We start from the raw sequence: 119,245 nt of genomic DNA, 5'->3' as shown, positions 1-119,245 counted from the left end.
TTTATTTTTTATTTTTCATTTCATATCTAACCCTGCAATTAATTTAGATATTGAATAGGTTAATACATAAATATGTAGTTTAGGATAGTATTATTTTAGGCTTTTCAAATTTTGAATAAAGGGTAGGTTTGGAATTTCAAGCAATTAGCGATTTTGGCAAGTTGTGAGCTTTTCTAAAAATCGTGAAATCCAATTGAAGAAAGTCTTTGGTCTCAACCCCAATTCCAGCCAAGAGGATCTTTTCCTCTTTTCAATTTAGGCAATAGACTTTAATTTCAAAAGTCTTCCTAAAAGCCTTCTTGATTTATTTAGAAAGAATATCTTATATCTTATTCAAGTCAAAAATCGTGTGAGCCCAATAGGGCTGGCGATTTTTGACTTTGGAGAAGTCAAGTACTCCTTTAGGCAAGAGTGTGTGAGCCCCACCTTATTCCAATGTAGCCGTTTTGTATTAATACCTTCATTTGTTAAATAACTTAGCTTAGTATAGTGTTAATACATTTTCATTAACCATTTTAGGAAAAGTTTGACTTTTAAATATAGTTTTCAAAAATCGTGTATTGCATTTTAGGAAGGGTAATTAGAGTGAATTCAATAGCATTAGTTAATTGTATTTAGATATGTAGTTATTAGATTATGATTTTTTGTTTAGAAACTTTTTTAGTAATTTTTGACTTTGTGTTTGATTTTAAAAATCGTGTAGGGTGTTTAATCAGGTAAGTTCAATCTTTGTTAATTAGGTTTAACCCTAGTGAGGTCCACCAGGGTTTTTAAATTTCGGGACAGACATTTTTCAAAATTTTATCGGATTTGAAATGCTTATATCCGAAGCTTCCGAATGAATTTTTCAACTTTGTAAAATCTGATAGATTCTTGGATATGTCAGAAATAGAACAGAAGAAATTTCAGTAATTTTGGACTTTGTTTACCCCTCCAAACAGTATATTTTGAAAACCTATCAGAAATCAATTTTGCATTACATTGAGGGCAAAAGAGTCATTTTGTTAATTAGTTAGTTTTCAATAGTTTTTCTTATTTTTCTTCATAATAATTGGTGCATTTATAGTAGTTAGCTTAGTTAGATTTAATATAATTAGTTAGTTTAATTAGATATTGCATGTTATTCATTTTTATTTTAATTATAATTTAGTTCAATATTAATTTCAGAATTAGAATTAATTAGAATTTTGACATTATTTATAGTTATTGTCATTACTGACTTTTTATTTTCTGTTATTTTAGGTTGATAAGCTTACGACAGGTCAAAAGGTGTATTCATTCTGAAAGTGCAAATGCATATGTGTGAAAAGACGAAAATGCTCTTGCGATTTAGAGAAGGTTATAGCAACCTACTTTAGGATTTTTTTTTAGTTCATTTTTATTTTTAGTGTATAACTTAATTATAGTTGTAGTGTTTGATTAATTATAAACAATTGTTATATTAATAAAGTAATTTTTTTAGATTTAATCAGAATATTCTTCCATTCCCTGAGGATTCGACCCGTACTCGTCACGAAAGTAGAAAGTCAGTTTTTATATTTTTTGTTGGCAATTTTTCAAAATCTTTTATTGAAAAATATGTTTTAAAAATACCATTGCAAATAGATCAACCAGTAGGGCATTCTGGTTCCAGGTGATAAAACATCAGGGGAGAAGAATGAGGGTGATGCTGGTGGGCGTCTGCAGAATGAAAGAAGAGGTGGCGATTGATGCGTTAAAGAGCGAAGTAGGTTAAAGAGAGGGAGAGTGGGGTATTTGTACGAGAGAGAGGGTGTGCATGGCCCTGTGTACGGTTTGGGATTGGTAAGGGATATTTGGGAGAGAGAATTTTTGTAAGAGAAGTTGGGATGTGATGGGTAAGAGACTGGGAAGTGGGGTTGATGTGTGAGGGGAACTTTGGGATTTTAAGGTTGATTTTATGGGTGAGAGGCTTTGAAAATGGAGTTAACATGTTGGGTGATGGGATTCATTTGGATTGTGGATTCAAACCCATTTGCATGGTTCATATATTCACATGGATCCAAAACTACATTAGGATTTGGTTTAGGTTGGGTCCATCACAGCGGATCTAAAACCAAGATCCAAACCTGTACGGTGTCTTAATGCTCATAAAAGTTTAATTTTTATTGTAAATAATAATTAATTGTTATTTTTTTAATTAATTAGAATTTCTTCAAAATAATTAATTTAAATTTTCAATTAGCTCAATATTTGAAATTCTCAAAGTAGATCAATTCAGAACCGGTAGATTCCAACAATTCAGGATTTTGTGAGTGGGTCTTGATCGGATTCTCACCAAGATCTAGATTGAATTACTTCTTTCGGCCAAATCTCGTCGTCGAATAATTTAGATTTATGCTCTCTAAATATTTAGTTCGTAAATTAAATATAACTGACACATAATTATTAATTAATTATCCCATAAATGATTATTTAAAGTAAATTAAATTAAATGTAAGGATAATGGTGGACAATTCTTCCTTTTTATTTACTTAAAAACTTCAAAAAATTTGCAAATATTACAAGCGATCTTTGTTTAACCTCAAATTTGTCTCACAAGCACCCTCCGTGTTGTCTCCCCTTATATTATCTACATATTATTCTTATTAGAACATTATACGAAAATGGCATGTCCTGCGCCCTTTTATCATGTCCTCGCATCGTAGACTCCAGTCTAGTGAACGAGCACACTAAAACGTCCATTTTGTAGTGTTCGCATGCCATGTTCTTCATACTCCAGCTATTAAGCGTCACGAGCCCCCAAAGGGGTTTGGCATAGTTGGATGGGGCTTAGGCCACTATGCAGGCAGTTTAGCGTGTGTTTGATGGTGAGATTGGATGAAACAACAAAATATAACACACATAACACATGTTATGTAATAACTGTACTACGTCCAATGTTTGTCTTGACTTAACAGGAAGTTGTGTTCCTTTTGTATGGCGTTTGATTTTCAGAGACAACTTGAACACATACGCATATGGGTTGGATAACTTTGTTTTGGATCGTACGACTTGATCTGCCCAATCATGAGTGTTTTATCATCTTTATTATGGATTTTAGTCCTGAATATGGCAGATTGGATCTAAAAACTAAAAAATATTTAAATTTTGTAATTTAAGAAAATTTAAGACTTGATATTTTTTGACATATAAATGCTTTAATCGATGTCACATTGGTTCTAATTATGAAAGTTAATCAAAAAATTATGGATTTTAGCCTCAAATACGGATTTCAATATGATTCCAATTACAAAATAAAATAAAATTATATCTTGGGTAATTTAAGAAAAAAATAAGAATTCATATTTTTATATACAAATGCAAAAACTATAAATAAATCATAAATCCCTAAAAAGCAATAAAATAAATCATAAATAAATAAAAAAATTATAAACTATAAGAAAAATAAACAATAAAATCAAAGAAAACATAAATAAACTATAAAAGTAAATATAAAAAGTCCTAATTCAAACTCTAATGAAAGAAGATAAAAGAAAACCAACCCTAATCAAATATAAGAAAAGCCTTAATTAAATTAAGTATAAAAAATCCTAATTAAAAAAATTCAATTCAAAACCCTATTCAAAGAAAAAAAAAACTTGAATAAAATTAAATATCAAAAATTATAATTAAAGAAATTTAATTCAAAACTTTAATAAAAAATCAAAGAAAAAAGCTCTAATCAAATTAAATATCAAAAGCCCTAATTAAAGATATTTGATAAAAAAATAAAACAAAACTTTAATAAAATTAAATAACAAAAATAATTAAAGATATTTGATTAAAGGCCCTAATCAATGAAAATCAAAGAAAAACCTAATCAATGAAAATAAAAAAACCCTAATCAAACAAGAAGAAAATAAAGAGAGAGTAGAAAATACAAAAACCCTAATCAAACTGGAAGAAGAAAAATAAAGAGATGAACAAAAAAAGATGTATAGGAACACACCATCAAACACCCCCCTTAAGTTCAAATCCCACGGGCGTCACACTCAAGCATAAGCATAACCACTCTCTGAGGGCAAGGGGTAAGCCCACAAATTTTAGGCTGCGAGGACAACAACTGTAAGTGAGACATATCAAAAAAAGAAGAAGAAGGCGTCACGTGCACACCACTCACATGAACAAAGCTCCAAGGCGGAACCTATCACTATCAAGAACAGTACCGGCCACAACTAGCGGAAGCAAGGCCACCACCGCCTCAATCTTCACACTGTTTCTCAATAAAGCGCTGGATGTGAACAGGTACAGCCGCTACATATAAGGAAAAGAGCAAGCAAGGGGGAGCCGGCAGCCATGTGCTGCAGTCTCTCCCACTCACTCTCCCTCCTCTTCCCAGCCCGCCACACCCAGCCCTTCCTCAAGACCATCATGTCCACCATCCACACACACCCAACCCCAACCCCACCCTCCCCGGACCCAGACCCACTCGGCCCAGTCCTAAAGTACCACAACCAAACCAAGCACTCTCTCACCAGGTACGCCAAGGGTCCCCACGGCCTGGACTGGGCGAACCAACCCAACCCCTTCCGACGCTACCTCTCATCCCCGCTCCTCCCCCTGCTTCACCCGGACCCAACCGGAGACGACCCTCCCTACCCGGCCATCTTCCGCGGCCTCCCACCGGCGGTGCCCCTCTCCAAGCGCTCTCTCTCGCAGCTGCTCTACGATTCGCTCGCCCTCTCCGCCTGGAAGACAACGGGCTTCTCCACTTGGTCCCTCCGCGTCAACCCCAGCAGCGGCAACCTTCACCCAACCGAGTCCTACGTCATCGCCGGCCCCATCCCCGGCCTCGCAGACGGTCCCTTCGTCGCCCACTACGCGCCCAAGGAGCACGCCCTCGAGGTCCGGGCCCACCTCCCTGCCCGCCTCTGGGACCGGCTCCGGCAGGGCCTCCCCGACGGTTCCTTCCTCATCGGCCTCACCTCCATCTTCTGGCGCGAGGCCTGGAAGTACGGCGAGCGAGCCCTCCGCTACTGCAACCACGACGTCGGCCACGCCGCCGCGGCCGTCGCCGTAGCCGCCGCCTCGCTCGGTTGGGACGCTCGCCTCCTCGACGGCCTCGGCCGCTGCGAGCTCAACGCGCTGCTTGGAACCTCGACCGGCGGCGAGAAGCCGCCGCCGCCCCGGAGGGCAGATTTCTCCAGGGGGAAGTTCCCCGAGCTCGAGCTCGAGCATCCCGACTGCTTGATCCTCGTCCTCCCGAGCGGCTCCGGCGAGTTCGCGGTCGATTTCGGCGGATTGAGCGCTGCGGCGGCGGAATTCTCCGTCCTGAAGTGGAAGGGAACCCCTAATTCGCTCAGCAAGGAGCATGTTTACTGGGATATCATATACAGAACGGCAGGGATCGTCGAGAAACCGTCCGGGATCGACGGCGAACGCCTCCTCGTCGAGGAATTCTCCGGCGGCCCGGTGTTCTCGGAGGATGTTTATCTCAAGGGTGTCTCTGCTAGGGAGATCGTGAGGAAGAGAAGAAGCGCGGTTGATATGGATGGAGTTCATGTCATGAAACGAGACGCGTTCTATCAGGTTCTTCTTCACTGCCTTCCGTCCCTGCCGGGTTCTCGCGGGCGGCAAGAGACGCTGCCGTTTCGGGTTCTTCCGTGGGAATCAAAACTGCATATGGCTCTCTTTATTCATAGAGTCTCGGGGTTGCCTCAGGGCCTGTATTTTCTGGTGAGGAACGAGCATCATTTCGATCGACTGAAGCGGGGAATGAAAGCCGAGTTTGAGTGGGCGAAGCCGGAAGGTTGTCCCGGCGTCCTGCCACTTTACAGGCTTGCTAGAGGCAATTGCTGCGAGATCGCGAAGCGGGTATCGTGCCATCAGGTTGGTTTCTGAATTCGTTTTCCAGTATTCATTCAAAGATAACAGTTCGCTATTATTGGTTTCTGCATTATTGTCGTTTATCGTACGGAATCATATGCTAATGACTGGAAATTGTGTAATTGATGAAGTTCGACAGTTGGTTTGAGTGTGGTGGTTGTGGAGTTCTGATCTTTCTGCATACTTTCTGGTTCATGTGTGTACTTTCCCGTCAATCATATGTCAGGGAACGTTTTTCTTATACTCCGATAGCAGTTGTGCTGCTGCCGTTTGTTCTTTTGGTGTTCCAAATGAATTAACATTTCCAATAAAACTTTGATGTCATAGAAAAAGCATTACAATGTGGTGCACTTTGGTCGATAATACGATACTTGAAACTTCTCCAATTCCTTAGATGGTGGATAATAGTGATACCAATGTTGCATATTTTGAATGGAGTTGACAAATTTTATATCAGGATTATGTTAACAACAGGTGGAAGAATGACATGGATCAAACGATGTTTTGGGTTTAATGATGAGCATTAATTTTCTTGTAACTTATTAATTGGAATTTGTTGGCAGATGCTAATTGTACACTGTAGATTGTAAATCAGAAAATTCATTCAGATGCTTTCAACTGATATGTGAGTTTAGCTTTATTTTCTTTCTTTTCACCTTGTTGTGTTTATCCTTTATGTTAAATGGTTCATCTTCAGCTTGTTATTTCTATTATCACTAAAGATGTCACATCATTGATGAACTAATGCACAGCTTCTTAATTTCTATTCCGAGCATTTCTGGCATATTTAGCAGATCCTCTGTCTAATTAAACAAGCTTGATTTTCTAGCATATCAAGTGGATTCTCTGTTTACTGAAATATCATTTGGCTTAAAAAATGCAGGACATTGCAGGTGATGGTTGCTTTAGCCTAGGGATGGTAGCACACTTTGAACCAACATTGCGTGAAAAGCGTGCATGGATGTATCCTCGGTTATTTTGGGAGTCAGGGGTGCTTGGCCAAGTATTATACCTTGAAGCACACGCAGTTGGTATCTCTGCTACTGGAATTGGTTGCTATTTTGATGATGCTGGTAATGTTGAATTTGTCCTTTTCTTCGTTTCAAGGTTTCCATCTCATTGCTAATAATTGCTTACATGGTTTATTGGTTAATTGCAATATTGCGAAACTTAGGATCGACTGTGATAGCTTGTCCGGTGGGCATGGGGGTCAAATATCACAAGGGTCTATCCCAAAAGAAGGAAAAAAATAATGATGCTGCCGGAACAAATGCTTTAATTTATGCTGTTCTTGTGATTTTAAATCTCTATGAAAGCTCGTGTGTAATTATGTGAGTTGGAAAAAGCAGATTTATTCATATCATCATTATAGTCCGCAAATGGACATGGTCCGTACTGACAGTTTTCCCAAATTGAACAATTAACAAGCAAAGAACTTTAAAAATGATTGTGAATGAGTTTATTGAGATGTTCTTTTGTTTGGCAGATAGATGATTTTTGTGCCGGTTGGTCTTCTAATTAATCACAATCTGTGACAATCAAGATTTAAAATATTAAAGTTCCAATATGTCAGTGTTCTGATGAATGAGTTTTAGAATTGATTTCTTGACCATCAAGTTTGTAAGTTGTTCTTTGCCAAGGTCACCAGTAGGTTTTAGATTGTTAATCATTTGCATCATATTTCTTGCACAGAAGCTTTGTAGATGAACCTGTTTCAGTAATGAATTTAGGTGGTACAGAATTGTGTTTGTGCCACTCTCAAAGCATGATGATAAAGCAAATGATAAATAACTTAATTTTACTCATTAATATTTATTCTTTGAGGTGAATCAAACTAATTGGGTTCCATTGCAAACAAACTTTGTTGACTGAAATTAATAAAAAAATAAAATTTAAATTTTGAGAAAATCATGGTGCATAAAGTGGATATGTTATGATTCTCTTGCATGGCTTGGATGAAATAGGAAACTACCCTTTTCTTAATCAGTTATGAACTGCTTTTTTACTACTTAAATGACATATATTAGCCCTGTTGTGCCTTTGGTACTATTGACAATCCTCGGTCTCAATTTCTGGAAATATTATGCTTAAAATCATGCCCGAGTTCTGCTGGACACGTTTTAGTTAGTGATTTGAAGCTTTTCAGCTTGCAATTTCTGATAGTCTATGTCACATGGGTGTGGGTGCGGGTGCGACACGGGTGCGGCACAATTTAAAAAATTTTGGACACGGATATATATATATATATATATATATATATATATATATATATAAAGACTCGATCAAAGTTGTGCCCGTTAGGGGACAGGTGATGAGTTGTGAAGCCTGATTCAGGGTTTTTTTTCTTACAGGAGGAGGGGTTCCCCCCGGCACGGGTCCCGCTGCACGGGGGTCCGGGGGGGGCGCCCCCCCCCCCCCCCCCAAGATTTTTTTTTTAAATTCTGTAGCGCAGATTTTTTTTTTTTTTAAAAATATTCCAAAAAATGGACCAAAATGACCCTGGGTGCGTTGACCACACCCAGGGTCGGGTTGACTGAGTCCGAGCCGCACCCGTGTCCGTGCGTGTCAATGCGGGTGCGTCGACCTTGGAGCCGAGTCCGTGTGACATAGCTGATAGTGCATGATGGTTTTAATTTGAAGTAATATGATATATCTGAAGGCTTGCATAAAGGGCCATGCCCAATGCGGTCCAGTACTCTGGGTTGCTGGGGAGGGGTGGACTGGTGACAGTCCCAAACTTCTGCCTTTTGTAAGAAGTGGCTGTGCCAGGACTTGAACCCGTGATCCCAAGCACTTTACCATTGCACCAAGCAATGGCCCTAAATGATCTGAAGGCTTGCATTTGTTAGTTAGCATTATGAGGAAGCTTTTCAGTTTGCCATTTCTGTTTGTACTCGATGATTTAATTTGAAGCGGTCATAAAAATCATAAAATACATATGGTGGCATTTTCTTTACTTGTCATGGTCCTTGTAAAACTTGCATAATCAAGAAAATCTGAAAGAGATGCTGAGCCTTCTGCTTTTCTATTTATTGGAATCTGCAGTTCACGATATTCTTGGGCTGAGAGGGTCAGAGTTCCAGAGCCTCTATCATTTCACAGTGGGAGGCCCAGTTCTGGACAAGAGGATTATGAATCTACCTGCCTATCCTGGTCCTGCAATAGATGGATAATTTCAGGCTTGGTGGGTGCTTCTGCACACATTTTGCACAAATGTACACTGTGAATTAGGGAAAGAAAAGGGTAACAAATATTTGCTTGAGCAGGCCAGATTGCGCTTAATTCAGCATACAAAAACACCAAAATGGTTTGAACATGTTGCTTTTGTTGTTTGTGCAGGGGTCTGTATCTTAATTCGTCTATTTCTACTTTCTAGTTAGGTTCTATTGTAAGTCTTTTCGGAGTTGTATCTGATTTGTGTTGAGCGCACCTTTTGATATTCCAAAATGAATGTATAAGATGCGATCTCTTCGTGTCATGCATTATATTGTTTCTCTGTTCTTTCTTCATTGTTCTTGTCCTGATAGGCTCAAAACTGCTAGTGGTCTTAATTGACATCGCTGCTTTCCGGCTATGTCTGAGTTACATATCTTTGTTTAGCAGTCAGCTTGGTTGGAAGAGAACACAATATTGCATAGAAGAACACCCTTTCTGATTGCTACTGAATCAGGTTGCTTAAGCTTCTGGCTGCTTTGGATTGTTGGATTTGTTAAAAAGGGAAAAAATGGACTGCCACTAGGGATGGCAGTGGACCCGGGGGAAAGCGGGGCCCCGCCCCGCCTCGCCTAGTATGGACCGGGGATGAAGGGCATGAAACGGGGATGAAGGTCAAAATTCATCCCCGTGCGGGGATGGAGGGGGGGATGGACTTACACTTTCCCCCGCCCCGCTCCATCCCGCCCCATCCCTGTTAATAATATTACTAAAATACCTAAACCTAACTAATAAAAATTACAAAAAACCCACAATAATATATACAAACTTACTAACCCTAAATCGTGCAACATCATGTTTTTCGGCGTCAGATTTGTCCACCAACGGCGATGAAGGTTCTCCATCACCGTTGGTGGCCATCATCGCCGACCCTCTCACCATAGGTGCCAAACACCTCCATCATACTCGTCTCGGAGAATAGGTTGGGACCATCCCTCTCTCTTTCCACCATAGCCGTCAGTCGATCAGGATCATCCTTTTGCATAACGGTTCTAATACTTAGGGTTGTCGCAACCTCATTTTATTCTCTTTTATTCTTCGTTTTTTATGGTTACTTGGTCAGGTCTTATTTCATTTGTTGAATCCTCACTTTTGTCTTTTAGGAATGTGTCGTTCTTTTGAAATTCATAGTCATTTTTTATTTTATCTTTTAAAGACATGTAGTTTTTTTTTTAATCTATACCCCTCTTTTGAAAATTGCTTGAATCATGAATTTTGTCCTTTAGAGATGCATAGTTTGTTTGAAATTCATGTGCATCTCTTATCGATTATTGCCTAAAGCCTCTGATTTTGTCACTATGAATAGTTTGCTAGCCATCTGTTTTGGAAGATTGCATAATGTGCGTGTATTATGTTTTTCATGATAGCTACTAGTTTCAATTGAATTTTTGATCCATGGTTCATGAAAAATTATCCTATCTTTTTTGGCAAGCATTCCTCCAAACCAGCAGCAACTTATTTTTGTTGCGAAGCAGCTTGAAGATGGTCGCACCCTAGCTGACTATAATATTTAGAAAGCTAAGCACGGTTGGTTTTGTATCTAGAGTATTTGTTATTGTCTTTGTTTTCCTGGTTGCCTTTGTTGACTTGTGTACTTGCATAATCAACACTGCATCTTGTTCTGAGGCTTTGCGGTGGGATTATAGAGCCTTCTTTGATGGCTTTGGCTAGGAAATACAATAAGGAAAAGATGATATGCAGAAAGTAAGTTTTCCTTTTGTTATTGTATTATTCAAAAATGTAGACAATGTATTGGGTTACTGTATGAAGACTATGAACAACTGTGCAAGTTTACAAAATATGATACTATTGGATGGTAATGTCTATGTTGGAGTTCTACATGATTTGTTAAAGAAGCCTGACGATGAATTTACAATGGCTTTAATCTTGTCTTGGAGCCTGTTTATTAAAGAAACCTAAGAAACTGAGTTCCTATTCATTTTTTTTTGGTCCCATATTCAAAGTCTAGCAAATGCAGTCTTTGATTTTATTTTTCATTTAATTAAATTTCAGAATTTTCATGTTGTAAATAAATGTTTTTTTCTAAAGATGCACTAAAATTGTACAAAAACTTAATGGTCCAGGAAGCACTAAAATTGTCCAAAAAAAATCACTGGACAACGCCGGGGGCGGGGTCGGCGACAGGGCAGGGACGGGGATAATTAGTTTGAGATGGGGTGGGGGTGGAGGTCCAAAGTCCCCCCGCCACGGGGATGGACCGGGAATGGCGGTTAACTTTTTGAGACGGGGCGGGGGTGGAGACCTTGTCCACCGCCCCCGCCCCGTCCACTGCCATCCCTAACTGCAGCTAAATGAATTGGAACTTGATTTGGTCGATGGCCATGAGAGGATTCCAGTCCATGTACAAATGTCATGCTGTTTATGTGCCATATGAAGGGCATCACATACCTCTGCTAGTGGTCTTAATTGACCCACACCGAAGGTATGAACTGGTTATTACACGAAAATTCTGTTTTGTGCACATTTTGTTAAACAAGCTTCACTTGAACTTTTGAGAAGGTTAATAAGAACTAGTTAAGATCACACACACACACACATATATATATATATATATATATATATATATATATAGTCACTAGAATACGAGAACTGGAAATATGAGAACTAATGTGTGATTCGCGATTTTCATGGATTTTTTGTTCTTTTCTCTGTACCAATGTGATCTGCATGCTTGGTTTTATAAGAACCCGCTATTGAATCATCCAATTTTGACGTATAAAGGAGATTTTTTTAAGACTTTAAAATTAATGACTCATAATCTTCACAAATATTCAAGCATTCAAAAATCACATTTTTTCATAAAAAATACACTATCCAATGGTTGATTCTTAGCAAATTCACCATGCCAAGCACATCTACATGGTTGTATTTGCAAAAAAATATGTTGAAAATGCTCATATTTTTTTTTAGTTTTCATATTTCAGTTCTCATATTCTAGTAACTATATATATGCATTGACCGCATTGCATGAGTGATATATCAGCCTATGTCACATAGACACTCCAACAGTCCAACTTACCCCTGCTCATGCTTCCTTGCATATTATTTTTAGTAAAAATTTACACAAGAATGACTTGTCCTTTTCTCATGCCCATGTGACAGATTCTTGCCTTTCTTGGTACCAACCAGCATCTGATTGACCAAAAACTGGTAGGATGGTACTGGTCATCCGATGCCAACATAGTGCCTGTCAAAGCAATGGTTTTCAGTGAACAATTTGGGTCTCAAACTGATCTATTTATGTGAAGATTTTCTATGTAAAAAGAAGGAACTAATCTAGTCCTGGTTTTCGGTTGTGAGTTGTGACAAGTCTGGATAATTGGATATAGGGGTTATATCGCCTTCTTGAGACGATACCAACCTCGTTGGTTTCACCCTCACACTCGTCAGAAAATTCTCACTCATATGAAGCTTGTTCTTAAAGTGTAGCACCCCGATTTGCGACCTCTCGAGTCCGGGTATTACTTTCTAAAAGAAAGAATAGAAAGTGACCACAGTAGAAACATAACATTTTTTTTTTTTTAAATTCACATCATAGTATCATAACTTAAAACCTTCTCAGGCTACATCATTCATTCATATCATAAGCTCAATAAAATAAGAATATAAAATAAAATCTCATCTTCATCTAGCCGCTTAATGACACCTACTAGAATAGTAGCGATTCCTAACTGTCTTTTGTAAATCACTTGAAACCTACAATTGTAATTATAAAAGAGGAACGAGTCTACAACTCAATAAACAATATTTATAAATAACTGAAGACTTTAACTTATAATTGTAGTGAGCTCTAAGCTCTTAGTCTTAGTTTAATTTTTTTACACCACATAACACACATGTTTGTTTATTTTAAATCATCTCATTAATCCTCTCAACACTAATAAGTTAGCATCTCTCGATGCTAACTACTGTACTAAATTGACTATATCGATAATAACCTACTTTGCGCGTAGCAACCTGTGTAAAATACTTCAATTCTACGGTATTGGCCAAACTATGAACTATTCTTTGTGCTCCCACGAGAGTCACGAAGTACTGTAGTGAAAGAGGACATGCCGGTGTCTAACCAGAAAGTCAGACTAGAGAGCATACCTGCTTCTCAAGGTTCATGGTTCACGTTAGATCCTGGTTTGCTTAGAGTCTCAAATATTATGTGAAACATAATCCTTAAGATGTATTAATCAACTCATTGCTTTCTCACATAAACTACCTCGAGTTCACTATTTTCTTTGTAACTTAACTAAATTTCCCAAGCTCTTTTCTAGGGTTCTAATATCATAAAAATCTAAGCATACAGACAATGTAGTAACACTACATTAATAAATCTCCGACGGCCCACGCTTATAGCGGCTCTCACTCTAACGGCCATCCGATAACCATTTTCATCCGTGGCCTCTTTCAAGAATTTATGGGGAAGTCTGACATGCTAAATTGACTTAAGCTTACAGTAAACTAACTGAAAGCATTAACTCTGAAGACTTTTTCCAAGTACTCAATTATGTTCTCATGCATGTAATTTTACATTTTTTGTATATGTTTTTGTCTAAAATACCCTAACTCATTAACATGCAACTTTTTTTGAGAACTTATAAATAAATGAAATCATTCTTGACATTACAATAAACTCATATGAATTCATTTTCTCTTTCATGTGACATAAAACATATTACAGAATGCAACTATATCAAATATAACTATATTTTCAAACATATAAGATTTCATGTAAGCTAACTCGCACAAAAAACAAACAGTGTATTATTAACTAAACATGTTTATAATATCTCTTATCTCGATCAGCAAATATTGAACTTCTAACCTGTAGTTGAATCACTTGTTGAGGTATTAAGATATGTTCAACATATAAAAATTACTTAATTGTCAAACCGACATTTCTCATACTTTATAAAATTACCAAACTACCCTTCCTCAAAAAGGTCGAGTTGTGTGTTTGACTATGAAAACAAGACTTTCAGATTTTTCTGAAAGTGTCTCGAATCCAACATACAAAGATTTATATAAAATAAAACCTCGTTTTCTTTTCCTTAAAACGTGCAATGAGTGCAAAAACTCACCCAAACCGAGTTGGTTCGGGTGTGGATCTTACTTACCTGACTTGGGCTGCATCTAGGCCGATCTTCTACTGACTCAGTCCGGTCAAGCCCGGATTGAGTTATATATTATATATTGTACATATATTGTTTCAACTTCGAGACAGAGTGCTCTGTCTCGTTCAAATTTTCCGGCCAGACTCGGTCTGGGTACCTCAGACCGAATCGGTCTGCTAGACCTGACTGTCTCAATTTCCACAAGGAATGAGATAGACTTTCTCCATACGCGCCTACCAAAACCTAACTCCGTCTGGTCGAACCCAAACTGAGTTGATCGACATGCTTTTCTCCAACTGAGACAGAGAGGACAATCCTCTATGTTTTCATGTACCAGACCTTGCTCGGTCTACACGTAATACAGTAGCCTCCATTGTCTCCTCCCTCTCACTGAGGCTACTGACAACCATGGTGGTTGCCGGTAGCCGAACGTGGAGGTTAAGATAGAGGCGCCAACCTCGGTCTCACGCCCCCCGCCTTCTTCCCCTTAGCCCCATCCAAACAAAAAAAGGAAAAGGAAAAAGAGGCTTACCTCTTGCCGGACGGTGCTCGATCGAACGCCAGCTCCCTCTCTCTCGTTCTCTCCTCCTCCTACCTCTTTCTCCGCTTCCTCTCTCTTAATCTTTCTTTCTCTTAATATTCCTCTCAATCCACCTATGAAAATGAGGACGATGAGAGGAATTTGTGGGCCTAGGATGTGGGGGGTTACCCTCCTCCTACTATCCACAATCAATATGAGTAACCATTCCTCAAAGAGGAACGACTCTTGACCTTAACCTCCCACTATCCACAATCAATATGAGTAACCATTCCTCAAAGAGGAACGACTCTTGGCCATACTCATCAGAAAAGAAAATGACAGTACTACAACTAAAAATAATGGTATCTCTTAGTGTGACAACAAGATATCATAGATTCCTCTCAAAGCGTATCACTTACCGAGTACAAGAGATGACAATGTCTTAAAGGAGTGTTGTTGTCTTAAATAAAAGTGTGTTGCTACCAAGCATGGCCGCTTGCCAATATAAATGATGGTGAAAAACATTTAAAAGCAGTGCCAATGTCTTAAGGAGGAGTATTGCTACCAACGAATATTGCGATATCTTGTGAACACACTAAAGAATGCCATTATTTTTAGGAGTAGCACGATCATTTTTCATATTCCCGTTTCTTCATCAGTATCTCACTAAGACAAATCTCATTCTTGTGAAAATCTTAGGGAGAAAATCTTGTGATATTTTAAAGAACTTAGCTATTCTTGAAAAGTTTTTAGAAAAATATTGGTATAGATATAAATGCAAATAAATAAACAAATTAACACACACACACCTATATAACATAAAAATAGTGCAAGAAACCGTTTATATCACATTAGTAATGGGTTAAAGCACATGTATTTTTTAAACGGAAAATGATCATACTGGACGGGTAGTTTGACATGTTTTTCTAAAAACTCTATAATTTTCGATATTCTCTTCATGTCAAAAATCATAAATATCTATATTTAAAAAGACCTATTTACCCTTTACACATGCGAACTTCCTTCCAAATATATGACCATTTTTTGAAGGAAAAGCTGAAACAAGCCTATAACTTTAATTTTTTGAGTTAGAATTGAAACCCCCCTCTAGCGTTCCCATTTATGAGTTCCAAAATAGGAATGGAAAGATGCTCTATACCTTCTAGGATTGCGTATTTTTAGTATGTTCTATGCCATTTTCTCACCACCTACACCAAAAATCTAGATAAACATAAAAAAAAAGAGACATGATGTTAGCTTTCCACTGCTACCAATATCACCATGGTCTGATGAACGGTTAGAGAGAAATGTCATCTGAAAGATTGTTTCTACTAAATATGCAAACAACAAGCATAGGCGAGGATGATAAAATTCAAATAAAATATATAAGAACTTGAATAAGTTTGCATAAAATATATGTAGACGTTCTCATTTTGTTCAAGTTTAACAGAAAGTTCACATATAATTTTATGCAAACTTCATAAAGTCTAAAAACAAAAATCTATGGACCCCATTTTAAATGGGCATATGCGGTACCTGAGGAGCAGATCAATATATCACACAAACTTCATGAGTTTTGCATATGCGAGGGGTAAAATGAACATTCCAATACTGACTATTTGCGATTTTTGATAAGAGAGAATATCGCAAATTATAAGGGTTTTAGGAAAACACATTAAATTACCTGTACAATATAGTTTTTAAATATCATGCTATTTTTTTTTAGAATATTACCCATTGAAAACTAATCCTACTTCATTTCTTATAGCTGCATTTGTAGTGCGACATTGCTGCAGCAACCAACTAGATGGAGGCTGCTGCACCATCACCATGCTTGTTTGCATGGGGTTGTGGGTGCCGCTACCAATGTCATCGCCCAAGCAAGAGTAAGAACAACAATCGGTGGCAACCCTTCTCTCATCAAAGCAAGAACGGACGAGGAAACCTCATCACCATCAACACCAACTCCTCTTCTCCTCTACCGCCCCCACACCACCACCCCTTATAGAGATGTTGGTCATACATGACCAAGGTTGGCCATGTTTCATGCATGGGTTCATGCGTTGAGGAGAGAGGAGAGCCCACTCTCTCTCCAACGCATGAAACCGCCCAACACTGAGGTTTATCCAAATGAAGCACATTTGAACATGCTTCATTTGAATAAGCATTAGAGAGAAAATCGACAGTGCCCGTAATGCTGGGTAATGGCTACCCAGAGGGTGAAACCACCAACAAACTCTCCCTTTTAAGGAAGAGGATCTCACATATTGATAATCATCAAAATCTGAAGTGAGAACCCCCCGAAGAAGGCATGTTACAATACCTTATAGTTTTTCATCTGTGCACATCATGTATGCCCTATGTCACACGGACTCGGCTCCAAGGTCGCCGCACCCGCGTCGACACGCACCGACACGGGTGCGGCTCGGACTCGGTCAACCCGACCCTGGGTGTGGTCAATGCACCCAGGGTCATTTTGGTCCATTTTTTGGAAATTTTTTTTTTTGATTTTTTTTTTAATTTTTCTGGGCTACAGCTGTAAGGAAAAAAACCCATCACAACTAAAAAACCTGTACACTTTCAAGTTTTAAGTACAGAATGGGCACAACTCAAGTTTTTGTGGTTTTTTCCTGTATGAAGAAAGTGAATTATTACAGTGTATGAAGAAAGTGCCCAAAAGTGAATTATTCTTGTATGAAGAAAGTGTACAGAATGCCTTCACAACTCATCACCTGTCCCCTAATGGGTACAACTTTGACCGAGTCTTATATATATATATATATATATATATATATATATATATATATATATATATATAGCCGAGTCCCCGTGTCCAAAATTTTTGAAATTGCGCCGCACCCGTGTCGCACCCGCACCCGCACCCGCACCCATGTGACATAGTGTATGCCGCATCAGAGCACTGATTCGTGGTGCGCACACAATTCTGTCTTCAAATCATTGTTCGGAGTCAACGATTGTCGCTATGAGCCACAAAATACCAATCGCCGATTTTCGAAAAACAAATATAAGAAAGGTCAGTGCCCTTTTCCTTTTAGTGTAGGGGTTGTTGTATTTGGAGGGACTTAACCAAGTCCGAATCAGTGACCCTCATCCCCAATCACCGGATTTTCAACCTCAGTCGGTGGGAATTCGGCTACCAAAGGATATATATATATAAAGGGTGCTAGATTTTGATTAAACAATTTTTTTTTTACAAAGTAGTAATAGATAGGTGGTTGAATTCTGGCAATCTACCTCGCTGAAGCTAAACAAAAACAAAACAAAACAAAACAAACACATTAAAAAAAAAGGGAAAGGGGAAAACTGGAAAGGGAGGAGGCAAAACCCCCTCTGAAAAAAAAGGAAACCCTCTTTCGATTTTTTTGGGTTCCATTTCCTGAAGAAAAAAAGGACCCTGAATCGGGTCTGTTCGAAACAAAAAAAGGAAAAACTTGTCTTTTTTTTTGTGTGATTTTTTTTTATTTGGGAAAACCCCTACAAGGAAACCCTCTTTGTTTTTAGGGTTCCATTTTCTTTATAAATAAAAAAACACATACCTCGAATTGAGGTTTGCGTCTAGCCACTAGAAGGTCACCGATTTTTCTTTTTTTGGTGACCTCTAATCTTAAAAAAAAATCTTAGTTTTTGCCGTCGCCTGAAGGAAAAAAAAACTTTTCTGTTTTTGTTGTCGCCTAAAGAAAAAACAAACAAACAAACCATTCACTATTTTTTTAAGAAGCAGACCCAGATCAGGGTTTGTGTAATGCTCCCCCCGTCGTGGGGGGGGGTTACGGAAGGAGGGGGAAATGACACCCCTTCCTCTCCCACGAATCAGATTGTGGGAGAGAAAGAGCGGTGCACCCATTTATTTTGGGAGGAGGGGGAACCAACACCTCATGGCTATAAAAGCCATGGGGGGCCTCCTCCCCTTTCCCCATTCGAACACCAGAGGAGCAGAGAGGGAGCGTGAAGGGAGAAGAGGGAGAGGAGCACCACCGATCATCGACAGGTAAGTCTCCTCTGCCTCTCGTTGGTTTATTATAGAGGTCACCGGCAACCCCATGGTTGCTGGCGAGTTGCAATAGAACAAGGATAGGGAGAACCCTGTCCTTGCCTTGCAATGGAGGAAAGGGAGCAACAGAGGGGTTTTCCCCTCTGCTAATGTCACAGCCGGTGACGAAAAATGGAGAGGGACGAACCGCCTGTTGCGAGGAGGCAGGAGGTTCAACCAATGCGTTCGTCGGTTGCAGACAAAAAAAAATGGGGGGGGGGCAATGTGTGTGTGTGTGTGTGGGGGGGGGGGGGGAGGGGGGGGAGGGAGTTTCCTCTGCTATCATCGTTGGATCGGCAACCACTGGCGAGCGCCAACGGTGCCGGCCTGCTTATAGGAAGCTGTAACAATCCGGCAATGGTAGGAGTTGCCAGAACTATTGCATGTCGAGATGACAGGCTCAATCTGCATTTTCTGCAGGCCGAGTCGGTCATCAGACTGGACAAGACCCAAACTGAGCGTAGACTAGAGGGACTCAGTCTGGATGTGTCCAAACCAAGCCAAACGAAAAAAAATGAGTTATGCGTGTTGTGATAGACCGTCTCGGTCTATTTGGACTAAATCAGGTCTGAATTAGTTAGCAGACCGAGTCGGGTTTGTAATGGTGGACCAATTCAGCCCAAACCAAAGGCGGACCCAATATGGGTCAGACTGACTCAAACTAGACTGAGACAAATTGGACGCGTAGGGTATATAAACATATGAGTGCGATTGATTGATTGAGCGCGGTGAAAAAATTGAAGTAGCGAAGACTCGATTTTTCCATTACAAATTGGATTCAGGTTTGGATCCCAGTTTGGAACCAAAACTCAAGTCGGACCTAATAAGATGACCCGATTTAGATTTAGACAAACTATTTCAAGCGGGTTTGGATCAAGAATACCAAATCCAGGATCCAAATTAGAGTTGAGTTGATGACCTAAGTGGTTCAATTTTTATTATGGATGTGGATCTTAAAGTAACATGAGGTAAAGATGATGTAGAGGTCACTATTAGTGGTTGAAAGAGCAAAAAGACTATTTTACCCTTGATATGCCTACAAAATAAATAAGGCATAACTAAGTGCCTGAAGTCAGATTCATGTGATTCTTGAATCTGCAGATTCTACTGCTTGAGTAAAATCCATTAGTAGGAGATGTGAGGACAAAATCTGAATGAATGGAGTCAGAGTTTGACAGTTAAGTCTAAGGGTATTTTAGTAATTTTGATAATGATACAAGGTATTTATTGATTTCAGATCAATATTTGCGTAAAACTAAGAATTTGAAATTTAAGCACTTCAGGTAAGTAACCATTTGCAAATTCCTCCATAGTTAATTAAAACACATGCCAACTAGTTTAGGCATTCTTCAATATGATTTCAATGCTTCAAGTATGCTAGTTTTGTGAATAGACACTATTTTGCATGCTTAGAAATCTATAAAGTTCAAGTGTGATGCTTAAACCTGATCATGTATATTTTCTGAGTTGTGAAATAAATGTGGCATGACATGATTGCATGTATGAGATTAATATGTTATGTAAAAACTCCGGGTAGAGTTTCAGAGTCTCAGGGTAGGTATTACCCTAGGAATGCCACTCTTATGCCTTGGGAGGGGCATTGTAAGTGTCGTGAATTAATCTATGGTGGGTTGTCATCCTTAACAGTTCAGACATGTAAACATGTGTTAAAAAGTAGCTAGTGGATATACATTAAGGATTGTATAAAACACTGACTTCAAGATATGAATGTTGAGTAAAAGTTGTCTATAGGATGACCACGCAGTGTAGTATGATGTGAACTCGACTAGGAGGCATGGTCTGGGGCAATGTTGAGGTATGTAGCTCGTGAGTAACGTGAGAATATCTCAGACGTTTCTAGGTGACCCTTAGGGGTTAAAACATTGCCCACTTGACACATGTAGGATGTAGCATGAACCACAAAAACTTGGGGGCAGGTATAGCTTCTTGAGACACCTTGGGGACAGGTATAGCTCCTTGAGATACCTTGGGGGCAGGTATAGCCACCCTGACTCTTTAGCTAGCTACCGTTTGAGCTCCTTTGCTTTCGGCTTGCAACTGGCAAGTTGCTGCAGCACCTGTGTTCGTAGTCTGAGCCGGTTTGGACTACGTTGTTGTAAGTGGTTCATATGTTTGACCAACATTGTAGAATCTGAATTGTTTACATGGGTTGCTACGTCCGAGGAGGCTATTTCCGGAATAGCTAATTAGAGTAGAAGATATGTTTGAAAATGATAATAGAGATGCAAAAAAAAAGGGTAAAACTCATAAATAACATGTATTTAAAGTAGCAAACTAAACTAAGACTAGGAGCTCACTACAGTTGCAACAGTCGTGTTTTTTTGTAAATGAAATCTTACTGGTTATAGACCTACCCCTTCTTTTGGTTGCAATTGTAGGTTCAGGGTCTGCTGCCGTTACTCACAGGACTTAGTACGACTCTATCATATCAGCCACATCAAAGTATGGTTTGCTTCTACTCTTTTATTTTGTTCATGCATTTGGATGGTTATTGGAAAAAAATGGATGTATGGACCTTTAGTCATTAAATGAAAAAAAAATAATTTGGCATGCTTTGGAGTTGTTTTTTGAGATTATTGAGTAATTTTCTTCCGAAAACTAACGTCCACAAACTCGAGCTCGAGAAGCCCTAGATCCAGTCGTTATAAGTGGTATCAGAGCTAGGTTTGATAAGAAAAGTTGGATTTTGAAAAATGCATTTTATTTGGATCGAAATAATTTAAAGGTCCTAAAACAACAATTATCGCAACTATCCAAATGATTATGTAGAAAATGAGTCATAGGAAGGTTCATGTAGGTCCTGAACTTATGATTGCCTCTTGTTAGCAGGAATGAACGCTAACAACGATAGTGGCAATGAGAGCGACCGTAGAGGCAGTTGAAACTCTGGGAGGCACAGACATCCCGAAGTGATTCAGACGGATCAGATGGTTGTTGTCCTTTCACTCTTCATGACGGCCATGTCAGACGTCACTAGGGCAATGGGGAATATGATACCTCCCGTTCCTTCTCCAACCCTAGTTTTAGTCACAATAAATAACTGGGGGCATAATGAACGGAAGGAAGGGGTATCACCACCCCAACCACCCGTTGGAGAATCGCCAGGGCCACGAGGACGTCCTCCATACAGGTATGTCAGAAGAGGTTCACTGGCAAATCGAGATGGTAGAGGAGCTGCAACAGGTTGTTCAGGCTACAGTAGGCCTCGTTTAGGCCAAAATAGGGCAAAACCGAGCAATACTACACCTACCAATAGCGGAAGAAGTCAAGAGAAACCCAATACCTCCTGTCACGAGGGTGTTCAAAAGTCGATGGTACAATAAGGTAGGTGCACTAATGTCGTAGAAGAGGAACAAATAAGAGAATCTATACAACCTCTTCGAGGAATGTCCTTACTAAGGAGAGGCAGAGGGCATATGAATAGGCACACATACTTACGTGCTTTTAACAACATGACAGTGCCAACACCAGTTAGGGTTCTTTCAGACTCTAAGGAAGAAGAAAAACCATTTTACACCCCTCGTACCCCGACACCTTAGTGTTTATTTTGTTTAAGTCATGTAATAAAGGCCTATGGTTACCTAGCGTTCGTAGTAAGTAACGGGTTGTATTACAGAAGAACCCGTGAAAAGTTGTAAAAACGTTGTTTTTATTAATAAATAGTAAATTTCTTTCAACGAATGTGTAAAACCTGTGAGAATCTGAATGAGTAAGTAAATATAATCTATTAGTAATCACTCTACTCATGTTGCAGTATGAGGACTCATCAGGGAAGATCTTATCAGTCAAGAGGTTCCCAAGTAAGCAGGAGTCAAGTAAGCCCTTCTCAAGCGAGGCATGTGAATGAGGGTTCTACAAGGAGAAGTGCTGCCAGCCCCATTGGTCCCGTGTCTCCACAGGCATCAAACAACCTACCTCTAAGGAGCATGGGAGCAGAAGGTGGAGGTGCTTCACCAGTTTCACCTCGGCAAGAACGTGCTACAGTTGGTAGTGGTGTGCCTCCCAGCTATACCACAAAAAGAATTTTGTATGAGCTGTTACAAAATTCACTGCATCAAAGTCAAAACCAAGTAGCGTCAGGAAGCAGTTCTTAGGCTGAGAAGTTCAAAAATATGAGAGTGCCCATGTTCGATGAAACTCCTGGAGGAGTAGCAGTAGAGAAATGGATAATGCAAGTGGAGAAAGCACTGGATACGATATAGTGCCCAAAGGACCAGAAAGCATGGGTCATGACATCCAACTTAATTGGGGATGCTGAGTACTGGTGGCGATCCATCAGAGATGTCCTGAGTAGCAGAGAGTTTATTCCCTGGATCACCTTCAGGAACAAGTTCTACAAACAATTCTTTCTCAGGATTGAGAGGATGGAGAAAGAAGAGGAATTTAGAAAGCTCAAACAGGGAAGCATGAGCGTAGCAGCCTACACCGTCAAGTTCAATTCATTATCCAGATTTGTGAAGGCTTTATTATCTACTGAAAAGCAAAAATACAAACTATATGAGCATGGACTAAAGCCTGAAATTCTGAGGATGGTAGGACCTCTGCAAATTCAGAGGTTCGACAGATTGGTAGAGATGGCATCTCGGTACGAGTTTTGGGATGCTCAAACAACAAAACCGGCGGTACAGGAGAAATTCAAGCAAGTACAATAGGGACAAACTAGTTCATCATCCTAGAGGTTTTTCAAGAAGAGGCAAAGCAATGACAAATCTTCGAAGCCACAGGAGGGAAGCAGTACATAAAACAACAATAAGCAGCAGGGAAAGAAGCCTGAACAACCAAAAGCTAAGAAACCTCGATACCGAGGAACACCTTCCAAGGGCAACAATGGTTGTAGGACTTGCAGCTTTCGGCATGATGGTCGTTATGATGAAAAGAATATCAAATGTTACAATTGCGGACAAATGGGACACATTGCAAAGAAATGTCCCCAGCCAGTACAGGGAGAAGGAGCAAAACCCAGGGAGAAACCAGTTGCTCCAGGCCGAGTTTATGCAGCAACTCTGCAAGAAGCCTTAACTAGCCTGTGAACACCCCAAATTTTAAAAAAAAAATCCTTTTTCCCCTGGCCCCATCCTTTGAATAAATTGGGTCAATTTCTGATCAAAATTTCATTTATTTCTCAGATTCATGGGAATCCAAATTCAAATTCCATATCTGACCCAATCTCGGATCCGGATCTGATATCCAAATCCAATTCTGAACCCTATTATCTAATTTTTAATTCAAAATTCTAAAAATACAAAAATAATTTTCTGAATGGCTCAGACAGTTCATCCAGTATCCATTTGGATCCACTATTCTTTATTCCTCAATTCAAGATCCAAAACTCGAGTATTTTCTCAAAAACTCTGGATCCAGATCCATTTTTTGAAAATTTCTAAAATATTAACCCTATATTTTAAAAAAAACCTTCTTTTATAAAAACTTCAAGTTTTAAAACAAATATTTTACAAAAAAGTTTCAAAAACCCCGTTAAGACCCCATCCCTTGTATTTTCCTCATATTTTAGGTTTTTATCTAAAACACAAAGAAAAAAAAAGAGAAAATTAAAAAAAATGGCTTAACCCTCTTTTGAAAGCATTTTCGTAGTTAAAACCCCTTTTGAGAAAACTTTGTAAAGGACCATCATTTTGAAAAAAACCAAAACCCAATGGACCCAATTTGTAAAAACCCCAACAACCTTTTGTTATAAGAAGAGCCGTGGGGGGGGGGGGGGGGTCGAGGGGGATACACCTTTCACCTCTCCACTGCAAATCTATTCTCACCTCCCCATTGCCATTCGATCCATCGTCTTCACCCCACCATCGAGCCTTCTTCTCCTTCTTTCTTCTCCTTTTCCCCTTCCTCTGCTTTTCTTGTTTGAAGGAGTCGAATTCACTCGGCGTTCAGAAGAAAGACTCCTCTCCTTCACAACTCCATTAAGGTAAGAGTCACCTTCTTCCCCTCTGAGTTTATCCCTCTGGTTTTTGAAGATTTCCCGTGGTTAATTCCTTCTTCTCTTCCCCTTTTCCATTTCATGTTCTCTTAATTACACATTTTATTTTCTAGAATTCGCTTCTTTCGTTTTTGTATTGAGTTTTCATGGTGATTTCCATTGCTAAAGTATCATATTTTCTATCAAATAATTGGGCACCATAAATATCGGCCTCAATCAGTGTTGATTTGAGGTCGATACCCTATTTTGAAGTATCCAAGGGTTTCGATGCAATAGATATGCCTGATCGTTTTAAATAAATCGATCTACATTTATCCATGTTAAGTATCATGATATGTTCATTCCTTGTTCCTATTCAAGAGTACCAAATCTGCAAGCTCATTAGCTTCAGATTTGCGTCAAAGTCTTTTTCACTTTACCTCATTAGTGCATCCTGATGTTCGATAGGCTCTGTATGCCACATTTAGTCTTTAGTGCTGCAATTTCTCTTTGGATGCTATCGGTATTGTTCACATCTCATTCATCATTACCCATTCACCAATATCATCTGTGTACATCCCCTTCACGATACCCCTCTCATCTGCAAATTTTTTTACTTCCAACGTGATCATTCATTATTTAGGCATTTCATTCTGTGCATTGATCTGTTCCATCATCGTTTTATGTATGGCAATTCTGACCCGTATCTCATTTTCATTTTGGTTTTCGGTTTTGCATTTAACTTCTCGTTTCATTTTGAATAGTCTATTACATTGCATAAGTGGGTTTGCTCATCATACCTTCTGTTTGATTCATTCATGATACACTATCATCGTTCATGCATAGCACCATTTCATTGATCGACCCCTCTCATTTCCCATTCCCCTGAGTCACTGTTAGTGTTATATGCCATCTATTCTGCGTATGTCCTTATAATTTTCGGTTTGCATCCATCATGCAATCCCTGTTGCATTCACACTGTTCATGTTGTTACAATGTCTCTTTGTTCTGCATTATGTTCAGATTTCAACCTTAGTACTTCTCTCCCACGAATTTCATGCTCTTGCATCATCCCCTTACATAACTCATTTACTGTCATAACATTCTGTCAACCATCACATGTGTAAGAGCTTACAATCCATGTCTTCAAACAACATCATTCATGGCCATTTGTGGGTCTCTGTCGTTGAGTACTTCTGAATGGGCAATAATTGTGGATTCAGTAAGAAACCCATGCCCTTCGAAGTTTGCATGTCAATGGCTGGGACCTTAACATGCTAATTTCTGATGGTAGACAGGCGAAGGGGCTATGTAGCAACATTACCCTTTTCCTCCTTTCTTTTGTGGTGTATTTATATGTATGTGTTGACAACTAAATGGTTTTGTATTCATTTCCACAATCTTCAAAATAAAACCCTGATAGTTACTTGAATCAAGTTCTTGGCAAGTGTTCACATCCCCTTTTCTTAATTTCTCTCTATGTCCAACACGTTTTAAGGCTTTGATTGCGAGAAATTAAAAAATTCAATTATTTATTCTTCCATATTTTAGAATTTATCTTTGTATGTGGATTTATATCTGTAACTTCTTGATGTTTTCTTTAAAAAAGAAAAAGAAAAAAAGAGAAAAAGAAAACAGTACTCGCTGGATATTTATTTCAATCAATGTTATCCTGCATCTATATGAGTTGAATGGAGGAATTATAACTATTCTACATGCATTTTATGTGAATATCTGAGGAGGACTTTTTTTTTTCATTTAGCTTCATTCTACACACCACTTTCCTGTATGAGCCCTTTTCCTGTTGCATTCTTGATGTTTTGTTTATAACAAATAAAAAAAAAGGAGAATATATTGGGGATCTATGTGCACAAATGTGGAAGTCCAAACCCGATTTGGTAATCACAGAGAAAGGTCTAAGCGATTTAGCTTGCCATCATTTGAGTAGGACTGGAGTAAGTGCTGTTAGAAAGTTAAGGAGGATTGACAACAACAGAGTTGCAAAAGCCACTGGTGTTGTTATAGTTAATAAACTAGATGAGCTGCAAGAACCTGATGATGGAACAGGAGCAGGGCTTTTGAGATAAAGAAGATCGGGAATGAGTTCTTAGCCTTTATTGTGGACTGAAAAGATCCAGAGGCATGTACAGTTCTTCTAAGAGGTGCCAGTAATGACCTTCTGAATGTAGTCGAGAGGAATTTGCAAGATGCAATATCCGTAGCAAGGGGCATTATCAAGGACCCAAAGTTTGTCCCCAGTGGTGTTGCTTCTAATTTAACTATTTCTACAACCCTCAAGCAGAAAAGTTTGTCAATAGAAGGCATTGAAAAGTGACCCTATGAAGCTACTGCAGTAGCTTTTGAGGCCATTCCACATACTCTAACTCATAACCGTAGGGCAAAATCTGTAATTCAGGTCATCCTAAATGCATACATTAGTTTTACATCTCCTGCACCTCACATCTCCACTCAACTTCACCTATACCTTCACTTAGCCCCCGCAACAATGCTTACCTACAGCACACTGATCCACTTTCACTAACACCTGCTGCACTGTTACAACACTTGTGTCATGTACATATGTCACTACACTCCCTGCACTTGTTGTAGCCACTGCACATATTCCCCTGTTGCCCTAGCATTCACAGCTCCACTTATGCACCTTGCTAGCCGTCCCTTTCATTCCACTACTGCCACTTACAACACCACTTTCAGCCCTAGCATCTTCCTTTTCCTACCCAGTTACAACACCTACATAGGCACTTCACTACCCACTGTCTTTACATTGCATAACACTTGATATATTCACCTTCGTAGAACCCCTACTGTGGCTTCCTATGCCCAGCCACAACAACACTTTTGCTGCACACTCCCAGTTGCCTTCCATTTCAGCACCCCAGCACGTTGCCATCACTTCTCCATGACTTGCTGCAGCACCACCACCTCTGCTGCTCATCCCTTCAGCACTCCAGCACTGCTATCTACACCTACTATCTCCAACACATTGTTCAAATGCAACCCCTCACACTATAGCATCTCCTATCTCTCCCTCATCTTTCCCTGCATACCCTCACCACACGGCATCCGTATGTTCATTTACTTCACCTTCTCCATAGCACCGATTATACTTCCAGCCCCAACAATTTCATTCCCTCACTATTGCACTTCCTATCATCCCTACAATACCACCTTCCAGCACTTACCTTCCACCTTCCTATCTACATCACCATTCCAACAGCTGCAACTGCTACACTCACTCCACTGTGCACACACTATGTTGCACCTATCACTTCACTTATCCCATGCATTCACATGGAAACACCATCAGTACCACATATACTCCACCTCACTCACCTCCGAATCATTATCAACTCCACCCTCTTCATAACAATCCAAGTATGGTTGTAGATTCCATGTGCCTGCACCCCTTTCTCACTAGTTTCCTGACATGGTGGAAGGTACACTCCAAATTTCTGGTGTTAGTGCACATGTTCTCTTTGACTCAGGGGCTACACATAGTTTCATCACCCTTACTTTTGCTGCACTATTACCTATTTCACCTGTATCTCTAGAAATAAAATATCAAGTAGAGACACCAGTAGGAAAGTCAGTGTATATAGATAAAGTCATCCAAGGATGTACAGTACAAGTCGAAGAACGTCTATTGTCGGTAGACCTTCTAATATTGGACTTTAAGGGAGTGGACATTATCTTGGGTATGAATTGATTATCTAACCATCATGCAACGATTAATTGTCGAGGAAAAAGTGTCAGTTTTGAACAACCTGAAACCTCAATTATTACCTTTCAAGGCATTAGAAAACTTGTGAAACCGACTATTATTTCATATCTTTAAGCCAATCGGTATCTACAGAAGGGCTGTATTGGATACTTGGCTTATATGAAGACTGAAGTTGACGATAAACTCTCAGTCACAGAGGTAGAGATTATACGAGAATTCATGGATGTTTTTCTCGAAGAACTTTCAGGACTTCCACCGGATAGGGAAGTCGAATTCCAGATAGATCTAGCTCCAGGTACAACACCCACTTCTATTCCTCCATATAGGATGGGACCTGCGGAGCTCAAAGAACTCAAAGATCAGCTGCAGGAGTTGCTGAATATCGGATTTATCCGACCATCGGTATCACCTTGGGGCACACCGATCTTATTCGTGAAAAAGAAAGATGGGTCATTGCGTATGTATATCGACTATAGTAAATTAAATGCAGTGACAATAAAGAACAAGTATCCTCTGCCAAGGATAGATGATTTATTTGATCAACTTCAAGGTGCAACATGTTTTTCTAAGTTGGATCTACGTTCTGGGTATCATCAACTAAGGATTCGAGAAGAGGATGTTGCCAAGACAGTGTTTCGCTCAAGATATGGTCATTATGAGTTCCTAGTCATGCTCTTTGGGCTAATGAATGCCCCAATTGCATTCATGGAGTTAATGAATCGAGTGTTCAAACCATTCTTGAATAAGTTTGTGGTGGTGTTCGTAGATGACATCCTCATATATTCGGCTAGTAAGGAAGAACACACAGTACACTTAAGAATCATTTTACAAATGCTTAGAGATCACAAGTTATATGCTAAGTTCTCTAAGTGTGCATTCTGACTTGATCAAGTGTCATTTTTGGGACATATCATTAGTAAAGAAGGAGTGATGGTGGACCTAACAAAAGTTAAAACGGTAACCAACTAGCCTACACCCAAGAATGCCACTGAAATTTGAAGTTTCTTGGGGTTAGCTGGTTATTACAGACACTTTGTGAAAGGATTTTCACTATTGACAGCTCCCATGACTAAGTTGACAAAGAAAGATGTGAAGTTCGAATGAAATAAAAAGTGTGAGAAAAGCTTCCAAGAGATAAAGAAGCAATTAACCACTGCACCAGTGTTAGTTTTGCCTTCTGGCACTGGAGGTTTTACCATTTATAGCGATGTGTCACATAAAGGATTTGGTTGCGTCTTGATGCAACACAGTAGGGTTATCACATATGCCTCAAGACAACTAAAGGTGCATGAGATAAATTATCCAATTCATGACCTAGAATTGACTGCAATAGTGTTCACACTCAAAATATGACGACATTACTTATATGGAGAATAATTTGAGGTATTTACTGACCATCAAAGTTTAAAATATTTGTTCTCTCAAAAGGAATTAAATATGAGACAAAGACGATGGCTAAAACTAATCAAAGATTATGATTTTGAACTGAAGTATCACCCAGGGAAAACTAATGTAGTAGCTAACACGCTCAGTCAAAAAGCAAAATCAGTCACAAGACTATCCATGTCAAGTCTGCTGGTGAACATTGTAGAACAAAAACCAAAAGTGCAATGTCTTTCGGGTCAACTGATGTTTGTCTAGACGACTTTAGGGTCAGAAATTTGGGATGAAATCAAAGAGAAACAACTCTTAGATCAAGAGTTAGAAGGAATCAGGTCAATAATAAATAATGGTGAAGATCCAAATTTTAAAGTAGATGACCAAGGTATGCCGAGATTTCGGGATTGGGTATGTATTCCTAAGGATGGGGAACTTAGGAAACAATTGCTTGCCGAGGCACATCATTCCAAGTATTCCATTCACCTTGGAAGTACAAAGATGTATAGAGATTTGAAGAATAATTTCTGGTGGAATAGAATGAAGAGAGATGTTGCTGAGTTTGTCAGTAAGTGCCTAATATGTCAGTAAGTAAAGATTGAACATCAGAGGCCGGGTGGACTATTGCAACCACTACCTATTCCTGTATGAAAGTGGGCAAATATAACGATGAATTTTGTTACAAGATTTCCTAAGACAAGAGAGAGATTAAATGCAATTTGGGTAATTATTGATAGACTGACCAAGTCTGCGCATTTTCTCGCATGCAAGACAACGTGTTCCTTTGAACAATTGGCTCATCTTTTTATAAAAACGATAGTGAGATTACACTGAGTGCCAAACTCCATTGTTTCTGATAGAGATTTAAAATTTACCTCCAAGTTTTGGCAAAGCTTTTAAAAAGCAATGGAAACTCAGTTGAAAATGAGCACATCTTTCCACCCACCGACGGATACGCAGTCAAAAAGAACCATCCAGACATTGAAGGATATGTTGCGAGCTTATACACTGGAGTATCACAATTCATGGCACGAAATCCTGCCGCTAATTGAATTTGCCTATAACAACAGCTTCCAAGCCAGTACTGGGATGGCTCCTTATGAAGCCTTATATGGGAGACATTGTAGGATGCCTCTATGCTGGGACCAAGTTGGTGAAAGAAAAACTTTAGGACCTGAGTTGGTTCAACAAATGGAGAAGCAAATCAGATTCATCAGTGAAAGACTCCAAGCAACCCAAAGTCGTCAGAAAAGTTATGTAGATAAGAGGCGACAAGAGTTGGAGTTCGAGATAGGTGATCATGTCTTTTTTAGGATATCACCATTTAAAGGGGTAATGAGGTTTGGGAAGAAAAGAAAATTAAGTCCTAGATATATCGGGCCGTTTGAAATTTTGAAAAGGATAGGATATATAACCTATCAGTTGGCACTACCTCCATCACTCTCCAGAATACATAACGTATTTCATGTATCCATGTTAAGAAAGTACGTGTCAGACCCTTCACATATACTGGATACAGTAGAATCAATGTTAAACATCCAAGAAGATTTAAGTATTTGGGAAGAAGTAATTGAAGTAATTGAATTTAAGAAGCACAAGCTCAAAAACAAGGTTGTCCCAATGGTCCTAGTGAGATAGAAGCATTACAGTAAGAATGAGGCTACATGGGAGAATGAGGTAGATATGCGTGCATAATTTTCTCAATCATTTTCGAGAAAGATTCCAGACGAATCTTTTTGTAAGGAGGGTGGAATTGTAACGCTTCCCCCGTCGTGGGGGGGGGGGGGTACGGAAGGAGAGGGAAATGACACCCCTTCCTCTCCCACGAATCAGATCGTGGGCGAGAAAGAGCGGTGCCCCCATTTATTTCGAGAGGAGGGGGAACCAACACCCCATGGCTATAAAAGCCATGAGGGGCCTCCCCCCCTTTCTCGATTCGAACACAAGAGGAGCAGAGAGGGAGCGTAAAGGGCAAAGAGGGAGAGGAGCACCACCGGTCATCGACAGGTAAGTCCCCTCTGCCTCTCGTTGGTTTATTATAGAGGTCACCGGCAACCTCATGGTTGTCGGCGAGTTGCAACAGAACAAGGACAGGGAGAACCCTGTCCCTGCCCTGCAATGGAGGAAAGGGAGCAGCAGAGGGGTTTTCCTCTCTGCTAGTGTCATCGCCAGTGACGAAAAATGGAGAAGGATAGACCACCTGCTGTGAGGAGGCAGGAGGTCCGACCAATGCCCTCGTCAGTTGCAAGCACACAAAAAAAAGAGGGGGTTTTCCCCTTGCTACCACCATTGGATCGGCAGCCACCGGCGAGCGCCAACAGTGCCGCCCTGCTTGCAGGAAGCTGCAATAATCCAGCAACGGTAAGAGTTTCTAGAACTATTGCACACCGAGATGACAGGCTCGGTCTGCATTTTCTGCAGGTCGAGTTGGTCATCAGGCTGGACGTGACCCAAAATGAGCACAGACTGGAGGGACTCAGTCTGGGTGTATCTAGACCAAGCCAAACAAAAAAAAATGAGTTATGTGTGTTGTGACAGACCGTCTCGGTCTATTCGGACCGAGTCGGGTCTGAATTAGTTAGCTGACCGAGTCAGGTTTGTAATGGTGGACCAATTCGGCCCAAACCAAAGACGGACCCAATATGGGTCAGACCAACTCAGTCTAGACCGAGACAAATTGAACACGTAGGGTATATAAAGATATGTGTGCGGTTGATTGATCGACCATGGTGGAAACATTGAAGTAGCGAAGACTCGATTTTTCGATTACAAATTGGATTCAATTTTGGATCCCAGTTTGGACCCAAAACTCAAGTCGAACCTGATAAGACAACCCAATTTAGATCCAGACAAACTATTTCAAGCGGGTTTGGATCGAGAATACCGAATCCAGGATCCAAATCAGAGTTGAGTTGAGGACCTAAGTGTTCCAATTTTTATTATGGATATGGATCTTAAAGTAACATAAGGTAAAGATGATGTAGAGGTCACTGTTAATGGTTGAAAGAGCAAAAAGACTATTTTACCCTTGATATGCCTATAAAATAAACAAAGCATAACTAAGTGTCCGAAGTCAGATTCATGCCATTCTTGAATCCGTGGATTCTACTGCTTGAGTAAAATCCATTAGTAGGAGATGTGAGGACAAAATCTGAATGAATGGAGTCAAAATTTGGCAGTTAAGTCTAAGAGTATTTTAGTAATTTTGATAATGATATGAGGTATTTATTGATTTTAGATCAATGGTTGCGTAAAACTAAGAATTTGGAATTTAAGCACTTCAGGTAAGTGAACATTTGCAAATTCATCCTTAGTTAATTAAAACACATGCCAACTAGTTTAGGCATTCTTCAATATGATTCCAATGCTTCAAGTATACTAGTTTTGTGAATAGACACTATTTTGCAAGCTTAGAAATCTATAAAGTTCAAGTGTGATGCTTAAACCTGATTATGCATATTTTCTGAGTTATGAAATAAATGTGGCATGACATAATTGCATGTATGAGATTAATATGTTATGTAAAAACTCCGGGTAGAGTTTCAGAGTCTCAGGGTAGGTATTACCCTGGGAATGCCACTCTTATGCCTTGGGAGGGGCAGTGTAAGTGTCGTGAATTAATCTATGGTGGGTTGTCATCCTTAACAGTTCAGACATGTAAACATGTATTAAAAAGTAGCTAGTGGATATACAATAAGGATTGTATAAAACACTGACTTCAAGATGTGAATGTTGAGTAAAAGTTGTCTATAGGATGACCACCCAGTGTATGATGTGAACTCGACTAGGAGGTATGGTATGGGGCAATGTTGAGGTATGTACCTCATGAGTAACGTGAGAATATCTCATACGTTTCTAGGTGACCCTTAGGGGTTAAAACATTGCCCACTTGACACATGTAGGATATAGCATGAACCACAAAACCTTGGGGGCAGATATAGCTTCTTGAGACACCTTGGGGGCAGGTATAGTTCCTTGAGACAACTTGAGGGGCAGGTATAGCCACTCTAGCTCTTCGGCTAGCTACCGTTTGAGCTCTTTTGCTCCCGTCGAGTTGCTGCAACACCTGCGTCTGTAGTCTGGGCAGTTTTGGACTACGTTGTTGTGAGTGATTCATATGTCTGGCCAACATTGTAGACTCTGAGTTGTCTACATGGGTTACTACGCCCGAGGAGTCTATGTATCGAATAGCCAATTAGAGTAGAAGATATGTTTGAAAATGATAATAGAGATGCGGAAAAAGGGGGTAAAACTCATAAATAACATGTGTGTAAAATAGCAAACTAAACTAAGACTAGGAGCTTAGAGCTCACTACAGTTGTAATAGTTGTGTTTATTTGTAAATAAAATCTTACTGGGTTGTAGACTAACCATTTATTTTGGTTGCAACTGTAGGTTCAGGGTCTGCTGCCGTCACTCACAGGACTTGGTACGACTCTGCCACATCAAAGTATGGTTTGCCTCTACTCTTTTATTTTGTTTATGCATTTGGATGGTTATTGGAAAAAAATGGATGTATGGACCTTTAGTTATTAAATAAAAAAAAATCCTGGCATGGTTTGGAGTTGTTTTTTGAGATTATTGAGTAATTTCCCTCCAGGAACTAACGTCCACAAACCTAGGCTCGAGAGGCCTCAAATCAGGTCGTTACAGTCTGCATCGGTCTTCAGTTGCTAACATCGAAGATCAGACATTTTTCGTCGTTGCCCAAAGTCACAGGCAGTGAACGCTAGCCTTAAAAAAATAGAGGGAAAGTTTTACTTTTGGTCAAGAGGAAACAAAAAAACACAAAAAGGGGGTAATCACAGTGGGTCACCGGTATCCGGCAGCCACTGGTCTCTGAAAAACTAAAATGAAAAAAAAAACAAGGGGAAGAAGATACTAACCTATTTTTTTTCCTTTCTTCGTCGTTGCCTCATCGCCCTCCACCGAATTGTCCACCACCTCATCAGTGGTGCTAAATTTTTTTGGCAACCCAACCGAAGGGCCAATCGGCTTGCCTGTGGTGGAGGATTGAACACAAAAGAGATTTTCGCAGAAGGGGAATGAAAGTAAATATATATATATATATATATATATATATATATATATATATATATATATATATATATATATATATATTGCAGAAGAACAATGATCTGAGAATGATTTGTTTCTCGAGTTTTCTGGTTTCTCGAACGTTCAGTTCTTTTTGTTAAACATGCAAAAGTACAATGATACCCCTGGTCTTTTTTAATAATATCGGTCAAGTCCCTTTTCTGGTTCATTTACTTTTTTGCCCTTGTTCTTTTCTGTTAATGCTGCTTATATCCTGTTTTTTGGCCCTTGTTATTTTGAATTTGAAGCCGGTATCCTTTACTTTACAAAATAGCTCCTTATTTTTCTAGTAAATTCTAGAAATAGACCTATACTCTAGAAAATATCCAAAACAGACTCCTATCTTTCTCAAATTTTGCAGAAAACCTCTTGGATTTTTTTTTTGAAAGTTCTGTTTTGGGGGTTATATTTTTTTCGGTACATACCTTTGACTTTTCTAAAATTATAAAAAAGTGCTCAGAGTTTGCAGTTTGTGTCATTAAGGTATGTTTTAGTTAAAATAAGTTAGAAACTGATTGTCTTTCATTTTTTGATATTTGCATGACAAAGTATGTTTAATATCATAAATCTAATGAACATGATATTTTATGAGTTCATGACTAATATTGTGATATTTATGTTCTTGTTGAATGTCGGACATATCTTTATCATACATTGCCAACATAAAATACTTAAAACCAAAAAAAATGACTTATAGGGTTTGTGCTACTAAATTAACCAAAATTGATAAATTAAATATATTTAATTTCCATATTTGGAAGAGGAAGATTCTTCTTGTTTTGACCTTAGAGGGCATCGAGAATGCCCTGACTTTTGAAATAAGCGACTTTGATGACAAAACTACAAAAGCAGATAAAACTGTTTATCTTAAATATAAAAAGAATAACACGTTAGCCAGAACCATCATGCTCACATACATGGATGGCGATCTCATTAGGGTATTCGAAGATTACCCTACAACAAAGTCAATGCTTGATGCTATTTCGAAGAAATATGATACTACCTCTGAAACTCAATTGAGTAGCAACATATGCAGCAAGACAAGAAAAATGAATTACATTTTGCTAAAGATACTCCAAACAACAACCATATCCCTTTCAGGCGCCCACATTTTAAAAGAAAGTTTTTTAAGAGTAATGACAAATTTGATAAGAGAAAATGTCCAACATTCCGCAAGTAGCAACCTCCCAAGTGAAGTGCTTCAAGTGTGAAAAACCTGAACACTTCCTATAAGATTATTGAAGTCGGATAAACAACAAAAATAACAAGTAAAAGGAGAGACATGATATAATCTGTGTGATATCAGAATACTTATATGCGAACCAGGCACTTTCTGGATGGTGTGTGGACTCTAGGGCAACACGTCATATAGCCATGCGCAAGGAAGGAATGGTGGACACGATCAAGTATAAACTCCGAGAACATCGGGTGTACATGGGGAACAACACCTACTCTGATGTTATGGGTGTTGGGACTTATCGTGTTGAAACTTCTAGTAACAATGTTCTGTTATCAAATGTTTTGTTTGTACCATCCATGAGATGAAATCTAGTGTTTGTTTCGGTATTTGTTTCTAAGGGTTTTGACGTTCGGTTTTTACTGGAAAAGGTTACTATGGGAAACATGGTCGAGTTCTGTTTGATGGGTTTTTTGATAAATAACATGGTCGGTTCAAAAATTTTTATTCTGAGAAAAATAAAATTCTATCTATTTCTGCTTATATTGATAATATCTTTATATGGATGTGAATGTCTGGCACCAAAGACTTGGACATATTCATTTAAAGAAAATAAAGAAACTTGTTGAATTAAATCTAATACCAGACTTCGCTGAATATTTTTTTTATAAATGTGAACCTTGTATTTATGGTAAAATAACAAAAAACCCATTTCCACATAATGTAATTAGAGCATCTGAATTATTACAAATCATACACACTGGTGTGAGTTTTATGAAATAGATTTTTAAAGAAGTATTTTTGATAAAAACGTTTTATGAAAGCCAGACACCAAATAATAAAAACCGGCTCACACTAAGGTGAGATCCAGGTCAAACTCAGAGAACGGGAGAATAAACTTTGTATTCCACACAAATTGCAGGCTTTATTGCCTTAAAAATAAATAAATAAAAGTAACTAACTATTACAATGAGTTACCCTCTTGCAGAGGACTAAAAAATAATAAATGCTTGTATTAAAAATCCAAATTAAAATTAAATAACCTAAGGCTAAAAGAAAAGAAAAAGGGTCTTTAGTTGCTTCAGCTCTAGTCCCTTTGATCTTCACTGTTTTACTTGAACCCCAGAGCTACTTGCATTTGATCTGTAGGCTCTTGTACTTGTTGCTCACTTGATAAGGGCTCCCTTGAGGGGCCTTTTAAGGACCTTCAGGGGACCTCAGAGGGCTCTTCAGGGATACTTTTGAGGGCCTATTGTACGCACAACCACTTCCCTACAAAACAAAAAAATGATACAAAAACAAAGAAAACTATACCAAAATCTAAGGTTAGTTTTATGAAAAATCAAGAAAGCAAGATTCAAACAATCTAATCTAACAAACTTGAAACAAAGTTTGTAACAAATAACTAAGTAACAAATTAAATAACAACTTAATAACAAACTAACTACTTTGAAACAAGAAAGAAACTAACTAGTAACAATCAAATTAACCAACTAACTAATTCTAAAAACAATAAAAACGTGAATCTATACTAACTAAATTAATATTTAATGAAATAAATGAATCTAATTTACTTGATTACACTGAAAACACATGATTTTAAACAAGCCGATTAGCCTAATGCTAAATTCCTAAACAAACTAAATAAGGAGTAAGGAAAACACCAACTAAGATATAACCAATAGAAAAAACAACTTATGAAGTTCTAAAACAAAGTATGTAATCAACAACAATGATTCAAACGTCCTAACTAAAGTAAACTACACTAGCGAAAAATAAATACTATGAACAAGAGACATGAATTGGATTATGACTAATCAAGCATAAGACTGAAACAAGAATCTAAACACTAACTAGACAAGATCACTATGATACAAAATAACTAAACTAAGTTATTGAATGAACTAATAAACACACAACAAACGTGAATTCAGCTACAACTAATAAATCATGACATAAGACAAAAATCTAAACCAAACTAGTTAGATAAACAACTATATAATGAATCAACAACCTATTCTAAACTATAAAAAAAAGTATGATTGTGGCCAACTACAAAAATGCAGCAACTATTTTGTTTATTGTAGTTGTGATCATCCACATTAGTCACGTTGGAGTACGTGACTCATGTTAATGATATAATCTGCACGTGACTCGATCAGAAAAGTGAGGTATGATCAAGCATGAACACGATAGCCGATTGTGTGTGGGTTGCTAAAAGTCGCTTGACCAACGTGATCATGTCCAACAATGAGAATGCTCTTGCACACTTTATCGATATTTGTTTCACACGAGAACTCATGTTAAATGAAGATTTATTGAACGATATGCACCAAGCCTGATCACACTCTGTAGATAAATGTGTGTTTTGAGTGGCTGCTGAGTTCCAGCATACACAAAAAGAACTATATGGCAACCGAAACACGTTATACTCTGTTTGGGAAGAAAAAAATATCAAACGATCTGCGTGATTATATAAATCACTCAGGTTGATTGCGGGAAAAAAAAACTAAAATTATGAAGATGTTACGGTAAAATAAATGAAAGAATATTATATACATATTTTTCTTTTCATTGGATAAAAGCAAGCAATTTAAACTAGATGCAACAAATATACGAACATTAAACTATACTATATGTCATGATAAAATATTATGCATCTATTTTATGAGATAAATAATAATAAACTATAGAGAGACGGGGAAGAAGAAGCAAACCTCGCAGTTTACCTCCGATGGAGGGATTGAGAAGAAGAATGCGGCTGTCCTTCGAGCTGCATGTGCCTTCAACGATGGGGACAAGAAGAACCAACACCAGATAGGTTTAGAAGCAGAAAGAGAAAGGGGGTGAAAGAGGAAGAGAATAGGGAGAACCGGTTGGGATTGAAAAGGGGGAAGAAGAGAGGAGAGAGAGGGAGAAGGAGGCTACATTTTTCTCAAGAGGGAGACGCCCCTTCTGGCTGAAAATTTAGTTTTTATACTAAAAAAATTAGGTCACACAATTTTCTAGAAAAACTCTAATTAATTTTTAGAATTTCAAATGAGTACACTTAGAAAAACGTGTTTTTAGAAACGAACACTTCTAAACCAAAAAAAATATTAGTTGACAAATCCTAAACTAATTAAGCTCCAAATAAAAAAGTCCTAATTAATCAAAACATTGAAAAATGTAGGAAAGACTTGAAAATTAGCAATTTTACCTTTATTTTTATTTTAAAGCAGTTTCTCAAAAATATTGTCAAGAATGGGTTTTTAATACAGTTTTTCGATGGATCATCCATAGAAATATATGTGAAAAAAATGCAAAATTCATGCATGATCAAGTTCTCCAATGCTTATCGTTTACTAGTCCTTGAGTAAACTGACCTTGAATAACAAAAAGCAAAAGCAAACTAACAAAGCAAAAACCAAACTCACTTTCGTAGGAATCATAATTGCATTTAGCGTATACAACAAGCACTTTAAACCCCTGGGTTACCCAGTGGACGAGTAAGGTCCCATGCGGGTTTGTAGTGATGCTACCCACAAACTTCTCTATCATGTATACAAAAGATTCTAATTCAAGAAACATTACACAACTAAGGGGTTTGTTTTCACAAATATTTCATGTCATTATGTCTTCAAAACATATTTAGAGTCTTTTCTTGCCACCACAGGATAAAAGCTTTTTCCTTTACTTTTCTAAATATCGTAATCATTTGTGCTTTATTCTAAAAAAATCAAATATACACATGTCATTGTTTATTTCTCCTCACTTATATATTTTTTGCACAGGTTTCTCAAAAATTATTCCTAAGCAGTGAACTTTATATTTATGCTCTTGATTTTCTTTCTTTTTCCTTTTTCCAGATTTTTAATTTTTCCACACTTTTTTTTGTTGTTGAGCATTATATCAAATTTTTAGTTTTCGTTACCCGTGTAACAAACTTTAGGTCAGTGGATCCCAGGCGAGACAACCTTAGGGCATTAGATACAAAGTATCCCTCAGACTTAATTGCTCGAGTGACTAGACCTTCAATTTTCATAGTTTTACATATATCTCTCTTCTTTGTCATGTGCAATGTCAACATCTATTAGGCTTTCTATAAAGTCCATGTGATGGGATTTCAAGCCGGTAGTTTCTAAACCAGATGACTTTAGGGCAGCAGATATAAACACCCCTTAGGCTCTACTCGCTCAAACCAAATAGGCCACATATATCAACTTAGACAAAAAAGTGATTTTCTTTATTAGCATTTTCGACATGGGACTCAAATACTTTAACTTGTGTCTGAGCCCAGCTACTAGGAAATATGAAGAGATCAAATAACTAAGCGTATGCTCTTTTTCACTTTTGAGCTCTTATTTTCAATATTGTTCATTTGCTTAGTTTTCAAAAATAAACCGTACATATTCATACTTGTGCTTCAAAATAAACTCTAACATGCATCTATCATGTTTTCTTTGAAATCCACATAAATAACCATGTTTTTCTATATTAGTGTCAAAAAAAATTTGTGGGGCTTAAGAAAAAATATCTAAAATGTTAGATTGTGTAAAACATTAATATAGGTTAAAACTCATTCCTTAAAAGCCTATTTTTTATGAGTTTTCATCAGTGCAAATACATGGACAAAAAGAAAATTTTGGGTGTGCAAACTACACCATCCCCTACACTTGAATGACACTGTCTTCAGTGGCACTCACCCATGCTTACATGAAACTAGATGAATGCACACTATGAAACAAAAACATACAAAGGAAGGAGTAGAAGTCACCTGATGTACATTGGAAGTTGTCCTGTCACTTGTAACTCATAAGTCATATCTAAAAAATGAAATGTATACATGATTTATCATACATGCTCATGAAACAAAAAGAAGCAAAAACTATTGGATTACTAAAATTACAACAACAGTATGAGTTGCCTCCTATAAAGTGCTAAATTTTACATCTTCAACCATACAGATCTCTGAATACCCTTCATCATCCATGAGATAAATAGACTGAAGGTCATACTCAATCAAGAGGTCTGAGGTAGATGGTCTCATCTTTTGCCTTGTCCATTGTGTCCTAAAAGTTGACCCCTCTGGACCCTAAAATGACTCTTTTCTTTGCTATGATCGAGATTAGCCCCCACACATATTTGAAAATCTTTTGGACACTTGTGGGAACGCTTCTCAGATAATGATCCATGAACCAAAGTATCATCCACACATCTCTCCAACTGGGATGGATCAGATTGCTTCCATTGAGTATGAGTGTCCTCCACATGGAAACATTCGTCATTTTCTAATGCTCTTGTGACAATATCAAATATATTTATCCGCAATCGTTTGTTGCTAAAAAGAAACATCCATCTCTCCAGTACGACCGTTAATACACGCATTGGTAGTGGCGAAGAATGGTTTGCCGAGAATGATGGGGGTTCGGTGAGCGACATTAGTACCTTATATATCCAGAATGAGAAAATCAATAGGAAAATAAAAGTCCTCGACCTTAACTAATACATCTTCTAATATTCCCCGAAGAATCTTGGTAGACCTATCGGCCAACTGCAGGATGGTCAAGGTGGGTTTTATCCCCCCAATCCCAAAGATGTCATACAGGAAACCAGGCAATATGTTCACACTGGCCCTAAGATCGAGCAAAACACGCTCGATGGTCATGTTTTCAATGATACAATAGATGATCGATGTCCATGGATCCTTAAGTTTAGGTGGAACTTGGTGCCAAAACATCGAGCTCACCTGCTCAGTCAGGAAGATCTTCTTGGGCAACGATCTTGATTTTCTTTTCTGGGTGCAAAGTTCTTTAAGAAACTTTGCATAAGCGGGCACTTGTTGGATGACATCGAGCATGAGAAGGTTTATGTGAACATGCTTGAATATCTCAGGCATTTCTTGCATTCTTGCTCCCTGATTACCAAAAACCTTTGGTTGTTCAAGAGCTTCAGGAAAGGAGGTCTTGGGTATATATAATCTGGAAGGCTCAAATGGAGGATCCCTCCCACTTTCCTGGGATGTCTCAATAGGGACTGACTACTCAACAATCTGTCTCTCTCTTTATTCTGTAGTCACCCTGGTTCTATGGAATTCCTTTCTACTCCTGAGGGTAGTAATAGTCTGGATCTGCTCATGGTGTGAGTCAGTCATGTGTAGATTAGAATGCACGAGTTTCTTACCCCTCGGGTTGATGACAGGCCAACTAGGAAGGCTCCCTGCGTGCTGCCTGCTCAATGCCTTAGCCAACTATCCCTTCCGTGTCTCTAATTTTGCAATGGATTGAGTATGGGAGTTGAGGTTGACCTTTATGTCAGAAAAGGCCTCAAGGAGCTTCTCTTGAAATGATTGACTTGATGTGGGTTTTTGAAGAAGAGGCAAGCTAAGCTGAGAAGGGGCCTATGGGAATGTAGGTCTTGGGTAACTTTGTGAAAGTTACCCGGTCTGACCTATGACTGGGATGGCATATGGAGGGGTCTTGTGGATTTTTTCATGCAAAGTTTGGGTGGTTTTGTCATCCCGGGTTATAGGTAGGTGCATATTGATCATGCACTAGTCTAACAAAATTTTGGGCAGCATTCACCTGATCCTAAACGAATTTAGGATAGAGCGGTGCTGTCAGACAGTAAAAAGCATAGTGTGTAGGGCTAGCACATAGCTCGCACACTTTACTCACTTAATTTATTGAAGTTGGGTTGGCTAGAAGTTGATCAACTTTTCTAGTCGACTAGTACACTTTGATTTGTAATTCTTGGTTGGACTCAACTTCAAAAATTCCTCCTTTTTTAGGGATACTAGGAGCAGATGTGGTCCTATCAAATCTCGAAGATAAGGCATGGTGCATAGAGTTTTCACTCAATGTTTTGAATAGGGCCCATGCCTCATCCTCGCTCTTGAGCATGAACGTGACCCTACATGAAGAATCAACCATTTGTCTGTCTTTCTCAGTCAGGCCATCGTAAAAGTACTGCACCAGTTGCCAGGGCACTTGGTGGTGGGGGCACTTCCTGAGTAGGTCTTTCAACCTATCCCAGGTCTCGTGAAATTGTTCTCCCTCAATCTGAGAAAAACTGATGATGGCTTTTCGAAACTGGTTCGTCTTACCAATTAGAAAGTATTTCTTGAGAAACTCTTTCCGCATTCATTCTTAAGTAGTAATCTGAATTGTATCTAAAGCCTTCAGCCAATATTTGGCTTTGTCCTTAAGGGAGAACAGAAACAAGGTCAACCTTAATGCATCATCTTCAAAATTGTTGATCCGCACCGTAAAGCAGATCTAGAGGAACTCGTCGAGATGACGATAGGGGTTCTTGTTACTAAGGCCATAAAAAGAAGGTAACATCTGAATAATACTGACCTTAATTTCAAACTGGTTTGCTCCTACAAGAGATCTAGCGATGCATGTGGCGGGAGTGTATTCATTGGGAATGAAATACTCACGGATGAATACACTCTCGGAGAGGATGGGTCAACTGTTGATCCTCTGTCATGAGGCTGGATCGACAGGCTCTTCTAATGATAGACTCGGGGTCCTCTACTGACTCAACAAGCTCGAGGTCAAGCGAGCATCACCCTTGCATACACTTGAGGGTAGACTGGTATAGTAACCGTCCTAAATAAAGGTTTTCTACCTACCTGACATGCAAACGTGATCAAACCATAACAAACCACGACACAAGTAAAATAAAATAAAATAAATAAAGCAGGAAACAACAAACATGCACCACACACTTGCACCCAAACAAATATTTCGCAGAAAGCAAACTATATACATGGTACCAATCGTGCACATTCACCTACTAAGGGGGTAACCTACTAGGTGGTCCGTGCAGAAAAAGTAAACTAGTCTTTAGGGCTCACAAGCAATGTAGTTCTACAAGTCCTAATTACAAAAATGAACTAACAACCCTAATTAATGTGCAGGCAATTAAACTAGAAATCCTAAATAAAATGAGAACACACGAGAGACAATAAAGTGAATACTCATTTCTATCATTGTTCCCCGTTAACGACACCAAAAATTTGGTATGAGTTTTATGAAATAGATTTTTAAAGAAGTATTTTTGATAAAAATGTTTTATGAAAGCCAGACATCGAATAATAAAAACCAGCTTACAATAGGTTGAGATCTGGGTCAAACTCAGGGAAAGAGAGAATAAACTTTGTATTTCACACAAATTGCAAGCTTTATTGCCTTAAAAATAAATAAATAAAAGTAACTAACTATTACAATGAGTTACCCTCTTGCAGAGGGATGAAAAATAATAAATGGTCATATTACAAACCCAAATTAAAATTAAATAGCCTAAGGCTAAAAGAAAAGAAAAAGGGTCTTCAGTTGCTTGAGCTCTAGTCCCTTTGATCTTCACTATTTTACTTGAACCCCAGAACTACTTACATTTGATCTGTAGGCTTTTGTACTTGTTGCTCACTTGATAAGGACTCTCTTGAGGGGCCTTTTAAGGACCTTCAGAGGACCTTTGAGGGACTTCAGAGGGCTCTTCAGGGATACTTTTGAGGGTCTATCGTACGCACAACCGCTTCCCTACAAAACAAAAAAATGAAACAAAAACAAAGAAAACTATACCAAAATCTAAGGTTAGTTTTATGAAAAATCAAGAAAGCAAGATTCAAACAATCTAATCTAACAAACTTGAAACAAAGTTTGTAACAAATAACTAAGTAACAAATTAAATAACAACTTAATAACAAACTAACTACTTTGAAACAAGAAAGAAACTAACTAGTAACAATCAAATTAACCAACTAACTAATTCTAAAAACAATAAAAACGTGAATCTATACTAACTAAATTAATATTTAATGAAATAAATGAATCTAATTTACTTGATTACACTGAAAACACATGATTTTAAACAAGCCGATTAGCCTAATGCTAAATTCCTAAACAAACTAAATAAGGAGTAAGGAAAACACCAACTAAGATATAACCAATAGAAAAAACAACTTATGAAGTTCTAAAACAAAGTATGTAATCAACAACAATGATTCAAACGTCCTAACTAAAGTAAACTACACTAGCGAAAAATAAATACTATGAACAAGAGACATGAATTGGATTATGACTAATCAAGCATAAGACTGAAACAAGAATCTAAACACTAACTAGACAAGATCACTATGATACAAAATAACTAAACTAAGTTATTGAATGAACTAATAAACACACAACAAACGTGAATTCAGCTACGACTAATAAATCATGACATAAGACAAAAATCTAAACCAAACTAGCTCGATAAACAACTACACAATGAATCAACAACCTATTCTAAACTATAAAAAAATTATGATTGCGGCTAACTACAAAAATGCAACAACTATTTTGTTTATTGCAGCCGTGATCATCCACATTAGTCACATTGGAGTACGTGACTCATGTTAATGATACAATCTGCATGTGACCCGATCAAAAAAGTATAGTATGATCAAGCATGAACATGATAGATGATTGCGTGTGGGTTGCTGAAAGTCGCATGACCAGCGTGATCAGGTCCAACAATGAGAATGCTCTTGCACACTTTACCGATCTGCGTTCCACATGAAAACTCATGTTAAATGAAGATTTATTGAACGATGTACACAAAGCCTGATCATGCTCTGCAGATAAATGTGTGTTTTGACTGGTTGTTGAGTTCCAGCACACACAAAAAGAACTATATGGCAACTGAAACACGTTGTACTCTATTTGGGCAGAGAAAAATATCAAACGATCTGCGTGATTATATAAATCACGCAGGTCGATTGCAGACCAAAAAAAAAAAAACTAAAATTATGAAGATGCAGTAAAATAAATGAAAGAATATTATATATATTTTTTTCTTTTTCAATGGATAAAAGCAAACAATCTAAACTAGATGCAACAAATATACGAAGATTAAACTATACTATATGCCATGATGAAATATTATGCATATATTTTATGAGATAAATAATAATAAACTATAGAGAGACGGGGAAGAAGAAGCAAACTTCACAGTTTACCTCCGATGGAGGGATTGAAAAGAAGAATGTGGCCTTCCTTCGAGCTGCACGTGCCTTCGACGATGGGGACAAGAAGAATCAGTGCCAGATAGGATTAGAAGCAAAAAGAGAAAGGGGGTGAAAGAGGAAGATAATAGGGAGAACCGGTTGGGATTGAAAAGGGGGAAGAAGAGAGGAGAGAGAGGGAGAAGGAGGCTACGTTTTTCTCAAGAGGGAGACGGGCTCTGCCTGAAAATTTAGTTATACTAAAAAAATTAGGTCACATGATTTTTTAGAAATACTCTTATTAATTTTTAGAATTTCAAATGAGTACACTTAGAAAAACATGTTTTCAGAAAACAACACTTCTAAACCAAATAAAATATTAGTTGACAAATCCTAAACTAATTAAGCTATAAATTAAAAAGTCTTAAATTAATCAAAACACTGAAAAATGCAAGGAAGACTTGAAAATTAACAATTTTACCTTTATTTTGATTTTAAAGCAGTTTCTCAAAAACATTGGCAAGAATGGGTTTTTAATGTAGTTTTTCGACAGATCATGCACAAAAATATATGTGAAAAAATACAAAATTCATGCATGATCACACACTAACATTTGTAGTCCCTTTAGGACTCAAACTCATAAAAGAAATATTTTATATATTTTATTGATGACTTTTAACTATGTATATCTTATAGCATATAAGTATGAAGCATTAAAAAAATTTAAAAAATTTTGTCAAGAAGTAGAAAACATTTTTGGTAGAAAGATCGGGGAGGAGAATATACCTCAAATGAATTTTCTTGATATTGGCTAATGAGATCAAACCTCAAACTATGACTCCAGGCACTCCTTAACAAAATGGCGTGGGTGAAAGATTCGATAAAACCCTTCTTGGCATGGTTAGATGCACATTATCTAATGCTTTATTACCCAAAGTATTTTGAGAAAAAGTGATACATACAATAACATATGTTTTAAATAGGGTTTCTTGTAAAGCTATTGTTTCTGCACCTTATGAATTATGGACTGAAAGAAAATTGAACCTAAGTCACCTTCGTAGATGAGGTTCAGTAGCTCATATAAAGGTTATAGAGCGATCACAAGATAAATTTGATACAAGATCTATAAGGTGTATCTTTATTGGATATTTCAAATGTTATAGATTTTACCATCTAAATAAGAGTTTAATAAAAAATAGAGATGTTATATTCTTGGAAGATCAAAACATGAAAGAAATTATTCCTGAAATAAATGAAGATGATTCTCTTGATTTATATTATGACTCTGATGACTCACAAGAACGTTTATGTAATGATGAACCATCTGTTAGTTCTCCGTATTTTTTATATCAGACTTAGGTTTGTCATAAGAGGTCTAGAGCTCCTTTGTCATACTTGAATGACTATTATGTCTACCAGTCGAAGGAACTGTGTTATGCCTTAGACTTGGATGACATGGAAGATAACCTATCATGTAATGAGACAATAAAATCACGTGAGTCAACAGATTGGGTAAAAGCCATGGACGAGAAAATTGAGTCCATTGAGAAAAACCAAGTTTGAGAATTGACTGATTTACCTGAGAAAATGAAAGTCATTAGATGTAAATGGATTTTAAAGAAAAAATTCAAGTCCGATAGTAGTATTGATAAATTTAAAGCAAGGTTGGTAGCTAAATGATTTTCTTAGAAAAAAGGGTTAGACTATATTGATACATTATTACCTTTTGTAAAATTTGCCTCGATAAGGACAATTCTTGTTATTGTAGCTCATTACGACCTAAATCTACATCAAATGGATGTTAAAACCTCATTCCTTAATGATGAGCTTAAGGAAACCATTTTCATGAAACAACCGGAAGGCTATATAATTAAAAGACAAAGAAGATAAAGTATATAGGTTAAAAAAATTCCAATACAGACTCAAACAATCACCACATCAGTGGTACTTAAAGTTTCATAAGAGAATTACGTCATTAGGGTTTGTGGCACATAAATTTGACCACTGTGTTTATGTTTGAAAAAGTGAGACCAAAATTGCTATTCTCTCACTATATGTGGTTGACATTCTTTTGACTGAAAATGACAATGATATAATTGTCAAAACCAAGTCATGGTTAAATTCTTAATTCGAAATAAAAGACATGGGAGAGACATCATGTGTTTGTAGAATTAAAATCACTCGAGATAGGAATTCTAAACTTTTAAGCTTGAGTCAAGAAAAGTATATAAATCATATACTCAAGAAATTTAAAATGAGTGGTTGCAAGCCTGTAAGAACGCCTGTGGTAAAAAATGTCAAATTGAGTAAGAATGATATTCCTGATGAATGTCCCTTATGCACAAGTTGTTGGGAGCTTGATGTATGCTATGCTATGCACAAGGCTTGATATTAACTTTGTTGTTAGCCTCGTTAGTCGCTACCAAAGTAATCCTAGTTGGCCTCACTGGCAAGCAGTAGAAAGGATATTCCGATACTTAAAAGGGACTATAAACTTGAAATTATATTTTTAAGATGATACTCTAGAATTAACTGGATATTCTAATGCTGAATTTGTAGGAAGTAGAAATGATAGTAAATTCACTTCTGAATATGTTTTTCTCCTCAAAAGATGAGCAATTTCCTTGTCTTGTAAGAAACAAGGCTGTGTAACTCAGCATACTCAAGAAGCAGAATATATTGCATGCAATATTGCTATCACTTTTGTCGTTTGGATAAGCCGCTTCATTAATAATTTGAAACAGGATATAACCAACAGACCAATTCAAATTTATTGTTATAACCAAGCTGTCATCTCTCTTATGAAGAGTGGAGCAGACAATTCTAAAAGTAAATATATAATGGCAACGTATCATTATATTCATTATGATTAAAATAAATGAAATCAAAGTAAGTTACTTACCTATATCTGATATGATTGTTGATCCTTTAATAAAGGGCATATCAAAGAAAATGTTTTTGAAACATGTATCATGTATGGAATTAAGATATATTTGATAAGACATATGATTGGGTAACTAAAATATATAACTCATAACAGGAATATACATACAAGAAAAATACTCCAATAGTGGGAGGTAAAATCCTACGTCATGTTTGTTTTCACATGGCCAAGTGGGAGATGTTGGTGGGGCCACTCTCTCTCCAACACATGAAACCGCCCAATATTGAGGTTTATCTAAATGAAACACATTTGAACGTGCTTCATTTGGAAGCATGACGTGAAAGTGGTTACCGATTTTCTCTGGTTAGAGAGAAAATCGGTAGTTCCCCCAATACTGGATAACGACTACCCAGGGGGGTGAAATGACCAGCAAACTCTCCCTTTTAAGGGAGAGGATCTCACGTATCAATAATCATTAAAATCTAAAGTGAGAAATCCCCCCCCCCCCTCCGAAGAAGGCTTGTTATAATACCTCATAGTTTTTCATCAGTGTACATCGCATCCTATCAGGAGGCGTGCTCTCAGATGGGTGCCCTCCAACAGGGCGTTCAGATCCATAAACTCATCCCACCGTGCCTTCTTCGGAAGACTACGTCTCTCTTGGCCAAACTCTTGAGGTTTTACGTCATGTGTGGTTGTCTTGAGGATGCCCACAAAGTGTTCGACCAAATGCCGCAACCGACTTTTGGGGATGTCGAGCAAGGTCAGTATGAGGATGCGATGGATCTCTATAACCAAATGGATGAGATGGGTGTTGAGCCTAATAGTTTCACTTTCCCCCGCGTGCTCAAGGCGTGTGTCGGGATCGAGTCATTGCGGAGGGGTGAGGACGTCCATCGGCATATCATTCGGTGCAGTTATGGTGGCGATCAGTTTGTTACGAATGCCCTCGTCGACATGTATGCAAAGTGCGAAAAAATTGTAAAGGCTCAGCAGTTCGATAAAATGTCTGAAAGAGACATTGTTTCATAGAACACACTGTCGATGTTGGTCATACATGACCATGGGGGCCATGTTTCACGGAGAGTTCATGGGTTAAGGAGAGAGGTGATCCCACTCTCTCTCCAACTCGTGAAACTGCATGTTAAAGGGCGTTATCTACATGAAGCACGTTTGAACGTATTTCATTTGGATAAGCTCAAATCAGCGAAACAGTTACCGATTTTCTCTCTGAAGAGAGAACATCTGTAAGTCCCACTGAGAGTTGGGTAACGGCTACCCCGGAGGGTGGAACCGCCAGCCTTATCTCTCCCTTATACGAGGGAGAGGACTTACTCAGGAAAAATTGAGAAGTAACACCCCCTCCGGAAGAAGGCCGTTTACATCTTCACCTTCATTCTATCTTCACGGTCATCTGCACGCACACCAAACAGCGATCCTTCAGTTGAACATGGGTGCTTGGATTACGCTGTCAATATGCTCCGTTTCATGGTTGCCGAAGGTTTTGAACCAGACTCCATTGGAATCTCTGCAATGCTCTCCGGCTGTTCTTCTGTCTCAGACAGCCACGGTCTCAAAATTGGGAGTCAAATCCATGTGCGACTTCTCAGACAGGGAAATGAGTTTGAGTTAGACTTGTCGGTGGGCAACTCTTTGATTGATATGTACTCCAAGTTGGGCTGCATCGGTCGTGCTCAGACTGTGTTCGATCAGTTGAAACAGAAAGATGTATCATGGAATTCCATCATCCATGCCTATAGTAGAAAGGATTCCCAACAAGCATTTGCCATGTTCAACATCATGGTCGACTCTGGTATGGTATGGTATCACTCCTGATAGTATCACCTTTGTTGCATTCTTATCTGCATGTGTTGGCCAAGCAGCGTCATCTCCGTGCCTCGTTGACGAAGGTCGGTATCTTTTCAAATTGATGCAAGAAAAGTATGGTATTGAACCATGCATGTATGGTGAATCTTTTAGGAAGAGCAGGACTTATTGATGAAGCATACAACTTGAATATCGAGGAAATGCAGCCACCACTGTAGGCTGGAGCAAGCATTTGGAGAGCGTTGCTATTTGCTTGCAGTGCACATGGGAATGTGAATGTGGGTGAGATAGCAGCTGATAGACTGTTTGAGTTGGAGCCTGATAATGTAGAAAATTTCAACCTTCTTTTGCAGACATACGCGCATAAAGGTGGGATGATGCAGATAGGGTGAGAGAGACGATAAGAGAGAGGGGACTGTAGCAAGCTGCAGTGAAAATGTGTGTATCAGCAGCATTGCAGCAGCAGATCCTTGACTATTTAGATGGGTTGGCAAGTCCTATTTTTCTCCATTTATTCTTTAGTAAAAAAAAATCTTGTTTTCTTGATTCATTTTTTACCAAAAACAATGAAACATGCATCAAGAGGGCTTTGTTTGTTTGGTTCAAGCAATTGTAAAAAATAAAGCATTAAATTTAATGAAATTCTTTATATCTATTGCATTGGGAGAGATGAAGTTATTTGACCAAAAGACTCTTCCAAGCTGGCCCAGCTCTGATTGAATTGAGCTGTATGTTAAGCTATGGTAGGCTAATTAGGTAACATAGTGCATCCAACAAAAGCTTTGAAGTAGATGCACAGTTTTAATCAGTCATTCGAGCCAATTTATTGGAAGATGAAACTTGAATACAGAAAATGTTGATACAATGGGATATTGATTGCAATTTTCCAATAAAACGGTCTCAATCCTCTTCATCTCATACTATTTCAGTTATAACATTCACCCTTCCGCTGCTTAATCAGTGAGGACGGCTACAACAGCCTCAAAACAAATTCCCCAAAACTTTTTGTTGAAGAGACTTCTAACATCCCAAAAAACATTCAAGTTACACATACATTGGGTATACTAGTTTTGGACAGAAACACTAATGCCACGGTTGAGGATAGGTGCACATCAATTACTTGATTCATATATAAAAATGATAAAGAACTGAACCCTAATTAAATGGCCAATCTGTGACTTTGAGGTTGATGAAAATACATGGTAGCATCTTAAACTCTTCTGATTTGCTTCCTACACTGTCATGTATTTCAAAATCGCTGAACGGACTTTCTCCATATACTCTGCTGCTTGTTTCTGTAAAATAGACAGAAAAGACATGAGAAACAAAGAGAACACCTACCTAAAATAACAAGCCAGCTGGCAAAAGTCTCTACCTGCTCATTCTCATGTGCACTTGCTATGTTTTGATCAAGAAGTGTCAACAGTGATCGATTGATCTCATTTTTCTCAACCATATCCAACAACTGTCTCAAGGAGAGCATCGTGTTAGTTGGAAAACCAGACTATAGTTAACAAAGACTGGTTCATATAACTCCATGATAATACATACAGTTGCTTTCTTATCCTTCGACTGCAATATTCGGGCCAACCTTTCTTTTGCTAGTATTAGGTCCCCTTGCATCTTATCATATGCTTCTGTTGCAAGAAACAAAACAAACTGAATTATTTCATGGTTAGCCATAACTGTTAAATACCCTCAAGATCTATATATTCTAAGGATGATAGGAACCGACCAATTCCTTCCAGCAGAACCTTCTGCATGGCTTCTAGTTCAATCAGCCTATCCTCCATGTCCTGAAAATGGATCAACAGATCTGCAAAAGTTGTTCTATTGAACCATATTTTTAACTTATTATTTCAAGAGAAAACCTTTGTTTTTGTGACAGCAAATCGTAGTTGGCCGATTTCAAGTTCGACATGTGTAAAAAACTCCTTGTTTAACCTGCAAAATTTCATTATATTAACAGAATGAGTAAGCATGCCAGCAAATTTATTAAGCCAAGAAACACAGAATGAGGTGCCATCTTCCTGCATACATTACCTTCACCTCATAACACAATATTGCTGTTTCAGTTTATGAAGAAAAAAAATCTTTGAATGCTAGCAGACCAGCATGGTTTACATAGAGCATCAGTTCCACTCATCATAATCTGGTTCCTCGTACAATTTCTAAAACTAAGCCAGGAAATGTACAAAGGCACAGATCATCTGTTAATGGAGATGCTTACATAAAGGCACATGTCAACAAAATTCAGGCGAAGAGATTTGAGAACAATCCTCAATCCAATTCTTCATGTTTGTAGAATGTGATATCTAGATTGCTAGTCACATTATACATATTAACCAAATGGTACCTTAATGGGGACAGATCCCAACTTGTTTATGCCTCAGAAAAAAGATAAAAGGAAAAGATAAAGGTGTTGGGAAATAAAGTGTCCCTTCGTATGTGCCTCTTCCCGTGCATCATACCTTTTGGTATGATGCATGGTGACCCTTCGGAGGTATCCCTTGGATACCTATATATACCACATGATGGGCAGTGGTGTAGCAAGTGAAAATTTAAGGCTTACAGAGATTGGTCCATGCTCACCCACTGCTTGAAGGCCTGTACTCATCAACAGGAGCAATTCGGCTAAGGAGATCGGCCGTCTCTCATATCAGCGTAATGGCAGAGACAGGTATGAGACCCTATTTCTTTCATAAATCTGTTATACACAATGTGTATGCTCATACAATACTCTACATTGTGATATCAAACTGGTTCCCCCATACATTTTTTCCCCATTGATCATGTTTTTCCACTTTCTGTATTTCTGTTAAAACAGAAAGAGGGAAAACAGGAACCGTCGTGCTTTTTTGACCGGGGTCCATTTCAGGAACCGGTTCCGACTCAGATTCTTTTGGATCTGAATCAGATCCAGTTGGACCTGACCCGTACAGAGACCCGATTCTACAGAACCGGGTCGGATCGACCGTCTCAGGAATCGAACCGTTTCGGTTCGAGACTCGAATCGGCGATTCGACACTGGTCTTTTCCTTTTCCCCTGTCCCGGCCGACAACATATGCTGCCAGTCATCGCCGGGATATTGCATTTGTAAAAAAAAAAAATAAAGGGGAAAGACTTTATCGTCGGATCTAGGGTCGCCACAGGTTGACGTCGGGGGGGGGGGGGGGGGGGGAGAAGTGTTTTTTGCCGTTCGGCGACATGCAGCTTCCAAGGGTTCTCAAATCCCCTCTTCTCTTGGTTTGCCAACGCCAGGGTATGTCGGCGGATCGTCGGGACCATCGACTACCGATCGAAGGTCGTCTACCCTCTATGGGTCGATCGAACCCACCGGAGACACCGGCAGGTCAGGGTTGAGGAGCGATGCCAGGAAAACCTTTTTCCCGGCGTTGTTCTGCACCCCCTTGCTGGAGACGTCGGTGGTCCGCCCGACGCTTGCCGCTTTCGGTCTGCCCGTCGCCAGTCGTTTCCTCTTTTAGGGCCGAGGAGCAACGACGAGAAACAACGTTGTTTCTGCCCCCCCTACCAGAGACGTCGGTCGCCGGTGGTCCGCCCTCCTCTCGTTGCTTCCCCTTTTCTCTTTCTCGAAACTCTCAGAAGTTTCGAGAAGATGAAAAATAAAAACCCCATCGGGTTTTATTTAAAACTTTGGATCGGGTCTGGAGTTTGCAGACCCGATCCGGCGGGATCCTGACCCGGCCCGTTGTAGGGTTCGGGTCTTTAACCTGTAATCTGGATCCATTTTTGTTTTTGGATCTGGGTCTACTTCAGGTTTCGAGATCCGGACCCGCAACCCAAATCCATTAAGTTTTCTAGATCCGGGTCTGCCACTATCACCGACCTGACATAACGATCCAGATCCATTAAGTTTACGGATCCTGGGTCGGCGGAGCGCTTCGAGATCCAAATCCAAGATTTAGATCCATTTGTTTTTCGAATCCCGGTTCCTCGGATTTCCGGATTCAGACCAGGCATAACATCCTGGATCCATTAAGTTTACGGATCCCAGGTATTGTTTATAATTGAACCCGACCCGATCCAGTTCCCGTTCTGGACAACAGGAAACAAATCGGTTCCAGAACAAATCTATTCGAAACTGGAAAAATCGGTTCCAGAACAAATCTGTCCGAAACTGGACAAATCGGTTCCAGAACCGGTTCATCAGGTTCTGACTGGTTCTGGGACCAGTTCTATCTATTTCAGACCGGTTCTTTGCATTCTGGGACCGGTTCAGAACTGTACAGAACCGGTTCGAGGCATTTAAGGGCTGGTTTAGTGTTTTCTGAGATCGTTTTTGTCCATTCTGGTCCGATTCATTGTATTTGGACCGACTCAAAGCTTTTCCGGATTGATTCAGGGGTTTTCTGCACCGGTTCACTGCTTTTCTGACCGGTTCTGAGGCCATTTTTACTGGTTCATCATGTTTTTGAATACCTTTTATGAATAAAATGGCCGGTTTGAATGGTTTTGGTGTCGATTTAATGATTTTGGGGCTTTCTTGGACTATTTTGAAGTATCATTGTGATTGATTCATTCAGTTTTAGAATCAATTAAGGAGTTTTAAGCACATTCCCTGTATAACATTTAGTTTGTTTCATACACATTATGATGCATGATGTTTCATTTATGTTTTAGAAATATGTATTTTTTATACATCATATGAACAATATTGACATAAAGCATGGCATTTGAATTTTGATTAAGATGCATTTGTAATCACCAAAGTGGTCAAATGTATGCTTAATTAAGTTACTCTGTACCAATAATAGAATGAGTCAATATTGGAATTGTGCCAGACTTAAAGAAATGATGGACTACCCAAAGGCAGTGATGTCATGTTCAAAGTCTAGCAGGATGAAATGAAAAGAGTGTATCCCAGCACATGAAACATGTAGCACCCAAAAGTGCCATGTCGACTTGTCTCTGGCTACATGTCTTTTCAGTTTTATCAAATAGTGGGAGGCGAAGTGCATTTGCGTGTTATGGGTACTCACCAAAGTGGGGCCATAATGACCCCTAGCACTTGCCTAAAAAAGTGTAAATGATAAAGAAGTCTTATTATTGCATTTACCTTTTCAAATCTCGAATGTGCATGAATATTTATGAATGTCTTTTTGTCATTACAGTGTCTAATTCTGTGGTTCCTGATGGTTCAAGTCATATTTTTTTTCTAGATGGATCAAATTTTAGTGATTGAAAAGAAACTGTACAATTCACATTAGGTTATATGGATCTAGATTTAGCCCTGCGCAAGCCTGAGCCTGCACCGTTAACTGACAATAGCACAACTGAAAAAAAATTTGATTTTGATAAGTGGGAGCGCTCAAATAGACTTAGCCTACTGCTCCTGCAGTCTCGTGTGGCTAAGAATATTAGGAGTGACATACCCACATGTAGAACAAGAAAAGAATTTCTGGAAGCTATAGAGGCGCAGTTTGTCAGTTCATATAAAGTAAGGGCTAGCACATTGATGACAAGGTTAATATCTATGAAATATACTGGTGGGGGGAACATCCGACAACACATTCTATAAATGAGAAATATAACATCTCAATTGAATGACATGAAGATCAACATATCTGATTCCTTCCTAGTCCACTTAATAATATTTTTTCTGCCTAGTGAATATGGACCCTTCAAGATCTCTTACAACACTCATAATGACGAATGAACATTCAATGACTTGATGTCCAAGTGTGTTGAGGAGAGAAACTGAAAGAAGAGAAGATACATAGTGCTCACGTATCTTCTCATAAAGGTCACAAAAGGCATGGACCAAAGAAGAATGTCATTAAGAAAAAGGCAAAGAGAAACTCATATGCATTTGTATCCAATGGGTCAGGCGCCAAGTCCCATGAAGAATCTTCTATCAAGTGCTTCTTTTGCAAGAAGAAGGGACATTTAAAGGCAGACTGCATGAGGCATAAGAAATGGCTGGCAAAGAAAGATAATTTATCATTTGTTTCTCATGAATATAATTTGATCAACATTCCCACTAATAGCTGGTGGATTGATTTGGGTGCCACTGTCAATATTGCCAATACCTTGCAGGTCTTCCTGAACAAAAGGGATCCAACGGATCATAAAAGGAGCATCTTCTCAGGAAACAAGATGCGCTCACATGTTAAGGTCGTTGGAACCTACAGAGTGATTTTGAGAAATGAGTTCATTTTGGACTTATTTGATACATTTTATGTACCAACATACAACAGGAACCTCATTTCTATATCAAAACTAGATTTCATTGGATATTGTTTTAAATTTGAAAATTAAAAAATGACTATTTATAAGAATCCAGTTCTTGTTGGTTCTGTGAATGTATGTGATGGATTATATCGTCTAAAAACTAATGTCCAAATTTATGAAATCTTTTCCTCAGAAAATGTGTTTATTGGCAATGAATGTGGCTTATTAGATGAACAATCCTATATGCTCTCGCATCGTCGTCTGGGTCATATCTCTAAAGATAGGATCCAACGACTTGTGAAAGAAGGGATTCTTAAATCCATTAAATTCACAATTAAAGAACCGTGTTTGGATTGCATAAAGGTCAAGCAAACCAACACATACAAGAAAGGTGCCAAAAGGAGCAACCACAAGTTGAAAATTGTTCATACGGATGTCTGCAGACCCTTCTCTTCTTGCCATATAGGAGAAAGGTACTTCGCCACTTTCATTGATGATTACTCCTGATATATGTATCTCTACTTGTTATTTGAAAAATCTGAAGTCTATAATGTTTTCAAAGACTTTAAGAAAGAAATAGAGAAACAAACAAGGGACATAATAAAAATAGTCAGATCAGATTGAGGTGATGAGTACTATGGGCATTTCACCGAGATGAGATAACAGGAAGGACCATTAGCGTGATTTCTTAGGAAAGAAAGAATAATCCCTCAGTACACCATGTCAGAAAGTGCATACCAGAATGGTGTAGCTGAAAGAAGAAATCGTGCGCTTAAAGAAATGGTACGTGCAATGTTGAACTACTCAACCCTTCTCATCACCCTGTGGGGTGAAGCTCTGCGAACAACCATACATGTCTTAAACAAAGTTCCTACTAAGGTTGTCTCAACGACACTTTATGAGTTGTGGACAGGTAGGAAACTATGTCTAAGTTATTGTTAAGACGTCATTTTATGGCTTCGGATTTGGATCGGATATGGATCCAAAATCCAAACATACCATGTACTTAAGTTATATTATTGAGGGATGTTTAGTCATTGGATTGTAGCCCTAATCTGACTGTAACATAAAAGGACATTACACGTGAAGGGCCGCTAAAATAGATATCCTGGACCTCTCTCTCACTCGTTAAAAGATGAACCAACAAGACGCTGCTGAGAAGAAAAGCAACCTCTGCAAGGCTGATCAACGAGCGACTGCAGGTCTGATCTGGTAATACTTGAAACTCTAATATGGTATCAAAGCATGGATTGGATTATGATGAAACATTCAGTCAAGTGATAAAAATGGGTACCATTCAGATTATTATGTCTCTAGCTATTGATTATGGTTGGACACTCAACCAGATGGATATTAAAAATGTCTTTCTTCATGGTAGCCTAAAGGAAGAAGTGTATATGGAACAACCAGAAGGGTATGCCCAAGATGACCCGAATGCTTATGTGTGTAGACTACAAAAGTCCATTTATGGATTAAAGCAGGCATCACGTTCATGGATTGAAAGTTTTTTCTCAAGAAATTCAGAGGCATGGATTTGTTCATTCATATCTTGATTATTCCTTGTTTATCTACAAACGAAAAGGTTCCATAACACTTCTTCTCATATATGTAGATGACATGATAATTACAGGAAATTCAGAAGAACATATTCAAGAGATCAAAGAGCTGCTTAGCTATAGATTTCAAATGAAAGATCTTGGAAAGTTAAAGTACTTCCTTGGGATTGAAGTTGATAGGCAAAAAAGAGGTGTTAACAATGACTCAACATAAATATACCATCGATTTACTTGATAAGAGTGGAATGAGGGACTGCAAACCAGTGGCCACACCATCTCCCATTCACCAGAAGCTAAGTAATGGAGATGGAGATATATATGAGAATGCAACCAACTATCGGAGTATAGTTGGTATGCTTCAATACCTGACCTTTACTAGGCCAGATATAGTTTATACTATAAATCAAGTGTCACAATTCATGCATGAACCAAGGACTGTGCATATGGAGGCGATCAAGAGGATCTTGCGGTACTTGAAGGGCACTATAGGAGACGGTTTGGTGTATGAGAAAAGAAGACAAAATCAGATGCAGATTGGGCTGGAGATCCTGATGAAAGGAAATCAGTGACTGGCTATTGTGTGTTTCTTGAAAGAAACTTTGTTTGGTGGAGTAGTAAAAAGCAAAGGGTTGTTGCTAGGTCAAGCACAAAAGCGAAATATTGTGCAATGGCTTCCGTTACATCCGAATTGCCGTGGATTAGGCATCTTTTGGTTGAGCTAGGAGAATTTTTACCAAAATCGATTTTATTATGTGACAATCAAAGTGCGATAAAGATCTCAGTGAATCATATACATCATGGAAGAACAAAACATATTGAGATAGATTAACACTTCATCAGGCAAAAGATTGAAGATCAAGAACTAGAAGCGAGGTACATTGAAACAAAAAAATCAAATTGCAGATTTGCTCACCAAAGGTCTCACAATAAGAAGATTTTGGTTCCTTAAAGGCAAGATGAACATGATTCAAATACATGCTCATCTTGAGGGAGGTTGTTAAGACGTCATTTTATGGCTTCGGGTTTGGATCGGATATGGATCCAAAATCCAAACATACCATGTAATTAAGTTATATTATTGAGGGATGTTTAGTCATTGGATTGCAGCCCTAATCTGATTGTAACATAAAAGGACATTACACGTGAAGGGCATGTCTGCTAAAATAGATATTCTGGACCTCTCTCTCTCTCATTAAAAGAGGAACCAACAAGACGCTGCTGAGAAGAAAAGGAACCTCTGCAAGGCTGATCAACGAGCGACTGCAGGTCTGATCTGGTAATACTTAAAACTCTAATAGTTATATGCACATATGGGGCTGTCTTGCAGAAGCAAAATTATATAATCCCCACATTAAGGCTTTTGACCCCAAGACAATCAGTGGTTTCTGTAAAGAGTCTTACACACAATCAAGTCTACAAACAACTTGACAAAACATACATTCACCCAATATGGTAAACCAAAATAGCATACAAAATGCTCCACAGCACAAACATAAGAATAATGCATAAATGCACTTGAATCTGAATATATAAGAGGTAAAACCCTCTACCTTTATATTTAAATTACAATGGGCAGCATTACCTTATTTATAGAGAGATTACATGAGAGGAGCTATTGGAATAGCTGTTGGGCTACTCCCAACAACTCTAATTAGAGCCATTGGGAGTAGCCCAACAGCTCTATTCAAACAGTCAAAAGTTGACTGTTTGACAGAACCTGACAAAAAGGCTGTTGGCTGTTTTGACAACCCAACAGCTCTAATCAATTATGACTGTTTGACAAAAAGACAAAAAAAATAAGAAAGCAATAAAATTACAAAAATAAATAAATAAAAAAGTATTACAAGAATATAAGTATATACTTTAAATATATAGTTATATACATATATATATATATACATATACATACTCTTGTATTACGAAAAGTATATATATATATATATATATATTCAAGTATATACATATATATGTTATTTTCTAACAGTCTCCCTCAAACTTATGGTGAAATCACCGAAAGTTTGTCAAGTAAAAAGTTGAATCTTGGTGAGCACAGTGCCTTGGTGAAGAAGTCAGCAAGTTGATATTCTGATGTCACGTAAGGAAGATCAATAGTCTTCTTCAAATATTCTTCACGAACAAAATGACAATTTATCTTTATATGCTTAGTTCTTTCATGAAATGTATGATTTCGAGCAATGTATATCGAACTCTTATTGTCATAGCACAATCTTGTAGGATTCTGAAGGTGAATCCCCATATCTGAAATCAGTTGTTTGAGCCACACGACTTCCATAGTAGTAGTTGCCATTGCTCTATATTCAGCTTCTGTAGATGATAATGATACCTTTTGTTGTTTCTTGTACCTCCATGAAATCAAAGATTCACCTAGAATTATACAAAAACCAGTTTTTGAGCGCCTGTTATTTGGATCTCCTCCCCAATCAGCATCAGAATATGCAATAAGATCTAAGGAGGAAGAAGATGACAGAAAGACTCCCTTATTTATAGTGCCTCTGATGTATTTAATAATTCTCATGACTGCACTCATATGAGCTGATGTTGGAGCATGTTGAAATTGACTGGCTATATGTACAACATGGGCTATGTCTGGTCTTGTAATACTTAAATACATAAGAGATCCCACTAGCTGTCTGAAGGGAGTTGGATTGTCCAAAGGAACTCCATCATCGGCTCACATTTTCATTCCGACAATCTCTGGAGTATCAACAATTTTATCATCTGAAAGTCCTGACTTGTCAATAATATCTGAAGCAAACTTTGTTTGTGACAATATGTATCCTCGGTTAGAGTATGAAACTTCTATACCAAGAAACTATGTTAGAAACCCAAGATCTGTCATTTCAAAAGAATTTTTCAAAAACTATTTTACTTTCTTGATTCCCTCCTTGTCACTACTTGTAATTAACATATCATCAACATATAAAAGTAAAATTATAATACCAGCAGAAGAGTTCTTGATAAACAAAGCTATATCAGTATAGCATGGTTTAAAACCATACCTTGTAATAACATTGTTAAAAGTATCAAACCAAGCTTTAGGTGCTTGTTTGAGGCCATATAATGCCTTTTTTAATTTAAGCACTTTACCTGAAGGAATTATTAATCCAGGTTGAATATCCATATATATTTTCTCATTGAGATTTCCATTTAAAAATGCATTTTTAACATCCATTTGAAATATATTCCAATTTTTAATAGCTGAAATAGCTACAAGCATTCGAACAGTGGTCATCCTGGCAACATGAGCAAAAGTTTCTTCGTAATCTACTCCGTATTCTTGAGAATATACTTTGGCAACTAGCCTGGCTTTATGCCTTTCCAAGGATCCATCACTTTTGGTTTTTACTTTAAAAACCCATCTACAACCTATTGTCTTCTTTCCTATAGGTAAATCCAGAATTTCCCAAGTATTAGCATCTTTAAGAGCTTCTAATTCTATGTGCATAGCTTTTATCCATTCAGGTAAATTTTTTGCTTCATTGTAACATGAGGGTTCAAAATATGAGTGGATAGCTATAAGACATGCTCTATGTTTAGGAAAGAATGAATCATAAGACACAAATTTATTTGAGATTCTTGAGGTTCGTTCTGATCTACGAATAGTGGTTTGTTCTGAAGGAATTTCTGATGCTTCATGATTACTTTGATTTACACCTTCATTTGATGCATTTTGATTTCTTCTAGTGTATACTATTGGTTCAACCGTTCTTCTATTTTCAATAACTGGTTCTACATAAATATTTTCATCATTAGACAATAGTTTGAACAAGAAAGAATAATCAGAGTTTACGTCTTCCAACATGTTTTCTTCAAATCCACTTTCATTTTCAACAAAATTAACATTCCTTGAAATGAGAAGTTTATCATTTTTGGTATCATAACATTTAAATCCTTTTTGTGTTTCTGAATAACCAATGAACGCACAAGAAATAACTTTAGAAGATAGTTTATCTCCTTTATTATTCAAAACATAACATTTGCAACCAAAGATTCTTAGTCTTTGATAGTCAGGTTGATATTTGAATAATTTTTCAAAAGGAATTTCATTAGATAAAGTTTTGGAAGGCATCCTATTTATAAGATATACTGAGGTTAATGCAGCTTCAACCCAAAGATTTTTTGGAACATTTTTAGCAATAAGAAGAGTCCTTGTAGTTTCCATAATATGTCTGTGTTTCCTTTCTGAAATTTCATTTTGTTGCGGGGTTCTAGGACATGATCTTTGATGTAAAATTCCTTCGTTTTCTAAAAATTGTTTAAACTCATTTGACAAGTATTCTCCTCCAGAGTCAGTTCTGAGAATTTTGAGTTTACTTTCAAATTGATTTTTAATCATGTTATGAAATGTTTTGAAGGTTGCAAATACATCTGATTTATACTTAAGAAAGTAAATCCAACAATATCTAGTGAAGTCATCAATAAACACAACATAGTAGGAGAATCCTCCTTTAGAGGCTACATAAGCAGGACCCCATACATCCGAATGAACTAATTCAAAAGGCATTGAGGAGTAAAAAATTCTTTGACCATAAGGCAAGACTGTCATTTTACCAAGTAAACATTCTTTGCATTCAAAATTATCTTTACAAAGATTTTTGGTAATAGGTACAAAATTTAATTTCCTTATATTTGGATGCCCAAGTCTATGATGCCAAGTCCGTATGTCTTTTGTTTGGGCAATGTTGCAATATGATTCCTTTGTAATACAAAGGAAATCCATATAATAGAGATCTCCTTGCCTAGAACCTTCCTCAATCAATTTCTCGGACTGGCAATCCTGCACCCAACATTTACTTGATGAGAAAATGACATCACATTCATGATCCGAGATTTGAGAAACAGAAAGTAGATTAAGATGAAGTTTTGGTATAAGTCTTATTTTCATAATATAAAAGTTATGTTTTGACAAATCATTTTTAAAAATTCCAACACCCTCTATTTCCAAGGCAGTACTATCGGCAATGGAAACAAATGATGCATTTGAATTAGGTTGACATTCGGATAGTCTAGATCTATGTGGGGTCATATGAAAAGAAGCTCCTGAATCAAGAAGCCAAGAGCACATACCAGGAGTAGAAGAGGTTGCAATGGCCGCTCCTGAGGTAGATCCTTTAAGCAGTGGTTGCAATGCCTCCGTCAGTTGAGATAATGATTTGGTGAGGTCTTTGAGATTCAAAGTATCTTCATCTTGTTTTGATGGTGCAGCCGCAACACGCTTTTCTTGATGCCTATATTTGTATCTAGGACATTGAGGCCTAATATGACCGGGCTCATTACAATTATGGCAAATGATTTTTGATTCTCCTTGATTCTTATTAAAATGAGGAGGTTTATATGGCTTGATATAGTGTCCTGGTTTTGATGTGGCAAGTGCGCAATACTCTTCTTGACCATTGCTAGAAGTAGCAAGCACACTAACATTTTTACTCATGTTTAGCCTAGTCTCTTCTCCACTAAGTTTAGTGAGAATCTCATGAATAGGAGGAGGTGATGAAGATGATAGCAAGGAGGCCCTTGTTTGTTCAAACTCGGGTCTCAAACCATAGAGAAAAGCGAAAAGTCTCTATTCTTCAACTTGAACTCTCCGCATTTCTATACACTTTCCTTCCCATTTGGGTTCAAATTGGGCAAGTTGGGTCCAAATGGAAGATAACTCCATAAAATAATCTCTTACATTCTTATCTCCTTGTTTAATGTTTCTAACTTTTTCTTGGAGATAATACTTGTGAGCCATATCTTTTTCGGTAAACATACCTTTAAGATATTCTCATGCTTCATTTGCCTTTTTGTAACACAAAAGGTTTGAGGCAATTTTTGTCTCAACTCCACTAAGCATCCATGAAAGAATTTTGGCATTTTTCATTTCCCATTCATCTAATTTTTTGTAGTATTCTTCTATGGCTTTGTTTTTTTCTTCAAGACTAGTCTCAACGTCATTTTCACCTAATGTAATTTTAGGAGTGGGTTCAAGAATAGTACCTCTTACAAATCCACACAAACCTTGACCCTTGATGAATGTCTCCAAGTGTCGCGCCCAAACGTTATAGTTGCTTCCTTCAAGTTTGAATGGCGGAATGAAGTTGGAGTTGCTTGTATTGTGCGGAAAAAATTCACCCATGATGAATCCAAAGAAAAAAAACACCAATCACGAAAGAGAGAAGGCATGCTTTACGAGGTAGCTCGCCAATGCACGGTTGATCATACACCAAGCTCTGATACCATGTAAAGAATCTTACACACAATCAAGTCTACAAACAACTTGACAAAACATACATTCACCCAATATGGTAAACCAAAATAACATACAAAATGCTCCACAATACAAACATAAGAATAGTGCATAAATGCACTTGAATCTGAATATATAAGAGGTAAAACCCTCTACCTTTATATTTAAATTACAATGGGCAGCATGCCCTTATTTATAGAGAGATTACATGAGAGGAGCTATTGGAATAGCTGTTGGGCTACTCCCAACAGCTCTAATTAGAGCCGTTGGGAGTAGCCCAATAGCTCTATTCAAACAATCAACATTTTGACTGTTTGACAAAACCTGACAAAAAGGCTGTTGGCTGTTTTGACAGCCCAACAGCTCTAGTCAATTATGGCTGTTTGACAAAAAGACAAAAAAAATAAGAAAGAAATAAAATTACAAAAATAAATAAATAAAAAGGTATTACAAGAATATAAGTATATACTTTAAATATATAGTTATATACATATATATATATACATATACATACTCTTGTATTACGAAAAGTATGTATATATATATATTCAAGTATATACATATATATGTTATTTTCTAACAGTTTCTTCATTGGTTATCCAGAAAGGTCAAAAGGTTTCAGGTTTTATTTGAAAAAGGTGTTTTAGGTGTATGGGTCCAAACCCGACCCACAACCACCTCCTGTATGTACGTTTTGTTTTGCTAATTTTTTTATTCGGGTCTGGATATTACAATGGATCCAGACCCATACTGTACATTCAAGTATTAATATACGTTTTAGGTCACGATTTCTGTACAACCGCAACTCTCTTAGCTCTTCTCTCTCTCTCTCTCTCTCTCTCTCTTTCTCTCTTTTCTCAATACAAGTATTCTAACATGGTATTAGAGCAGAGATCCATCTGAGGGCTGAAGAAGGTTTCCGGCAAGTGCGACGATCGGAGATTTGAGGTTTTTCGTTCCTCCCCTTCTACTTTTCTTCCTTTCACCTTCTTTTCATTTTTATTTCTGTTCTCTCTCTGAAATTTTTTGTGCACCCGACCCACACCTCACGTGGACTTGAGATTCACGTGGCTCATTTCTTCCTTCTTCCTGAAATTTTTTGTACACCTGACCCACATCTCACGTGGGTTTGATCTCTTCGTGGTAATCTGAGATTCACGTAAACCCTGTTTACGTGAATTCAGACTGTGCAAAAAGGGCAGATTCTTTTTCACGTGAATCACTGAAATCGATTCACGTGAATCGCTGAAATCAATTCATGTGAAACACCAAATCGATACCTATTTCAGATCCGCCTTTGTTTGGTATCACTTGATTTGTTCTCTTTGTCTGATCTTCTCTTTTGTATCTGTTTTGCATATCCAAATATACCAGTTTTTGCTGTACATTCTTCTTCCCTAACTCTCATTTTCTACATTTACCTGAAAACGTATCTAACGTGTGAAATTTTCTTTTCATCGCGTCAATCTCAAAAAATTTCAAGAGTAAAGAAAAGTTCAATGTTCAGCCTCAATATTTTCTGAATCTGACAGCCTGCGGTCTCCTGTTTATTTAAAAAAAAGGGGGGGGGGGGGGGGGGGAGGAGACTGAGCACTTTGTGAACACTCTTGTTGAATTTTATTTCTCAATGGATCCTTATTCTTCTTAATCGAATCTTTCTTCAAGCTTTCTCAATCAGCTCGTTTCTGAAAAGTTGAATACCTCAAATTTCTTGATTGGGAAGAGACAAATTATTCCTTTTATAAGGAGCCAAGGTCTCTTAGGTCACCTAGATGGAACCACTCCAGTCCCACCAGAATTTGTCCCGAGAGAAGAAAAAGATGATAAAGGAGCGAGTTCGATCGTGTATGTCAAAAATGCATAATTTCTCAACTGGGAAAGGAAAGATCATTCAGTTGTTGCATATATCACATCTACCGTGTCTCAAGAGGTCCTTGTTGCCATCCTTGACAATTGTACAACATTGCAACTCTGGGAGCGACTGGTTCAAACGTATTCACAGGTTTCACAAGCGAGGATGGTTTTTCTCAAAAGAGAATTTCAGTTGCTAACAAAAGGTTCCATGACCATCATGGAATATTTGAACAAGATAAAGATTATCACAGACCAACTTGCAGTTATAGGATATGCGGTAAGTGATAGTGACATGGTGCAACAAACTCTGAGTGGATTGGGATCCGACTACAATATGATAGTTACTTCACTATTGTGTCTCCCTGTCCTTCCTACTTTTGATGAGCTACGAGCCAAACTGATTCAATATGAAATGACTCTGAAAAGTTTCTCTGAAAAAACTCACATTCACACAAATTCCCAAGAAGTTTTTGCCACTGGAGTGACTTATGGTAGAGGACGAGGATGAGGAGGACAAGGGCGAAGTGGACACGGAGGACGTGGTCTGCTTCCCACTCCCAATATGTTAACTCATGCGCAAGGACAAAGATCCATCCCCACTTGCTTCCTTTGTAACAAAAGGGGGCATATCAAGGCGAATTGTTGGCATAATCCAGAAAATAAAAGAAAGGGTCTACAGACAGAAACCAAAAAAAAGTTGACAAATATCAGAGATAGTGAAGAGATTAAAGATCTGCTGATATCCGCTTTATCAGAGTTAAAATTGAAGCAGAGTGATGAAGGCACTTGGTTTGTCGACTCAGGAGCAACAACTCATGTGACAGGCGATGCATGTAAACTTTTTGACCCTATTCCTTATTTTAAAAAAAGTAAGATTGTCACTGGAGATGGATCCCACCAGCCTGTTTCTCATGTTGGAAAAACTGTTATTCCCATGTCATATTCCACTCTTAAACTTTCTGATGTTCTTCACGCTCCTGACATCAAGAAAAATAGTCTCTGTTTCTAAACTTATTGATGATAATAATGCTTCAGTTGAATTCACTCCCTTCTCTGTGCAGGTCAAGGACCTACGCACGAGGAAAACATTCGCTGAAGGAAAGAGACAAGGCAATATGTATGTTTTTTAAGAAGCTCCATGTCATTCTGTCTGTCCTGTTCATCTGGATTCAAAGTCTTCATTAGAGTCGTGTTCATCCCCTTCTGCCAATGTTTTTAGTATTTCTGAATGTAATAAGCCTTTCTTATGGCATAGTCGATTAGGATATTGTGGGAGTCATTTTATTGAGAAACTTGTCTCTAATAATCTCATTCCAAAAGAAAGTCTCAGTGGGGATGAGAGAAGTCAGAAGTGTCCCTGTTGTCTTTCATGCAAAAGTCATGTATTGTTTTTTCATTCCATTAATAAGAGAGCTTCAAAACCTTTTGAGATAATTTGTTCCGATGTATGGGGACCTGCCCCAATTGTTTCTGGATCTAGGAGCAGATACTACTTAATCTTTGTTGATAGCTATTCTCGATACACTTGGATATATTTCATAAAAAAATAAGTCAGAGGTCTTCTCTTTGTTTCAAAATTTTCTTTCCTTGGTTAAAAATCAATTTTCTGAGTTCATTCAATTTTTTCAATGTGATGGAGGTGGGGAGTTCTCATCTTGTGACTTTATTTTCTTTCTTCAAAATAACGGAATAGGAAGAAGGGTGTCCTGTCCACACACCCCACAACAAAATGAGATTGCTGAGCGAAAACATAGGCATATCGTTGAAAGTGCCATGAGTATGCTTCATGACAATAACCTTCCCATCAACCTATGGACAAAAGCCTTTCATTCTGCCGTTCATGTGATAAATAGACTGCCTATGGTTGTTCTAGAAAATAAATCTCCTTATTATTGGCTTTTTGGAGCTCACCCTAGTTATCACAATCTGCGTGTCTTCGGATGTGTTTGTTATGTGCACATTGATCAGTCCCTGAGAAACAAGTTTCAGGACAAGGCTCAAAAGTGTAGGTTTGTGGGATACACAGATGACTACAAAGGATATAGGTGTTATGATCCAACCAACAAACGCATCAGAATCTCAAGGAATGTTGTCTTTGATGAAATTTTTTTTGATCATGGTACCGACACAACGGATATGTTCCCAACACAACTGAAGTCTACTATCATTGGCTGAGTTTAGAACTTTTTGCTAGTTCCAATGAAGCATGTTCTCCAGATTATGTACAACAAGAAGAGGAGATATTTGAGAACACTGGGTCATCGGGGTCACAGAATGAGGAGGAAGCACTACCATTTGTACAGGGCAGATACAAAGGCATTTCTTATTCTAGACAGAGATCGAAAGTATCAAATCATCTAGATCATGTTTCAATCACCGATCCTATTCCCTCTCATACTCTTGAAGTTAGAAAATCAAATCGCATACGACATCCCATTGACAGGTGGGTCAGCTATAACAACTTCTCCTTGGATTTTCAGTTCTTTTTAACTGCACTCAATAAGGAAGATGAGCCCATTATGTACTATCAGGCAACCACTTCTACCAAGTGGGTAGAAACCATGAATGATGAAATGCAGGCATTGCATGAATGTGGAACCTAGGAAGTTGTTCCCAGACCACCTGATAAAAATGTTGTCGAATGCAAATGGGTCTACAAAATAAAGTATAAGCCAGATGAAACCATTGAACGATACAAGGCAAGACTTGTGGCAAAAGGATTCACCCAAGAAGCAGGGCAAGACTATGATGAGACCTTTAGTCCCGTGGTGAGAATGGGAACAATTCGAATTATTCTTTCCATGGCTGTTGAACATGGATGGAAGCTGAGTCAGTTTGATGTGAAAAATGCATTCTTACATGGGGATTTGAAGGAGGAAGTCTATATGGAACAACCCCTTGGATATCAAGAACAAAATTGCAAAACACATGTGTGTAGGCTAAAGAGAGCTATTTATGGTCTAAAGCAAGCATCTCGCTCTTGGTTTGATAGCTTCTCACTTGAGATTCAAAAACATGGATTTGCTTGTTCCGTATTGGACCACTTACTATTTATTTTTAGAAGTCAGAATGTGACCACTCTACTATTAATTTATGTTGATGATATTGTCATCACAGGGAACTCTGAAGCTCACATCCAAGAAGTAAAAGATTTACTAGGTCAGAGGTTCAAGATGAAAGACCTTGGTGTCCTACGTTATTTTCTTGGTGTAGAAGTTGATAACCAGGCTCATGACTTGACGCTCACTCAACACAAGTATACCGTGGATGTTCTCAGCAAGGCAGGCATGAAAGACTGCAAACCTCTAGGAACTCCAAGTGTGCTTCACCAAAAACTCAGTGCTCATGATGGAGATCTGTGTGACGACCCCACCAAGTATCACAGCCTAATAGGAATGTTGTAGTATCTCACATTCACTCGACCTGATATTGTTTATTCAGTCAATCAAGTGTCTCAGTTTATGCATGCACCACGTACTGGACATATGGAAGCGGTTAAGAGGTTACTTTGATATCTGAAAGAAACCGTTGGGGACAGATTGATATATTCACCACAGTCGTTAGGCAAGAATGAGCGCGAACTCACTGTATAGTGTGATGCAGACTGGGCAGGGGATCCCGATGAACGAAGATCTATATCAGGATATTGTGTCTTTATTGAAAGAAATTTAGTCTCTTGGAGCAGTAGAAAACAAAAGGTTGTTGCTAGATCAAGCACTGAAGCTGAGTATAGATCCATGGCTGCAGCTATTGCTGAAGTCACATGGGTCAGGCATCTCCTAACTGAAGTAGGAGAAACGATTGCTCGCTCTACCTTGCTGTGTGACAATCAAAGTGCTCTCAACATGTCATTCAATCCAGTTCACCACAGTCGTGCTAAGCATATTGAGATTGACCAACATTTTATAAGACAAAAAGTTGAAGAAAAAGAGCTTGAGCTTGAGTTTGTCAACACTGAAAGACAAGTTGCAGACATATTTACAAAGGGCTTGACAAAAGATCATTTTTGGATGCTTAAAGACAAGTTGTTCATGGTTCAAAACCATGATCAACTTGAGGGGGGCTGAAAAAGGTGTTTTAGGTGTATGGGTCCAAACCCGACCCACAGTCACCTACTGTATGTACGTTTTGTTTTGCTATTTTTTGATTCGGGTCTGGATATTACAATGGATTCAGACCCATACTAGACATTCAAGTATTAATATACGTTTTAGGTCACGATTTTTGTAGACAGTCGCAACTCTCTTAGCTCTTCATCTCTCTCTCTCTCTCTTTCTTTTCTCAATACAGGTATTCTAACATTATTGTCCATCTCATACACCACAAATAGTAGAAACGGATAAAGCTAGATTTTTAGAAGATAGTTCTGTTGGTATAAATGCATTACAAAATCTCTCTTTTGAGGAAATTCAGGATAAAGTTACTCCACCTGAAAATTTAAAACTTTCTTTCATTATTCATTCGAATGATGAAACAAAAGTTGATTCTTTTAGTGATGCACCAACTCAAGAAGAACCATTTATGGATCATGCTGAAGAGCATCCACAGGTTGATCAAGTTAGTTCACCTGTCAGGAGATCCACAAGAATTAAAAGATCAGCTATCCATCCAGATTATATAGTGTATCTACAGGAGCCCAATGATTTCATAGATATTGAGGATCCATCTTCTTTTAAGGAAGTTGTTGAGTGTGAGCAATCTTCATCTTGGATAGAGGCCATGAAAGAAGAGCTATACACTATGGCCAAAAACCAAGTATGTGATCTTGTTGAATTGCCTAGAGGAGTCAAGCCCGTAGGGTGCAAGTGGGTCTTCATGACCAAAAGAGACTCTAAAGGCAATATCGAAAAGTATAAGGCAAGGTTGGTTGCTAAAAGTTTCACTCAAATGAAGGGCATTGACTACAATGAGACATTTTCTCCTGTCTCGACTAAGGAGTCAATGAGGATTATTTTTGCCCTAATAGCTCATTTTGATCTAGAGCTACACCAAATGGATGTAAAAACAACTTTCCTAAATAGTGAATTAAGTGAAGATGTATACATGGAACAACCTCTAGGTTTCTATAAAGATAAGTCAGACCATTTGGTTTGCAAGTTGAAAAAGTCAATATATGGATTTAAACAGGCCTCCCATCAATGGTATATGAAGTTCACCAAAGTTATTTTGACCTTTGGATTCACTGAAAACATCGTTGATCGATGTGTATACCTCAAGACAAGTGGGAGTAAGTTCATAATTTTGGTACTTTATGTAAATGACATCTTACTTACAACCAACGATAAAGATATGCTGACAGAAACCAAGCAGTTTCTATTCTTCTATTTTGAAATGAAAGACCTGGGAGAGACTTCCTATGTTCTTGGCATTGAGATCCGTCGAGATAGGTCTAAAGGTATACTAGGTATCTCTCAGAAAGTTTATATTAATAAAGTTCTAAAAAGATATGGGATGGAGCATTGTGCTCCTACTACGACACCCATATTAAAAGAAGATGAATTGAGCCTTAAAGACTGACTACAAACTGAAGAAAAAAAAAGGATAGATGACCATGATACCATATGCATCAGTGGTTGGTAGCTTGCAGTACGCTCAGACATGCACTCAACCTGACATATCATTTGCAGTCAGGGTTCTTGGCAGATTTCACTCGAATCCTGGTCTAGCTCACTGGAAGGCTGCTAAGAAAGTTATGCGCTATTTGTAAGGGACAAAGGACTATATGTTAACCTACAGAAAGGTGCACCACCTTGAGGTTATCGGCTATTTAGATGTAGATCTGGGAGGTTGTCCTGACAGTAGAAAGTCTACGACAGGATACATATTTCTGCTAGCTGGTGGTGCGATTTCTTGGAGGAGTGGGAAGCAGTCCACTACTACTGCCCACACCATGAAGGTTGAGTTCATAGCTCTATTCGAAACAACTTCACAAGCTATTTGGTTGCAAAACTTCATCTCAGGACTTCAGGTGGTTGAATCCATTGGGAGACCACTGAAAGTATTTTGTGATAATGAAGCCGTTGTATCATTCTCCAATAACAACAAAAGTACTACGTCTTGTAAGCATATAGAGTTGAAGTATTTTGTTGTAAAGGAGAAGACAGAGAATCTTTTGGTGTATATTGATAACACATGAACTAAGGAAATGGTAGTTGATCCTCTTACTAAGGGTTTGGCCCCGAGATTATAGGCCGAACATGTTAAGAGGATGGACTTATTTGAAACCCTTTAATCATGTACACTGACTTTTATGTGATCACATTTTGGTAATAAAGATATGATTCTCTTTTTCTTTCTTTTGTTGGTTATGCATCAAGTTTGCTCATAAAGTTTAAGAGTTAACATAACAACAAATTTGGATTGATAAAGTGAACTTAAGACCTATCCATATAAACTTTCACGTACTCGGATCAAGTGGAAGAATGTTGAGAAATAAAGTGTTCCTTCGTATGTGTCTCTTCTCATGCATCATACCTTTTGGCATGATACATGGTGACCCTTCAGAGGTATCTCTTAGATACCTATATATATCACATGATGGGCAGTGATGTAACAAGTGAAAATTTAAGGCTTAGAGAGATTGGTCCCTTCTCACCCACTGTTTGAAGGCCTGTACTCATTAATAGGAACAATCCGACCGAAGAGATCGGCTGTCTCTCGTTTCAGCGCAATGGTAGGGACAAGTATGTGGCCCTATTCCTTTCATAAATCTGTTATACACAATGTGTATGCTCATAAGATACTCCACAAAAGGATCCTTCTGCATTTACCAAAAACTTCTCGAGGGTTCACTCTCAAGTTAACTAGAGCATCATACACACATGATTGGGCTTATGTTGCTAAATTGTACTGTAAATGGTAGATGGAAACATCATAAAGTTCAAACCTTGAAAACATCAATCTACAATCTAATTCTGAATCTGTTCACTAAAATTGAAGATGGGTTTGGAACAAACATAGCTCGATATACAATATAACAACAAATCGTTCATCAAAATCCAAGCAAATTACAAGAATCATGAAACAAATACAGAATTAGTAGAATTGAAGAGTGTGAGGACCTGGGTCTCAATCTTGCAATTTCGCATTCAATCTCCCGAGCTTCAGTGTCGAGGAAGTATTCGACGAGCCCGGCATCCGTCTCCGGCACGACACGAGCCTAAAACAAGAAGCTAGAATTGGAAACCACGGGAGAGGGGATGAAGAAACTAAAAGGAAATATAAGCAGGATGGTAGTGTTGGTGAGAACCTGTCTTTTGGCGATGCGGTTGCGCCGTTCTTCTTGGACTTGTCGGCGGAATTCTTCCATGGCGTCAGCGTCCTTCTCGAGCCTCCTCTTGAATTCCAGCCTCGTGATATGCCCTCCCTGAGGCAGACCAAGTATCCCTTCCGGATCCTTTTTTCACAAAGATATCGTTAGTTTTTGGTGAGATAAGAAAGGCATGGTGGTAATCAGAGAGGAGAGAGAGAGAGAGATTGCTACTCTGCTTTAGAGAGGCAAAACATAGATGTGTTGTACTGGTATTGGCTGGAGAGAGAGAGAGAGAGAGAGAGAGAGAGAGAGAGAGAGAGAGAGAGAGAGAGAGAGAGAGAGAGAGAGAGAGAGAGAGACCCATCCAATGCAGACCACCCTGCTGAGTCTCGAACTCGAAGCTGCTCGTCTAGGCTGGGAGGAGCGCCCCACTGAAACAGCACCACCTGAAATGCCGAGTGACGCCATTAACGCACCGGACAAGCTTCTACACGCACACTGACCCTTCTTTCGACGGCTCCTCTCTCTCTCTCTTTCTCTCCAATTTTATCCGTCTCCCCGCAACTGTATGGAGGGGGATAAGTGGGGTGGGGCCTATATGACACGAACAAACATGAACACCAAAACGAAAAAGGGTTTTTTGCAAATTAGTCCTTGCCTTTTTGTCGATTTGCAAATTGGTAAAACCTTTTGTGCTTTTGCAAATCGGTCGCCACCTTTTGATTAACTCTTGCAAATTAGTCCATGAGGTTAACATCTGTAATATTTCTTGACGGAAACCGTTAGGGCCAGGTAAATTGATAGTTCTGAACTTACAGAGAGAGAGAGAAACGGCCAGTCACCTTCTTCACATCATCTTTCCCACAAAATCCCTATCCACCACTATTATCGCCTCCTCTCCTGCCACCAACATCATCGCAGAGAGATAAAGAGAGTGAACAATGGCCCGCCAGCCTTCCCCTCCCACCACCATTCCTCGGTCCTCCCCTGCCACCAACATCATCGCCTCCTCCAAAACCCTCCTAGCCAGCCATAATGCAAAGAGAGAGCGAGAGTTTCTCACCTCAACAAGCCAATGGAAATCACCGTGATAGAGCTTGTGCGAGAGACGTACACCGAACAGCTGATCGAAATCACCGAGCAGTTGCCGGAAAGCTGTTGAGAGCAGCCGGATTCCTCGCCTGGGAGAGCCCGGTGGTTAGGGAAGAAAAGGGCTTTAATGGATCAAGTAAATAAAGTTATGCATTAGAGCATCAACAGGTCGTTGTAGTATAGTGGTGAGTATTCCCGCCTGTCACGCGGGTGACCCGGGTTCGATCCCCGGCAACGGCGTTTCTGTTTTTTATTTTTTGGCCTATGAAAAAATTTCTCAATGAAAACTTTTCTCTTGTTTCTATGACATGAAAAGATTAACGAACTGCATAAGGGTGAGGGATTTCAAGAGGGAGAGGGTGACAATGACATTCACACATTCACAAGGATGAAGAGGCAGCACACCATGGGGTGGTAGGTGTGAGGGCTGCCTACTGCAAATGGATTCGATATGGTCGAATATCTGATCTGAATCTGACATGTTTTTTCCGATACGGATCTTCTAATTAAAATCCTAATGTAGATTCTGATAAGATTCGGATCTGTTCAATTGGATCACTTTCGGATTCAGGCCTGATTCAGATTAGAGTTTTAAGTCAGATCCGGGGTGGATTGGAATCAAAATTCAAGAAGAATACGTTTTTTTACATGTAAATAGCTTGTTTTGTTTTATATTTTTTCTGGATCCAGTATTACCACATGTATTTTAGATTCGGATTCAATCTGATCTCCTTGGATCTGATTCTGATTCAGATCCATATTTGGATGTTCTGCATGTTTTTGGATTCTCATTCAGATCTGACAGGATTCAGCTCAAATCCAACCCGTTTGCACCCCTACTTAAAACAAAATCTTTTGATAGAAAAAAGTTCACTTAAGATGAAAAGATTTTTTCATATCAAAATCAAGGCGTTTTAGGGGCGGTTTGTTTCACCTAAAATGGTGTGAAAGAGACGCAATTTCAGGTGAAAGTGGGCCACTTTCCAGCGTGAGGTGGAACGAACAGCAAAGTGAGAAATTCCATGTAGGGTCCACACAATTAATGGATGGTGAGGCACTTTGACAGGAAAGTCGAGTCGCACCCATCCCCAGGGTAACCACTTTCCGTCCATAATGCCTCTTTCGTAGGCGGTTTGTAACAAACGAACCCTTAGAAAAAATTTCACGTTCAAAACTTTCTCTTGTTTGGAACACATGAAAAAGTCATTTTTTTTTGTTCAATTTGTATTTTTCCTACCACTATCTTGCTTCCAAACGCGTGTTTAAAATCCTTCTTCAAAATGCCTGTACTTTTCCTGTTAATATGAAAAGTACCGCTAGGCCCTAGCTCTATACAACTGGCAGCAGGATACACCAAGGCGTGATGTTTGAGTTAATATCTGTGTCACCCACAGTACTGGGACAGAAAGAAAGACGTACTTGGACACTTGGACATAGGGTTGTCAATGAGTCGGGTTTGTTTCAGGTACCCAATACGACCAGGACTGGAATTTTTGGTTACAAGATAAAAAGCGTCGACCTGAATAATATTCAAGATAAATCCTAACCTGTCCCGAAAATTACCCCTAGCTCTATACAACTGGCAGCAGGATACACCAAGGCGTGATGTTTGAGTTCATCTGAAATTATTGGAACAAGTGAAAGACCTGCTTCGACCAATGAGTCGGGCCTGTATCGGGTGTCCAACATGACCCGAACCTAAAGTTAATGGTATGACATACAAAGTGCTGAGCCGAATAATATTCGGGTCAATCTAACCCCCACTCAAATAAGATGCAGGCCGGATTTGGGTTATGATTTTACTCGGGTACTCCACCTAACACTGCCTACTGGAGCGGATCCAGGTATATACCTCGTTTGGTTGGGGACTGCCCCTATTGGACGGGTGGCAAAACCTGACACGACCCGCCAATCCACCTCTTAGGCCGGTTCGGGTTTGGCTTAAACTAACCTGTTTAATAAACGGGTCAACCCGCCTAACCCGTTTATTAAACTGGTTGGGTTTGTGTTAGGGGTATGCCAACCCGCCAACCCGGCTGACCCATTTAATAAATGGGTTAGGTGTGCGGGTCAACCTGTTTACCCGAACCCGACCCGCCCACCAACCTGCCAACCCGCCCGCTAACCCATTTACTCGACCCAACCTGTTTATTAAACGGGTTAACCGGGTCGTGTCAGGTTACCCGTTTAATAAATGAGTCGGGTTCGTGTTTGCCACAGCCGACCCGTTTAATAAACGGGTCAGGTTCATATTGAGGTATGCTGACCCGCCAACCCGACCCGATTGCCACCCTTTCGACCCTCCCCACTGCACAAGGCACTCATAATTCCAAAGAACCGTGGGTGTTTGAATCACGGATGCATGTGAACAGCACGTCCTGTACAGCATTGTCTAGCATCCTCAAAATAATTTTTTTTGAAAGGCAAGCTTGGGTCAGTCAAACCCACACCAGTTATCTGCTTCCGGCGTTCGGAGCTCTCCCTCCCTGTTTCGCGGAGGTGATGGAATAGCGGCGGATGCCAGAAACGTGTCTGCGTGTCCAGCGTTTGCGTGAACCTATGCCCGCGCGTGGGGCCTCTGCTCAACCTCCTAAGGATGGGCGGGGACGGCGAATCAAACGCCTGAAGGAACGGCCACACTAGCACGCTACCTTGTACTAAGTAACTACGCCTCGAGGCTCGAACCATGATTTTGCCCAAGTTCGCGATTTTGGGTACTCGTTGAATCGAAACAACTCGAGTACCGTAATGGTGAATCTGGTTTCCGTGGATCCGAGAGTTCCTCTGCTGTCAATGGTTACTAGATTTCATAGTCTTGGTTCCTGTCGTTGCGGTTCCTTCCATCGATTCGCGGCATATGGTGGCCGATTAGAACCTACCATCAGGGCCAGCGGGCCTGCAGACACCAGAAACGGTAGTGAAGTTGGTGCCTCCTCTTGCCTAGACTTCCGTAACAATAGAACACCGACCACCCAATCGAATTTAGTCCATAGAGCGGACACCATGAATTCGTTTGCTAAAGATGGTGAAGAACTTTCTGTCGAATTGTACAACTGTTTGGTTCGATCCTATTGCGAGGCCGGCGATCTCGACGCCTCCATGGGGATGGTTGCACTCATGGAGGCTTCAGGAATGCAACCGAGCAGTTCTAGCTAAAATTCTCTCATTGGGGCTCTGGGTAGTGTTGGTAGAACATTGGAAGCAGATGCCATATTTCTGGACATGAAGTTGTTGGGGATGCAACCCAAAGTGAGGGCCTACAATCTTCTTTTGAGTGGGTTGTTGAGAAAAGGCCTGCTGCAGCAAGCTGACTGCTTGCTCTTGGAAATGGAGGAGAGGGGAGTTGGGTGCAATTGGGAGACCTACAGGGTACTGCTTGAGGCCTATACTCACGCCGGGAGGCTGGCGGATACTTGGAAGTTGCTTGTTGAGATGAAGAAGAAGGGGTTTAAGGTGAAATCTTCGTATGTTTATAGCAAAATTATTGGTTTGTATAGAGACAATGGGATGTGGAACAAGGCTATGAGCCTTATCAGAGAGATGCAAGGCAATGGGGTTTCGCCGGATAGGAGGATGTATAATTGTGTCATTGATACGTTTGGGAAGTTTGGTATGGTGGATGAAGCTGCGGAGGCATTTGCAAAGATGCGTTCGGAAGGTATTGCGCCGGACATCGTGGCGTGGAACTGTTTGATCAGGTCGCACTGCAAGGCGGGGAGACTCGATCGATCATTGGAGTTCTTTGCTGCAATGCTGGAGGAGGGGCCTTATCCTGACCCCAATATCTTTATCAATATCATTGCTAGCTTGGGAGAACAAGGACAATGGGATCATATCAGGAGGAATTTTGAGAATTTGAAGCATAGAGGACTCAGGAATAGCGGGATTTTGTACGCTGTTTTGGTCGATATCTATGGACAGTATGGGAAGTTCGAGGGCGCCGAAGAGTGTGGCAGCCATGAAAGCTGAAGGTTTTCAGCCTTCTTCCAGTGTGTTTTGTGTTCTAGCAAATGCTTATGCTCAGCAGGTGTGTAAGCAGCTCACAGTTTGCTTGTGTTTATTATGTCTTCAATCGGCATTATTTTCTTTAGTGATGAGCACCTCTTGTTTCTTTAATTTATTGTTGAAAGGTCTTTTGCTATGAATGGATTAGCCTCCACGGCAGAATTATGAATGATGCTACTTCTTTATGCAACAGAAAACTAAGACCATTCAGTGTGATTTTCCTTTTTTAGTTATTTTTTCTTAATGATAGGATGTGGGAGTTGCTTTGGAAATCAGTGTAGAAACTTCTCTGTGTAAAGGCATTGAGTCCCTGGTGTTGCAAAAAAGATTTTTTTATGGTGAATGTTTTTGTTCTCTATCTCCATGTATACTTGACATTAGTTAGCATTGCTTATTCGTTTCTTAGTCTCTTTGCTTTCTGTTGTTTGCATCCACTTGGTCTAATTTTATGCATGTTGATGGAATACCTAGTTAAAACATTTGCTTGATTGTTTTCGTGTAATTCTATCTTAGGCTTGTTGCAGAATGTCGTGACATTTATTTTTCAAAGTTCTAGGGCATAATTAAGGATAACTAGTGTGTCTCCTCTAATCTGTGTATAGGATGCGGGATCTATGCAAAAATCAGTTTCTTTCCACTTCAAATCTTCAAGTTCAAAACTTCACATTATATTGGAGCAGGGCCTTGAGGAACATGTAGCTCCTTCTGGTTTTATCTGGAAATACAGACGAACTTTCAGATGAGGCATCCACACCTGATTCTCTCTTCTTGCCTGCTTCTTATGTTTTTCATTTGATGTGTCCAGCAGGATATATGTACGAGAACCCTGAAAAAACTTTCTAGTTTTTTTTTTAATCTTTATCGAAAAAAAACTTTGAAGCCAGTGAATCTCAAGGCTCTAGTCCAACATCCCTTTGAAAGATAAGGAACTCTACCATCTGGCCAGAACAAATGGCTGTAAGCTTTTTAGACAAGAGTACAACTGGTTAGAAAGGTAGACCTCTTAATCTGTGCATGATTGTTACATATGAAATTTGAAAAGTGCTGGCGTATACAATGGAGATGCTACGTTGGACAATCATGTTGAGTCAATTCCTTGTTGCCATGGTGCCAGTCTCACGAAGGGAATTGCTGTTATTACTACTTTTAGGTTTTGCTGAGTAAGACTTGATTCATGCTTTCAAATGATCATGTAGCGAGTGTCTTTCATGGATTTGCCCATTCACCGATATGTTCAGAAACTGTATGCAAGTGTAGAATATCAAAGCATGGTCATAGATCTCGTGTGAGAATTTTCTTAACAGGGGAAATCCTTGTGATAGTTGACAAAATTTTCAGAAAAATATAGGTAAAATCTTCACATAAATCTGAAAAATGTTATAGAAAATAAAAAATAAAAAACATGAAAAATTTGAAGAACTCATTACAATCACAATATATTGAAAATGGTGTAATCCTTGTCATGATTTTTTTTGAGATTTTATTGTTTTGTGAACTTAATGCTCTAAAACTGCAATAAATTAAAAAACATCAGCGATATTTGTGACATAGGATTTAATAGCTGACTTTTATATATTTGACTTGCATTTTCCTAAGGATTTTTGCAAGATTTCCTGAGTCAAGCTGTTCAATCTGAATTTGTCCTCAAAGCCAGTACCTATGGCCTGACCATAGATACAATTGTAGCATTTATCTGTAGCTGTAGAAAAAATTGTGTGAATGGACTTCTCTTAGAACTGGCGTGGAAAGAAAACAAAATTATCACTGATCAACCCTAGTCCGTACTTCAACATAACTAGATCCGCACACTTTGCATCAAGTTATGTGATATTGTAAAATACTATATTTCTTTGAATTCTTTCTGAACTACATTTTGGTGAAGTTTACAAGTTATGGTTAATGGATGACATATTTCTTCAGGGCATGTGTGAACAAACAGTCAGGGTTCTTCAACTCATGGAAGCTGAAAGGATTGAAGTTTGAACCAAACCTTGTCATGCTCAATTTGTTGATTAATGCATTTGGTATTGCTGGGAGGTATTCAGAAGCATTGGCAGTTTTTGAGTACATAAAACAAATTGTAAGTTTTTGTCTCTTTGGTATAACTTAAGAGTTCCATTATACTTTAAAATTATATATATATATATATATATATATATATATATATATATATATATATATATATATATATAAACTGGAATATGTAAACCAGCAAAATATGTAAACTAGTATGCACCGAGATTTTCATAGGTTTTTTTATTTTTTTCTAAAATTTCACCATATGGATGCGATCTAGATGCTTGGTTTTATAGAAAGAGACTCTTAGATCATCCGATTACGATATATAAGAAGGATCTTTTAAGTATTGAAAATCAACAGCTCAGAATTTTTGTAAATATTCAAGCATGTAAAATCACATTTATTGATCCGATTATGATGATCCAATAGTCGTTTCCAAGCAAATGGACCACGCTGAATGCATCTGCAGGGTTAGATTTGCAAAAAACCTATGAAAATCTCGATTCATACTAGTTTACAAATTTTGTTGGTTTATATATATATATATATATATATATATATATATATATATATATATATATATATATATATAGAGAGAGAGAGAGAGAGAGAGAGAGAGAGAGAGAGAGAGAGAGTATGAGAACTGGAAATATGAGAACTAATGTGTGAACCACGATTTTCATGAATTTTTTGTTCTTTTCTCTTGAATCTAACTGTACAGATGTGATCTATATGCTTGGTTTTGTAAGAACCCTTTCTTGAATCAACCGATTTTGATGCATAAATGACACTTTTTTAAGGCTTTAAAATCAATGACTCATAATCTTCATAAATATTCAAGCATTCAAAAATCACATTTTTCATCGAACATACATGATCCAATAGTCGATTCCTAGCAAATTCACCATGCCAAGCACATCCTCATGGTTGGATTTGCAAAAAAAGTGTTGGGAATGCCTGTATTTCTGGTTCTCATATTCTAGTGACTCTCTCTCTCTCTCTCTCTCTCTCTATATATATATATATATATATATATATATATATATATATATATATATATATATATGTTTACTAGCAAACCGTGTTTGCTGGTTTGAACCAACAGGAGCTGCCTCATCTGGAGATTGAACGGCTCTTGTTGGTTCAAACCAGCTACATTTGCTGGTAAACATATTCTAGTTTCCCTATATATATGTATGTATGTATGAATTTAGATGTCATTCACAAGAATTACTTCTTATTTTTGTAGGGAATCAGTCCTGATGTGGTTACATACACTACAGTTATGAAGGCCTTAATTAGAGGTCGAAAATTTGATCAGGTTTGTTTTTCTTGGATCCTTTTGATTTATTCTTTGTTACTATGTCTTAATGCAAATTTGTATTGTATATAATCCCCGGAAAGGCATAATAACCTAGTTGCATTCTGTGCTAGAACATGGTCATGTATGTGTAGTGTGTTTTCATGTTGGGAGGCCAAAAAACTGTCTCCTTCTATTGGCTTAAAACCAACTCTGATATGGGTGTCGCCTGCTTATGAATGCACCCTGTATTGCCCAGGCATCAAGCAGAAAAAGGAGAACATCTAAAATGAAAGTAACTGATAAGAAATTCTGTGGTCTGATAATTTGTTTATGCATTCATGCAATCTTTCTCTTTTTTATTGGAAATTGTGTGCTGCCTTCACCATATTCAGTTTGGCTTGGTAATCAGGTCCCAGGTGTAAAACCCGGATTTAAAAAAAAAAATTTATCGGACCCGGGCCGGGTCGGGTCCGGACCCGACCCGAGCCCATCGTCGTTAGGGTTTTAAAACCCGACACAGGAGAAAGGGTTTTGAGAAAAACCCTTTCTCCTGTGCGCCGCAACCCCCCCCCCCCTTTTTCAACCCGATAAGGATGGAAATCGGGGTTTCCCGATTTCACGCCTCCTCCCCCGATCTCTTTAAGAGCACCAGTGGAGGACAAGGGGAGGCACACCTCCCCCTTGCGTCTCCTTCTTCCCTGCGCACGGCTCCAGTGTCGCCGCTGCTGCAACCCCCGCCGACGTCGATCGACGACGCCAACCATCGTCGTCGGCCTCTTCCCAGGTACGTTGTCTCCTCCCTCTTCTCCCCCTTATCCCCCTCTCTGTCACCTTGTCGGGAGGCCGACAGGCGGCGCACGACCCATGCCGCGCCTCCCACCTCCCCTGTGCCCATCGGAGGCCCGACAAGTGGCCTATGAGCCCCTGTCGTCCCCTTTTTCCTCCATGGGAGGGTTCGCCGGAGTGCCGGCAGGGGGGCCAATGGCCCCTGCGACACCCCCTCACCCCGATCTCTCTCTCTCTCTCTCTCTCTTCGGCAGGGGTTTGTCACCCTGCCATCGTCCTTTCGCTGGACGGCAGGGCCTCGGCCCCTGCCGATTCGCTGTCATCGGCAGGGGCTCGACCCCTGCCGATTCGCTGTCATCGGCAGGGGCTCGACCCCTGTCGATTCGCTGTCGTCGGTAGGGGTGCGACCCTTGCCGTTTCAGTGCTGTCGGCAGGGGCGCGACCCCTGCCGCTTCGCTGCTGTCGGCAGGGGCTAGCCCCCTGCCGTTTCAGTGCTGTCGGCAGGGGCGCGACCCCTGCCGCTTCAGTGCTGTCGGCAGGGGCTAGCCCCTGCCGCTTCGCTACTGTCGGCAGGGGCTAGCCCCCTGCCGCTTCGCTGCCGTCGGCAGGGGTGCGACCCCTGCCGCTTCAGTGCTGTCGGCAGGGGCGCGACCTCTGCCGCTTCAGTGCTGTCGGCAAGGGCTAGCCCTCTGCCGCTTCGCTGCCGTCGGCAGGGGTGCGACCCCTGCCGCTTCAGTGCTGTCGGTAGGGGTGTGCGACCCCTGTTGCTTCAGTGTTGTCTGCGGGGGGGGGGGGGGGGGGGGCTCGCCCCCTGTCGCCTTGCTGTTTTCGGCAGTGGCTCTTCCCTGTCGTCCCGTTGTCGTCGGCAGTCGGGGGATCACTCCCTGCCGCCTAATCCTACCCTTGCCCCCGTCTCACCATTAATTATATTAGCATAATTGAATATTTCACACTCTTGCAGATTTACGCAACGAGTCCAGTTCGCGCTCCGCTGCCCGACCCTCGTATCATCCACACCCGTAGACGTACGCAGCTGCACGACATCCCGAGGTAGGGTAAAGTCGCACAAAAGGGCAATTGATAAACGTATTTAAGTTGAAATGATTAAGATGCCATGCTAGATATGCTTAGAGTTATATTGCTTCTGCATTGCGTATTATCATGTTTGTATGCTCATGGGTCGAGGTACAATTTTATTCTTCGATCATTATTTTTACATAGTTACTTATGAGTTTGAGGTGTGGTTTCGTACTTCGTGCAATACCTATGCTCTCGTTTGCTTGCATATATTTTTGCCTGCACGTTTCCTTTGAGTAAGGTACGACTTTGTGTCTCATGTATTACTTATGACCTTATGTGTTTGCCTATCTAAGTGGTCAATGTATGGTTTTGGTACCTCGTGTATTACTTATGTGCTTTTCCCTCGATGTGCGGCATCGCAAGTCGAGAGTTGTTTGTTGACATGTTATAACCTGCATATGCTCACACTCATGGTAAATATGTACTTACATAAATGTAGTCTTGTGCCTATCCTATTATCACTTGTTTTCAAAACACTAGAAGTTGCACTTGTGCGCTATAGTTCTTTTAAAGAGGATTTCCTTCTGCAAACCCAAGGCTCTTCAAAATACACAGCTTTTGCAAAGTTAAGTTTTAAGTCCTGTCGGATTTCGAAGTCACATATAGGCCCTCCCAGGTCCACACACTTGGGAGAAATATTTTATAACCTCGATTCGAGTTGCGACCCAATTCGAATAACCCTGATCAGGGGCATGAGCCTATGGATGAGTGAGATTCTGTTGAAGGACCCATTCTTTATTTATCAATCTAGTGTCACATGTCGATACTAAGATAAATTTTGGATGTAAGATTGATAGTGTTGTGCCTTGCGTGAATGACTTAATGTGGCATTATGGCTTTTAAGGATGAATCGTGTCAAATGAGCACTCCTATATTCTTTGGATCGTTATGAAGTTGTGTGTTGGGTGTTCTTTTTTAGAAGCCCACACACCTCCCTGGTTCAGTATAGCGTACTTTTAGACATGCACAACATGTTAAGTACTTTGTTGATCGGACGAGAGATCCGAGACGACCTTGTATCATGAAATATGCAAAATATTGTTGAAATGAATTCAAGACTTATCTTGTCAAATTGTGTTGTGTTACTTCTTATGCAGATAATATCTGTTGGGGTTTCTTTGGTGAAACCATATCCTTTTTATCGTAGTCATACTTTTGACAAGTACGTCCGTACTTTTTGACAAGTACGTCTTCTTACGTTGCGATGATTGGATGAGTAGGTTATGGCAACCTTGATGAGTGCAAATAACAAAATGCTGAGATCACCTAAATAAGTGATGTTTTCGCCCTCACCGGTAAGATACTCGAGTTGGTCGAAAGACCAGAGTATGTAGAATGGGTCTTCAGTTAACTACCCCTGATGTACTCATTCGAATCGCTGACTCCTGTCAGGAGAGAGGACAGGAAGGTACAAAACTTCGATGGACAGACCATTAATGGTAGTTACGAGCAAAAGACTCGGCTTCTCTAGTCATCGGAGTTAGGGGAATGAGACTACCATAATTATCCTAGGTGGTAGCTCTCCATGTTTGGGATGCATCCATTGTTTATGCTGCTTTGGGATTTCTCTCTTGGTCACCGACCGTCCCCTTAGGTGCGGACTCAGTCAGCTATCCAGGTTATCATAAAATGCATAGCATAATAAACCCTCGGATCAGTCTAGGCTGTTTCTAGAGTCGTGCCTTGTGCGTATCCGCTTGGCCAGTTAATATCGAAACATAATTTAAATCCGATCACACAATGTGTTCAGTTATGCACGTATAAAAGTTATAGGGTACAACAGGTTCAATTCTTATGGAATTGTGTGTGTGGTTGATGAAACATTGTATTTTGCTAGTTAACTTTCTTGTGCAGTGCTTTGCTTGTAATAGTTAGCCTACTTGTGCTAGTAAAATGCTTGTAATAATTTTAGCATTGTGCTCATGATAGTTGCTCTGTGAATCTGTTGAAATTAAATTGCTATATAATTGCAGTCTACTTGACATATTAAATTATTCTGCTTAATTATGTTCAATATTGTCATGTCTGTGCACCTACCAGTTTTTAGCGAAACTGACCCATTTTATGGACAGATAATGGATAGGTAATACAGTCTGCGATGGCACGATGGCATGATGAGGTCAAGATAGAGCTCTTTCACTGATGTTTCGCTCTTGAGGACATGTTGGTAAATTTGGTATAAAGTGTGTTTCAAAATTTCTCTTTTAGTAAACCGTGAGTTAATAAAACTGTTTTAGTAAGCTTCTTCTTGGTTTCAACAAACGAATTCTCTATTATTGAAACTCCGTTTCTAAACCATTTGATTTCAATGGTTGTGCGAGATTTGACAAAGGAAAGTTTACGCCGTAATGCGTTCAAGGTCCATTGACTTGTGGTTTTAAAAATATCATTTTCCGCTTAAGTATTATTTAAACTTTGATTATTGTATGATTTCAAAGCTTTCTAAACTATTCTAAAAGTTACAAGTCCTGGATTTTTGGGGCGTTACAACTTGGTATCAGAGCGACAGGGAAAATAGTGATTCTTAACCATCCGACATCTGCATCGCACAGTAAGTGCTATTGATTTTGTTGTTTTGTACTTAAATTGATTAAAATATTTTGCTTCGATTTAGATGTCGTATAATGAGATGAGCGAGACAATAAATGTTTTGACCGGAGCCGTTATTCATCTCCAATCTATAGTCCAGAACCTGAGTCGTAGTGTGGCTTGCGAGAACACCTTTCAGGGTCAGTGCGATAAACAGATGGATAACCATCAAGTTCCCCCGAATCTATTGTACCCCCGAAATTCTATTGTTTGCTCTTTCTGTGGTAAGGTGGACCATTCAGGGAAAGAATGCCGCCATAAGCGAAAGTACGATAGGTGGCATCTGGCCACACAAGGCTTGGAGCAAGGGAAGCAAGTTAAAGATATTCAGATCAATAAGTCAGTTGGTAGTAAGGAAGTTAGCAAATGCCGACTTGCCAATGATTCAATGCAGAGATCCCCACCCAAGAAACAAAAGCAAGGCAAAGGAATCAAGCTACATCGATCGTCTAGTCGAAAATGCTCGAAGTGTAATTATGGTCATCCGGGACAACTATGCCCTCGAGACACTGAAGATTGTTTATATTGCGGAAAGATGGGGCATTTCGCCAGAGTTTGTCGCAAGAAGGAAACTGATTTGAAGAAGCGAACCGCGAAGGAAAGTCAGCAACAACAACCCAAGCTGCCTCACTAGTAGCAATGAAAGTAGAGAACCATGTTTATTTTCGACATGACGGGTTAGGTAGAGAATTAGCAAATAGACACTTTAATAAGTTTGGGTAAGACTTTTTATTTTCCGGTACGGATCTTGTCAAGTAAAAGTTTATCAATGAAATTACGTATGAATTTTGTCCAACCTAGATCCTTATGATTATGATGCTTATGCAGGTAAATGACATGCCACGCCTACAACTGATTAGTTTTTGGGTAGTTGACTTGTTACGCCTACAAATGATTAACTTTTAGGTGGTTGACTTATACGCCTACAAATCATTAGTTAGACTATTTAGAGGAATGACACCTCCCGGCTACAAACACTTAGTTTTTTTATGATACATCACGCCTACATAGCTGTGTTGCAGAGGTTTGCATTATGATTGTTTGTGAGAATATATCATACCTGTATAGCATGATTGATGTATATCATATTGGACTAAAATGTCTTGTAGATCTGTGCGTGTGTTTCACACTGATATGGTCGAATGCGATGTGCTTTGTGGTAAAAAAAAATATGCATATGATGGTGCCATGATTTGGATGTCTTAGATGCATATATGATTTGAATCCTGTGTGCAAGTTACGTATCTTGAGGTTTAGTAAGATTCTTGATATATACATGATCACATTGTATAGAACTCATGCTTTGAGGTTAGATTTGGATAATGCAATGCTCCTGATGGCAATGATATAATGCATAGGATAATATGCTTTTGTATGATATGATTGAAATACATGTGATCTGAAATTTTGAAAGTATGCGTTATATGTTTAAGTGAGCTATGGTTCATGGAACCGTATTGGTGAAATGGGTGATTTTATGAATTGAATACCAGATGAAGTGATGTGATGCTCATTGATTATATATATACTGGTGCCCATTATTGGTGGCTATCGACCCTGAGAGCGGTCGTTTGTTTTGATGCATGCATCATTGATTAGGGTACCAGTTGAGGACCTTGTCCGCAAAGGATTCTCTGCGAGAGCATATATGATCAAGATCAGGTAATCCGAGTAGAGTAGTGAATCTCTGTGAGGAAGTACACTGTCCAAGATCGGGTAGCCACAAAGACGGTGAATTCCTGTGAGGAAGTATATTGTCCAAGACCAGGTAAACCACCTAGGGCGGTAATTCCTTGTGAGGTCATACATTTCTCAGACCAGGTGATCCAGCGTGGAACTTGTAGATTTTGATTTTGTAGAGAATTATGGTGTGTTTTGATGCTCTTCTGAGAGCATTTGACATAGCCAGTTATGAATCTTTAAATTTGGCTTTCTATTGTAGCATGATTATATACTGGTTTTAGATTAGAGAATCGGATTCTTGCTGATTTTAGATCTTGATACGAGGTTATGTTTGTGTCATCTATGAAAGTTAGGGTCATTCTACGAATGATAACTTAAGCGAAGATAGGACAACTGACCATGTAAGGCCTTGAAATATGGGCATTAATTAAGGCTATTCCGGACTGAGTCTGTTAGAAATAGTAAGGGTAACGAACGACAACCTGATTATGATATAGTACAGAAACCCCCGTTCAAGGAACGTAAACAAACTAGAGCAATGTCGTGTTGTGTCTCTTCATTCGTATCGAATCTAGTAGAAGGTGACGAATAAACATTATTACAGTCTTCTGCCAAACCCTTTTTGTGACTCCGTATAAACTCTTGCGAATACATAAATTATTAACAAAATCACTCACATTTTGTTCAATCGAGTTGTCTTCGAACCTTTCTCAGGAATTTATTATGTGCTATCCTGACTACTTTAATAGCATACGTGTTTCGGATCACTCACACATTTTGTGCATCCTCATTAACAATGATTAACTAAGAACCAGATTATTGCAGATAATCTTTTAATGATATTTCGCGGACGAAATTCTTTTAAGAGGGGTAGGATGTAAAACCCGCATTTAAAAAAAAAAAAATTATCGGACCCGATCCGGGTCGGGTCCGGACCCGACCCCATCGTCGTTAGGGTTTTAAAACCCGACACAGGAGAAAGGGTTTTGAGAAAAACCCTTTCCCCTGTGCGCCGTACCCCCCCCCCCCCCCCCCTTTTTCAACCCGATAAGGATGGAAATCGGGGTTTCCCAATTTCACGCCTCCTCCCCCGAGCTCTTTAAGAGCACCAGTGGAGGACAAGGGGAGGCACACCTCCCCCTTGCGTCTCCTTCTTCCCTGCGCACGGCTCCAGTGTCGCCGCTGCTGCAACCCCCGCCGACGTCGATGCCAACCATCGTCGTCGGCCTCTTCCCAAGTATGTTGTCTCCTCCCTCTTCTCCCCCTCACCCCCCTCTCTGTCACCTCGCCAGGAGGCCGACAGGCGACGCACGACCCCTGCCGCGCCTCCCACCTCCCGTGTGCCCATCGGAGGCCCAACTGGTGGTCTACGAGCCCTTGTCGTCCCCTTTTTACTCCATGGGGGGGTTCGTCGGAGTGCCGGCAGGGGGGCCAATGGCCCTTACGACACCCCCTCGCCCCGATCTCTCTCTCTCTCTCTCTCTCTCTCTCTCTCTCTCTTCGGCAGGGGTTTGTCCCCCTGCCATCGTCCTTTCGCCGGACGGCAGGGGCTCGGCCCCTGCCGATTCGCTGTCGTCGGCAGGGGCTCGACCCCTGCCGATTCGCTGTCATCGGCAGGAGTTCGACCCCTGCCGATTCACTGTCGTCGGCAGGGGTGCGACCCCTGCCGTTTCAGTGCTGTCGGCAGGGGCGCGACCCCCTGCCGTTTCAGTGCTGTCGGCAGGGGTGCGACCCCTGCCGCTTCAGTGCTGTCGGCAGGGGCGCGACCCCTGCCGCTTCAGTGCTGTCGGCAGGGGCTAGCCCTCTGCCGCTTCGCTGTCGTCGGCAGGGGTGCGACCCCTGCCGCTTCAGTGTTGTCGGCAGGGGTGCGACCCCTGCCGCTTCAGTGCTGTCTGTGGGGGGCTCGCCCCCTGCCGCCTTGCTGTTTTCGGTAGTGGCTCTTCCCTGTCGCCCCGTTGTCATTGGCAGACGGGGGATCACTCCCTGCCGCCTAATCCTACCCTTGCCCCCGTCTCACCATTAATTATATTAGCATAATTGAATATTTCACACTCTTGCAGATTTACGCAACGAGTCCAGTTCGCGCTCTGCGGCCCGACCCTCGTATCATCCACACCCGTAGACGTACGCAGTTGCACGACATCCCGAGGTAGGGTAAAGTCGCACAAAAGGGCAATTGATGAACGCATTGCGTATTATCATGTTTGTATGCTCATGGGTCGAGGTACAATTTCATTCTTCGATCATTATTTTGCATAGTTACTTATGAGTTTGAGGTGTGGTTTCGTACTTCGTGCAATACCTATGCTCTCGTTTGCTTGCATATATTTTTGCCTGCACGTTTCCTTTGAGTAAGGTACGACTTCGTGTCTCATGTATTACTTATGACCTTATGTGTTTGCCTATCTAAGTGGTCAATGTATGGTTTTGGTACCTCGTGTAATACCTGGAAAAAAAAAAAAAAACGAGTCCGACACGTGTCGTACACGCGCCAGGCACGTGTCCTGGTCGGTGGGCGATCCCGGATCCGGGCCGGACCCGGATCTATGCCAGACCCAGACCCGACTTCTCGAATATTCGAGAAGCCGGTACGCGCCCCCCTTTTTAAAAGGGGGTAGGGTGCCTCGGGCGAGGGCATTTGCCCTCGCTCGACTCTCTCTCTTTCTCTCTCCCCCCCTCTCGTTCTCGGCTCGATTCCGGCGACGCACCGACCGGCGAAGGTCTGATCGCCCTCCGGCTGCCACTTTGGTGGTGTCTCCTCCCTCCCCTTCGTGCTCTTTCGCCACCGTTTTCTCCCTCTTCTCCGGCGACTTGCCGCCGGACTGTTGAGAGGTACGCGCTTCCCCTCTTCTCCTTTTTCCGTGGGCTGCGGACTCGTCGGCCGGCAGGGGTTTAGTCTCCTGTCGCCGACAGTGCGCCGGTAGGGGGGGGGTTTCGCCCCCCCTGCTGTTGTGCGTGGGTCGGCTGGGGGCTTAGCCCCTGTCGCCGGCCGCTCGTCGGTAGGGGGAGCTTCGCCCCCCTGCCCGAGCCTCCCTGTCGGCAGGGGGTCTCCCCCCCTGCCATCGTCGGTGTGTCAGGGGGGAGGTTTGGCCCCCTGACACCGACGTTTTGTCGGATGGGGGCTTAGCCCCTATCGCCGGCCGGTTGTTGGCAGGGGGCTTCGCCCCCCTGCTGGGGTCTGTTTGGTCGGCAGGGGGTTTAGCCCCCTGTTGCCGGCGTGTTGTCGGCAGGGGGCCTGGCCCCCTGTCGTTGTTTGTTGCGTTGGTAGGGGGCCTGGCCCCCTGCCATTTTTTCCCGGTTGTCGGTAGGGGGCCTGGCCCCCCTACCATTCTCTGTTTGGCGGCAAGGGGTCTGGCCCCTAGCCTTTGTGTTTGCTGGCAGGGGGCGGAGCCCCCTGTCACCCCTGGTTGTAGGTAGGGGGCCTGGCCCCTTGCCTTTGTGTTTGCTAGCAGGGGGCGGAGCCCCCTGTCACCCCTGGTTGTAGGTAGGGGGCCTGGCCCCCCTACCATTCTCTGTTTGGCGGCAAGGGGCCTGACCCCTTGCCTTTGTGTTTGCTGGCAGGGGGCGGAGCCCCCTGTCACCCCTGGTTGTAGGTAGGGGGGCCTGGCCCTTTGCCTTTGTGTTTGCTGGCGGGGGCGGAGCCCCCTGTCACCCCTGGTTGTAGGTAGGGGGCCTGGCCCCCCCTACCGTTATCTGTTTGGCGGCAAGGGGCCTGACCCCTTGCCTTTGTTTTTGCTGGCAGGGGGCGGAACCCCCTGTCATTGTTCTGTTTGGCGACAGGGAGCAGGGCCCCCTGTCGTCTCCTTTGTTTGTCAGCAGGGTTCAACCCTTGCTGATCGCTTGCCATTTGGGATTTGTTTTGCTTCTGGCTTGCTGACCTCTTTAGCGTGTACAGGTTGCACGACGGAGCGCTCGCGTGTCTCGTGGCCCGAGACCCTTCGAACTTACGCCCGCAGTTCGGTAGGGGGCCTGGCCCCCCTACCGTTATCTGTTTGGCGGCAAGGGGCCTGGCCCCTTGCCTTTGTTTTTGCTGGCAGGGGGCGGAACCCCCTGTCATTGTTCTGTTTGGCGACAGGGAGTAGGGCCCCCTGTCGTCTCCTTTGTTTGTCAGCAGGGCTCAGCCCTTGCTGATCGCTTGCCATTTGGGATTTGTTTTGCTTCTGGCTTGCTGACCTCTTTAGCGTGTACAGGTTGCACGACGGAGCGCTCGCGTGTCTCGTGGCCCGAGACCCTTCGAACTTACGCCCGCAGGCGTGCAGTGATCCGCGACTCCCCAAGGTAGGGGAAAGTTGCGTGAAAGGATTTGAATGAACTAAACTGAACTAATTGAAAGATAATTAAAAGAATCTGCTTATATACGTATATGTATGTCTTTTAAACTCAAGGACGCGGTTTCGCGATCCTTGTCCTGTTTATTTTCCAGCATTTACTTTCTGCTGCCGTCGCGCTATATGTGCCTAGGCTTTCCTTTCTGTCTTTTTAACTCAAGGACGCGGTTTCGCGATCCTTGTCCTATTTATATTTCAGTATTGTACTTTCTGCTGCCGCCGCGCTATATGTGCCTAGGCTTTCCTTTTTGTCTTTTTAACTTCAAGGACGCGGTTTCACGATCCTTGTCCTGTTTACTTTTGCAGTACCTTACTTTCTGTTGCCCCGCGCTTTATGCGCCTTGGCTATTATATTTGTGCACTTTACTTGTTGCTTTGCTTACTTATGCTGACTCATTTCTTGCCTATGCTATATAGACTTCGATTTTGCTATTGTTCTGCCTTGCAGGTGCTTTTAGAAATTGCTGTCAGTACTTGAGCCCCTTTGTGTATTCTTGGCGACTTGTGACTATAAACTTAGCTATATCTCTTAGCAGTATCATGCGATGCTATGATGCGTAGCGCAGAGTGAATGGGTCTTATGTTCGGTTTTGAATATCTCACTAAGCGATAATCATGCGCCTTCACAGGCAAGATGCTCTAGTGGGTCGAATAGACCAGGGCATATAGAGCAAGGCGATGAAGATGAATAACCCTTCATCGTGCTTGTTCGGGCTGGTTCATCAAGAGAGAGGATGGATGGTACAAACCCTTCGGTGGATAGGCCATTCATGGCCATTTCGAGCAAAGGCTCGGCTTCCCCAGTCATCGAAGGTAGGGGAGTTGGCGTCACCATAAGTATCCTAGGTGGTAGTCGCCCGGCACTTCTGCAGAAGTTGGATGCATCCGTGGGCCCCTTCTAGCCTTTGGGGACTTGCTCTCTCGACCACAGGTCGTCCCCTTAGGAGCAGACTCAGTCAGTCCTTCAGGGTATAATAAGATATATGGCATAATGGACCCCTGAAAGGTTCTCAGCTGTTTCTACGTTTATACATTGTGCGTACCCACAATGTCCAAATAATAATCAGATCACACTTATGGCATGCTCACATTTATTTATTCTCGTACTGTTGCTTTTACCTTACTATCTGTCTGTGCTTACGATAGTTGGAGGGTATGCATGATAAGTCTGTTTATGATTGCTTAAGTTGTATTGATATCACCGTACTGCTAGTTTGCTTACGTTTATGACATACCTGTTAGCTTTGCTATTCACTTGCGTAGATTGTATCTGTTTCTGCTTGCTTCTGTTCAAGCATGTTTTAGATTAGTTCATTTGACTCCTTTTGCGCACCTACCAGTTTTCAGGACTGACCCCATTTTCTTATGGGTGTAGGTGACATGTAGCTCTTCTTATCGTCGGTGGTGCTGAAGCTACGAAGTCAAAGCTTTGCCTCTCTCGTCGACTCGTTGGCTACTTTGTTTTGTACTTTTTGTTGTTTTGGGGGTGGACACCCTTTCGTCTTGTATAAAGTAAACTCTTTCTATTATGAATGTACTTTTTATTCTCTACTCACTGTTTTGGCTTAAAAAGTGAACTTGTATTTGTGATGAGTCTTTTTGCTAACATACCCAGAAGATTTGACTCGTGTTTTTTTTTTAAAAAATCCTTTGGTATCTTTGAAAATCCTTGCTGCAACTCTGATTTTTTTCCTTAAAGGTATTTTGATTCAAATCTTTTCCTTTTCTCGAGTCAAACTTTTGGGGCGTTACACCTCGTGTATTACTTATGTGCTTTTCCCTCGATGTGCGACATCGCAAGTCGAAAGTTGTTTGTTGACATGTTATAACCTGCATATGCTCACACTCATGGTAAATATGTACTTACATAAATGTAGTCTTGTGCCTATCCTGTTATCACTTGTTTTCAAAACACTAGAAGTTGCACTTGTGCGCTATAGTTCTTTTAAAGAGGATTTCCTTCTGCAAACCCAAGGCTCTTCAAAATACACAGCTTTTGCAAAGTTAAGTTTTAAGTCCTGTCGGATTTCGAAGTCACATATAGGCCCTCCCAGGTCCACACACTTGGGAGAAATATTTTATAACCTCGATTCGAGTTGCGACCCAATTCGAATAACCCTGATCAGGGGCATGAGCCTATGGATGAGTGAGATTCTGTTGAAGGACCCATTCTTTATTTATCAATCTAGTGTCACATGTCGATACTAAGATAAATTTTGGATGTAAGATTGATAGTGTTGTGCCTTGCGTGAATGACTTAATGTGGCATTATGGCTTTTAAGGATGAATCGTGTCAAATGAGCACTCCTATATTCTTTGGATCGTTATGAAGTTGTGTGTTGGGTGTTCTTTTTTAGAAGCCCACACACCTCCCTGGTTCAGTATAGCGTACTTTTAGACATGCACAACATGTTAAGTACTTTGTTGATCGGACGAGAGATCCGAGAAGACCTTGTATCATGAAATATGCAAAATATTGTTGAAATGAATTCAAGACTTATCTTGTCAAATTGTGTTGTGTTACTTCTTATGCAGATAATATCTGTTGGGGTTTCTTTGGTGAAACCATATCCTTTTTATCGTAGTCGTACTTTTGACAAGTACGTCCGTACTTTTTTGACAAGTACGTCTTCTTACGTTGCGATGATTGAATGAGTAGGTTGTGACAACCTTGATGAGTGCAAATAACAAAATGCTGAGATCACCTAAATAAGTGATGTTTTTGCCTTCACCGGTAAGATACTCGAGTTGGTCGAAAGACCAGAGTATGTAGAATGGGTCTTCAGTTAACTACCTTTGATGTACTCATTCGAATCGCTGATTCCTGTCAGGAGAGAGGACGGGAAGGTACAAAACTTCGATGGACAGACCATTAATGGTAGTTACGAGCAAAAGACTCGGCTTTTCCAGTCATCGGAGTTAGGGGAATGAGACTACCATAATTATCCTAGGTGGTAGCTCTCCATGTTTGGGATGCATCCATTGTTTATGCTGCTTTGGGGATTTCTCTCTTGGTCAACGACCGTCCCCTTAGGTGCGGACTCAGTCAGCTATCCGAGTTATCATAAAATGCATAGCATAATAAACCCCCGGATCAGTCTAGGCTGTTTTTAGAGTCGTGTCTTGTGCGTACCCGCTTGGCCAGTTAATATCGAAACATAATTTAAATCCGATCACGCAATGTGTTCAGTTATGCACGTATGAAAGTTATAGGATACAACATGTTCAATACTTATGGAATTGTGTGTGTGGTTGATGAAACATTGTATTTTGCTAGTTAACTTTCTTGTGCAGTGCTTTGCTTGTAATAGTTAGCCTATTTGTGCCAGTAAAATGCTTGTAATAATTTTAGCATTGTGCTCATGATAGTTGCTCTGTGAATCTGTTGAAATTAAATTGCTATATAATTGTCGGTCTACTTGACATATTAAATTATTCTGCTTAATTATGTTCAATATTGTCATGTCTGTGCACATACTAGTTTTTAGCGAAACTGACTTATTTTATGGGCAGGTAATGGATAGGTAATACAGTCTGCGATGGCGTGATGAGGTCAAGATAGAGCTCTTTCACTGACGTTTCGCTCCTGAGGACATGTTGGTAAATTTGGTATAAAGTGTGTTTCAAAATTTCTCTTTTATTAAACCGTGATTTAATAAAACTGTTTTAGTAAGATTCTTCTTGGTTTAAACAAACGAATTCTCAATTATTGAAACTCCGTTTCTAAACCATTTGATTTCAATGGTTGTGCGAGATTTGACAAAGGAAAGTTTACGCCGTAATGCGTTCAAGGTCCATTGACTTGTGGTTTTAAAAATATCATTTTCCGCTGAAGTATTATTTAAACTTTGATTATTGTATGATTTCAAAGCTTTCTAAACTATTCTAAAAGTTACAAGTCCTGGATTTTTGGGGCGTTACATCAGGAATATACAAGAAAATGGAGTCTAGTGGTTGCACCCGAGACAGAAAAGCAAGGCAGATGCTGCAGAAAGCTTTTCTAATATCAGAACGAAGACATGGTGAGTTTATGCTCAATGCTCAATGCTCAATGCTCATGCGTGCATGTAGTTGTATGTGTGAATGGTTGCACGCTGAAACACAATGCTAACATTTGAAGACATTCCTTATTTGTGTGTGTGTGCACGTGCGCGAGTGCATGTCTTTGAATTCAGACACTTAGCTGATTGGAGGAATACATTTAAATTGCTTTCCTGTTATCTTTGGCAGATCACAAAAGTTGAGGTATTCATGCTTATGATTCTAGTATGAAAAACTCTGGATATACTTCTAACCTCTGGTTCTTCAGGGATACGATTACAACATCAAAATTGTCCAGGTAATCTTCTTTTTCTGTACATATTTTGTTTCCCCTGGTTAATTTGCCTTTCTCAAAACTTTTGACAGTACTCTCTTTTTCTTTTGGCTTTTAATTGGGTTCGGTTGCACTTTTCATTACTAAAATTCCTTCATAAAATCTATCCGACAAATATTTCTTGTTGCTGTTGTAGTTTTGTATGGGATCTTTTTGCAGATTGTCAGATTGAGAAAACACTTCAAAATATAGGCCCTTATTGCTGGCATGTGCCATTCTATCTGCTGACTGCAAGCCCAAACTCCTTATGGTCATATTATGCTTTGGAGCATTAACTGAAAGGCTGCTGTCTAGGTGAATTCTTTGTATAAAGACTTATGGTGACGTTTATTATCTTCTATTTTTTGACGGTTCTTCATTCTTTTTGTTGCTCCTCTAAATTGTTTTAGCCTCTAGTGTCCCATTTTTTTGGAGGATCTATGTTACCTACCTCTACTCCATGATTGCTGCCCAGCTTAGTGGGCATGACAACAAGATGAAGACAAAATCAACTCATACATCTTTCCAGAAGTTACCTTAAGAATGGACATCAGGTTACATATCCTTTTTTCTTGTTCCACTGTTATGGATTTCAGCTTCATTAGTCATTTAAAATACTTGTTATCCATGTTGCTGTATGTGACCATTTTATTTACTGAGTTTGTAGTTAGATCATGGAAGTTTGGATGTATTTCGTAGCCACCAAGTTGGTAACAACATGAAGCTAGGGGCGGCTTATTTGTCATCTTCCACACTTCCTGTGTAGTTTTCTTTACTGAGCTTGTATTAGAATGTGGAAGAAAAGTCAAGGGGCAGTAGAAGAAGCTGTTAGGAATTATATTTTATTTGCTAAGCGCTGCTGGTAGCTGCTCCTTTAGGCTGATTGGTAAACTTATTGAGGGTGGAGTAATCCCTTAGACCTAATTCAAATGCAACATTTTTTAGGTATGAACCAAGGTTGTCAGCAAGGAAAGCAGTATAGGGAAACAGGAAGTGTGAAACAAGTATCTTTCAGTCCCCGTGAAGTGAGAAATAGGAAGCAAAGAGAAGCAAATTGGAATGCATGTAGGATTCTGTTTTTCAGATATAAAACGTTAGAAAAGATCAAAAGCCCAAAAGAATCATAAGTGCATTTCTTATTTTATTCTACTGTGACATTGTAGACATAAGGTTATACTTATATAGCAATAACACAAACATAAATCTTAATGTGTCTTCTAATAATATCTTTTTTATATAGCATCTTATTAAACCAAAATTAATTAAGGTCACCCATTTTAGTTAAAAATGGAATCGAATCTTCCCCACCCGTAAGGGGAAGCGTGAACAGCTGCTAAAAAGGCACATTCTTCCCACTTCCCCCCAAAAAAGGGTATGAACCTCCCCGTCACCCGAAGAGCCGGTCAATCGAGTAGGTCTCCTCGACGATTTTTTCTTCCAAGGAACCACAGGATCCATTGCACATGAACCAGTCTTCTGGGGAGATACCATGTGTGGTCAATGGATCAGCCTCACACACTCATTGCCGAGGTAATTCTGACTGCTCTACCACTGAGCTAATAAGTCCCTGGGCTTCTCATCCTAATGGGAAGTGAGCCCTACAAGCATGATCAGAGTTCCCATTTTTCAAGAAGCAAACTTCCCATGCATTTCTACTGTGGTTCCAAAGCATGCTTCTGATATGCTTCCAAAGTGCTTCTTATGCTTTAAAAGTGGTTATTTTTTCTTCAGGTCTGTTTTGCAAGTGTAGGTATCACTTCTGCTAACCCTCACATGAATAATTTAGGAAACTAACAGTTTTATAGTGTCTCTGTCATTCATCCGTCAATAAATGATGGCTTATTCCGAGTGATTATTGAAAAGAAGTGTATTCCCCTTGTCACGGGTCACGGATCTGAAGATCCAGACCCGTGATCATTGCCTTTTCATTAATGGCATGATGTAATTTATTCTTTTGTAATAAGGGTACTTTTGTACCCTAATCTCTGTAATGATATGTTATTATAAAGAAGCTAATACAACAACCGACCCTAAGAAGAAAACAGTGCGGGTATCGGTTTTCTTGCAGTTCCTCTCTCCCTCTCTCTTGTTTCTCAGCTTTCACGCAGGGAAGGACGAGAACATTGAAAATCTTTCATGGTTTCAGAGCTACGCTACAGCTGAAACTGAAATCGATCTCAAAGGTATGTCCAAAAGATCTGCCTCTTCTCGATTTTTTCTCTTCTAAGTCAAGAAATTGTTTTTTCTTTTCAAATTTCGTCTGTTTTCCCCAATCTCGTTTGTTTCCCCAATCTCGTTTGTTTCCCCAATCTCGATTTTGTTTTTTTTTCAAATCTCGTTTGTTTCCCCAAATTTCGATTTCTCTGTCTCTTGATCTCAATTAGATCTGACGTTAATCAGATCTGATCCAACTCTCTTCTCTAACTAAATTTGAGTTAACTCAGAAGAGGACTGGGTAAACTCAGCCCAGGTTTTGATCTCAAACCCTTCGTTGAACCCCATCTGATTTTCTTTAACCTGTCAGCGTGATCTAATCACGCAATCGGGTCTTATTTGATCCAGCTAAATACTTGATCCAACCCTATTCTTGATCAGATCTGACCAAGCCGATCTGGAGATACCCTCATTTCTACCATTTCATTTCCTATAGCTTGAAAGCTTTGTGTCAATACCAAGTGTGAATTCATATTCCCATATTTTTTGTGGTTTTAGTATTCGGGATTCACTCCCTTCTGAAAAACAGAAATCTGACAGATATTCAATTTCTGTTTTAAATCAGCCATTGATCTGGATTAGTTTCTGCAAAAAAAAAAAGTTACAGAAACTGTAGACAGATTGTGTTGGAAACACTCGTCATTCTGTGAAACATGGATTCACTTCCTACTCAGTCGGTTCTTTCCTCAAGTTTCCTCAGTCAACTCGTGTCTGAAAAATTAAACAATGGTAACTTCTTGACTTGGAAGAGGCAAATCATACCTTTCATTAGGAGTCAGGATCTTTCTGGACATCTCGATGGATCTATTCCAGTTCCTCCCGAGTTCATATCAAGAGAAGAAAGGGACAACAAAGGGGAATCTACTACGATATATGTTAGAAATCCTGAATTTGTAGCTTGGATGAAAAGAGACCAAGCGCTAGTTGCTTATATTACATCTACACTGTCACAAGAGGTACTTGTAGCAATTCCAGATGATTGCACTGCCATGCAACTTTGGAACAGACTTGTTCAGACATACTCACAGGTTTCTCAGGCCAGGATTATGTTTCTTAAAAGAAAATTTCAAATGTTAAGAAAGGATTCCATGACCATCATGGAATATTTGAACAAAATGAAGGTTATCACAGATCAGCTAGCAGTTGTTGGAAGTACAGTAACTGATAAAGATTTGGTACAACAAACCCTCAGTGGATTGGGACACGACTATCATATGATTGTTACTTCCTTGTTGTGTTTACCTGAGCTGCCCAATTTTGAAGATCTGCGTGCAAAATTGTTATAATATGAGATGAACCTAAAGGGATTTTCTGAAGAATCATCTACGCATACTGGGACCCAAGAAGTTCTTGCTACAGGGATTACTTATGCACGAGGACGAGGAAGCTATGATATCAAGGGAAAAGGAGGACAAGGGAGAAGTGGTCAAGGAGGTCGTGGACTGTTACCTACACCCAACACATATTCTAATCCACAAAGACAGAGGCCAATTCCTACTTGCTTTCTATGTAATAAGAAGGGACATATCAAAGCTAATTGTTGGTTCAATCCTCAAAATAAAGGAAAATCGCCACAAACTGAAGCAAGATGAGGCACAGACAGTATAAGGAGCAGCGGAGAAGTAAAGGAGTTATTGTTGTCAGCCTTAGCAGAATTGAATCTAAAACAGAATGAGCAAGGTACTAGGTACGTGGACTCTGGCGCAGCAACTCACGTTACTGGTGATGCTGGTAAGCTCCTAAAACTTGTTCCTTACATTGGTAGAAGTAGTATAGTTACTGGAGATGGATCACATCACTCTATCTCTCATATTGGAAACATTATTATACCCTTGTCTGAATCTTTTATCAACCTTTCAAAAGTTCTTTATGCTCCTAATATCAAGAAAAACATTGTTTCAGTCTCTAAACTTGTTGATGATACCAAAGCCTCAGTTGAATTTACTCCCTCTTCTGTTCTTGTCAAGGATCTCTGCACGAAGGAGACGTTCGCTAGAGGAAAACGACAAGGCAATATGTATGTCTTTCAAGAAGATCCTTGAACACATATTCGCTCTGCAGAACCAAACTTGAAGCTCCACTCATCGTTGCCTTCTGAAAATTCTACCTGTGTCTTCAGTGTCTCTGAAATCAATAAGCCAAATCTTTGGCATGGTCGTCTAGGTCATTGCAGTAGTAGTTTCATTGAAAAGCTTGTTTCAAATAACCTCATTCCCAAGTCAAGTTTAGGAATAAATGTCAATGACAACAAATGTTCTAGTTGTCTCTTATGTAAGAGTCATGTTTTACCATTTCACTCTATCAATAAAAGAGCTTCAAGACCTTTTGAGACTATCTGTTCTGATGTTTGGGGGCTTGCCCCAGTTGCTTCCATATCTGGAACTAGATATTATCTTTTATTTGTTGACAGTTATTCCCGTTATTCTTGGATATTTTTCATGAAACACAAATCTGAGACTTTCAAGTTGTTCCGGAACTTCCATTCCTTTGTCAAAAACCAATTTTCTGAAAACATCCTTGGTTTCCAATGTGATGGAGGAGGTGAATTTTCTTCCATTGACTTTACTAACTTTCTTCAAAGTAACGGGATAAGGAAAAAGGTGTCTTGCCCACACACACCTCAGCAGAATGGGATTGCTGAAAGGAAGCATCATCATATTGTTGAGAGTGCGATGAGCATGATGCATGATAGTAGTCTTCCGATTACTTTATGGACAGAGGCTTTTCATTCTGCAGTTCATGTGATAAATCGATTGCCCATGACTATTTTGGAAAACAAGTCTCCTTACTTGTCTCTTTTTGGTGTACATCCCAACTACCATGATTTGCATGTGTTTGGTTGTTTATGTTATGTTCATGTTGATAAGTCAATGAGACACAAGTTTCAGGACAAGGCCTTGAAGTGCAGGTTTGTGGGTTATCTGATGACTATAAAGGGTACAGGTGCTATGATCCGGTGAGCAAGCGCATCAAAATATCAAGAAATGTCATCTTCGATGAATTGAATTTTGATTGTCGATGTACTAGTTCTTCAGAATCAAAATCTAAAATCGAGGCTTATTATCCTTGGTTGAATTATGAACTTCTCTCAGGAGCTAGCGATGTTTGTTCAAATTGTACTCAAAAGGATAAGGAATCTGTGTCTACTGCTAAAATGATTGCCCATGAAAATACAGACCCAATTTTGAATCCAGAAAGGTATAAAGGCTTTGTCTACACTCGACGAGAAAGAGAGTCGCTCACCATAGTTAATTCAGACATGGACACATCCTCTACATCCAACATCGTTGATACCAGAAGATCCACCCGTTCTCGTCATCCAATTGAAAGATGGGTCAATTATGAAAATTTCTCATTAGATTTTCAACTCTTTCTAACAGCCTTGAATAAAGAAGATGAACCCACAACGTTCTCCCAAGCATCAAATTCCAGAAGATGGATTGAAGCAATGAATGAGGAGATGGAAGCTCTACATGAATGTGGTACGTGGGATGTCGTATCAAGACCACCTGACAGAAATGTTGTTGGATCAAAATGGGTGTACAAAATAAAGTATAAACCAGATGGGACTATAGAGCGATACAAGGCGAGACTTGTAGCCAAAGGTTTTACACAAGAGCAAGGACAGGACTATGATGAAACCTTTAGTCCAGTGGTGAAGATGGGGACAATCAGAGTCATACTTTCTTTAGCTATTGAACATCAATGGACTATTAGCCAACTTGATGTGAAGAATGCTTTTCTTCATGGAAATTTGAGAGAAGTATACATGGAACAACCCACTGGTTACGCAGAAGGCAATCCTACAAAATATGTTTGCAGACTAAAAAGGGCGATATATGGATTGAAGCAGGCATCTCGATCTTGGTTCGATAGTTTTTCTCTTGAAATACAAAAATATGGTTTTAAGAAATCTCTTCTTGACCACTCCTTATTTATATTTAAGAACCAAGACACAGATACTCTGTTGTTGATATATGTAGATGATATCATCATCACTGGTAATTCCAATAAGCACATTGAAGAAGTCAAACATCTCTTGAATCAGAGGTTCAAAATGAAGGACCTTGGCAAACTATGATATTTCCTTGGAGTTGAAGTCGACAGTACCTCTGAAGAGATGATTCTCACTCAACATAAGTATACCATTGATGTTCTCAATAAAGCGGGTATGAAAGACTGCAAGCCCTTGGGAACTCCTAGCGTTCTTCACCAAAAGCTTAGCTCTCAAGACGGGGATCCATTTGATAATCCCACACAGTACCGTAGCATAGTGGGTATGTTACAATACCTCACTTTTACTCGTCCTGATATAGTATACTCCGTGAATCAAGTATCTCAGTTTATGCATGCACCATGTGAAGGGCATATGGAAGCAGTTAAACAGATACTTCGATACCTGAAGGGAACGGTTGGGGATGGCCTCTTATATAAGAGAAAGACCAATAGGCAAAATGCACATGAGATCACTGTTTATTCTGATGCAGACTGGGCGGGAGACCCAGATGAACGCAGATCAGTATCCGGCTATTGTGTGTTTGTTGGGATGAATTTGGTTTCTTGGAGTAGTAAGAAACAAAAGGCTGTTGCCAGATCCAGTACAGAGGTTGAATACAGGTCAATGGCAGCCGCCACTGCTGAAGCTACTTGGATTAGACACTTACTGACAGAAATAGGAGAATCGATCTCTCGATCACTTCTTTTGTGTGACAACCAGAGTGCCATTAGTATGTCTTTTAATCCAATCCATCATAGTCGTGCCAAACATATTGAAATAGATCAACATTTTGTGAGACAAAAGGTAGAAGAGAAAGAGATTGAGCCTAAATTTGTACGAACTACAGATCAAGTGGCAGATATATTTACAAAAGGATTGACAAAAGACAGATTTTGGATGTTAAAAGGCAAGCTGTTCATGGTTCAAGATCATGCACAACTTGAGGGAGAGTGAAAAGAAGTGTATTCCCCTTGTCACGGGTCACGGATCTGAAGATCCAGACCCGTGATCATTGCCTTTTCATTAATGGCATGATGTAATTTATTCTTTTGTAATAAGGGTACTTTTGTACCCTAATCTCTGTAATGATATGTTATTATAAAGAAGCTAATATAGCAATCGACCCTAAGAAGAAAACAGTGCGGGTATCGGTTTTCTTGTAGTTCCTCTCTCCCTCTCTATCTCTCTTGTTTCTCAGCTTTCACGTAGGGAAGGACGAGAACATTGAAAATCTTTCAATTATTACATAATTTGTGATTTTCAATTTTTTTTTTCATATTCTGGTATTCTGAATAAGTGTGCGTGGGGGTCCAGCTAGGTCTGACCTTCTTATTAGATCTTGGTCTGGTCTCACTAACTTTATTGTGTAGTTTTTTTTTTAAATTTTATTTTATTTATAACCTGAAGAAACCACACCCAAAAAAAAGGCTTGGTCACACTGGCTCAGCCTGGCACACCTTCGGTCATCTTGCCGGTGGAGTAAAACTCTGAGGCTAGGACCCCCGCCCTCAGGGCTTGTGCAGAGGGAAGGCGCCCATGGAAATTGAACCTTGACCGTTGTCTAGTGGCCGAGGCCCCACCCTACTATGCCAACCCCCTGTTAAAATTTTATATATATATATATATAATTTCTCTTTTTTGAGTCAGGGGTATTTTGGTCTTTTCCCTTGTAATAAACTCTTTCTACTAGGGACAACCCTTTTTTATTTTTTTTACTTTTTATTATTTTTCTTTGTCTTTTAACCAAAGTTTACTAGGGGCTCTTTGGTCATTGGAGCTGCCCAATGGTCATATTTATGACTGTTGGGAGCTCCAATGACTCTTTGGAGCTCCCAATGGCCTCCCCTTTATGTGTGCTATTGTATATAAATAGGGGTTAAACCCTACTTGTTCTTTTAATGCTTGTGTTAAGCATTTGATCAATAAATGCTGATATTTTTTACATTCTTGTGTATTTCTTTTTTGCCTTATTGACTTTTGTATTGTCCCATAGTGGGGCATGTGCACTTGTATGATTGTGATCTTATAAGCCCTTAGTGGCTAGTGTTTCGTGTTTTCGCATATTTCATTAAACCCTCTTGGGGAAACCTTATTGTGTAGTTGCTCCTCTCCTTTCCCATGCAACCAGTGGCGGGGCTACGAATCTAAACTAGGGTGGGCACAAATGCACATTGAAAAAGGAGGGAAAAAAAACAAAGAATCTAAAACCTAATTAAATATACATGCGGTAAAAAAAACCTAAATCCTAACAAACATCATTTATATATATAATAATTAAAAGAAATCGTAAACCCCTAAAATTCTAAGTTTATAACTAAAATCAAGCATGTGGTGTAACGCCCCAAAATCGTGGACTTGAAACCTTTTATGAAAAAGGTTGAAAGCTTTGAAATCAATCATTTATCAGAGTTTAAAACAGAAGTTCAGCGAAAGATCAGGTTCAAAACAGCAAGTCCCTAGACCTTGGGCGCATTACAACATAAATGCAGACTTCCCCTTATAAACCGATTTGCAACTCAAATATATATTTTATTAAAATGAAAAGAAAAACCACATTTTGGTAATACAGTTTTAGAAATCCAGAGTTCTAATCAAAAGAGATGCTTTCAAAGAAACTTTATACCACATCTATCAAAAGGGTCTCCAGGAGCGCAACGTCAGGAAAGGGCATTGCCTTGAATGCATCGCGTCATCGTGTCATCGCAAGCTGTCTCAACATGTTCACCACCTGCCCATGAAATGGGTCAGTCCCACAACAGACTAGTAGGGGTGCAAAGGACAAGAAAGTGCAAAGGCTGCAATAAGCAAGATAAACGCTAGCTCAAGCAAGAACAAGCAAAACTAGCAGATCTAACCAAATGTGCTGTGGAGTAAGCAAAGCTCTAGTAAAGCAAACAGCTAAATACAAGAACAAGAAGGATCATAGTGCTAAACAAGCAACTATAGCAATCCAACAAATATAATAGGTTAAGAGTAACTAACTCTATCAACCAGTCAAACAAAGCAATTGCATAAGACAAGTATTCATAACAACACTCATAATACATACAAGTACCATTATATGGTTCAGTCTATCGGCAAGTAGCTACATTAATCGTAAAGCACACGCTATTGTATCGCAAGCAATTCATAAGCTACACATGATAAGCAATCATAATGCTAGTGTTATAAGCAATGAACTAGTATGAGAAGCTAGTGATTACTTAGCAGACCTGCGCAAGCAATTTAACCAACAAGGGTAACGCCTCGGCAGGCGTACCTAGCTCAACGAGTAGCATACCGAACTACCGAACTAACAAGCAAGCAAGCAATGCACGTCAGGGGACGACTAGTGACCAAGAGAGTAAATCCCCAAAGGCAAACAAAGGGCCAATGGATGCGCATCCGAACTTCTGCAGAAGTGGCCTGAAGGATTTCCCTTAACCTCCGATGACTGGGGAAGGTTGGATTTTTGCCCGACATTGTCATTAATGACTGTCCATCGGAGTTTTGTACCATCCATGCTCTCTCTTGATGAACCATCCCGAATGAGCACGATGGAGGGTTTCTTAACCGCCGTCCCATTCTACATGCTCTGGTCTTTCAACTCAATCGAGCATCTTGCCTGTGAAGGCTCATGATTATTATTTAGGTGAATTATACGCGTCATTGCGCGTTCGAGGCAACCACACACTTCTCATCCTACTCACCGCAGTACGCAACGTACATATTCAAATGTACAATCACGATGAAAAGGGTCAATCCATAGTGAGGGTAGAAACATCACTCTTGTGATCTCAAACACGTCATTGCATGTTCGAGGCAGACATAGACCTCCCATCCTACTCATCGTAGTACGGAACGTACCTGTTCAAAAGTACAACCACGATGAGAGGGGTATGGATCTCTCACAGGAAATTCCAACACTTCTGCTTTACAGAAGCCTACAGTGAACTCATTCAAGTTCCAACTTATCGTGCTCGGGTCCTTTAGACAATCGCAAGCATCCTGCCCATCAGGCGAAATCAACATAACAGGATTAGCTTAATGTGTCAATACATGCTTAGAGGTTACTATAGACCTCTCGTCCTGCTCTTTGTAGTCCAAACATATCGTACGTAACTAAGGGTACAACTACAAGAGGAACATTGATCCCTCGTAAGAGATCCAACAATACCTTCACGAAGGAAGGAAGGCGCTACTATCGTGGTTTAACCAGAAAGCCTAGAAACTAAGTCTCGCATCAGAGACAAGGTAATGCCGATCTAGCGATGGCGCAAGTACCTCGCTAGGTCCCCGCCCTATTCGTGCACAGGCTTCTAAACAAGGCTATCTGAGTCGTATCAGATAGGTGAACTACGGTTGTAACACACCTATCCCAAATACATCGATTTGGGAGGTCCGATCGCTATCTCTGCTTTACAAGCTATAAATCTAGAAAATAGGTTAGAACCTAAGACGATGTCTTTGGAGAACCGAAGTGCATAAGTGTGTGTCATGGCTTGTAAGACAAGTGAGACGATATACATTATACACTCGAAGCTGCACTCTGGGAGTGCAAGCCGACAAGGGACAAACCCGTGCACATATTAATACAATGGAAAATCGAGGGGCAAGACTCAATGGGCGAAACCGCACCGCGAGGGTAGAACGCTAGAGCTGCGCACTAAGTATGAGATCATACCTCGATCATCGTAACACACAAGAAGGCAACTACGTAAGCAACTCGTGAGGTAGGAGATCCTATATTGACTGCGCAAGTGTAAATGATGACTCACGAGGTATGGGGTTGCACCTCAATCAAACGATAGGCCTAAGCAAGTAAAGAAGCATGCGACATAGATAGAATACATACACGAGCAAGGCATATGCACGAAGTGCGGCAACAAGGCAAAGACGAACACATACAAAAGGTAAGTGCAAGAGCAAGCACAACAACACAGTAAAGTAAAGTACTGAGAGTAAAGCAGAAGCAAGGCCATGGCGCATAAAGCGTGAGGCAACAAGTAAATGCACGAAGTAAAGTGCAAGAACGTAAAGGAGGACCAGGATTGCATCCTGGAGAACAAGGCAGACATAAGCAAGTAAATGCCAGGGCGCAAAGCGCGGGGCAACAGGAAAGTAAAGTGCGAGAAAGTAAAGATGACAAGGATCGCGAAATCGCGTCCTTGAGTTAAAAGACATGGAATGTAAAGACAGGAATGAAAAGCCTAAGCACATATAGCGCGGCGGCGACAGAAAGGAAAGTGCGAGAAAGTAAAGAGGACAAGGATCGCGAAATCGTGTCCTTGAAGGCAAAGACATACATATATATATATATTATACGTATACATATATCATCCTTTTTTAGTTATCTTCCTTATTTTAGCATTTATCAATTCATTGTCCTTTCACGCAAGAATCTCCTACCTTAAGGGGTTGCGGGCCCTCGTACGCATGCAACGTAGGCAAACAAGAGCTCGAGCCACAAAGGGCGAGCTGGATCCACCGTTCAACCTGAAGAGCTTAGAACGTTAGTATATGTCGCAAAATAAACAAGCAACAGACGCAGCAAGGCCTCCTGCCTGCAGGAGGCAGAAGCAGGAGCTTTTGCATCCTACAGACAAGGGTGCTAGAGGCAGGGGCCTCAGCCCTGCTTGGCAGCAGAGGCAGGGAGCAGGAGCTCCCTGTCTACCAGCACAAAGAAAGGCAGGGGAGGGAGCAGAGGCTCCTTGCCACGTCTGCCGCAACAAGGCAGGGGGGAACACCCCCAGTTAGAAAACGAGACAAGGGGCAGCCCCCTGCTGGGAACGAAACAGGTAGGGGCTCTGCCCCTGTCGGCAACAAGAACAAGGCAAGGGGGCAATGCCTCTTGCCGGAGAACAATGAAATGCAGGGGGCAAGCCCCTACTCGAAAACAGGAAAGCAGGGGGCTTCGCCTTCTACTTTCAAAACGCAGGATGCACGGGACAGAACCCCCTTTCAAGGAGCAACAGAGGGTGCAGGGGGGCTCCGCCTCCTGCAGGGTAAACAACTGAAGGCAGGGGGGCCTCGCCCCCTGTCGGCAAACAAAAGAAGGCAGGGGGGAGAAGCCCCCTGCCGAGAAGCAACACAAAGGTAGGGGGACCCCTCCCCCTACCAAGAAGCAACAAGAGAGCAGGGGGGGGGCTCCGCCCCCTGCCGAGACAACAACATAAGGCAGGGGGCGAAACCCCCTGCCGAAAAACAAGAGCAATGGCAGGGGGGCCTCAACCCCTGCCGGGAAACAAAAGAAGGTATGGGGCTTGGCCCCTACCGAACACAGAATGGGGGTAGGGAGGCAAAGCGCCCCCCTCCCCCCGACAGAGGACCCCAAGAGGCAGGGGTGAAACCCCTGCCGAAAAACAACAGGGGGCTCAGTCCCTTTGTCGACCCACTGCAAAAAGGCAAGGGGGTAACCCCCTGCCGACAAGAGGCGACAGGGGGCTCAGCCCCCCCTGTCGACCTACCCGACACAAAGGAGAAGGAGAGGGGAGTGTTTATACCTCTGAAGATCGCAACAACGGAGGAGTCCAAAAACAACTCAGGCGAAGGCGATCGCGGTGACAGGGCCTCCGTCAGCAGGCAAGAAGGAACGAAGGGAGGAGAGGAGGCTCTCGGGGTCACTGGCGCGCGCCCTCGGACAAGCAGAGGGAGCCCTCGACGTCAGGGGCTCCTCTATCGAACCAAAGAAGCAAGCGGATGGGGCGTAACAGGGCCGTCGAAGTGTCTGCCAGATACAGGGAGGAGGAGGCCGAACGAGGTTGGTTGTCGCCGAAGTCGATCGTCGGAAAAGGTGGCCGATAGCGAGTTGCTACCGTCGGCTCGAAGAGGGGAAAGGTGCCTGATGGTGGCGGTTGCAGGGAGATACAACAGAGAGGGGGGTGAAGAGGTGGCCAAAAACGAGTGGCTGACGTCGGTGGCCTCAGGGGCCAGTGGTGGTCGGCGACTGAGCTATCTCGGCAAGGGTGGCGATGGCCCGAGGTACGATCGGCAGCTGCTCTGGTCGCTGGTGGCTTCAGGGGAAGCGGCAGAAGCGAAGAGGTGGTGGCGGTGCTCGAAGGTCGTCGGACAGAGAGGTGGCTGGATGAAGCTGCTCGCCGGCGTCTCCAGTCGCCGGCGGCAGCTGCGAGGGAGACGAAGCAGATGAGAGAGAAGGGGCGAGGGTTTTGAACCCTCGCCTAAGACGCCTGTGACTTTTTAAAGTCACTGGCTTCTCGAACGATTGAGAAGCCGGGTCCGAGTTCGGGCTCGGGTCCAGCTCGGATACGGGTCCGACACGACGGATCGACCATGACACATGTCCGACGCGTGAAGGGCACGTGTCTAACACGTGTCCGACACAAATTTTTTTTTTTACACGGGCGTTACATCCCACCTCCCTTAAAAGAATTTCGTCGTCGAAATTTCATAGGAAGGTGATCTGGCTAGACCGCAGCCTAAGGAAACTAGGTAGATCAGGATGCACGTGCGCACACGAGCCCCGAAACACATAAGCTTCTGAAGGGATCAAGACAACACATAATGAGTCCCCGAGAAAGGTTCGAAGCCAACAACTTGATCGAACAAAACGTATATGTGAATTCATTAATAACTTGTCTTCGCAAGAGTTCATAGAGAGCCCTAAATAGAAAGGGAGTTTAGCAGAAGGCTATAAAAATGCTTATTCATTATCTTCAAGGATGAAGAGACACGACTAGTCATTAAAGAAAAGGGATCTAGTAGAAGACCATAGGAAAGATTTATTCATTAACTTCTACTCGATGCGATAAGGGATGAAGAGACAAAACGAGACATTGCTCTAGTTTACGTTCCTTTAGCGGGGTCTCTAAATCATTATCAAGACGTCGTGTGTCACACTCGAAATTTCTAACAAACTCTGCGTCATGAATAACCTCAATCCATTCCCATCTCTCAAGGCCTTATGCAGCCAACTGCCACCTATCATGACTCACTTAAGGCGTCATACTTTCTCATATAAGCACACCCTTCCATAGAAGGTCCAAAACATGATCAAGATCTAAAAATCAATAAAGACCTGATTCGCACATCTGAGTTGGGTATATAATCATGCTAGAATAGAAAGCCAAATCATTAGATTCACAACTGGCTATACTCATCAATATCAAAAGATCAATACCGCTCACCATAACCTTTCATGAAAATCAAAATCCACAAGTTCCCCGCCGGACCTCCTGATCTGGGAAACATACGACCTCACAAGGAATCACCGCCCTAGATGGTATACCTGATCTTGGACAGTACACTTTCTCACAGTTCACCATCTCCGCGGCTACCCGCTCTTGGACAGTGTATATCCTCACAGAGATTTTACCACTCTAGCCGGATTACCAGATCTTAGTCATACGTACCCTCACAAAAAACCTTTGGGATCCCAATCCTCAACAAATGCCATAATCAAAGAAAATCACTGCGATACACACATCAGCACAAATGACCGCTCACAGGGTCGATAGCCACAAATATGATTAACAAGATCCACGTCGGATCACCTGGTCTTGGAAATGTATGACCTCACAAGGAATTACCGCCCTAGATGGTATACTTGGTCTTGGACCATACACTTCCTCACAGTTCACCGTCTTTGCGGCTACCCGGTCTTGGACAGTGCACATCCTCACAGAAATCTACCACTCTAGTGGGTCACCTGATCTTGGTCATACACCTCCCTCGCAGATAATCCATTGGAGATCAGATCTTCAATAGGTACATGCATCAATACAATCGACTACTCAGAACAATTGACCGCACTCGGGGTCAGCAATCACCAATATGAGCATAAGCATATATGCCAGCAATATGCATCGTATATCTTCATATGGCGAAACAAAACACAGAATCACACATTCTTCCAACAAGGTTGCACGAACCATAATCATATATCAAAAATAAACATTCATCGCATGCTCTCAACAATTCTATTCAGGTGGCATGACAAACACATAACATAAAAGCTTTACACTACGCAACTCATCAATGCCACAAAAACATTACATTCTCAATTAAGACCTCAAAGCATGTGTAATCAAAGCATGAATTCTATACACAGAAACACGCAGATAATATATTATGAATCAACTTAACTTCAACTTACGTAACTCCTACGTAATCCAATAAATTCACAGGATTCAAGTTATATGTGCAATTATCTAGATCATTGCATCATCATATGCATTCACAATTCTTACCTCGAAGCACATCGCATTCGACCACTTCAGCGTGAAACACACACACATATCTACAAAACAATTTTAGTTCAATATTCATGATATCATCAATCATGCTATACAAGGATGCTATGATCACACAACCAATCATAATATGAAACCCTCTGCAACACAGTTATGTAGGCGTGATGTATCATAAAAAACTAATCGTTTGTAGTCGTGAGGTGTCACTCATATAAATGATCTAAACTAATGATTTGTAGGCATATAAGTCAACCACCTAAAAGTCAAAACTGATCATTTGTAGGCGTAACAAATCAACTACCTAAAAACTAACCAGTTGTAGGCGTGACACGTCATTCACCTAATAAGCATCACAATCATTAAGATCACAAAGACACCAAAGTCACACGTAATTCCATTGATAAGCTTTGACTTGACAAAAATATGTAACAAAACACACAAAAAGTCTTAAATTAAGACTATCAAAGGTGTCTATTCGATGTTTTCTATGTGTTCTTTTGCTATTGCTGAGGAGGTTGGGGTATACTGCCCACTCACTGGAGGTCATCGGCCTTCTTTATGCGACAATCACGGATAAAGTGGCCCATTTTGCCACAATAAAGGCAGCCACCAGAGTCTCAAGGACATGCCTGTCCACGGTGAACACTATCGCATCTCAAACACTTTGGGTTTAACGGTCGTTGAGGCTCATTTTCTTCGCTTAGTTTTTGTCTTTTAGCACGTCGACGCTTGTTATCAGCACTATCTTTGGCAGACTTTTTGTCGCGATGTTGTTTAAAGTGGCATTCTTCAGCAGAATGACCCACCTTACCGCAAAAGTTACAACCATCAAGGTTCCGAAGGCATATTGGACCGGACAAAGCATGAGGGTCAACACCTCGCTCTAGATTGGTGCTCGTGCAAACCAATCTATCAACCTTATGATCCAAGTTCTGGACCATCGCTTGGAGCTGCTCAACTGCTCTGGTTAATGCATCTATAGATTTGATCAGTTCATGGAACGACATCTAAGCAGAAACACATTCTTTAATTAAAAATAAATGCAAAATAATTCAAGCGAAATAATACTCACAGTGCGATGCAGATGGCAGATGATCAAGGGTTACCACTTTCCCTGTTGCTCTGATACCAAAAGTTGTAACGCCCCAAAATCGTGGACTTGAAACCTTTTATGAAAAAGGTTGAAAGCTTTGAAATCAATCATTTATCAGAGTTTAAAACAGAAGTTCAGCGGAAGATCATGTTCAAAACAGCAAGTCCCTAGACCTTGGGCGCATTACAACATAAATGCAGACTTCCCCTTATAAACCAATTTGCAACTCAAATATATATTTTATTGAAATGAAAAGAAAAACCACGTTTTGGTAATACAGTTTTAGAAATCCAGAGTTCTAATCAAAAGAGATGTTTTCAAAGAAACTTTATACCACATCTATCAAAAGGGTCTCCAGGAGCGCAATGTCAGGAAAGGGCATTGCCTTGAATGTATCGCGTCATCGTGTCATCGCAAGCTGTCTCAACATGTTCACCACCTGCCCATGAAATGGGTCAGTCCCACAACAGACTAGTAGGGGTGCAAAGGACGAGAAAGTGCAAAGGCTGCAATAAGCAAGATAAACGCTAGCTTAAGCAAAAACAAGCAAGACTAGCAGATCTAACCAAATGTGCTGTGGAGTAAGCAAAGCTCTAGTAAAGCAAACAGCTAAATACAAGAACAGGAAGGATCATAGTGCTAAACAAGCAACTATAGCAATCCAACAAATATAATAGGTTAAGAGTAACTAACTCTATCAACCAGTCAAACAAAGCAATTGCATAAGACAAGTATTCATAACAACACTCGTAATACATACAAGTACCATTATATGGTTCAGTCTATCGGCAAGTAGCTACATTAATCGTAAAGCACACGCTATTGTATCGCAAGAAATTCATAAGCTACACATGATAAGCAATCATGTAGCAGTTATATCACAATATGTAACTAGCATAATGCTAGTGTTATAAGCAATGGACTAGTATGAGAAGCTAGTGATTACTTAGCAGACCTGCGCAAGCAATTTAACCAACAAGGGTAACGCCTCGGCAGGCGTACCTAGCTCAACGAGTAGCATACCGAACTACCGAGCTAACAAGCAAGCAAGCAATGCACGTCACAACTCGCATATCTCATGATCATGTGTATAAGTTATATCTTGTCTCATTATTGAGCAGGCCGTTGTGGGTACGCACAAGGCAAAACGTAGAAACAACCGAGATCGATTCGGAGGTCCATTATGCTATGTATTTTATTATACCCCGAATTACTGACTGAGTCTGCTTCCTAAGGGGACGGCTAGTGACCAAGAGAGTAAATCCTCAAAGGCAAACAAAGGCCCAATGGATGCACATCCAAACTTCTGCAGAAGTGGCCTGAAGGATTTCTCCTAACCTCCGATGACTGGGGAAGGTCGGATCTTTGCCCGAGATTGTCATTAATGACTGTCCATCGGAGTTTTGTATCATTCATCCTCTCTCTTGATGAACCGTCCCGAATGAGCACGACAGAGGGTTTCTTAACCGCCGTCCATTCTACATGCTCTGGTCTTTCAACCCAATCGAGCATCTTGCCTGTGAAGGCGCATGATTATTATTTAGGTGAATTATACGCGCCATTGCGCGTTCGAGACAACCACACACTTCTCATCCTACTCACCGCAGTACGCAACGTACATATTCAAATGTACAATCACGATGAAAATGGTCAATCCATAGTGAGGGTAGAAACATCACTCTTGTGATCTCAAACACATGCCATTGCATGTTCGAGGCAGACATAGACCTCTCATCCTACTCATCGTAGTACGCAACGTACCTATTCAAAAGTACAACCACGATGAGAGGGGTATGGATCTCTCGCAGGAAATCCCAACACTTCTGCTTTACAGAAGCCTATAGTGAATTCATTCAAGTTCCAACTTATCGTGCTCGGGTCCTTTAGACAATCGCAAGCATCCTGCCCATCAGGCGAAATCAACATAACAGGATTAGCTTAATGTGTCAATACACGCTTAGTGGTTATTATAGACCTCTCGTCCTGCTCTTTGTAGTTCAAACATATCGTACGTAACTAAGGGTACAACTACAAGAGGAGGAACATTGATCCCTCGTAAGAGATCCAACAATACCTTCACGAAGGAAGGAAGGCGCTACTATCTTGGTTGAACCAGAAAGCCTAGAAACTAGGTCTCGCATCATAGGCAAGGTAACGCCGATCTAGCGATGGCGCAAGTACCTCGCTAGGGTCCCCGCCCTACTCGTGCACAGGCTTCTAAACAAGGCTATCTGAGTCGTATCGGATAGGTGAACTAAGGTTGTAACACACCTATCCCAAATACATCGATTTGGGAGATCCGGTCGCTATCTCTGCTTTACAAGCTATAAATCTATAAATTAGGTTAGAACCTAAGACGATGTCTTTGAAGAACCGAAGTGCATAAGTGTGTGTCGTGGCTTGTAAGACAAGTGAGACGATATACATTATACACTCGAAGCTGCACTCAGGGAGTGCAAGCCGACAAGGGACAAACCCGTGCACATATTAATACAATGGAAAATCGAGGGGCAAGACTCGATGGGTGAAGCCGCACCGCGAGGGTAGAACGCTAGAGCTGCGCACTAGGTATGAGATCATACATCGATCATCGTAACACACAAGCAAGCAACTCGTGAGGTAGGAGATCCTATATTGACTGCGCAAGTGTAAAGGATGACTCACGAGGTATGGGGTTGCACCTCAATCAAACGATAGGTGTAAGCAAGTAAAAAAGCATGCGACAGAGATAGAATACATACACGAGCAAGGCATATGCATGAAGTGCGGCAACAAGGCAAAGACGAACACATACAAAAGGTAAGTGCAAGAGCAAGCACGACAGCACAGGAAAGTAAAGTACTGAGAGTAAAGCAGAAGCAAGGCCATGGCGCATAAAGTGCGGGGCAACAAGTAAATGCAGGAAGTAAAGTGCAAGAACGTAAAGGAGGACCAGGATTGCATCCTGGAGAACAAGGCAGACATAAGCAAGTAAATGCCAGGGCGCAAAGCGCGGGGCAGCAGGAAAGTAAAGTGCGAGAAAGGCTCGTACATGAAATTTGAGATTTCCATTATAATTCAAATATTTTTCTCAGAAAATTCGCGGATTTTACATCCTACCGTCCTTAAAAAGGATTTCGTCCTCGAAATCATAAACACTAGTCAACAAAAAGATGAGGGTATTTCTCCCTCATGCTCGCTTTAGGCTCCCATGTGCATTCTTCAATGTCATGGTGTTGCCAATGTACTTTAACCAACGGGATGGTTTTACTATGCAAAACTTGATATTGGTGATCAATGATCTCGATAGGCTTTTCGGCTATCGTCAAATCTTCTTACACCTCTACGTCTTCGTATCGGATGATGTGTGATGAATCGAGAATGTACTTTCTTAACATCGATACATGAAAAACATTATGAGTTTTGGCATATTGCTGAGGTAGCTCAACCCAATAAGTTGCTCCTCTGATTCTCTCGAGAATCTTGAACGGTCCAACGTATCTAGGACTCAACTTTCCTTTCTTTTTGAAATGAAAGCTGCTCTTTGTCGGTGATACCTTCATGAAAACCATGTCGTTAACATCGAAATGAAGCTCTCACTGTCTCTTATCAGTGTAGCTCTTCTGTCTATTCTGAGCTGCCTTCAAACTCTCTCAAATCTTCTGCACTTGTTGAGTGTACTGCTGAAGAATAATCGGTGATTCGCTGGATCTATCGCTGATATCATCCCAATATGACGGTGATCGACAAGGTCTCCCGTATAAGGCTTTGTATGGAGCCATCCCGATACTAGCGTGATAACTGTTGTTGTAGGGAAACTCGACTAAACATAAGTGTGAATCTCATTCATCCTTTCAATCGAGCATATAAGCTTGTAACATATCTTCTAACGTCTGAATCATTCTTTCTGACTGACCATCGGTCTGAGGGTGAAAAGCAGTACTGAAGTTCAACCTTGTTTCCAAAGCTGACTGCAATTATCCCCACAATCGCGAAACCGCATCCTTGAGTTAAAAGACATGGAATGTAAAGACAGGAATGGAAAGCCTAGGCACATATAGCGCGGCGGCGACAGAAAGGAAAGTGCGAGAAAGTAAAGAGGACAAGGATCGCGAAACCGCGTCCTTGAAGGTAAAGACATACATATATATATTATACGTATACGTATACATATATCATCCTCTTTTAGTTATCTTTCTTATTTTAGCATTTATCAGTTCATTGTCCTTTCACGCAAGAATCCCCTACCTTAAGGGGTTGCGGGTCCTCGTACGCATGCAGCATAGGCAAACAAGAGCTTGAGCCACAGAGGGCGAGCTGGATCCACTGTTCAACCTGGAGAGCTTAGAACGTTAGTATATGCCGCAAAATAAACAAGCAACAGACTCAGCAAGGCCTCCTGCCTGGAGGAGGCAGAGGCAGGAGCTTCTGCATCCTACAGACAAGGGTGCCAGAGGCAGGGGCCTCAACCCTGCTTGGCAACAACAGCAGAGGCAGGGAGCAGGAGCTCCCTGTCTGCCAGCACAAAGAAAGGCAGGGGAGGGAGCAGAGGCTCCCTGCCACGTCTGCCGCAACAAGGCAGGGGGGAACACCCCCTGTCAGAAAACGAGACAGGGGGCAGCCCCCTGCTGGGAACGAAACAGGCAAGGGCTCTGCCCCTGCCAGCAACAAGAATAAGGCAAGGGGGCAAAGCCCCTTGCCGGAGAACAATGAAATGCAGGGGGCAAGCCCTGCTCGAAAACAGGAAAGCAGGGGGCTTTGCCCCCTGCTGGCAAAACGCAGGAGGTACGGGACAGAACCCCCTGTCAAGGAGCAACAGAGGGTGCAGGGGGGATCCGCCTCCTGCAGGGGAAACAACTGAAGGCAGGGGGGGCTCGCCCCCTGCCGGCAAACAAAAGAAGGCAGGGGGCCGAAGCCCTCTGCCGAGAAGCAACACAAAGGTAGGGGGACCCCTCCCCCTACCAAGAAGCAACAAGAGAGCAGGGGGGCTCTGCCCCCTGTCGAGACAACAACATAAGGCAGGGGGCGAAACCCCCTGCCGAAAAACAAGAGTAACGACAGGGGGGCCTCCCCCCTTGCCGGGAAACAAAAGAAGGTTGGGGGCTTGGCCCCTACCGAACACAGAATGGGGGTAGGGAGGCAAAGCCCCCCCCCCCCCCCCCGACAGAGGACCCCAAGAGGCAGGGGTGTAACCCCTGCCGAAAAACAACAGGGGGCTCAGTCCCTCTGTCGACCCACTGCAAAAAGGCAGGGGGGTAACCCCCTGCCGACAAGAGGCGACAGGGGGCTCAACCCCCCCTGTCGACCTACCCGACACAAAGGAGAAGGAGAGGGGAGTGTTTATACCTCTGAAGATCGCAACAACGGAGGAGTCCAAAAACAACTCAGGCGAAGGCGGTGACAGGACCTCTGTCAGCAGGCAAGAAGGAACAAAGGGAGGAGAGGAGGCTCTCGGGGTCACCGGTGCACGCCCTCGGACAAGCAGAGGGAGCCCCCGACGTCAGGGGCTCCTCTATCGAACCAAAGAAGCAAGAGGATGGGGGGTAACAGGGTCGTCAGAGTGTCTGCCAGACACAGGGAGGAGGAGGCCGAACGAGGTTGGTTGTCGCCAGAGCCGATCGTCGGAAAAGGTGGCCGACAACGAGTTGCTGGCGTCGGCTCAAAGAGGGGAAAGGTGCTTGA

At 40.5% G+C, this 119,245-nt stretch overlaps 3 protein-coding genes, 1 long non-coding RNA gene and 1 other non-coding gene across 6 annotated transcripts; 4 read left to right on the top strand and 1 right to left on the bottom strand.

Annotated features, from left to right (window-relative positions):
- Nucleotides 1-4,259: 4,259 nt before the first annotated feature.
- LOC149845408 (nitroreductase family protein) lies at nt 4,260-10,843 on the top strand. 2 transcript variants are annotated; one of them, XM_089995738.1, is made up of 4 exons: nt 4,288-5,829; nt 6,710-6,899; nt 8,872-9,010; nt 10,515-10,843. In XM_089995738.1, exons 1-3 carry the CDS (start codon nt 4,297-4,299, stop codon nt 8,997-8,999), a joined length of 1,851 nt encoding a protein of 616 aa, XP_089851864.1. In that variant the 5' UTR covers nt 4,288-4,296; the 3' UTR covers nt 9,000-9,010; nt 10,515-10,843. The 2 variants fall into 2 exon arrangements, with proteins under 2 accessions (XP_089851863.1, XP_089851864.1); XM_089995737.1 differs by lacking the exon at nt 10,515-10,843 and having other exon boundaries at nt 4,260-5,829; nt 8,872-9,301.
- Nucleotides 10,844-18,449: 7,606 nt separating this feature from the next.
- Nucleotides 18,450-34,369, top strand: LOC149845407 (uncharacterized). Its single transcript, XR_016430438.1, has 2 exons — nt 18,450-18,694; nt 34,189-34,369. It is a non-coding gene; the product is annotated as an uncharacterized LOC149845407 (long non-coding RNA).
- Nucleotides 34,370-50,397: 16,028 nt separating this feature from the next.
- LOC149845406 (pentatricopeptide repeat-containing protein At4g25270, chloroplastic-like) lies at nt 50,398-51,140 on the top strand. The gene is made up of 3 exons (XM_089987835.1): nt 50,398-50,734; nt 50,902-50,962; nt 51,008-51,140. Exons 1-3 carry the CDS (start codon nt 50,398-50,400, stop codon nt 51,138-51,140), a joined length of 531 nt encoding a protein of 176 aa, XP_089843961.1.
- Nucleotides 51,141-51,556: 416 nt separating this feature from the next.
- On the bottom strand, nt 51,557-74,423 carry LOC149845405 (uncharacterized). The gene is made up of 8 exons (XM_089995736.1): nt 74,214-74,423; nt 73,851-73,997; nt 73,663-73,760; nt 52,620-52,692; nt 52,484-52,544; nt 52,300-52,385; nt 52,124-52,213; nt 51,557-52,043 (listed from the first exon to the last, which is right to left on the bottom strand). The coding sequence occupies exons 1-8, from the start codon at nt 74,319-74,321 to the stop codon at nt 51,981-51,983; spliced, it is 726 nt and encodes a 241-aa protein (XP_089851862.1). The 5' UTR covers nt 74,322-74,423; the 3' UTR covers nt 51,557-51,980.
- A 690-nt stretch (nt 74,424-75,113) lies between these two features.
- TRNAD-GUC (transfer RNA aspartic acid (anticodon GUC)) lies at nt 75,114-75,185 on the top strand. The gene has a single exon. It is a non-coding gene; the product is annotated as a tRNA-Asp (tRNA).
- Nucleotides 75,186-119,245: the final 44,060 nt, after the last annotated feature.

This window comes from Nuphar pumila, chromosome 2, assembly GCF_984573655.1.
Source record: "Nuphar pumila chromosome 2, dmNupPumi1.hap1.1, whole genome shotgun sequence".
In the NCBI taxonomy this organism is placed as follows: domain Eukaryota; kingdom Viridiplantae; phylum Streptophyta; class Magnoliopsida; order Nymphaeales; family Nymphaeaceae; genus Nuphar; species Nuphar pumila.
Note: the sequence above shows the minus strand (reverse complement) of the source record. Positions and strands in the feature narration are given on the sequence as shown.

Excerpts from the sequence above, each read along its gene's own strand:
- LOC149845408 (XM_089995738.1), top strand. The coding sequence starts at position 4,297 with ATGTGCTGCAGTCTCTCCCACTCACTCTCCCTCCTCTTCCCAGCCCGC. Across the intron at positions 5,830-6,709 it reads AGCGGGTATCGTGCCATCAG|GACATTGCAGGTGATGGTTG; the intron begins GTTGGTTTCTGA and ends TAAAAAATGCAG. Across the intron at positions 6,900-8,871 it reads TTGCTATTTTGATGATGCTG|TTCACGATATTCTTGGGCTG; the intron begins GTAATGTTGAAT and ends TGGAATCTGCAG.
- LOC149845406 (XM_089987835.1), top strand. The coding sequence starts at position 50,398 with ATGCTCCGTTTCATGGTTGCCGAAGGTTTTGAACCAGACTCCATTGGA. Across the intron at positions 50,735-50,901 it reads CAACATCATGGTCGACTCTG|GAAGAGCAGGACTTATTGAT; the intron begins GTATGGTATGGT and ends TGAATCTTTTAG. Across the intron at positions 50,963-51,007 it reads GAGGAAATGCAGCCACCACT|TGCACATGGGAATGTGAATG; the intron begins GTAGGCTGGAGC and ends ATTTGCTTGCAG.
- LOC149845405 (XM_089995736.1), bottom strand. The coding sequence starts at position 74,321 with ATGGCGTCACTCGGCATTTCAGGTGGTGCTGTTTCAGTGGGGCGCTCC. Across the intron at positions 52,545-52,619 it reads TTGCTGTCACAAAAACAAAG|GACATGGAGGATAGGCTGAT; the intron begins GTTTTCTCTTGA and ends ATCCATTTTCAG. Across the intron at positions 52,214-52,299 it reads CGAAGGATAAGAAAGCAACT|TTGTTGGATATGGTTGAGAA; the intron begins GTATGTATTATC and ends TCCTTGAGACAG.